Below are 118,993 nucleotides of genomic sequence, written 5' to 3'. Positions count from 1 at the left end.
CTCCCAGTTCAATTCTGAGGATCCTGGCATGTAAGGGCAGCATCGCCTCGTCAGGCCCTTACGTGAAACTGCTGGCTTAACTGACCACACACTGCTGCTGGAGTCCTAGGCCTCTTGAGCTCCACTTGGGAGCTCCCACCCCCCAAGTTTCCATTTCAAAGAGTCAGGGAGGCCCCTTATTTCTGATGGAGTTTTGTGTCCAGGATGCAGCGCTGCCCCCCTGCATGTTTCTGTTTCTTCTGCTTAGGGCTTGGTTGTTGCACCCCCCAGGTCTGACCTGGAACAAGTCTGACCTGGGAATGGGCCTGCTGAGTAGAGCAAGGCTGAGGGGAGGTGAGAGGTGACTGGCAGCTCTCCTGAGCCGACCAGAATGGCAGAGCTCTCCTGGCATCTGCCAGCTGCCCTGATGTGGGCACCACTCTCACTGAGGTAGCCACGAATCCTGCCAGCTGAGGCTCAGACCTGATGCTGTGTCAGGTGTGCCCCCACACACCTGAGTCAGGAGCCTCCCGGCAGTCATCACTCACGGGCTGAACTGCTTTTCCCTCTCCGGTAAATGGGAGGAGATGGGTGAGTCACTGCTTCTCAAACTCCTCAATAGCCCTCAGACGGGGAATTAGAGGGGCTCTGGACTGCCCTTCTTGGCATGCCTGGACCCCTGCATGAGCTTTGGGGTGCTCACTGGCTGTTTGAGAGAAACACTGTGGAGTCCGTTAAAAATGGTGACGTGTGAGACCCATCCCCTGAGACCACCGGAGACCACCCCCACCCAGACCACTCCAGACCTGGAATACACTGATGTGCTTCTGATGTCCAGTGCGGGCCGAGGCTGCTAATCTGAGCTCTGTAGGGAAGGGCCTGTGGCAGGTCCTTGAGAGGGCCGAGTGCAAAGGAGCAAACTCACCTTGGCATCTCTGGTAGCCTTGGGGTGGGGTGTGGGGGGTGGTATTGTCAGAGCTCTCTCCTAAGAATTCTGGGGACAGCCCTAAGAGTAAAGCTGCCCAGCCTCTGGGTCTGTGATGGCCCTGTGTGCCCGTCATTCCTGGATCCAGTTCAAAGGAAAACAAGCCAGTCCAATGAGAAACCGAGAGGAATGTGGAGCGTTATTGATTTATTAGAAAAAAACTAGTAAATGGGTTTCCTCTGGTTGGTGGAAGCACATTTGAGCAGGTAGAGGATGAGGCCCAGCGGCCCCAGGGACAGCCCAGATTGCGTGGTCTGTGCCCCACAGGGCCACGGCCTCTGCAGCCGCCTCCTCCCGGCATCCTCCCTGAGCTTGCTTGTCCAGCAGACTGAGCCAGGGGGTCCTCTGGGTCTCTGCCCCCTCCCATGGAAGGGACGGAAGGGACCCAGGACCAGCTTTGGAGACCCTAGAGACCCACTCTGTAGGCAGGAAGGAGAGGGGTAAGGGTGGGGAGCCCACAGACCCTCTGTGAACACCCTCCCCCTCCAGCCAGAGACAGTGGAGGCTGGGGAGGGGGGGGCGGAAGAGGTGTGTGTGGGGGGAGGAGTGGGGAGTGCCTGACATGCCCGGAAGGTGCTTCCTCTAGACTGCCCTGGGAGGAAGCCTCTTATGCTGGTGTGGACTGGAGCTGTGTCGACCTTTTGGGAATAGTATTGGAGAAACCACCGCCAAGTAGAAAATGGAAGGAGGAGACAATCTTTGCTAGCACACCGGGCACTTAGACCTGGCATGGTGTGGGGGTCTCCCGAAGCTGGGCCCCAGCAAGTTTGTCCAGCCGGCTGAGTCTGGGGCTTCGTGAGGGAGGGATGCGTGGGAGCTGGCCAGAGATGACGAGTCACATGCAGCTGGCTGCCCTTGCCCTTTCTGGGGGACCTGGGGTGGTGAGGTCCTAGCTCTTGTCTCTGACGCCCTTTCACCCCTGGGTCTGTGGAATTACGTGCTTCAGTTGCTTATCGCGGTCGCTTACTACTTTGGCACACACGAAAGGGCGAGGGTGGTCCTTGGCCCCTGGACTCCCTAAAGGCTGCTCAGGATGGCAGTTTAAACCTGCCGGACATCTGCTCTTTAGTTGGGATCCTGCTGTTTGTCCTGGGACCCACCTCCACCCCCCACTCTTGGTCTTCCCAGGAGAGAGAGGCTGGTGGCTTTGCACCAGCTTCCTGCAGAAGCAGAGTACTGTGGGGTCAGATGCAGAGGGCAAACGAAGATCCTGGCTACAGAGACGAGACTGCCTATTCTGGGGTGTCAGACCTCACAGAAAGACTCCTCGTCTCCCATGTTTCTTGTCTGCCAAAGCCGACTTCACTGGGACACGGCGGTGCTGAGCCCCGGCCGGCCTCTGGTGTCCCGGGGAGGGCGGCATCTCAGAGTGACAAAGGCACCTTCCCACGTGCTGGGAAGGCAACGGAATCGGGAAAGGCAGCATCCAGGCTGGGCTCTGATGTCCCCAGCAAGATGCCAACTGCCCCCAGCTTGACCTCTCTGACCCCCCAGATAGGAGGCTGAACTGGAATTGTATTGCTTTCAGAGTGGTTAAGAAAAACCCTTGTGGAACGCGGGGTCTCCCAGACGCAGGGGGAAGGCTCTCCCAGGGCATTTAGGGTGCAGGGCCTCTGGGACTGAGCTGGGATGGGGGTGGGGGTGAGGGAGTAGGGGGAGAGGAAGGGTGTTTGGTCACTTCACCCATTTGATACCCCCAAGACCCAAGGTCAGGACCTTCAGGAGAAGACCATGAAGGCGCTACAGCTTCGTAGGCTCGGGCCCTTGCTTTTGTCCCTGGAGTGAGCATTTTTGCCACCTATGGTGACCGGCCACATGCTGGGCATCTGTCTAGCTGATAACCTTTCACTGGCGGCAGGAGGACGTTATTGGACATTTTTGTTTTGTCATTGTTGTTTGGGGGTGCTTCACTTCAGGTGCTGGGTTCCCACCCCGTTCGTCTCCGTAGGAAACCCTCATGTTGGCAGCGACCGGGAAGGGGAAGAGTCCCAGGTTGGGCCGGGTGGAACGTGCTCTTCCCTCAGGGCTCTCAGCCCTGCATCCTTAACTCTTAGGCACTCTTACTAGAGCACTTTCCTAGCCCACGGTGGACACCAGGGGTGCTAGAGGCAGCAGAATGGCCCCTGCTGTCAGGATTCAGACCTTCCAAGGTGCCCCCCTGCTCCTTTTGGGGGGGGGAGGGAGTGTTGTCCCCTGAGACGAGTCTTGGTTCTGAGAAAGCCCACTGGGGAGGGCTGGCAGGCCCCCAGGATCCCCAGCAGACCCCTGGCCAGAGCTGGACTCGCATTTCCGACATCCTTTCCCCTTTCCCTTTGGCCTGGTGGCAACTGCGTCCAGGTGACCCCCAAGCAAGATCTGCTTAGGGAGTGGACAGCGATTGAGGACTCCCCCCGACCATCAGCCTTCTCCAGCTTTCCTGGGGTGGGGGTGGTGGGGGGCTGGCATGCCCTCAGCCCAGCAGGAGGGGAGGAGGGCGCGCGTGCGCCTGGGAGAGCCTTTCCTGTCGCCAGGCCCAGGGAACAGGAGCCGCGGCCTGGAGCCCCAAGCTGGCCCTCGGCGGCGGCGGGGCGCGGCTGCGGGAGCTGGAGCGCGGCGCAGGCGACAGGCGGGTTCCTGGGCGCCGCCGGGCGGGCCAAGGCAGCTATTGCAGCGCAGCGGGGGCCCCGGGCCCGCCGGGCGGCAGCTCGGAGCAGGCAGGGGCAGGCAGTGGGCGGCCCGGGAGGCGGGCTCGAGCAGAATCGGCCACGGCTGAGGTCAGGGGCAGGGGCGTTAGGCCCCTCCGGGGCGGCGGGAGTTCCTGCTGATCCCCACGCCCTGCGGCACCCCGTGCCCCGCCCGGCCCAGCCCAGTGCACGGGGTGCCGCCAGAGGCTACTTCTTTTTGGGGAAGAAGCTGAATCTCTTCTCCTTGTCCTTCTTGCCCAGGGTGGTGTCCGGGCCGGTGATGGAGGGAAGGGGCAGGCTCTGTGTCTTCACGCGGATGCTCTGGGACTCGTTGATGGCGCTGCTCACGCATTGCAGCCAAGACAGCATCTCCTCCTGCGGGATGCCAGGGTCAGGCCCCTCCTCGTGCCTCCCCTCCCCTCCCACCCTCCAGGGGCCAGCCCTCAGCACCCATCCCTGCCCCCAGGGAGTCTGGAGGTGGCTGGCTAGGCTACCACACACTTACCTCGTCCTTTCCATGGAAGAGCCACTCGCTGCCATTGCTCAGCCTGGAAGGACAAAGCGTTTCCTGAAATTGGCCACCTCTGGGGTCCTCTGCCCAGGTGGGCCCACGGCCCCCTAACATCCTCCCTTACCCAGAACCCTCGGAATCAGACACAAAGCCCGAGAGCTGCAGAACCCGACAACTGGACACCCCATCCCACTCCTCTCCAGGGGGCAACCCAAGGCTAGGCACCCATGCCATGCCATGCTCAGGGAAGGGACACGGGCAGGAGGGCCTCACCTCAGCTTGAAAACGTGCTTCTTCTTCTTGTAGTTGGCAGCGATCTCACAGATAGCATGTCTCAGCGCCAGGGGCTCCTCCCCGTGGTAGGGCACCCCCAGCGCCAGGTTCTTGGCATCCTTGTAGAAGGTCAGCTGGCTGTTCCTGAGCACGCAGTACAGTTGGTTCCAGGACCTGCAACGACCCAGCAGGATGTCACCCACAGGGATCAACACCGACTCTCTAGGCTGTTGCTAGAGAGATAGTAGAGTGGGTGAGGTACCTGGGTTTGGTCCCCTGAGGCCCTGCCAGGAGGGATCCCTGAGCAAAGCTGGGGTGGCCCCCAAACCAAACAACAATGAAGAGACTGACAGAGCTCTACTAGTCTAACTGCAGCATCTGAACATCGATAGGTGGTAGCATTTTACCATTAAAATATTAGAGATAAAAATCTAATATTTTTATTACAGACTACCATAAATACTGTTACCCACCCCAACCCAACAAAACAGAACCAAAAAGCAATGAATTTTTCTAGTTTTTTTCTATTCAAATATTTTCACTTCTGTTCATATATATAGCTATATTTGATTAAACTACATATTCATTTTTTTAAACTTTTTTTTGGGTCACACCCAACGATGCTCAGGGGTTGCTCTTGGCTGTGCACTCAGGAATTACTCCTGGCGAAGTTCAGGGGACCATATTGGATGCTGGGGATTGAACCCAGATGGACTGTATGCAAGGCAAATACCCTATTGGCTATACTATCACTCCAGCCCCACATACTCAGTTTTATGTTCTGCTTTTTAGTTTACTACTACATAACAAGCATTTCCCCATATCAGCTATTTTTTTTTGAAAATAATTTTTAAGAAATACGATGTCTCATCATATCCATATCCACAATGTCTTCATTGTCCTTTGTCAGAAGGTCTGATAATCTTAGGAAATCTATCCACAATTTAGTGATGTGCGTCTTAATCTTTGTCTTTGCTGTCTTTCCCTGGAGATCCATTTCAAAAGGGATGACTGGATCTCAAACCAATAGTGGAGACTTTCCCAACTATTTTATATTTGGTTCTCAGTGTGGAATCCCGAGGTGCATTGAGCAGGGCTTGATTCTGGTTATTTCTGTTGTGTGCAGGATACCGGACTAGCATCTGTGAAAGACACATTTGTGCACATCAGAGTTCATCACTAATGATGTATTTGGTGAGGACAGGAGGAGAGGCTTAATGCATGGCACTCAAGTTTTCTCCCTTTGCCAGCAAGGAGGGCCAATAAAAAGTCTCTGTCCTCCTCCCTCTGGAGAGCTGGATGGGGCAGAACTGTAGGGAACATAGAGGAAGTTCAGAGAGCTTGACTGCACAAAGTGGGCCATGGAGCAGCTTTCGGAAACTCTTCTGGGGTCATTCCGTAGCCTCTGGCTTTCAGTCCAAGTAAGGCAGCTGCTCTGGAGCTGGGTCTGGGAGTACAATCCTGCCTTCAAATGATCGAGCCTCTCTGAAACTCTTCCCCATGTGGAAAATGGATGTTTCAGCATCTCAGGGTACTTGTGAAGATCGTATCAGCCCTGAAGCAATGCCTGGCACATAGCCCAATAAACTAGTTCACCCTTACCAATGGATTCTCTGAATAAACAATAAGCCTCTTCAAGGCAGTTGAATTCCCAAGGTCATTTTTAGAATCTGTTATAATGGCCACATGCGGTGGTGTTGGAGGACCAGATGGAATCAGAGATCAAACCCAGGGCCTCACACATGTGAGGTTTGTGCTCTACTGCTTGAGTAACACCCCCCAGCCTCTATGTTTGGCCCCTTAGAAAGTTTTTGATAGATCCGCTGGACTGCCTGCTGCCTGCTGTGGGTCTGATTGTCTTCACCGCTGCTTCTGCCTGTTGCCCTGGGAGCACTGCCTGGGAGCATCAACATTCCAGCAGAGGCCGACCCAGATACAAGACTGCTGGGGGCCAGGAGGGATCATAGACACCCAGGCAGTCACCCAGGGACACTGATAGCAGGGAGAGACCCCTGGAAGGCCTCCAAGTCAACCCTCCTCATTTTCCTGCTCTTCAGCTGGGGAACAGCTGAGGCTACCACTGGTTAAAAAGTAGGACTTGGGGAGCCAAAGTGATAATATTAGTGAGTAGGGCAGTTGTCTTTGCATGTGGTTGACCTGGGTTCCATTCCCATATGGGGCCCCTGAGCCTGTCAGTAGTGATTCCTGAAAGCAGAATCAGGGATAACCACTGCCTGGAATGGCCTCCAAACCAACACACACACACACACACACACACACACACACACACACACACACACACACACACAGTGAAATTCTGCAAGGGATTGTAGGTGCCTAGATTTACCTACCAGTCACCAGTTCTAGCCAGTGTCAGAGTATGACTCTGCACTAGACACGTTAATTGGCTGCAGATACTCTGTACACCAACCCCCCCCCCTTCCCACCCCTGGCCCTGCACCCTTTTTTCTCTCTCCTCCCCCAGCCCTTGGACTTGAACTGTAGACTGGACCAGAGAGCTCCAGCACCACACTGAGGGGAACCTGGGATCCCAGACACCCTTCAGAGCACCACACCCCCGCCCCACACTACTCACATGCTAGGGTGTAGGAGCTGCCCCCCCCCCCACACACACACCTGTTGGACGCCTTCTTGTTGGGCCCTTCGAGGTCGTGTTTGCGGCCCAAGTAGCCCTCCATCTGCACGCTGTATCCGGGGTCCCGCTGTGCCGGGAGTGTGGCTGGCTCATCGCCCTCGCTCAGAGGCGTGTCCAGAGCCTTGAAGCCGGACTCGGTGGCCGGCTTCTCAACCCCGCCGCCCTTCTGCTGCTGCCCGTGCAGGGGCGGCCCCTGTGGAGGAGGTGGCTGCGGGTCCCGAGGCCTCTGGCTCTCTTCCCCCTGCTGCAGGTGCGGGGCAGACCGAGGAGCCTCGCTGGGATGCCACTCTCAGCAGAGCTGGGATATTTGTACACATCAAACCCCCATCCCCAACCTCCCTTACCCCCCAACACACACCAAGCTGTTTCTCTTCTGTTAGCACATCCTGGCTCCTGCTGGCCTGCTTCTGGTACCCGCCCCACTAGCTCCCCTAGACTGCCCAGGCTGCCACCTCCATGCACATCCTTTGCTCTGCCCTAAAAGCCACAGAAGGTTCTGGAAGCAAGTTGAAGGGGCGTGTGTGTGTGTGTGTGTGTGTGTGTGTGTGTGTGTGTGTGTGTGATGATCTCATCCAAAGGTGTATCCAGTGCTGCTGGAGGGTGTCAGGGGCTGCCAAAGCTTCAGCCAGTTCTCTGACAGCTGGGCGGGGGCCCTGGTAGGGTTGCAGAGCAAGAGTTTTTCCGCTAGACAGCACAAATGAACACCCATTACGGGTGTCTGTCCTGCCATCTCCATCCGTGTTTAATGTTCCAAAGCTAAAAGCACCAGGCAGAGCTGCCATTTCCCCCAGTGGTTAAGGTGCTTGCAAGTGGCTGACTTGGGCTGGATCTCCCCAGCATCTCTGGGTGGGGGCAGAGTGAGCACAGAGCTGGGAGTAGCCCCTAAGTACTGACAGAGTGACTCATCCCCTGCCTCCTCAATGCAGGGAGAAGACAGCCCAGTCCGGGGATGCTACAAGACCCTTGCCTTGCTCCCATCACAACAGGAACTTTGTTGATGGGCTCCAATAGCCTAAGGAGCTTTGTAGAGGGTGCCCAGGTGCCCTCTGAGGAGGAGTCAGTAGGCTTAGGGGTGGGACCAGCACCTGAGCAGCTTCTTCAACTTGTCCTGCTCTCCTGTGTGGTCCTGGGATGGGGGGCAGGGAGGGGCTGCCTTGGGGAGAAAATGGCTTTTCCTTCCCTGCACCTCCCTCCAGAGTGGGGTGCTGGTGCACCCGCTGCCCAAGCCTAGCAGAGGGCCTCCAGTGGAGGCTGGTGTATCACATGCCCAGGAGAAGGGAACGCAGCCCTCTGCTCCTAGATGACACCTCCTTATGTGGCAGGACCGGCAGGGACAGCTGCTGTGGCAGGGGAAGCAGATCTCACAGAAAAGGGATCTTGCTCAAGCCAGAGCTCTGGTCCAGCCCGGCTGTGGGAGACCTGGCTGAGCCTGGTGGGCAGCTCCTGTGGGGTTTAAAAAGACTGTGTCTGCACACGAGCAGCCCAAGAGGAGCAGAGTCACATCTGCAGTGGGGAGACTTCCCTCCAATATTTTTTAAAGTTTTTGGGTCACACTCTGTGATGCTCAGGGGTTTCTCCTAGCTCTGTGCTCAGTAATTACTTCTGGCAGTGCTAGGAGGACCATATGGGATGCCGGGGATTAAACGCTGGTCAGCCATATGCAGGACAAGTACCCTACCCGCTGTACTATTACTCCAGCCATGACCACCTTTCTGGTCCCTGTACCCACAGTGGAAGAAAGAGGTGCAGAAAAGTACTGGTGGGGAGCTGTCTAGGAGCAAATTCATGTGGTGGGGTTCTTAGGCCAGGCTCAAGCCCTAGCGACATGGGGATGGGAGGATACGGGAACTTCCCCCCTATCCCCGATCCCCTGTCCCCCACCAAACAGAATGAATCTCTAAATAGAAATAGGCCTGAGAGACCTTCTATCAGCTCCCAGGAGCACTGTGGCCACCTTACATGGCAGCACAGCAAGCAGAGGCTAACTGGAGAGGCTTGAAGCTGTGTAGTTGGAAGCCAGTCATGATAGTCCCCACCAAATCAGGACTGGCCAACCCCAGGCTACAGGCTAGGACATGGTAAGAACTCATTAAAGATAGGTTGTGGTGCCAGAGTGATAGTACAGTGGGTAGGGTGCTTGCTCTGTATGCGGCCAACCTGGGTTCAAACCCTGGTACCCCATACCATCCCCTGAGCATACCAAGAAATGATCCTTGAGTTCAGAGCCAGGAGCAAGCCCTGAGCACCCCTGAGAATTGGTGTGACCCAATACTCACCTCCTACCTTTGCAAAAAAAAAAAAAAAAAAAAAGAATTGTGTGGTTAGAAACATTTGAAAACTACTGCCTGAGTCTAACACCCTTAGTCTGACCCATGCTCAGAGAGCCTGAGGGGCTCACCTGGGCTCACACAGGCCCTGAGAGACTGAGAGCCTGTGTTTCAGGCTGGATTCTCTTTCCTGTCTGCCCCAGAGCTCCTGCAGCTCTGTGGTTCAACCAAGGCTGTCTCCATGCATCTGACAGGATCTGCCTCTCTGGGTGTCGACAATGAGCCAGCATTTTGGTTACAAGGACCTGGAAGGCCAAAAGGCTCTGCTCAGGTCACTCAGGAGTACTGGGGTTGGGGCAGGAATGCGGGCTTGGGGGTCTTCTGTGGATCCAATCAGACTAACCTTCTGACTTGGATCTGAATGTCAGAGGCAAATTATTAACGCAGGCAGGGGGGACCTCTTCGCCCCTATTCAAGTTCAGAACCACTCTTCCCTGGAAGTGGGTTTGTAGGGAACAGGCTGTGCTGCTCCCTCTGGACCAGAGTCCCCCGTGTCTGCTCTGGGGGTCTCTGTGGAGGAGGAGCCAACCCAACTCTCCTCGGGGCTGGGTTTGCCCCACTCATTCAGCTTCTATCTCCTGAGACAAGTTTTGCTATAGATTCGACGGACCACATTTTCTTCCATCCACTTGCCTTCTTTTTGGAAACTGCCCTCCAAAAAGGGTAGATTTGGCCAGGATTCACTTATTGCGACCTTCTTTGGCTTCCTCCTAACAGTGCCTGACCCACATGCGCTGACACACTGAGGCTGTGGCAGCTGATTAGCGCTGCCTGGCCATATGGGCTGGCTTTTGAACATGGGGTTTCCCAGCATATGTGAAGATTTCTCTGGTGCCCTGGAGATGCCTGAAAGCACAGCGCAAGACTCTCCTCTACCCTAAGGGTGAGACCTGAGAAGCAGCACAAGAGAGAGGGCAGGGGCCAGCAGGGTGAGGCAACTGTGCAGGCCCAGGGCTGACAGGATGCCTGGGCTGGGTGAGGGGACACGATGAGAATGAAGGAGGCAGCACATGGACGAAGGGGTTGGGGGAGCAGCTCCTAAGGGAAGCCGGTCAGCTCCCCAGGAAGGACAAGGACAAGTGGGGGAGGATGAGGCCTTTCTAGAAAGCTCTGTGTGTGGACATCATAGGAGTCCCTTTCCTGCTTCCTACCTGGGATCACCTCAGAAAACTCCTTCCCTGGAGACCAAGCTGAGTTTGTGCCCACCAGCCCCACAGAGGGCAGAGTGCAGGGGACGCTTTCCAGGGGGTCCTGTTCTGACTCTCTTTCTCCCTTCCCCACGTCAGGGACATTGTGGCCATCAGTGTCCCTGCAGTTCGACTCGCTGACCACCTCATGCTCCCTTTGTTCCTGGAAGAAGAGAGGGACACTCAGGTCCTGGCCCTGCCATTCCTCAGTCATTTCCAGTTCAGACCCTTGGAGCTCTAGGGGCAACTCCGAGGGTGTCCCGAGGCACCCTGCAAAGTTTGGAGCAAGGAGGGAGTACAGTTTGGGGTTCTAGATGACAGCCTACTACAAAGTGCAAGGTTTTGCGGAATCACAAGTAGACTTTTATAAAGAATTCACAATTCTTTTGCGGGGTGGGGTGAGGTGGGGCAGGAGGGCACACATGATGATGTTCAGGGACTATTCCTGGCTCTGTGCTCAGGGGATCCTATGCAGTGCTGGGGATTGAACTTGGCTTGGCCATATGTAAAGCAAGTGCCTTCCCTGCTATATTCTCTTCCATCTAGAATTTTATTTTTTGCTGACCTCCCAAGTGGTCAACTGGCTGACATTTCAGTGCAGGAGCCAAAGAGGCAGTGTTAAGAGGGATCTGGATGCTAGAGAGGTTGGGGAGTGGTGGTCCATGGTCACACCCAAAGATAAGACTTCACAGTTTTGCAAATACAAAAAATTGGGGTGGGGGAGGGTTTGGGGCACATTAGGTGATGCTCATATGAGATGGCTTGATGGACCATATGGGATGCGGGGATTGAACCCAGGTGGCTGTGAGACCTACCAGCTGTACTGTTGCTCTGGCCCCCAAAGACAAGATTTTAAGTAAGATTCTCTATACAAACCTGAAAGGGCAATTTTTTTAAAGGAGAAGTCACACTCTATGATGCTCAGGGGTTACTCCTGGCTCTGCACACTGAGGAATTACTTCTGATGGTGCTTGGGGGACCACACAGGATGTCAGAGATCGAATCTGGGTTGGCTACATGCAAGGCCAACCCAGCCCTACCAGCTCCAGACCAAGGTCAAATAATTTTCTGAAGCAAAAACATTTAAAAGTTTGACTTTAGGGCTCCAGGCTGATGGGATGTACAGGAAGCAGGAGGAAGGGTGTGGGGAACCAGAGTCTCCAGTGTGTTCCCCACAGCACAGTCTTGCCTTGGGGGTGTGTGGAGCCATTTTGCAATTAATAAAAGCAAACGACTTTTCTGGAGACCTTCATGTCCAGCTGGGCCTCCAGAGGCAGTAAGAGGGTTGGCAGAGGAAGGATGGTGAGTAACACTGAGGGGATAGATGAAGAACGGGGAGGAAAAAGTCTCAGAATTCTCAAAGAGGAAAGAACCGGAAGTCAGCAGAGTCAGACCAATCAAGGGTCTGGAAAATTGGCCAATCAAGGGTCTGGAAAACTGGATTCTAGAAAAATTCAGAGACTATCTGAGTCCCCACAGCCAGTTGGGAGTGTGAAGTAATGCCAAGGTCTGCTCCCTTGCCCACATCAGGACTTTAAATCTGACAAGGATGGGCACAGATAGGTCAGGAAGTCAGGAGGTCAGCCACTTGTCTGGCATGAGGGTTGTATGGGGGTGAATTTCTGGCACCGTAGATTGTTCCTGAGCACCATCAGTGGGTCAGTCCTACAGAGTTAGGAATAGCCCCTGAGCATCCTGCATCAATCAATCAATCTGAAAACGATGCATCCCAGGTGAGCTGGCTGGGGCCGGGCACATGGCTTTCTCAAGGAGAGACCCAAGAGTGCCAAGCAGCTGGGCAGAAAGGCACCAGGGATCAGGCCCCAAACCAACTGCCAAACAGAGGTACTCTGTTGAGATGTAATAGCCCCCCTTTTGAGGCTAGACCATCACGGAATCCCCACTGAATGATGAATTGCCAGCAGAGGTTCCCAGGCTCAGGCTTGTAGCGCGATTTGGGAAGAGAGTCCTCCAGCCCCTGACCCCCAGCTAAATCATCTGTGCTGACTCCTAAAGGAGCTGCGGGAGGGAGGGAGGGTCTCAGGAGCACTAGTTCAGGGGGGTCCTTAACCCCTCCCATGCCCTAATCTTGCTTTGACAGACAGGCACTGGGAGTGTGCACAGCGGGGGCTGGTGGGAGACATACAGTGGGAGGCCTGGGTGCAGTTTGGGGGGCTCCCCTGGATACACAATGGGGTCACTGCTGGGTGGGGGTGGATGCAGGGGGCTCTGGATGCACAAGGTCTCTGGTGCACAGTGGGGGGTCTGGATAGTGGTGATGCCCAGATGAATGGGGATATGATTTGTTGGATGTGCAGGAGTGTCTGGATGTGTGCACACACACACACACACACACACACACCAATGGGGAGTGGTTGGAGGGTGCCTGGGGCATGCTGGCCAAAGAGCCCAGAATTGGTGATGGCAGGGACAGGCAGGTTCTGCCACAGAGCCTTCGCTACCAAGCTGGTCTCACTCCCTGCCCTGGCCCTCCAGTCCTCCTGAAGACACACCTATGCTCCTGAGGGGCGCTGGGCTCCTAGGAACTAGGGTTCACTGCACGAAAGGATGATTGAGCTGCTTGAAGAAGTTCTGGGTGACTGGCTGGGGCAGCCCAGGTGTTGAGAAGAGTGAACGTGTTGGGGAGACTGTTTGGGCTAAGCTCAGGCAAAGAGGTGCAGCTGTGTAGGACAGGGTCCCTGTCAGGGGTTCAGGTGGGTAGTATCTAAAGCAGGATGCATGGACCCAAGGCTAGGACATGAAGTTAAGAGGACAGGAGACAGACAGAGCCAGCTTCTGGTTGAAGGACCCCAGGAAGGGAAATCACAAACAGATGAACCTCATGGAATAGACAGCTTCCGATGGAGGAGGGTTTACTACCTAGTTCTAACAGGATCTTGCAAAGCCTAAGCCATACTGTAAGCCTGACCTTTAAGGGTGCTGCCTTCCTGGGGAGCTGGCAGGGACAGGGGAAGCAACAGAGGGTTGGTGGTCTTCTCCAACAAGGAAAGTCAAGAACTGACAGTCTAGTTCCAGATCTAGCTGCCAGCAAAAGGGCTCGCACACAGACAAGGAAACAAGAGTCTGGTGTGGGACCCCAGCAGCTTTTCTGGTTCTAGAAAATGCTCAGTGAATTCAGATACATCAGAACAGAAGGAACCATGGAAGAGGAACTTCCCTCCAAATAATGCTGAGACCCAGACGTGAGTATGCACCTAGGTGGGAACTGGTGATGTCGACACTCCCCCAAGGGTGGGAGCTTCGATGGACAGGCCCAGGGGGCCTCTGGGAAGGTAGATTTGGTGAGGCCTTGCCGATGGTGTGAGATTTCCTATGGAGGATGCTTCCTCTCTGAGATGAGGGATGGAGGAAACTGAAGACCCAAAGAACCTCCTATGAGATGCCAATGGTCTCCCACACGCTCGCTTCCTTCCTCATGCTCCCTGGAAGGCAGGCTCCCTGTCAGGCCCATTTTATAGACAAGGAAACCAAGGTTCAAGGCCAGTGAGTGGCCTGCCCCGAGCTACATGGTGGTGGGAAGTTGAGGCCCCTGAATGCTTGCCTGATGCTGAGGGGTTACGGATGACAGTGAGAGTGGGGGAAGACAGGCTGGGAAGGCTGCTCAGAGCACAGGTGAATGTAAAAGAAGAGACACAGATGGTGTGTTGAGGGTTGAGAGCACCCAAAGGGACACAGGTGGCAGCGAGGGCATGCGGAGATCAATACCTCACAGGGCACAGAAGTGCTGTGGGACAGGGAGCAGGAACATGGGGATGCATCTCGGGGCTGGGTAGGGGTCAGGGAGCACTCAAGAGGGGCACTCAGGCTGGAGCGATAGCACAGCGGGGAGGGTGTTTGCCTTGCACACGGTCAACCTGGGTTCGATTCCCAGCATGTGGTCCCCCGAGCATGACCAGGAGTAATTCCTGAGTTCAAAGTCAGGAATAACCCCTGTGCATCGCTGGGTGTGACCCAAAAAGAAAAAAAAAAGAAAAGAAAAAGAGGTGCACTCAAGAGAAATGGCTGCAGGATCCAGAGGCTCCACACTGTCCACCTCTGTATGAGATGCTAAGAGGGGACCCAGGAAAAGACAATGGGAGGGTAGGAGGTCACCAGTTCTGGGGACTGAAGGAAAGAAGTGGGGTGTATTTGGGTCCCCTCAGACAGGGGGAAGAGAGCTTGCTCAAAACTGTCCTTCCCTGGGGGCATGGGTGCTCACAGACCCTCAGTGACAACAGAGACTGAAGAAAGGAAACCCTCAGTCCCTCTGAAGACCCGCAGGCAGCCACGCTGTCAGCTTCTAGCCCCACTTCTGAGATGCTGCCACTGTGAACTGAGTCTCTCCCCATGTTCTCGAGCACCTGTGATGCTCCAAAGTGCAGCTTCAAAGCAAGAACTTCGAAAGAACCTTGGAGAGTGAGGCCAGAAAGCCCACATCAGACCATAGAGAGCTGGCAATGGGCAGTGACAGATGTCCAGAGAGACTTGAGTGGGCAGGGGCACTGCAGGTGGACACGCCTTGGCCTGGGTTAGTGGACTCAGGAGTTCTGGAGTCAGGAACATGCTCAGGTCTTGGGGAGAGCAGATATTCCTTCCAGACTGCCCATCCCAGCTCCCCTTAAACACACACACACACACACACACACACACACACACACACACACGCATGCACGCACGTGCACGTGCATGAAAGAGGAGAGGAAAAGATGAACTGGTTTTCCCAAGAAACCCAGTTCCATCCCCCTACCGCCATGCAGGGATGTCAGATAGCTTCTGGCCATGGGTTCAAGCTCACCACTGCACTCAGTTGCCAAGGAGATGCTGCAGCTATGGCCGGCCAAGCACTGGCTGCAGTGTCAAGTGCCCATGACTTGCTCAGCCTGGGGGAGAGGGCCCTGTCCAGTCTCAAATGCTGGTCCCTTCTCTGAAGTCACTTCAACCTCTGACAATGGGACTCAGGAGCTCTCATTGAGGACCTATAGGCTTGATGGTTCTTGTCTGGCTTGAATGAGTGGCTGTGCCTTCTCCCATGCCCTTTCCCAGGGAAGCCCACTGCTGTCCTGTGTAAGACTGACATCCAGGAGCTGCTGTGGGTAAGATTCCGGGATCATGTGGGGTATACTGATGGTGACGATGCCAGGCAGTGACTCTCTAAAGTGGCTTTGCCCCAGCGCCCTGCCTGAGCAGAGACCAGACTGGTCTTGAAGTTTAGAGACAGACAAGCTATGGCACCCCAAACCCCAAAACAGAGAAGACCTTGTCACAGCCCCAGGAGGGGCTCCCTCCTCCTCCTCACAGCAGCCTGCTGGGGGCCCTCCTAGCATCCTGACTCCCCATCTGGATGCCAGGAATGGGCATGCAGGATGGAAGGCTGCATCTGTAAGCCTGAGTTGATTCAATCCTCTTAAGAACTGTTTCTTCCCAGTGAAAACAACCTCACCTTCTCAACCTGCAGCACCTCTCCAAAATGCTGCCCCAGAGATGGGCACCCAGAACTGACAGATGGGGAACACCTTCAGGGCTCCCGAGCTCTTCCCAGGCCACGAGGCGTTGAAGCACAGGGGATAGGCATGAGGAACGGAAATAGCTCATCTTGCCACCAGCATCCCAGCAACCCATGATGCCTTTAGGGCACTGATCTTGGCAGGAGCTAATGTCCCCCACCTCTTTCCCAAACAGCCTAGCCCGACCTCCTCCCTGGGTCTCACATCTTCTGGCACCTGAGAACCTTAGGCACACTGTGGGAATTTTCTTGGCTTCCTGGGATCCCATACAGAGCACTCTATCTGGACAAAGAACTCCAGGTGGTGGGTTTACAGCAGGCAGGAAGGTCCTAGCAGAACTAAGGGCTAGGGTCCACTGTCCTGACTTCCCCCTTGCTCCTTCCGTTTGACATGCCTGTGTGGATGCACTTACCTGTAGGAAAGTGGCTGGCTTTTCTCCAAACACACTCTAAGGGTCTAATGTGGCAGGATCAGAGGGAAGGGAGGGAGAGACCACAGCAGTGCCCAAGCTTCAGCTCAAGGGAGGGAGAGACGGAAGTGAGGAGCAGTGTCTGCATGGACACACGGAAGGGGAGGCCTGGGCTGGGGCCAGCAGGATGAGGCTCTGCTGGAGGTGCACACACACACACACACACACACAAACACACACACACATACACACACACACACACACAGAGGAGGGTTCAGGTGCCCAGTCCTGCCGGTCCGCCACCTCCATGCAGGAAGCCCACATGCACAGGTGATGGATGTGACAGGAAGCAACTGTGTGTGGGTGGTGTCTGCGGGCACCTACAACAGAGCCCAGGAGACGGCAGGAGAGCACAGCACAGGGGCACTTCAGGGGTGCTGGGAGGCCTTTCCGGCTTGGCAGGGAACAAGTGGACTTCACTCCGGTCCTTGAAGTTCCCTGGAGCCTCATGAGAAGTCAACAAGGGCTCTGAAAAGAGCAGCAGCAGCCAGAAATGTGTTTCCATGATGCCCTGGCTCAGGTTCATGTGATTTGTCATTTGGTTTCTTCCTGATAAGGGCACCAGCCACTTTTCCCATTTGGTGGAGTGGCTGGCTCTCAGAAAGGGCTTCCCACCTCCAGAGAGATGCAGGTCCCTGTGGTCTGCCCACGGCCACCTACCACTTTCAGCTGTGTGTGCGGGAGGGGTGAGGGCGGCGTGACACCCGCGTGATTACAGTGTTATAACTTTTGCACAAACAGACACGACACAGAGGGAGTGGGTGCTCGGGGGTGGTACAGGAGCCCGCAGACCCAGGTCACCATAGCACATGGATACAGGCGGTTCCACAGCCCAAGCGCAGGCAGGAGGCAGGAGGCAGGAGGCAGGGACAGTCCCAGCGCAGGTGTCGGCAGTCCAAGCCAGCCCCCGGAGCTCTCTCCTTCCAGGTCGTTGGGAGTAAGGGGCTGGGCTGCAAGTCCACCAGAAGAGCGTCCACGGGCACTTCTGCGAGCACCTCTGAGGGAGCCCAGGCACAACCCCTGCTGGACACGCGGGGCCCATGCAGCCCAGATGAGGTTGGTGGCAGAGGGCTCGGCGCATGTGCACGTGTGTGTGTATGTGTGTGTGTGTGCATGCATGTGCATGCGTGTGTATAGTGCAGTGTGGGGAAAACTGAGATCTGTGGTTTGTTGTACAGGAAACTTCCCCCTGGAAGGTCAGTCTCTCTCCACCCTGGAGCTCTGGAGAGGTGGGCTGCATGCGGTGAGGCCATGCAAGGCACATGCTGAATTCCTGCTTTCTTTTCAGCTGCTTCATGCCCAACTTTAGCCCCCAGGCTCCCTGAGACACCTGTCCATCCAGGTCCCCAAGACCTATGCCACAGCCTGCCCACCTGCTCCATCTTGGGCCCGTCCTTGCCACCCTTTCCTTCCCCCAGGATGCTGACACGTTACCCTTTTCTACATGTTGGGGGGCCTGGCTCCATGATCTAGGAACTCTGGGCTTTCCCTCACTCCTGTTGTTGCCAGAGAACCCTCTCTTAATCCCAATTCCTTGGCTCACAGGCCTGGGCCCAGGAGGGGCAAAGGAGCGGCTCTCCCAAGAAGGGGGGACTCTGCCCGAGGCAGGGTCCCAGATATGGTGGATATGGCAGGCCAGACTGGGAGGGCTCTGTATTTTGTGATTGAGTGTGTGCGTGTGTGTGTGTGGGGAGACTGTGAGTGTGAGAAAGGGCTGTGGGGATGAAGAGGGGGTACTGGGGTTCAGGAAACGGAAGGGGAAGGATGGTGTGGAACGGTCTTCCCCAAGGGTGAGGGTGAGCTATTTATACAATAAAATTTATTAGACTAGAGAAAACCAAATGATAGTCCTGTCAGCGGCCTGGCACGCCAGCTTCTTCTTTCTGGGTGAAGGGCGGAGGGTCTGAGTCCTGGAACTAGGAGGCCCTCAGTGACCAAGGAAAGAGGATTCTGCAGGAGGGGCTGGCTCAGGGCGCCCTCCTCGCCCTCCTCCTGCCCTGGCCGAGCCTAGAAGGGGTGAGCAGGCTCTGGCAGCAACGACTCCAAGGAACCAGACAAATGGGACAGGAAACTGACCGGGGACGTTCTCTCGGTGGCTGCACGGTGGGGTCGGGGAGCCTCCCCCGCTGTCTCGCCTTCCTCCTCTTGAGGCCTAGGGAAGAACAGCCCCTCCTGGAAAACTGGCCCCCACTTCTATACCAGGGAACCCCGGGGTAGGCCTCGCCTTTGCCACAGCTCGGCAGTGCTCAGTTAGGAGCCACATCAGGCAGACTCTGAAGAAATGAGCCTGCTCTCTGCAGTGTGGTCTTGGGGCTCACATGCAGGGGCCCAATCAGGGTTGGGCCTACTGGGAGACCCCCTGTCTGCTGCACCAGTTACCACTGCCCGTGACTCCCATTTTCTGCAACTGGACTGCAACCAGTCTTCATGCCCCCATTGATTCAGGGAACAAGAGTCCCTCTGCTACCGAGCTCTGGGCCTGGTTCCGACAGGAAGTCCTTCTACTTCCTGTCTTGTCTCCCCCACCCTTCACTGGTGCTAGGTCCTCCCATACTTACCCTGGCTCCTCGGCAGGCCTCTCGGGGGTCTGGAGTTCTTTGAGCTCCAGCTGGGGGAGGAAAAGGCCAAGGTGGTCAGGGCAGTTGCAAAGGGAAGTGAATTCTTGCCCCCCCTTCCCTCCCGTTCTCTGAAGATATACCCCATTCACAGCCTGTGGGGGTGTGGAGGGGAATGCCTTTTTAATGACCCCCCCCCCTTGTCCTCTGCATTCCAAGGTCAAATTTTCTACCTCTCCGACTCCTCACTCTCACTCCTGCTGAGTCTTCCACACTCAGCTTTGGCTTCCATCCCGGGCTTGAGCCCCTGGGTAGGTCCCTGGCTCACCGTTGTGGGCTTTTCCAGGGCCGCGAAGCGTTCAGCCCAGCTGGCTGAGGACTTCTCAAAAGCCTTGTGCCTCTTGATGAGCTTCTCCACACTGTCCACGGTGTGCCCAAAGTCCTGGCTGGCCAGGTAGGGCTCCTGGGCGATCAGCCATGCTTCGGCCACAGAGGCATCCCGGGAGAACTGACACACCTCCAGCACTGCCACGGAGAAAGAGCCACGGGGCCTGGGGGTTACTGCCCAGCACGCTCTTCCCTCCCGAAGTGGCTCCCATGTGGCACATGTAAGTACACTCATGGGACTTGTCCAGACTGCCCAGCTCACAGCCCCAACATGAAATTGGGTTTTGTCCCCTCTCCTGCTCTCCTGAACTAGTGTCCACAGGGAGGACACTGCATCTCCCATGGACACGACACCCTCTGGTTGCCCGAGAATCTGCTTCCCTAAAACACAGAATAGCGACCACAGGAGGCGGGTTGAAGGGCAGGTAGGGAGTGGGAACCCTCCGGGTAAAGAGGGTCTAGCAGCAGCCCTCCCACGGGATTCCAGAGGACCTTAGTCCCCCAGCAGGTGACACTATGAGGGCCTTGGCCCTAGGAGTCCAGGAGGTGGCCAAACTCCCCCTTGTGGTGGGCAGGAGTGTCCCCTCCTGGATGTCCGGGCTCCCAGATGCCCATTCCAGATGGTACTCACGAATGCAGAGATCCTTCCAGCGCACGTCCCACTTTTTATTCATATCTTCTTTCATGTTCTCCACCTGCTTCAGTTTATTTTTGATCTGCAGGTGGGGAGGGAGAAGAGCTCAGGCTGGGTCCCCCTTAGCCCCTCACTTGGAGAGAGCGAGGAAGGGAAAGGGTCTCGTCAGAGTGTGGGGCTGGCTCAGACTCCTGCAAGTGGCTTCCTGGCTGCCCGTCTGGGCCCTGCAACTTGACTGTGGTGCTGTGGTGGTGCCGCCTTGGGCACGTCGCACGATCTCTCAGAGATGGCGGTGGTTGACCCTGGAAATTGGCCCTGGCCAGTTCCAAAGTGTGGGGCTGTGCCTCTGTGTGTGTGTCTGTGTGTGTGTGTTTGAGTGTGTGTGTAGGGAGGGGAGCATGTGCTCCCTCCCAGCCACCCGATCCTCATGAGCAGAGTGGGGCTCAAGTCCTAGTGCCCCTGATTGGATTGGCCTCCTGGGATGCCTGTACCCCACCAACCCCTCCTAGGAAATGGGGTAGAAGTGAGGCCCCTACCCCTTGCACCCCCACCCCCCAACCTCTGCTTGCCTCCTCCGAGTCCTGGTGTTGCCGCTGCAGTAGTGACTCCCCCAGCTTCTTGCAGTCACTGAAGTTGTCATTGCGTGTTTCGATCTCGGCTCTGATGCCCTGGTGGTACTTCATGAGCAATTCCACAGAGGAGACATCCCTGACAGGAGGTAAGACAGGAGGGACATGCTGGGGCTTGCCCAGTGCCACATCACCACCAGACCGGACCTGCCAGCTACCTAGAAATCTGACCCCTCCTCCTCTCTGGACAGCCAGGAACACCGGCACCCAGTGTCCTCTAGCAGAAACGAGGACATGGTGGGGGTGGGGGTCATGGGTCCCTCAGTGCAGACTGGGAACACTGTTTGGCAGCCCGAAGGAATACACCTTACTCTGAGGATGAACTGTGAAGAGTCTGTACTATAGCAGAGGGGGCAGCCTGTGAGACCCTGGGGATCTCTGCACCAGAGACCATCGGGATGCTGAGAAGCGTGTCTGGGGGGGTTCAGTGGGGGCCGGGCTGGGGTCATCTGGGAGGGATGACTGATGAAAGGGCCTGGCCTTTCATTGGAGCGTGATGAAGATCATCTAAATCTAGACTGTGGTAATGGTTATACAACTGAGACCCTAGGAAACTCACTGACCATCCTCATTTCCTCTCCATGAGAATGGTCAACACAGAAGTCTGCCCATGAGGACAGATGTCCCAGGGGTGGAGGGCCCCAGGTCACTGCTAATCTGATAGAACCCTGGGATCCCTCAGGGACAGTGAGACCCCTCCAACCCCCCAACCTGGCACTAAGGGAAGATTGAGGAGCTGCAGAAGTTCACACATGCCCTGCTTGGGAGGTGCAAACTGGTTAGGTGCTTCATTTCAAAGGTGGGGAATGAATATTCCGATTTTATTTTATTTTGGGCCTCTCCCAGCAGTGCTAGGGGCTGCCAGGGTTTTCTCTGCAGTGCCTGGGAGGCTGTGTGGTCCCAGGGGTCAGAGCCAGGGCCCTGTGCAGGCCAGGCAGGTGCAATGGGCCCTGGGAGCCATTGCTTTGACCCAGAAGCACTCATTTTCCCCAATCATTGAGGTCACTAGCCCGACTGTGGGAGCCAAGTCACTCATGCCCCACTGAGGATTCCCTTCCCTCCCGGGCCCCAGAGAGCCCCTCGGTTTAGGACAGTCCCTTTGGGGAAGGGATAGAGGCAGGGACTGAATGGCCGTTTGCTTACCTGGGCCTCTCTTGGGTCGTGATCTGCCGGATGATGCTCTCCATCCAGGAGAGGAGGTCGCGGACCATGCTGAAGAAGCGGAACTTGTCAGCCGTGTCCACCAGCTGCATGCGGCGCCCGGCACAGGCATCCAGCAGCTCCTGCCATGCGGCCGACACCTCCTGCTCCTTGTTGTGGATGGCGTCAGCCTTCTCCCCCGCATACGCCGTCTGCAGTCGGGTGGCCACGTCCTGGAACTGCTGCACCTGGGGTCAGGTAGAACCAGAAGTTATTCCCCAGATGGAGAGTCAGGGGGATCTTCCCCTGCCTCCCTCTTCAGGGCATGGCGGGGTCTTGTCACCCTGAGGGGGCTGGAAGAGAAGGCGCCCCATTCTTCATGCCTCTGAGGACCCTAGGCAGCCCTTGGGGTGAGAGGCTCTGCCTGTGGATGCCTGGCAAGCACGGGAACAACTGTGGAGCGGACACCTCCGCTGACCACTTTCCATGCTCTGGTCACTCTGAGGTGAGGAAACTGAGACACAGGGAGGCCGAAGGATCAGCTTCAGGTAACTTCCTAGCCCTGGTACTGGAATCAGATGCCTGAGTTCCCAACTGTCCACTCTTTGAAGTGGCAGCAGTGTCATTCCCGAGGCCCGGTTGCCCCTGCGCACCCCCTTGTCCGAGACCCTGCCTGACCCCTCTCCTGCTAGAGGAAAGCCTCGAGAAGGCTCAGATCCACCCAACTGAGTCCCCTAACCTTGGAGTCTAACCCTGAACCCCAAGGGGCTGGCTCCCCGGGGAGCCCCCACAGCTGGGCTGCCTATCCTGCTCTCCTGTCACGGGGCTCTATGGAGTCCACAGATCTGAGACGGGGGAGCCAGGGATGGGCTGCAGATCGTGGACCCCTCAGCTCCCAGGGAGAGGCTTAGAGGCTGTGGCCGCAGGCGGAGTCTGAGGACAGAATAGTGGGGTCTGTATCCTGGGCCCCCCATTCCCTGCATGCTCCCGGGCAGTCCTGACCCTCCGTGCACTGCTTTCCTCATCCATGACACAAAGCTTAGGGTGGTACCGTGGCAGAAACACGGCCCTGCCAACGGCTCCGTCACACACGCACAGTGCATGGGGGTTCTTTGTGGAGTCAATTCAAAGAGGCTTCGCTTGGGGCCACAGCCAGCCACGCGCTGGGAGCCGCGCGGTGTCTGGGATGGACCTAGCCCTCTGCACTCCCGCCTGTTCAGCTCTTCGCGAGCTGAAGAATGCCTTAAAGTCGCTGCTCCCTGCCCTCCTGTCCTGAACCACTGCCTCAAAGGAGATGGCATTGCCTGTGCCCCCCAAAGCTGAGGTGCCAGGAGGGGCTCTGAGCCCCTTGGCAGTGGGACCCAGGCAGTGAGGGACAGGTACCTGCACACCCAGCAGGTGGAGCTCCCGCTCGAAGGCCGTGTGCACCCGGTTGAAGGACTCTGCGGTGCTGGCGTCCAGCCCCACGTCATCGGGCAGCTCGAGGTACTTCTCCTCGATGAGGCCCAGGATTTCAGCGCCCGTGTAGAAGTAGCGGTGTAGGTCATAGGAGGCGGCCAGCAGCTGCATGCGCGTGTCGATGAGCTCCAGCAGGTCAGCCCACATCTCGTTCAGACCGTCCTTCCACTCCGCGATCGTGGCCGCCTCGCCATGGCCCGCGTCAATGAGCCGCTCGATGATGGCATTCACATTGTCCACCCGCTCTTGCCCGATGGCGCCAGTCTCCCGGGCAAAGTCCCGGAACTTGTCCCGGAGCAGCTGGACACAGATAGGGTAGGTGGTAGGGGGAATCAAGAATGAGGTTATAGGGGTTCACTGGTGCATCACTGCAGATGACTGTCCACTACTCCCTGGGGCTCTGTTCTCACACTTTCCCTGGGGGCTGCCTGAACTCACACCTGAGTGATCACAACTCTGTACAACACTTCACAGAGGTGTGTGGTATATATATGTATGTGGGGTGTATACATGGTGGATGTGTGTGTAGTGTGTATATGAATTATGTATGGTGTGTATGAGGTATGTATGTGTGCTGAGGGTGTGTGGTATGTGTAGTCTGGGTGTGTGGTGTATGTATGCGGTATGTGTACAGTGTGTGGTATGTGGTATGAGTGTGTGGTTATGATTATGTATGTGCTATGTGTGGTTTGTGTGGTGTAAGGTATGAGTGTGCCATGTGAGTGTGATGTATGTGGTATGAATGTCTGTGCGCTATGAGTGTGTGGTGGGAACGTGTGTGGTTTGTGGTATGCATATGGTGTGTAATATATGTTTATGGAATGTATAGTGTGTGCATGGTGCAAATGTATGTGGTATGTGAGGGTTGCACATATGATGAGTATGTGGTATGTATAATGTATGTGTAGTATAGGTAATGTAAGTGTGTGTGTGTGGGATGTGCGTGATGTAAGTATGTATGTAATATGAGTGTACTGAAACTGTGTAGTGTGAGTGTTAGTGTAGGTATGTGTATCATGTGTGTAATATGTGCTGTGTGGTGTGAATGTGTGGAGTATATGATTTTTTGTGTGCTATGTGTGAATAGTGTGTGATGTGTGGTTTTTGTAGTGTGTGTGGCATGAGTGAATGGTATGAGTCTGGGGTGTGTGTGTGTGTGTGTGTGTGTGTGTGTGAAATGTTTGTGTGATGCCGTCTCTGACTGCTGCACCCACGGGTGGCAAAGTGCAGTTGGATGAGTACTCACAGTGACGTGGTCAAAGTCTTGCCCCATTTCCGGGGACGAGGCCACCAGCTCCTTTTCCGCAATCCATTGCTCCAGGTCATCAGCCTCCCTCTTCAGCTGGAACAGGTGGTACATGTTCTCCAGCTTCCGCCTGCGCTCCTCTGCCATGTCCTTCAGCCCGGCGTACTGCTTGTCCACCTGCCCCTGAAGCCTGATGATCTGTTCCCTGGTACAGAACAAGATGGCCGTCAGTGCCCACCCAGAGAACCCAGAGGAGCTGCCCTGAGGAGCCAGCCCCCTCCAGCCTCTGGGCAAGAGCCGGTCAAGCAAAGGCAGAGATGGGGGTGACTTGGGGGAGAGGAACCGTCCTTCAATCACAGTGCCTCGGAGGTGATGGCCACCTGTCCTTCCAGAGGTGGCACCCCTCACTCTGGGAGCAGAGAGGCAAAGGGGGAGCCTCCCCATCACTCATGATGGGAGGCCGATGGGGCAGCAGCCATGCTTAGTTCTTCAGGACACGTGTATGTGGGGCTGCCGAAGACCCACAGCAATAGGGGCCCTCAAGGCATGGCAACAGGGTATAGCCAGGAGCAGATGAAGTGTCTGACACAGTGGCACACAGATGCACAACTCACAGGGTCATGGCCTGGCATCTTTATTCCTGAATAAGGATTTTGCTGACACCCTGCGAGAGCCTGAACTAACTTCTGTGCCATTAGAGGAAACGCAGAATCTGCCTCCAGCGTCCCTCAGCATGAGAGAAAGTCATCAAAGAACTGAAGCCCACACCTCACCGAGAGGGTCTCTCTGCTATTCCTCGGTCTCTGAAGCTGCTCACACACAAACTAGGCCCGCTACTGCTGGGCCCACACTTCCCCCTTCCCTGCTGGAGATGGAGGGCCACCAGCTGGGGCCCTCAGCCCAAAGGCACACACACCCCTCGGGGTGGCCTGCGGCCAGCAGGCTTCGGGCGCGACCAGCCAGCTGCTTGATGCTCTTGCCGTACTCCTCCACCGCGCGCTGCTGCCGAAGGTGCCGCTTCAGCATCACGATGGCACCCTCTTCGTCCTGTGTGGATGCACAGACAGACAAATGACAGCTGTGGGCACAGCTGGGCCTCACGCCCTCTGCCTCTGGGGCCCACAATGGACAAGGGACACCCTCAGAGCACTTTCTCTTCTGCCCTTCTGCCCCCGCCCTCCCACAGCCCCCAACAATGGTATGAGATTCTCTCCCTCTCTCCCTTCCAGCCCAGATGCCACCTCCTGGGTCCAGGGCATTTCTCTCTCATTTGAGAGACACCCCCCCCCCATTATCTCACTCTTCATCAGCTCACCCACAGCATCTCCCAGCACAGAGAAAGTGAAGACCCCTTGAGTTAGAGTAACCCCTAGACAGTGGTGAGGTACCTCTTTGGGCCTTGTATTTGCTACAAGTGGGGTTCTCTCCAAGTGAGAATCCTGATCAGGAGATGTCACCAAGAGAGTGAGGGGAATTTGGGGACTCCTGACACCCCTCCCTTCCTGCCCTCATTCCTCATGCACATGCAAGACCTGCTACTTACTGACTGCCCCCAACCTCTTGTGGGGTGTTTTTTTTTGGGGGGGGGTCCACACCCGGCTATGTTCAGTGGTTACTCTTGAATTTGAACTCAGGAAATACTCCTGGTGGTGCTCAGGAGACCATATGGGATGCCGGAGATCGAACCTGGGTCAACCGCGTGCCTTACCACTGTACTATCACTCAAGCCCTGTCCCCAAAGTCTTGTGCTGAGGCTGAGTACCTCTTCTGGCTCCCCATTCCCAACCCACCTTGGGGGTCTCATCGGAGATGACGTAGAGCTCCTGCTCGCTGATCCAGGCCTCAGCCTCGCCTGCGTCCAGGTAGTACTGCTGGGCCTCACTGGCATCCCTCAGGCGCTGCAGCCGCCCAGCTGCCGCCTCCCGTAGTGTGTCCCAGGAGCTCTGCAGGTGGCCCAGACGCTCCTCGATGTCCTGGCAGTCGATCTCCGCTCCTTCCACCAGCTGCCGCCCCTTCTGTAGCACGCCCTCCACCCGCGGTGCGTGGCCCTGGATCTCATTCTGCAGTGTCTGTGTCCACCCAAAAGGAAGGGTTCAGGAGTAGGACACCCCCCCAAGGGGGCAGTCTGGGCCACACCCCACGCCTCTCTCCCATCCAAGAGTCAGTGGGGGACGGGGTCATGACATGGCCAGAAGCACATGGAAGCTGGTCATGGGGCACAAGTCCTCAGAAAGGACAGGAAGCAGTGTGATATCCACCAAAGCAGGGCTCCTGCACTCGCCTGTACCCTGATGGGATCCAAATATCCCTAAGCCCAGAGCACCTGGATCCTACACTTCCCCATGCTGAGCCCAGAGTTCACTGTCATCACTAAGGTTCTCTTTCTGCTCTGACACTCCAAGCACAGTCTGAGGATGCTGCGGCTACCAACAAGAATAATAATCTGGTATCTCTGGCCTTCCACAGGTCAGGACTGACTGCCCTTCCTGGGGTGCTGGGAGGGACAGTAGGGAGCGAGGGGTTCCCAGAGAAATGACTCACCTGGTTCTTCTTCATGAACAGCTGCACAGTTTGCAGGTTAGTGCCGTAGTCGGCTGACTGTGCCAGAGGCAGCCTCTCTTCCACCCACAGCTGTAGAGATCGGAAGGCAGGGGACAGCCAGTGACAAATCGTGTCAGTGCTATCTGGAGCAATCACCACCAGTGGGCAGATTGCCCCCTGCCCTGTTTCCCAGGTTCTTCCCCACCCGGATTTTCTCTCCCCTTTTAGAGATGGATGGGGATGTTCTGATATTTTGAATGACCGTTCCAAAGAACTCATTCCCGGTCATCCCCAGTGTGGAAGTGGGGGGTATCATGGCAGGGTCTTGCCCCAGGGTCCATGAGTGAAATTCCACTTGAAACATCTTGTCTTTGTCTGGTTCATAAAATCCTCACCAACACCATGGGAGACAGGGAGCAAGAGAACCAGATCTCGGTTGTCAAGAAGGGCCCCAGGCTGCAGACAGCTTTACTGTCCCCAGGTGGCAGCTGCAGGCTCAGCCGCAGTGGGGAGCAGAGGGAGCTACAGCCTACGCACCGTCTCGTCCTCTAAGTCCCGGCTGATCTGCAGCTTGGCTCTGGAGGATTCCAGCTGCTTCTTCCTCCTCCCCAGGGGCTCCAGAAGGTCCAGGAACCGCTTCTCAATGCCCAGGTCTTCATCTCCTGCCTCCTCTCCCAGAGAGGGCACCTGGGCAAACAGCTCCCCCAGCTCCTCCTTCCGCACATTCACTTGGTCCTCCACACGCTGGGGTGGAAGGGGGCAGTGTTGGTCCCAGACTCAATCCCCAACAGCCCACCTGTTCTCTCTCTCTTTTTTTTTTCTTTTTGAGTCACACCCGGCAATGCACAGGGGTTACTCCTGGCTCATGGACTCAGGAAGAACTACTCCTGGTGGTGCTCGGGGGACCACATGGGATACTGGGAATTGACCTAGGTCAATCACATGCAAGCCAAATGCCCTACCCACTGTGCTATCACTCCAGCCCCCCACTTGTTCTCTTTAGCAACTGATTCAACCCATCCTTAAAGCTGCCTTTGTGCTCAGCCAACCCCAGGAAGTCTCTGGGGTGCCCTGCTCATTTGTCTCTGCCCCAAGTGTCTTTACTAATCCACTGGGACCCTGGTCTCACCCATTGCCAAGGGGTAGGACCTGGTGATAAACTCAGAACCACGTTTGCATGCCTAAAGCCAGCCCAGCTAATAGAAACAGGCACACTTACTTTCTTTCAGATTTGCTCCCCAAGATTCTCTCTATGCCAGCACCCCCAGTCTATCACCCACTCACGTGCCTTCAGCTTAGCTAACATCCGGTTCACACTGGTTAAGTCCTTGCCAGGGTCATCTGAGCGCAGTTGCTCCTCCATGGCGGTGATCCACTTGTTGAGGTCGGCATGTGTCTGTGAGCGCAGGTCAGAGCTCCGGGCAGCCGAGAGCTGCTTGGTTTTCTCCTGCGTGGTGGCCTGAAGCTCCTCCCAGAGTCGGTGCAAGGCTTCTAGCCTCTGGGATACCAGGTCCGTAAACTGGGGCTTTTCGTCCATCAGCTGCTTTCCTTCCTGCGAGGGGCATGAGAGCCAGCCTGAATCTGGGAGCCGGGGAGTAGCCCTGCCCAGGAGGGGAGGAGGTCTGCAAGGCCAAGACACTGCCCTGATTCCAAGCCAGGCCGAGCCTAGGCACCTCAAGAGTTATCTGCATGGAAGTGCAGCAGCGGGAGCTGAGTCTGGGACCTGCATTAGTGCCCGGGTATTTCCCACAGGGTCAGCTGAGAATGAGAGAAGGAAGCAAAAGATCCAGGAGCCATGCAGGTGCAAGCAGCATAGACACCCTCGCCCTGTGCTTTCACCCTCTCCTGATCCTCTTCCCTTTCTTTCCTGAGTTTGCTTTCCGTGCTCTTCACTTGCATAAATGTCTCTTTGGTGGGGGTGGGGGTGGAGGTGGGGGTGGGGTGCACTGTTATAGTAAGACTTGGGCTGATGAATCAATTTTGCTACTAATAGTATTTTAGATGCCAAATGATTGCCAGGTCCTCTTCTAAGGGCTTTTATTAGTCTTTTAAGTATTTAATGCCCACCGCTCCATCAGACAGGTACTTATCTTCATTTTACAGATGGGAAAACACAGATAAGTTGGGGGAGTCATTACATCATCCTTTTGGGCTTGGGGCCTCCACTTTTTTTAGGGGGAGGAAACAACCCAGCAGTGCTCAGGGCTACTCCTGGCTCTGTGCTCGGGGATCATTCCTGGCAATGCTCGGGGGACCATCTGCAGAGCTGGGGATTGAACCTATGTCACCGGTGTGCAAAGCAAGTGCACTAACTCTCCAGCCCCAGAACCTACCTCCTGGCACATATGGACACAGCCTGAATGGACCCCTGGTCCTCCCTGGACAGCTAGAGCAGAGAGGGTCAATGTCCCGGCTCCCCAATCTGTGTCTGTCATTCTGACTTGAGTCCCTGAGCCAGTGCTGTTCCCATCTGTGGGTGAGGTCAGGAATACCACCCCCTGCCATTCTGCCCACTGAGATGGTGAGGTCTGGGGGATGCCCTGAGCCCCTCTGCCCATCTCACATATTATCCTCCTTCTGGCAAGTAAGAGTGAGCAAACCGAGAGACCCACGCAGCCGAGAGGCCCAGGCAGCTGCAGCCCTAATCTGGAGGTTCCCCCATGCCCGAGACTCCCCCAGAATCAGGGCCCCCCAGAGGCAGCACCGATTCTAACCAAGGACGTCAGTGCTCTGATGCTTTTACCACTGAGCTGAGAAACTCTTTATCTCCCTCCGAGCTGCACCTTCCCCAGCAGCTTTCCCCAGTGAAGCCCCTCAGCCCGGCAGTGCCCGGCAGCAGGAGCTTGACTCACCGCGTCGATGCTCTCCAGCCAGCCCTGGTGGGAAGCCAGCTCGGCCACAAAGGCCTGGTGCTTCAGCCATTTGTTGTGAAGGTTCCGCGCCTCATCATAGGAGACGTCCTGGGAGGTGAGCAGCTTGTCGTTGATCCAGAGTGTGAGCTGTGGGCAGAAGCGGGTACGATCAACCCTGTGTGTCCAGAGCCCCCGGGCACCTCTGGCCACAGGAGCAGGTCAAGGAAGGCGAGATAGCAGTCTTACCCCTTAACTTACAGAACCCCCAGTCCCAGCACAGGCCTATGGGTTAGCCTGGTTTCCAGGCTGAAACTCCAGCGTGTGTGCTGACGGAGGCACAGGTTGTGACTCTTGTGTATTTCCAGCTTGCAAGTTGTTAGGACCTTCTGGGGTATTTACTGGATAGATAAAATACGTCCACCCTCCCCCCATCCTGGCCATCATTAGAGAGATTTTCATAATTATAGAGGTCTTGTAAACTGAGAAAAAAGTCGATCAGAAAAGAAGAAAAGAAGGACTGCAACAAGATGCCCCTATTTCAAAGCTGTCTTACACCCCAACAAGCCCGACTGGTGTCAAGAGCACTGTCACTGTCACTGTTCTCCCTTGTTCATGGATTTTGCTTGAGCGGGCATAGAAACGTCTCCATTGTGAGACTTGTTGTTACTGTGTTTGGCATATCAAATACGTCACGGGAAGCTTGCCAGGCTTTGCTGTGCAGGCAAGATACGCTTGATAGCTTGCTGGGCTCTCTGAGAGGGGCGGAAGAATCAAACCCAGGTTGTCTGCGTGCAAGGCAAATGCCCTACCCACTGTGCTATCTCTCCAGCTCACCTGTCAAGAGCACAGGTGAATAAAAACAGAAGCAGTCTGGGAAAACAGGAAAGGGAGATGAGGGTGAGTGCAAGGAAGGTGTCAGGGAAAGTCCCGCTTCAGAGAGTGCTGGGATAGAAGGGTTCAGGGTGCAGGGGAAAGGCCTGCACAGCTGGCTCCAGGCTGAAGGTGTCTGGACAGTTGTGTTCCAACCTGGAGGCTTGCTGAAAGAGCTCTCTCTCCCCCGAGGGTTCTGACTTAGCCGAGTGGGGCTTAAGAGTCTGCACCGGAAGTGGGCCAGCACCAGCTCCTCCGTGCTCAGGGTGAGTGCAAAACAGAAATGCTCAAAAGTGCAGTTTTGTTATCTAATCGCTTTTTTTTTTTTTTGCTTTTTTGGGTCACACCCAGCGATGCTCAGGGGTTACTCCTGGCTCATGCACTCAGGAATCACTCCTGGCGGTGCACAGGGGACCATATGGGATGCTGGGAATCGAATCTGTGTTGGCCATGTTGGCTGTGTGCAAGGCAAACGCCCTACCCACTGTGCTATCGCTCCAGCCCCATTATCTAATCACTTTTGATCCTAGAACTGAATGAACAGTTATGGCTTTTTTTCTACATTAAAATTAAAAAAATTTAAAAATATAAATATTAAAAAATATATTAAAAAAAACACAGAAAGAAAGTAATGTTGAAAAGTATCACCCAGTGCAGGAGACCACAGCAGAGCACTGAGCCAGACATGGGCCCTGCTCAGCGCAAGGCTCACGTACTCTCGAAAGGGTCCCCATAAGGGGCCTGGGGACTGTTAGCACCACAGTCTTAGGAAACCCTATCTAAGACTATACAAATTGAAAGGTGATGCATGCCTTAGATTTGGGGGGGTGGGGTGGGGTAGAAAAAGGAGGGAACTGGGGAACTGAAGATAGGAGAGAAAGACCCAGAGTCCCTCATGCATGCCCCACACCCCAGTGTCCTGGGAACCCCACCCCAGATGTACTGCTGCTGTGAAGCAGCCACGCCCCTCCTCCCAGCCTCCCCCCAGGGCTGTTCTTACCTCCTGGCAGTTCTGCAGGAAGTTCTGGAGCTCCAGGTTGTCTCTCAGAAGAGCAGAGGCGTCCTGGGCCTTCTCATTGTTTTTCATGTATCTGGAAGAGAAGCCGGAAATGCAGCCAACCCTGGGCGGTGCCCACCTCCCCACGTGGCACCCCTGGTTCCAGCCAGGGTCCTGGTCACGGGGCGTACCTGTCCTCAATCAGCTGCACCTTCTCCTTGATCTTGTCTGCGTAGAGATTGCCCTCAGCGACTAGCTTGTTTCCAGAGTCCACAGGACTCAAGACCTTGTCCCGGTTATTCTTCATGGACAATAAGAAGTCCTCAAACTTCCTGATCCCGGCCTCAGCAGCTTCCAGGGAGTCGGGGGGCTCCAAGTGAGCCAGAGTGTATTCCTGTCGAGGCAAGTTTCCATCCCAGAAATGAAGCCCAGCTGGGCTGGGGGCACCATATACATATCCAGACTGTCTACAGGACAAACGGCGCCCCCTAGCTCTGTGTAAGAAAGAGGCTCGCTGGAAATAATGATAGTGGGAAGGTGCACCGATGGTAGGATTGGTGTTGGAATACTAAATGTAATAAATCATGAACAACTTTATAAAAACAAATAAAAAAGAAAGAGGCTCCCCAGGCCTTGAAACCACCATTCTGAGGCACCCAATGACAAGCATTCCTAAAGTCCTTATCCTGGGGCAAATTGAGGCAGTTTGGGATGCAGAGAAAACTGTGCCCTCTTCATTAGTACCTGGACAGCATCCGAAAAAGCATCACTGGGTCCCGGAGTACACAGACTCACCTGTGCTGGAGCCCTGAGGCCCTTCACCGTCCCCAGCCCTGAATGCCTCCCCTTACCTGGTTGCTGAGGATGGCTTCTGCCTGCTTGGCATCTTTCTGGAACTCCTGGAAGCCGAGGCATTGGGCGAGGGAGCGGCCGCGGCTCTCCCACATTCGCTGCAGGGCATCCCAGCCAGTGTCTAGGCCTTCCAGCCGCTGACCCAAGAGCAGATACTCTGGGTCGGTCTGGCCATGGATCACCTTCTCCCCAGAGGCCTTCACATTCTCGTAGCTCCCCTGGTGCCCGTCAATCTCCTCCTTGATGGCCGCATGCTGCTGCAGGAGCTGCTCGGCCTCAGGGAGAGACTCGGGCATGTCCTCAGAGGCCACGGCCTTCTGCGCCATGGAGAGCCACCCCTGGAAGTCATCTAGATTCTGCAGGAAGGCCTGCAACTGGCTGGCTTCGCCCAGCGAGGCCTCCTGGCCACGCAAGGCTTGCTGCAGGCCCTGCCACAGCTCCTCCACGTACGCCTGCCGCCGCCCGATGTCCTCCTTCAGCTCGGGGTGGGACTGCATTAGTCGCTGTGACTCCCGCTCCAGGGCACCCACGCGGGCCTGGATGGCGGCCACGTCTCGTTCCAGCCCGGACAACTTCCGCTGGATGGCAATGACACCTGCCAGGTCCCGGCCCAGGTCCTTTGTGGACTCTACCACCTTCGTCTTGTCCTCGATCCACTTGCTGGTCTCTTCACAGTCCACGCAGTAGTTGTGTACCCGGAGGGCCGAGTCCACAGCCTCCCGCTGCTTGGACACCATGGTCTGGAATGCCTGCCACCTGTGAGGGCACAGACACACCCGTGCCCTTCACCCTTCCAGATCACACATTCAAGTCATGGTCATCTATCCCACACCCTGGGGATACCATCATTGATCACAGCCCATTTGCTATTTTGGGAGGTCACATCCAAGTTGTGTTCAGGCATCACTTCTGGCTCTGCTGGGGGGATAATATAAGGCTCTAGGGATGAAATCCACATCAGCCATAGGCAAGACAAGCACCTAATCCTCTGCACTATTGCCCTGGCCCCACAGACAACTTTATACCTAGAATATAGTTTAGGGGGTACCTACTGAATCCTTCTATCACCAAGGGGTGGGCAGAAAAGAAACCCCACCCTGAATCAAGCACATGATATACCAGCTCTATGTAGGGTTAAATTTCAGGCAAACATTCAGTTTCCCTGGAGTTTTCGAATGCTGGAAAGAATCAGAAATGCCAAAGAATGTGTCCAAAGTGTCCAGAGCCTTAAAAAAAGGATGCCTTGGTTCTAAGAGGAAAAGAGGCCTGGCCCCCTGGGCTGAGGCCTCGTGAGAGAGCGGCTGTTTCGCCCGGGTCAGGCCCTGACTTCCTCCATCCCGTCTCCTTCTGAATCACTGTGTGTGATTATATGGCACTGCTGGTGTAGCTCCTGGACACACACCAGTGCCCAGCACAGCACAATAGCCCTGGCACTGCAACAGCAATGAAGGGGGACAGTCTAATGAAGAAGAGGATAGAAAGTGGAGGGGGGAGGGGAACTCATTTGAAGAGCGAACCGAGTGGGGGACTAATTGGCAGAGCGCACACTCTCCCAGGCAGGGCTGCACTGATCCCAGGACATGTGGGGCATCATGGCAGGTGCGCCTCAGCCCTGGCCCAGGCTATCCTGTGCCTCCTCAGACCTGGCTGACCGCTGACCCACTCTCTGCCACTGAGAGACTTAAGCTCACAAGAGGATGCTGACAGCTCATTGGCAGGTTGACCCCTCTTTTCTCAACACACACAACATTCTTTTAGCCTTTGAGAGAATACAGTCGTGACAGCATAGAGTAACTGCAGTATAAAGAAGTGGTTTGCAAATGCCACTGGGGTACAGAGACTGGGGCTGGATACAGGTGTGAGAGGTGGCAAATCAAGTCTGCAGGGACAGCATGTCAGGCAGAATGACTTGAGAGCTATGCAGAGCCACAGAAATTAGTGGCAATATCATGGAGGCCATTTGGGAACTCTTTCCAGGTGGGTCTCAGTGCCCCCACCAAGGGATCCGCTTAAGGATGAGCCCTGAGTCTCACTTGTCTTTGCTTCCTCTGCAGCTGGGGGTGGCGATGGAGGGCCAAAGGACAAGGCAGAGGGCCTGGAGGAATGCACCGTGGCTATTCCCAAGGTGGAACAGCAGCACTGGGAGGTGGGCAGGAAGGACAGAAAAGCAGAGAGAAGAATGCAAACCCAGTGATGACTCAGCTCCACTTTAGACCACAAACTCCCTGAGCTCTGAGGATTCTGTTCCTGCACTCAGAGGAGTGGTGCTGAGGCTAGGAAGTCAGAAGTTAGAAGTTAGGCCCACAGCATTATGAAATTGAAATAACAGCGAGGCTCTTGAGGGCTGGGATACCACCCCCCGCAGATCAACCCAAGGTCATTGGAGAGGGTAGACTGTACCAACAGGCAAGAGATCCCTGGGGGTGGGGGGGTGTTTCTAGGTCTTTTCCTGGCCTCCAGGCATAAGGAGAGATCACAGAGGGAAAAGATTGTTATTTGGCAACATCATCCACTTGCCAAACCCACTCTTCCCTTCCACTTTTTCTCCTGCAGGATGGATGAGATGCTGGCCATTGAAGCCAGTACCAGCCAGCCTGTGCAAGAGGTTCTGACTTGGTCCTGGAGTCCAAGTTACAAGGAAAATGAGTGCCAACTGAAATACTTGGTGTAAGGTCATCACACACTGAGCGAGTGTTTGATTAACTGATCTGTGCTTTGCTAATTAGAAGCGATTTCAGTTTTGCCCCTGTTCACTCATTTATCATGCAATGATCATATGTTGTGTGTAGGCTTTGGGGAAGCTGCAATGAACAAAGCAAAGAGCTCACTCCTGCTTGAGTGGGCAAGGACTTATGTCTATGATCCGTCAAGTGGAGATAGATCAAGAAGGAATAAAGCATTGTAACAGAACAGCGGCGAAGGAGCTGGGGGAGAGATGGTGTACAATACTTTCAAGGGGGTGGTAAGTGACATGTGAGCTGAGACAGGAATAATGTAAGGGGGCAAGTTAAGTGGGCATATGGCAAGAGAATACTCCAAACTGAAGGAAGCTCAGACAATAACGCGCTCGGTGTTGAAAGCACCGAGGGCAGCATAGAAAGACAGAGTCTTCATTTGCTAACATCACAGCAGGAACGGACTTTAGTACATAACAATTATGCAAGATACAATAGAAAGTTCTAAACCAGTTCAAAAGTGGGAAAGAGAGTTTTTCCTCTGGGACTGTTGGGGAGGAGTGGTCCACGGCTGGCCTGAGGGAGAGCTGTGATTTGTGATTGGGACTACGAAGCTGGAGGAGAGTGAGCACTGGCAGAGGAGGAGCAGGCTAGAGAAGGGGCTGGTGGTAAGGTGTGGAATGACCACTCCTTTGTTTTGGAGTCACACCTAAGTGTGCTCATAGGTGACTTGTGGCTTGGTGCTCCTGGCTCCCAGCTGTGTGTAAGGAACCTTGTGACACAGGGGATCAAACCTGGGCCTCCAGCTTGCAGAGACTGCCCTCAATCCACTGAGCTATCCCTCTGCCTTAAGAGTTGGATTTAGAGCCAGTTGTAGGGATAAGTGGTGTTTTTACTTTACCTTTTTCTACTTTCACTTTACTCAGGGGCCCTAAATTCAATCCACAGCACCACATGGGCCCCTGAGCACCACCCCCACCTTTTGGAGTGGTCCTGTTGGCTCTCAAGCACCATCAGCCTGAGGACTGCCTGACCCATGTTTGCCAGGAGTGGCTGACAGTCATTGGCACTGCTGGGTATGGCCCTGTCAAGTTTTTAAATTGAAAAAAGAAAAAAAAAGCATATGTAAAAAGTAATCATGAAGAAGAAGCAGAATAAGTTCTGAACTGGCTAAAGGTCAGAACTAGATCTGAACTAGAATCAGTCTATCAGTATCTGTATGAAAGGAAATAGTTATCCACTTACTATGGTAAGATCATCCTTTCTAATGAAAATGGGATGGGGGACCTGAGATCGGGGAGAGCAGCCCCTGTTCAACTGTTTGTGCAGGGCTCAGACTTCTAGGGTATATGGCTAAGCTCGATGACTATTCAGGTAGCTTTCGACTCTTTTCCCTTCAGGTCTCACGTTCTCTCACCTGAGAAAGGCAAGTACTCTGACCTGACTCACTTGGGCTGGCTGAAAAGCATGGCAGTGTAGAAAGAGCAACCTTCTTAACAACTGCTCATGGAGAGAACAAAGGCGGAGCTGACTAGCTCTTCCCAGCACCGTGGGGCCTCCAGGAGGGCAGCCATCTCCTGCCCAGCACAGACCCCTCTCTGCAGACTGAGACCTGTTGGCCCCAAAGTATCCTGCTCACTCTTGCCTCCCTGAAGGGCCTCCCTTGGAGTCCTGCATGGCGCCAGCCCTTTCCTTCCCTGGTTCCACCTCCCAGAAGGCCTCAGGCAGAGCCCGAGTCAGACCCCAGTGTGGGAAGTGGGGTGGGCCGTGGGCAGGTGCACAACACTCTGCTTTGCTGTATGCAGCCCCAAGACCATGGATCAGGGATACAGAGGTTCGTGCTGTGTCTTGAGAGACCTCAGGGAGCTCGAGGACCATCATCCCTGTACTAAAAGCAACCCCTTCTGCACAGACGCCTCAGGGCTGCTTTTGGTTCCGGCCACAGAGGCTTCCAGCTCATTCTTCCATTCGGGCCAGCCTCGTTATGGATGCTGCATTTTGGCGCAGGCAGGAGATTTTATTTTTATGGATAGCACTTAAGAGCTCTCAGAAAGCAATTTTCCCTGCTGAAGAATGTAGAGGGAGATGTGCTGGGAGTCCCACATGGCCTGATTCTAATTACAGGCGCACTCAGAATGACCCCCCCCCCCCGCCGTGAATAGGACGCCCCCTTCCCAGGCACACAGTGGAGCTCGCCTCCCGGGGCCAATTGCCCGTCCACAGCCTTCCTTCTGGCTGCCAAGTGCCAGCGTCAGAGGGAGACTGAGGCTGGAAAAGATGGGAGCTTTGAGGGTACAAGCATGGCAGGAGTTCTCTGATCCCTCCCCCAAGCCCCCACCCCCACCCCGTGAGGTGTGGGAGGAGATGCCTCCGCCCCGCCCTCCCCCTTGCCCACCTGGTATTCAGGTGGTCCTGGCACTGCTTGACTTCCCCACTGCGTGGGTGACCGCTCTCGACCAGGTTGTTGGCAGCCAGGTTCACGCCGTCGATCTGAGCCATCAGGGTCTTCATCTCCTGGTCTAAGATGTCAAACCTGACAGGAAGGGAAAGCAAGGTTTAGGGGGCAGTGGCAGGGGGTTAGGGGGCAGTGGCAGGCCCTTCCAGTCCAAGGCCACCCTGACCTGGAACGCTCTTGCTTCCTCCTTCTACCTCCCGAATACATAGACCAGGTAAGTGGGCCATGAGGGTGTGGGTATTTGTGACAGGTAGGCTGACACTTCTCTTTTCTGTTTCATGGTTCAATATTATGGATTAGTTTTTCTGAAACCAGTTGTAGGGCTGGTTATTTACATAGAGGCCACCAGCTCAATAGAGGGGCAAAAGGGGCAAAGAAAGAGTGTGTGTGTGTGTGTGTGTATGTGTGTGTGTGTGTGTGCATGCACATGCGTGTGTATTGCTACAGTAAGACCACCTGCCAGGCCTCTGTGGACCTGAATTTGACCACCTGACACCCTGATCTGAAGGATACCCTTGCCTCCTATACATCTCATGCCCTCGCCAGCTGCCTCACTTGTGGGCACAGGCAGAGGCCTGGGGGAGGACTGTGGGTTTTGAAACCCCCATCTGGGAAAGTTCCCAGACTCCTGGGGGGTAGCGGTGGGGCTTTCCTGCACGTCTCCTGGATCTGTGCCTGCTGAGGAAGCTGGGATGCCATACAGATGGAGTTGGGGTGTCCCACTGAGTCTTGCTGGGATCAGAGTTCTGGAAATGAGCCGTGGTCTTGAGGGCCAGCCGCTCACAATCTGGCTCAGGGGGCCCTGGGGGTTCTGTGGGCATGGGCGCTGCGGCAGAGCTGGTGGGTCCAGCTGCCCTTCCTCCCTCCTCCCACAGACATGCTCCCCTTTCCTTGGTGCTCTGTGCTTGGGGTTTCATGTCAAATCTTTTGAGGTAGTTGGAGCTGAAGGGCAGATGAGTATCTGAACTCGGAAGGCCAGGACTGGGGATTCAGCATCATGGTCACATTCAAGCCCGTGACTTCTGAGGCCTGACCTCTGTGTGAAAGGGTGGCCATTCAGCATGGCCCCTGTGACAGAGGGTCAAGAGTGTGGGCATGGGTGGCCCGGAAATTTGGGGCAGGGGCAGCAAGTGGCCTGGAGAGTTTCAGTGGCCAAGGGTGACCCTGACAGTCGGGTGTGGGGGTGCTGGGATGATTCAAAGAGTTGTAGGTCGGGAGCTGATGATCTGGAGAATTGAGGTGGGGGGAAGGAGGTGACTCAGTGATTTGGGGGTGTCAGTGTGACCCAGACAGCCAGAGGGAGCTAGGGGTGGCCCAGAGAGTTCCGGAGGTGCCTGATGTAGGGAGCAGGGGAGGGAGAGCTGCTCTCACCTGTGCTGCACCACCTCCAGGTCCTCCAGCGTGTCCGGGATTTCCATCTGTTCCAGCCACTTCTCCTTCTCGCCCATCCACAGCTCGCAGGCGTCTGTCTCCCCGAACACCGTGTATAGGTCCAGTGCATCCTGCAGCCTCTGCCGGCGAAGGTCTGCCTGAGCTACCACCTGCTGGTAGAGCTCCTGGAGGGCCTGCAGCCGGCTGGTCACATCTGGGGAATCCCGGAATTCTTGAGGGAAGCCCTGCGCCTGTTGTTCTAGATGTTCCATCACCCCTCGGCTCTCCTCCAGCTCCTCCAGGAAGTCCTTGTGCTTCTTCTCCAGGGCCCGTGTGGCCCCTTCGTCCTGCCCAACATCTTCCCCGGACAGCAACTTGTGGGCATCCTGGAGCCAGGCCTTCAGGTCATCTGCGTCACCCTGGAACTGGAAAAAGTTCTCTGCATCCTGGAGGTTCTTCTTTCGAAAGGCGGCCAGCTCCTTCAGCTGGTCCCACTGGGCGGCCACCTCCTTGATTCGGGCTTCGATCTGAGGGTGCCCAAACTGCTTGCGTGAGACCATAGCCTCAGCCTCCTGGAAGATGTGCTCCAGGTGGGTGTCCAGCCCCCGGAGCTCATCCTCAAAGGCCTTGTGCTTGCGCTGCAGGATGAGCACGCTGGTCAGGTCCTTGCCATAATCCAGAGAGGAGTAGATTTGTTCTTTCTCCTTGATCCAGCTCTCAGCCTCGTCCATCTCCCAGAAGAACTTCCAGAGCCGCTTGGACTGCTCCAGCTGGGCCTTGCGCCCTGCTGCCATATTGCTCAGCTCCTCAAAGCACTGCTCTAGGTGACTGACCCGGTCCTGGATCACCTGGGGGTCACAAGGCTGGTACCCTGTGAGATGGGAGGAAGGAAGATCAAGGGATAAGGAAGTGCTTTTGAACAGCTGCAGGCTAGATGCATGATATCTAGAACTCGCCATCTTAGGGGGATGTTGGCAAGGGGGTCCCAGTCATTCTATGGGCAGGGGAAGTTCTTTAGGATGATTTACCACTAAAATTTCAGGAATCAGGGGAATGAAAAGTTGGGTTAGTACTCAGTTGAAAGCACATTATTTTTCAAAAGTCCTGGTCACCAATTTTGAGATGATGCTATGAGGAGCGTCCTGTTGAAGATCTGAAGTCAGACACCCACATGGGTCTAGCAGGGCTATCACTGGAACTGACTGCATATAAAAACCCTCTGATGGCAGAAGGTAGAGCAACTCACTCAGGCTTTGCTCTCCCTCAAACTCCTTTCCCACACCAGTGATGAGTGGGGCAGAATTCTAAAGCTAGGAGGTTTTTCCAGGCTGGAGTGCAGCAGTACTTGCCCAAGGATGGGGCATTTCTTCAGAGCTGCACGCAGAGGCACCTGCGGCCTCACCTTTGCCCTCGGTGAACTGTGCAGTGGCGGCGGTGATGGCCTTCACCTTGTCCCCTTGGATGGCGATGTCAGCCTCCATCAGCTTGTGCTTCTGCAGCAAGTCCTCGACCTCTAGCAAGTGCTTCCCGAATTCGGCAGATAAAAGGTGACCCTGGCATAGAGGAAAGATGGAATAGAAGGGTTGAGGAGACCCCTCTTTCTAGGAGTGGGAGGTAGAGGTACACATGGAAGGGCTGCTGCTGGGCAAGCAGAAGCTCACCACAGGGCTTCCACAGTCCTGCAATGGGACATGTTACAGAACATAAGTCCCACACTCGACGGGCTGCACGAGCCCAGGCCTGGGGCCAGGGATTGGCACTTTGAAAAAGCTCCATGACCAATCTGCAGTGCCAGTCTGCAGTACCAGTCTGCTGCGTCTTCTCAAATGGAGAGAAGACGTCGACTTTGGTTTTTGCTCAGAGGCTACTTCTGGTGCTCAAGGGCCCGGGGATTGAACCCTGGTCTCCTGCATGCCGAGCCTGTGCTCTGGCCCTTTGAATGATCTCTCCAGCCTCCCTGAGATTCTGATTCCTTGGTCACCCCTATTCTGGGAAAGCTGGGCTATAAGCAGAGTCAAATCATGGTTCTGCAGTGTCTGGTTCTCTAGCCTTCTGATTAACAGCCATCCCTTCGAGTCCCTGTGTGGTGGCACTGATGCCACCATAAATGCAGGGCCCTCACCGAGACCTGGGCTGGACCCACCTTGATCTCATCCATCCAGTCAATGCTATGCAGCATGTCCTGGAAGAGCTTCTGCAGTGCCAGAGTCGTCTCGAGCCTCTGGCGCCGGGCCCTCAGCAGCTCCTGCAGGTAATTCCATAGGCGCAGGATGTTGTCCTTGCGGGCTGTGATGCGCTTTTGGTCATGGTAATTCTCCTTCTCCAGCTCCTGGGCCAGGTCCTCCAGGGCCCTCACCCGCTCCTCATAGGCGGCAGTGTCTGTCTCGATGGCCTCGTGCTTCTTCTTGGCAGCTTCCACGGCCGCCAGGTCATACCCGAAGTTGTCCTATTCCATGGGGAGAGAGAAAGGCAGCTCAGGCAGACTGCCCTTGACCGGACCTCCAAGGTGGGAAAGCGGGATCCTCCGGGAAGGATGGGAAGATGGGGCTACTCCTTCCCAGGACTCAGTTCTGCTATCCCTCTCAGCCTCTCAAGGCGGAGTCTTGTTCCAGAGGCCAAATGTCTCAAAAGAACTTTTAGCAGCAGTTGCAGGCTTCACTGACTGTGTTCCACCCAGGGGTAAGGCTAAGGGATAGTAAGAACACTGCCCTTTCATGCCCGCTGGCAGTCAAGGCCCTGTCAGGTGGTGGCAGGAGGGGGCACACAGGAGTTCCACAAAGAGGCTCAGTGGCTGCTACCAGACATAGGCTGACTCCCCTAATGCACCCACAATACCCATTTTCCCCTTTCTGGTGGAGCTGAATTAGATTCTAAGATGCAGGTTGGGAACAGGACATGCTCTTGCGAAGAGTGAGTTCTTGTCAGGCTTCAATGAGTGAAGTGAGTCTCGGGGCTGGAGGCCAGGGCACGAGGGCACAGTCTCTGGGAGTCCCAGCCCACCCTCTGCTCACAGGGCTGCCTCCAAGACCCACAGACTCCCATAGGATCACTTGGGGCCATTTAGGGATTGGGAAACTCTTTTCTAAGAATGGGACTCAACACATCCTAATATGTACTTGCTCAGATGCATTTTTGTTTTGGTCACTTTACTTCTTGCCAGAGACCTCCACGGGTTTCAACCTTAACAAACCTGTGCCAGTTCATTACCATAATTCTGGATCTGTGGTTTTCAAACTTATTACGCCCAAGGACCAACACTGGTGGGGTGACTGGTTGAAAATCACTGGTATGAACACTATGGCTAGAAGGAGATTTTTGGAAGACCACCAAGAAGTTCAGGGACAGGGACTGGTACACAAACCCTAGGCTGAAGAACAGGACCCCAGACCACAGGGCAGGCAGGATCCACTTAGCCCTTGCAGGACACTGGGGATTAAAGTCAAAGCTTCAAGCTTATCCTGGGCACTTCCTAAGCCACCGAACCATCTGACGAACCTCTCTAATGATAATCTTAACCCACCTGCTTGGGGAAGTGTCCCCTCCTGCCACCCCGGTGTGCTGCCTGTTACCTGGGCCACAAGGCGCTGGTTTTCATTAAGCCACGTCTCTCTCATGGCCGCCTTTCTGTCAAAGCGCCGTGCCAACTGCTCCAGCTTCTCCTGTCGAATGAGCTCGTTCCTCAGGGCCAGCTCTCGCCGATATTCTGCTTCCTCCAGGCTTTCCCAGGCCTGTATGAGGGACATGGAGAACTCTTCAGGCACAAGAGAAACCCTGAGAATTGTGCGTGGGGGGTTGACCCCATCCCTATGTTTAAGCACTGAGTGATTTCCAGAATCTGGGCAGAGCCTTGCATCCCCGGGAGGTGGTAGCAGAAGAAAGCTCTTAGCCTTTGCTTTCATGCCTGAGTCAACCAAAGATTTGGGAGGGGGGGGGCATTATTACAACTCCCTGAAGCTTGCCTCTGACTGTGGACTATGGGCTCCATATCATGTTATTTCCCTGGGCAGAAGTAAATTATTTTATTTTTTGCATTTTGGTTCCTGGGTCATATTGGCAGTGCTTGGAGGCTACTTCCAGTTCTGTGCTCAGGGGCTGCTTCCAGCAGTACTTATGGGTCCATGTGGTACCCTGGCTTCCGCATGCAGAGCATATGTTCAGCTTGTTGAGCTCTTTCTATCCCTACCCAGTAAATAATTTTTCATTTTTTTCTTTGGTTTTTGGGCCATACTGGGCAGTGCTCAATGTTTATACTTAATTCTATGGTCAGGGATCACACCTGTGTGCTCAGGGGACCATATGAGGTATCCTGGTCAGTCATGTGCAAGGCAAGTGTTCTAACCACTGTACTTGCTATCTCTCTGGCCTCTGCTCAGTCAATTCTTACTAAGTGGTCACCTCTATTCTACTAGATCTAGATGGTGGTAAGTCTACAACCTTCTAAAACACCATAAAGCAGTGTTTTTCAGCCTTCCTACAAACCACGGTCCCCTCCTGTTTCCTCTCTGTGTCTCCGTTGTCCTACAATTGGCCCACTCGTTTCGTACTGTAGCATACCCTGGGTTCCCAGTTGAGAAAGGCTGCCATTAAATTCTATCCCTTCTGCTACAAGTGATTAACTTTCTACACACAGAGGAATGCAATTCTCTGTAGCTAGCTGGTATCAACTGGCTCTGAAAAGTGGACCTTGGGAGTATGAACGGGGGCAGAAATGATGGGTGGTGGATGGAATCTGCCTTTTCAGAACTAGGTTCAGAGGGGACTGTGAGTGGCCAGCAGGTGTCACTAATAACATCACATATGTGCCCTGAGTTAGACCTGCTTGAGGAGCACTTCTATGCCCTAACCAACCCCCACAGTGGCCGCTGGTGACAGGAAGAAGCTGTACCCTGTTGATGTCAGACACAAGCTTCCCGTCATGGGGTGTGTACACTTTCTGATTGTTGGCTCTCATGCGGGACTGGATGGTAAACAGTAGAACTTCCAGATTCCCCTTCTCCTGAAACCTGCCAGGAACACAGAAGTAGGGAGATTAGTTTAGATGCCCAGAGCCAAACTTTGAGGTCAACATGGAGTCCTGGCATCTGAGTCTGTGGAGCAAAGCATCTTTCCGTACAACCAAAGTAACGAGGATCTCTTCTTAGTTTACTAAGGCAGGCAGTTTCACTTACCTGCTCCAACAGCTGCTGTCCTTCCCAGCTGAGACTAGCAGGGCTGGACCTTTGCAGGACAAATCAACACAAGCTCTAGCATGGTTTTGCTTATCTCTTATTTGCTGACACAGAGGAAAGGTTGATTATTCTGGTAATTTCTGGAGATAACAACTTTTTCTAATCAATGTGGAAAAGTGCTCCCCTGCACTATAAATCATGGTAAAAGTAAATCAGCAGAGCACCTTGTTTGCCTGTCAGGGACTTGCTCCTACCCAGGGTGCACGTGCACATACATTTACAAAACCTCAGGTTCCTCGGCCCATTTTCTGAATGAGTCCTTGGAGTTCTAGAAGCGGCAGCATCTGCATAAGAGCACGCGGCCCTGGAAGTGTCTTTCACTGAGGCCCAAGGATTGATACCTCAGACAAGCATGAAAGGCAGGGTGCTCCTGAACAGGGAGAAAGGCAGGACCCCAGAGGATCTTAGATGGACGCATGGAAATGACTCAGCCACAGGATGGATGGCTGAACCCTGGGTTCAAACTCCAGGTCACTTGGTATTTTCACATCAACAAATACCCAAGTGTCTTCCCACTGCTTGCAACCTCCACCTGTGGAGGGGCTGCAGACTGACTCAGCCCAGCCTGCAGGCCCACCATACATCTAACTGCCTGGGGGGTGTTCTGCTTGTGCTGGGGCCTCTGACACCATCCACACAGCCAGGAGTCTGCAGCCCCATGGAGAGCCTGGCAGAGTGTCAGAGAATCTCCCCTGTCCTGAATTGAGGACTTTAAAAGTGGGTTAGGGTCAGATCAGGAATCAGGTACCTGTTTATAGTACACTCTAGACTCACTGTAATCACACTGTCACTGTCCTCCCATTGTTCATCGATTTGCTCGAGCGGGCCCAGTAACGTCTCCATTGTGAGACTTGTTGTTACTGTGTTTGGCATATAGAATATGTCATGGGTAGCTTGCCAGGCTTTGCCATGTGAGTGAGATACTCTTGGTAGCTTGCCGGGCTCTCAGAGAGGGGTGGAGGAATCGCCCTCGGGGTTGGCCAGGGTTGGCCAGGGTTGGCCAGGCTGACCACATGCAAGGCAAACACCCTACTCTAGACTCAGTGTCTCTTTTTAAGAGTCATGAACAAAGTGTGTCAGAGAGAAAGGTATGAACCAGGCAGTGGAGGGCACCACCAGAAATTGTCCCTCAGGCCTGCTGGACCACCCTGTGTGTGTATGCCCAGGTATGCCCAACAGGCAGGCAAGGTGCTCTGTAGGTGATCAGTAGCAGACAAGGGAGAAGAGGATGTACTTGATGACCAACCAGGTCCCATACAGAGCTTTGGCCTGAGCATTCAGAGGTCACACATAGTGTGGGAAGAACTTACCTTCCAGCACAGTTTCTTTGAAAGAAGAACCCTCAGAGATCTGGGAAAGTACTTTCTGGTGAGGGGTTTGAGGTTACCCAACAGTGCCCGTATGGTCACTGTCAGCTTTGACAGTTTGGGAGCAAGGAGTCAAGGTGGGGACTAAAGTGAGGATAGATAAGAAAACTTTAACCCCTAGCATAATCTCTCTCTTTCTGTGTCTCTGTCTCTCTCTCTGTCTCTCTCTGTCTCTCTCTGTCTCTCTCTGTCTCTCTCTCTCTCTCTCTCTCTCTCTCACACACACACACAGATACACACAGACAAACATACTTCATATGGTCCAGGGCCTGACTGCCTTCTGGAGATGAGTTTCCTACCCCCTGGCCACCCCCTGCCCCCCAAACCCGCCCCATCCCTGCCCACCACCATCAGTGTGGTGCCTACTTGGGTGGCTTCTCCACAGTGCGGTAGGTGCTGAAGGCCTGCAGCTGCTGCTGGACGCCAGCCAGCGAGTTGGCAAACTTGCGGCTGTTCAGGACGCTGATGGTCTGCTCGATCCACGTGAGCAGGTCAGAGGCCAGCCCGCTGTACTTCTCAATCATCTTCTCCGTCTCAATGGCATGGTCAATCACCTAGTAAACCTCATACCAGTTATTTGCTGTGGGTGGAGCACCTGGCCGATGGCTACCCAAGGGGAGTACGGAAAGGGTGCCTTGGTCGGGGGGGTTCCTGCTCCTCTCACCCCTGTCATGGTCTGATTTCCTGTGGCAAAAGACTGGGCTGGTCCCCAATCTTCTAAAACAATGTTTCCAAAAGTGAGTAATAGACCCCCAGGGTGGGCACTGTGACTGATCCTAGACTTGGCAGTAGCCTGGGGTGCAACTGAAGGTCACTTTTCTGCTTGTTGATTTAAAGAAGGTGGATTCCCAGTGGGGATGGAGCCTTAAGTGAGTTGTTATTATTAATAAAATAATAATTAATAATATTAATATTATAGGAATGATAGCACAGCGGTAGGGTGTTTGCCTTGCATGCGGCTGACCCGACCGACCCAGGTTCAATTCCTCCGCCCCTCTCAGAGAGCCCAGCAAGTTACTGGGAGTATCTAGCCCGCATGGCAAAGCCTGGCAAGCTACCCGAGACATATTCGATATGCCAAACACAATAACAAGTCTTACAAGGAGACGTTACTGGGCCCGCTCGAGCAAATTGATGAACAACGGGAGGACAGTGACACTGATTATTATTATTATTATTATTATTATTATTACTATTATTTTCTGAAAAGGGGCAGTAGACCAAATAGGTTTGGGAAGCTCTGCTATAAAAGAGGAGGCATGCTTTGTCAGCTCCCCAGAGGGCTGAGGAATGTCCCTTAGGCTCTGAGAGCTCCTGGGCTCTCTCTTAACTGAGCGGCAGACTCACACAGAGAAACGAGCAGCGGAGCCCACACTGAAAGCAGTAAAAGACCCGACAGGGGAGAGGAACTTGGCACAAGGGGCTGTCCAGGTGGGATGGGTTCGTAGCACACTGTGACAGAGGCCTGAAAACCCAACAAACTAACTGAATTAAGCCTATCTGCTTCCTCCAGGCCCTTCCTGGAACCTGTGTCCACAGACAGAAGATGGCCGAGAGCTACAGGCTTGGTCTTAGAGGACAGAGTATCAACCTGCTTTGGTGTGCTGCCTGGGAGCCCTGGAAAGGTTGGCTGCAGCGGAAGTTGGTGTTGGTGGTGGTGGGGGTGAACTGCAACCCCTCAGAGATGGAGACCCCACAGCAGTGCTCAAGAGACCCTCCAGGGTGGGCTAGGACTCTGGACTCCCACCTATTGGCAATGCTGAGCATTTGGCCTTTGAGTCATCTCTCTGGCCCCAGACATGAAGCCCGTAGGATGGAACGTGCAAAACCTATTGTGACAGGCGGGGAAATGGGGTGGGGATGGGGGAACACTGGCTATGAAACAGCTCCTCAGTACCTTGCCAACACGCTTGCCCTCCACCGCTAGCACCTTCATCTTGGAGAAGTAGTGGTAGAATGCTACCACATAAGTAATGATGGATTTCTCGTCAGGATTTTCTGTGAAGACATCTGCAAGGGGAATGGGGATATGTTCAGAACAGTTGGAAGCCAGAAAGGTGGGGTTCAGAGGGGTGATCTTCCTCTAGCACGTAAGTTCAACTACGGGCTCCCAGTGTCACCCAGCGGGACAGGAATGGAAAAGTAATGGGTCTGGGAGGGGTTTAACCAGAGGATGAAATCTACGTTAGGACCACAAGAAAGATATGATATGACACATACAGAGAGATGGAGAGAAAGAGAGAGAGAGATGAGAGAGAGAGATGGAGAGAGAGAGAGGGAGAGAGGGGGGAGAGAATGAGGGAGAGAAAGAGAGAGAGACAGAGAGAGAGACAGAGAGAGAGAGAGAGAGAGAGAGAGAGATGTCTCTTAGACAGGCCAGGGGAGGGACAACCAACCATCATGGATCTGAGAAGCAGGCCCAGAGCCCCACCTGGCCGCCAGCCCTCGCTCTGGTCATGGCCTAGACTCCTCTGTGGGTCCTGTCAGGGCAGTGTTACCCCTGCATCAGCGCCATCTCCCCTCACTGCAGCCAAGCAGTCAGGGTGGCTGCTGGCTCACCTTCAGGGTCCAGGAGTGGAATGATGCCCAGCTGGCGCTCGGCCACATCAAATGCATGCTCCAGGTTGTGCCGTGCATTGGAGTCCTTCAATTTATCGAAGTCGATTAGGTCAGGCCTGGGGGTGAAGCCAGAATGTTCAAGGGTTGGCAGGGGCGGGGGTGTGGGGTGTGGGATGGGAGGGGTCGAGGCATTTTGCCTCAAAGGCGGCAGTCCCTGGATGAAGGCAAAGCTCCCAGGGGGCAGATGCAGAGTGAGGCTTGCAGAAACAGAAGGAAAGATGGGAGGAAGGCAGGGCAGCAGGTGGGAAGGGGGTGGCAGACCTGGAGGGAAGCGCGGATGCCGAGGGGCCAGAAGTGGCCATGAAGCTGGGACAGCAGCTGCCTGCACAGTCAGTGTGCAGTGTGTGCTGCCCGGCAGGCTGTGCCCAGCCCTCTGGGCCCTTACCGGTGCTTGTGGATCAGGGCGTTAAAGGCCAGGCCGTCCTTCCAGCTCGAGGTGAAGTTGGTGATGTTGACATGGGGATAGCTGCATCCAAGAACAGTATTCAGGAATGGGTTCTTTGGGTGTTCCCAAACAGGAAGGGAATGCACCTGGGCCTTCCCAAGCTGCTTGAACGTGACCCACTCAGCCACATACAGAGATTCACACACCCAGCAGCCCCCCATGGTTGGATCCTGGGCCCCTGGGAAGGACTCTTAGGTTCCGGGCCTCTGACCAGCAGGACAGGAGATACTGCCCCCCAGGATGCCAAAGTAGCTAGAGCTTTGTGTGTGTTGTGTGCCCCCTGGGGGCAGCAGCACACAGGGTAGGGTGTGGACAGCAGGGCATTTCCAGGTCATACCCTGCAGTCTTCATCTGACACCATAACAGCAAGGCGTCCTTGGCCGAGCGCGTCTCACGACCCTCCTGAGTCTGGACAACGATATCCTGAATCTGAGGTATAGGGACAAGAAGGAGCGGAATGAGTTTCCCAGTCGACCCTGCCACTCTCCTCATTCCCCGAGGGAGCCTCCCAAGGGAGTCTCCCAGGGGCCAGGCTAGTAGCAGCAAGTCCACTGAGGTGCCCTGGGACCTGCCTCCCACTTCTGTCTGCTACTGTGGCCTGGGGTTGGAGGGGAGGCAGACACTGAGCACTTTAAGAAGCCAGATGATGACAGTAGGCAGGCCTGATTCCTGCCCAGGAGGCAGATGCCCTGTGAGACCAAGACTGAGAGGCAACATAACCTTGGAAGTCCTGAATTTGACTAGTGGCTCCTCTGGTTCTTCCCTTCTCCCCAATTCTGCAGATAAGATTGATTGTTTTGTCTCTGCCACCCAGGATGGGTGTGGATGCGGAGGGAGACATTCTCGTGTGCTCAGCCTCCTCTCTGCTCCCTCTCTCTTCCCACTTGCTTCATTCTGTCCCCAAACAGAGAAGAGAAGGCACTGCTCTCCCTCCCTCATGGAGTCCCTGGTTTTTTTTGTTTGTTTGTTTTTGTTTTGTTTTTGTTTTTAAATAAAAAGCTGCATTTTGAACTTCAGGGTGGGGAGAGAAAAGGTTCTGAATAAAAATCATAAAACAGGTGTTTTATGTTCAGTACCCTTTTGGGGGTTCATGTTACTATTTTTGAATCAATCTATTAAAAAAATAAAAACTTTAAAGTGTGAGTGTTGGTGGGGAGGGGACAAGAGGGTGCAGCCAGGGCCAGAGAGATAGTACAGAGGGAAAGGTACTTGCCTTATATATGACTGACCTGGGTTTGATCCTCAGCACTGCATATGATTCTCCCAAAACCCAGTAGGAGTGACTGACCCCATAACACAGCCAGGAGTAAGCCCTGAGCATTGTTGGGTATGGTCCGACCCTTCCCCTGCACCCCCATGCCAAAGATGGTACACCCAGAGCTCAGCCCAGCTATTCATTTCTGTTCCCCCATCAAAAGCCCTCACTCCTGCAGAACGGGGCACCTGAACTTCAGTAACAAAGGGATGACATAAAGGATAGTCACTCCTTCCTGCAGGCACTGCCCCAGGGCCAGTCTCTACCCTCGTAGATTGCACAAATGCACATTTTCCACCTTCCCAGCGCATGTGCCGGCGCCCCACTGCAGCATACCTGGAAGCGAAGGATGATGGTCCAGATGAGGCCGAGGACAAGCCGGTGGTTGCCGTCGACGATGTCGTGCGAGCCCATGTTCTCCAGGTGCACACGCTGCTCCTTGAGGAACTGCAGGGCCTTGTCCACATTCTCCAGGCAGTGGATGCGCATCTTCCCCTTTGTGGGCTTTGGCTGGGGACAGGAGTGACCCCGTGAGTGTGGAGGGACTTCATAGTTCCCTCAGAGATGGGTACAGCCTGGGTTGCAGGCTCACCTCCTAACACTTTCTAGTCCTGCCTTTTTAGTCAAATTAGGAGATTCCCCTCCCCTCCGGCACCCAGAGCTCTGCTTTGGGCACTACTGTATGTGTGTGCTTGTGTTTGGGGGTGGGGGGACTTAGGGGGAGGATGATGTGCGGGTTTAAACAAAGCCTGCTGAGTGGGTGATCCATGACATTCCAAGGCAAGGACAGGGCTGGGGAGACAGCTCAATGGCCAGCGGTGCACGCACATGGGCCAGGTCAGATTTCAACCTTCAACCCCCTGGTGCTGTATGTGGGCCCTCTGAGCACAGCCTGGGAGTGACTCCCCCTGCAATAAAACACTTAAGGAATAATAAATTAACTTTTTAAAAAAGCAAATACAGGGGCTGGAGAGATAGCACAGCGGGTAGGGCATTTGCCTTGCATGTGGCCGACCCGGGTTCAATTCCTAGCATCCCATATGGTCCCCTGAGCACCACCAGGAGTAACTCCTGAGTGCAGAGCCAGGAGTAACCCCTTGCATCACCAGGTGTGACCCTCCCCCCCAAAAAAGCAACCGTTAACTGAGCATTTACTCTATGCCAGACATAGTGCAAAGAAGCATCTATTGCTGCTTGAGAATGGGTCCACCTTGCCCTCCAAGCTTGCCTGCCTCAACTCTAAAAGGCCCATAGGTCGAAGGTAAGTGGATAGCCTATTGTGATGAGTAATTGCTCCCTGTAGACTCCCTGTAGGGTGCAGGCTAAGGGGCTCAACTCCAGCCTGGAGTTGGAAAGGCAAAAGAAGGGCTGGAGAGATAGAACAGCAGGTAAGGTGCTTGCCTTGCATGTGCCTGACCCCAGTTTGATCCTCGGCACTGCATAAAGGCCCCCAAGGCCCACCAGGAGTGATCCCTGAGTGCAGGAGTAAGTCCTGGGCACTGCCAGTTGTGGCCTCCCCCGGCCCCCACCCCTCAACTTTCCTTACACAAAAGAAAGGTAGGAGAACAAGTTACATTTTCATTTAGACCCCTGAATCTTAGCGCACTGCCTGGGAATCAGGCATCATTTTCCTCAGTTTGCACAGGAAGTTTCTGCCTGCAAGGTCCTGGTCACAAGGAGAGAAGTGAGTGGTAAGCCTTAATCTGGTTCTCCCCGGGGTCAACGCTATAGCTGTGTTGACCACGAAGGGGCCTTTGTACCTTCCTCTTGGTGATGTTCCTCTGGGTGACGGTATCTACCCCACCTGAGCAGGGAGGCTGAGTGTGGAGCCACACAAGTGCCCAGCCCTAGTCAAAAGAGGCCAGGACTCTGCATGGCTCTTGGGAAAAGCATGAAGGAGCAGGAGTGGCCGGAGGCATTCTGGGAAGAAGCCAGAGAACCCAAGGGCCACACTGTGGTCTCATACCAGAAAGAACCAAAATCTTCCTGGGGAAGAGGGCGGAGCCCCCCAAGGCTGTGGGCACAGGGGTCCTCCCAGGCCTTGTATTTCCTAACACCGACCCCAGGAAAGTGGCTTACCAGCATCTCTCCGGAGAGCACCTCCAGCAGCTTGATGAGCATCCGCCCGTCCCGCAGGTCCTTGTAGAGGTCACTGATCCGGCAGGACACTCGGGCCAGGTGGGAGTTCACCCATTTTGTAAAGGTCTTCTTCTGCACAACTTCCCGCTCATCTGGGTAGAGAGAAGAACCCGGGTAAGAGGCCTGGGGCAGCCAGCATCGGGGTGCAAAATGATGGGGCGGAAGGAGTTTCACCTTAAATCCAGGGTTCCAAATTTCCCGGCAGAAATGGGGATGTATCAATCTGATCCTCCTCCCAAGGGCATTTGTGGGCAGCAAATGTGTCTTTCAGCATCATGGATGTATGGTCAGTGACAATACAGCCATAGCCACTGCAGCTTTAACAACTGCCCCCTCCGCCCCCCCACAGGCCAGCTGTCTGCAACCCTGAGCCTGGCAGCACGTGCTGTCCCTTGTGCCAGTGATCTCAGAATGCATTGTCAGTCTCACCCACCCACCCATCCAACAAACACCCTCTGCCCCAAATGGCCTTTCCTCCCACCCAGCCCTTCCCCTCACCCCATCTGTCCTTTAGGAGTCAGCAAAACCAGTGCTTCTCTTTAATATTTTCTTGTGGGGGGGGGGGCAGGAAAACCTGGTTCTGTGCTCAGGGGTCACTTGTGGTGGCACTCAGGGGACCATAAGTGGTGCTGTGGCAAGTGGTTTACCTGCCGTATTATTGTTCTGCCGCCAAGTGCTTCTCTTAACATCACATCAGGTTAAGTCTTCTCATGTGCCCAGACCAGGGAGATAGCCCAAAGGCCCAGGGCACAGGCTCGGCATGCTGGAGGCTTGGGCTTGATCCCTGGCCCCACGTGGCCCCTAAGCACCACTTGAAATAACCCTTAAGCATGGAGCCAGGAGTAGCTGCTGAGTACTAATGTGTCTGGCTCCCAAACAAACAAACAAAAAAAAGATACTGCAGTTTCCTAGAACCCAGAGCAGCTGGCCCGGATCCCCTCTTCCTCCCTGAGACCTAGAGCTCCCCACACAGCGGTTGCTCCATTGGACAGGGAGAGTTGACGGTCCCCACACTTATTCAGCAACAACTGGCACAGGCCTACCCTCAGCCTGGTTACATCAGGGCAAAATGAATGACTTGCTTTGAAGGAGTCTGCTGAGGGAGAGAGAGGGATGAAGAGTGAAGAAACAGTGTGTGATCCATGTGGCATCAGGAACTGGAGTGAAGAGGCAGGGGAGGTACTAACCACTGCATTTTGCTAATTTATCCCCAAAGGGCAGTCTTGGGAAGCTGACATGATACCTCCACTCAGTCATTATCACCCCCAATCAGGCTTCTTGCTTTTACTGTATCTGATGGTGGTGCCTATTAGCACTCCCATACAAATAAATGCAGAAAACTTATCCAAGGAGGGCTGAGAAGCTTGAACAAGAGGTAGGAGAGAGGACAAGAGGCTAAGAGGTGCAGACCAGGTGACCAAAGAGAAACAGAAAAGATAGAAAGAAGAAAAGTAGAGGGTTGCACCCTCTGGTTTAGGGGACAATTTGTGGTGACTGGATTTTGAGCACGGGATAGGAACTGAGCTGGTCCTGTGCTGGGCTCCCTGGGCTCCAAGGATCCCCCCCGGGAAGAGCCGTGGGGATGAGCGGACTCAGAGCAGCCTGCAGGGAAAGAATGCCGACTGGGGAAGCAGAGCTCTCACTACGGCAGGGGACATTTCTTTAATGATTAAATATCTGATTTAACAGCAACAAACAGAAGAGTCCAGCCAGCAGTGCCTCCGGGTGCAGTCCTGGCAGTTCCCGGGGCTCAGAGCATCTGGTTCCTTCCTGCTGTAAGGCTATTTTAGTGTGAGCATCTCAGCCCTTTGTGCACATCGTCATTCATTCAGCAAATGTGCCCCAGACAGCCACTGGATGCCAGGCTCGGACGGATGCAGGGAATTCAGGGACAGGAAAGAGAGCTCGGATCCTGGAGCCTGGAGGCAGATCACTCTCATAAATGTGACGATGTGCAGGAGCCGCAGACAAAGAATTCTAAGGCAGCCATCAAAATAAGACTCCCAGGAAGAGAGAAAATAGAACTCCTGATGATAAATATAAACTTCAAGTATCCCTCATCCATTCTGGGCCTCCGGGCAAAGTCTCAAATGGAAAATTCCCCCTTACTCTTTAATCAGCAGCAAATCAAACCACTTCCCTGGTGTCAAGGACTGACTCAGGACACTGCAGTTTTGATCCCATACTGGGTGCCAGACTGGAGGTAACGAGGTCCCATTTGTTCTCCATCAGGTTCAGGGTCCACAGAGCCAGCACAGTTCCACAGCCCTTTGCCAAGAAACCAAGTTCGTCCTTGAACTGGAATCCCTTCCATTTACTTGTGGAGCTATGAACAGGGGACTGAAAAAATTTAGCCCCTTTTGAGGTGTCTCAAGAATCTAAAGTCGTTTCTTCCTGTCTCCCTTTCTCCACACAAAGCAGCCAAAATATGTCACTGCATGGGTTTTGAGACCCCTTTATTTGTGCTTGACCCAAAGGGATGTGGAATTTTATTCCAGGCTGCTGGGCTAGGATGTGCATTAGTACTGAACTGACCTCACATAAATCATCCTTCACTCTCCCTGTTTTCAGTGTTTCTGGACTCCAGGCCATTTTTTTTCTAACCTGGAGGCTGATTTGGGGTGGGGGAGGGAGGAGCAACTGCGCAGAATCCCCAGCACCCTGAACCCTGTTGAATGGGAGAAAGATGCTGAGAGGCTAATGATGGTCATAAGGAGAGGAAAAGCCCAGGGGTGGGGATTAACTTCCATTAGCTAGTTTGCTCTGGCTGCAACACAGTGCCATGATCAGCACATATACTCCTGGCAGGGCCAGCTGGTGCTAATGGCTCGCCAGGAGCTTGCAAATGCAAGAAAGGTGCGTGGCCCACAGCCAGCAGGGTTGACCACTGGGTGGAACTGACAGGCTGGGGGCAGCATGCACGATCTGGCAGCCTACCCGGACCACCCTGCAGGGCCTTAGCAAGCCTGCTGGGGCCACCACCCTAAACATGGCCAGGACTGACAAGAAGGCCACTGGTTCAAAACCAATGAAGTTCAAAACCAATGAAGCTGCAGAAAACTCTCAGGTCTCAGCACACAGCCAGCCTGAGCCTCTCCATTCAAGTCTGTCTCTTTTTCTTCCTTTCCTTCCCAGGCTGTGGAATCCTCATTCTTCTCTACACTTGAGGACTTCCCTGGAAAATTCACCTTCCTCTTTTGGATTTTTATTTTTGTTTTTGGAACACACCAGATGATGCTCAGAGATTACTCCTGGCTCTGTACTCAGGAGTAACTCCTGACAATACTCAGGAAGCCATATAGGATGCCAGGGATCAAACCCTGGTCAGCTGCAAGCCAGACAAGTGCCTTACCTGCTGTACTATTGCTCCACGCCCTCACTTTCCTCTTTTATACCCCACTTCAGAAAGGTTGGTTTGAGGACCCATAAACCTACACTACCCAACTCCCAATTAGTCATCCACTTACAAGTGAGTTCAAAGGTAGTGCTTAGAACAGGGCTGGCACATGCAGAGCTTGCTGTAAATATGCGCCACAGTATCTGAGACACATGTCCACAGTTAATGACCAAAACCCATGGTCAATTTCACAACTGAACAAGATAAAGACAAGATCACGTTGTTGATATATCTGATTGCTTGTTTTTGGCGAGGGGTACACCTGACATGGCTTAGGGAGCACTCCATGTGGTGTTGAGGATTCAACCCAGTCTCCCATAGGTGAAACATGAGCTCAAAAGAGCATGAAAGCTTTGTAACTGTATCTCACAGTGATTCAATAAAAATAAATAAATAAACAAATAAATAAAGCAGATCAATAGAGAGAGAGAGGGGTGCGGGAAAGAAGAAAAGTGTCTGCCATAGTGATAGGCTGCAAGAGCAGGGAGAGAAGAGAAATGAGGAAGACAAATATCCCAGGTGGTTTTTCTTCGTTGCATGTGTGTGGGAGGCCAAGGATGAATCTGACATACCCATAGGATATAAATAACATGTTCTACTACCGAGTCACATCCTGGGTTATTTCTACAAAATAATAATCATAACATGAGGTTATGATAATAAAATAGTATGGTTCTAGCTTATGAATATGGAGACACATGAGTGAAACAAAAATAGAACCAAGAACATAGAGGACTTTCATATCTAATAAAGGCAGAAATTCAACATGAAAGGGAAAGATGAATAACTGGGTGAAAGGTATAGACAAGCTGGGTGGCCATCCAGGAAAAATTAAGTTAAATTAACACCTCATACTCCTGGATAAATTTTATTTGGGTCAAAAATTGCAGTGTTGGGGCTGGAGCGATAGCACAGCGGGTAGGGCGTTTGCCTTGCACATGGCCCACTTGGGTTTAATCCCTGGCACCCTATATGGTCCCCTAAGCACAGAGCCAGGAGTAAACCCTGAGTACCTCTAGATGTAGCCCCGACACAAAACAAAAAAGCCAACAGTTTTCTTTCTAAGTGATCCAATACAGAATCATGAAAATAAATTATTGGGAATTCAACCACATTAAAAAAATGTTATAAAGGAAAATAACTAAGGTTTCACTTATCAGGCAGGCAAAGATAAAAGCTTGTGTTGGCAAGGATGGAAAGAAAAAGCATTCATATGTTGCTGGAGAGGATATAAAAGCAGGTTGGCAAGACCCAGCAGAATTACAAATGCACATTCCACTTCTAGGAATTCACCCTACAGATAACTTGCAAATCCATGCACAAGATTATACATTGCATAATTTTAAATAGCAAATGATTAGAAGTGGCAGAGGTCAGCTCCACAGTTACAAGTGCTCTCTTTTAAGCTGCCCACAGTCTGTCTGGACAGCGTTGCCACATGGGACCCCAGCATCACTGCAGAGGATGTGATCCTGGTGCAGAGCCTGGTGTGGGCAAGCCCCACAATTACAGTGGACCACTGTTGGAAAGCACCACAGCTAAAGATACGTGAGCACTGCAGATTAGAGAATAGCCACCAGTGAGCACACAGCAATGCCTTGCTCATTGTACAACCAGACCATGTGAGAGCACCGCAGCTCAGTGAGTATACCTTCTGGCCAGCACCTGTGAGCATGAGGGCAGGACCCTCAAAGAAAAGGGTGTGAGAGCCCCAGCAAGCACTGTAGCTGAGTGTGGAAGCACCACAACCAGAAGTATGATTCTCCTGAACACCCAGACCAAGAATGTGAGATGTCATGCAGCAAGCATTTGCGGCTTTTTGTCATAGCAACAAATCATCCACAAGAGGAAGGGAAGGGGAAGAGATCTGTCATCAAGCATAGAGAACAGCAACGGAAATATCTGACAACAGGGACTATTTTATAATGTTGATACATTTATGAAATTATGAATAAGTTCTAGAAGAGCTATCAATGGCAAGAAAGGGTATTACAATTCCTTTTAAAGAAATATGTAGGTAATAAAACTATATACATATATGATCCTAGTGTTGAAGACCTAGGTTCACGGGAAAAAAAATTAAAGTTGGGGGTTATTATAACTGAATGGTAAGACAGAGTGATCTTTTATTTATTTCTTCATTTGCTTCTCTGTGTTTTATAAAATTTCTGCAATGATATGCATTACTTTTATTATATATATATATATATATATATATATATATATATCACAGCCTAGCAGTGATAGGCTGCTATCACTCCAGCCTATATATATATATAGGCTGGAGTGATAGCACAGCGGTAGGGCGTTTGCCTTGCACGCAGCCAACATGGCCGACCCGAGTTCGAATCCTCCACCCCTCTTGGAGAGCCCAGCAAGCTACCAAGAGTATTTCGCCCGCACAGCAAAGCCTGGCAAGCTCCCTGTGACGTATTCGATATGCCAAACACAGTAACATCAAGTCTCATGATGGAGATGTTACTGGGCCCACTTGAGCAAACTGATGAATAACGGGAAGACTGTGACTGTGTGTATATATATATATATATATATATATATATATATATATACATATATGTATATGTATATATATATATATATATATTGGGGAGATGGTTTAGAGGACTGAATGTGTATGCTTTGTACACAGGAGCTCCAGGTTTGATCTTCAGGACTGCAAGGTCCCCCAACATACCCAAGACCAACCCCACACACTGCACTAGGGGTAGGCCTCATGGCACCACTCAATTAACCCCCCCCCCAAATAAATCAGAAGATAAAAAGAAGAGAAAAAACTGGATGTCATGAAGAAAATAGAATAAAAAGCTCATAAACCTGGAGGGGCAAATGACTGATGAAATCAGACAAATGTTCTCCTTGAGAAGTCTGCATTCTTAGTAGAACATTGCCAGAGGTTCTGGGGGGAATTCTTGTTGGCCAGAAAGACAACTGTGAGAAAAGGCACCAGGAGACCATGCCTAGCCTGGGCTTAAAATCAGTCTTTTAATTAGAACCCTTTGCAGGTTTATGACTTTTTGGTTTCTCTCTTCTTCATGCTAGAAAGCCAAGGGTTGACGTAGTCTTAATGAGTGTTTCTTGAACACCTGTGAACTTGTGACAACCCTCAATGAAACAGAGGCCAATCCACTATTTAGGCTAGCAAAGGCAGACAGGGAGAATTCATAAATGAGTAGGAGGGCACGAATCCTGTTTCCTGCTAAAAGCTAGTGGGGAAACTTTTCTTTCAACCAATCAACTTTTATCACACTGGTATTGTGAGCACCTAGACCATATTTCCCCTGCCCTTAAGGATTTAAAATCTAGCTAGATGAGGACTGACCTTGGAGAGACACTGGCAGCAGAGAAGGTAATCTTCCTAAGTAAGCCCCTGCCAACTAGCTAGGATCTCTGACCCTAGGCCCGATGGAGGCAGATCCAGTCTTTATCCTGCCAAGAGTCCTGTGCTCCACCCATCCACATCTGTCTCCCAGGGAAATGGCCCAACTTCAGGACTGATCTCAGAGAGGCCGGAGAGACACCTGCAGTTGATCATTCCAGCTCCAAAGCCCCTGAAGCACATGCTATATGCAGCACCTCCAAATGTCACAGGGCTGATAGCTCAGGAGAACCAAGAAAATTAGATGGGAAAATTGAGTAGAAGCCCTCTAAGCTCAGTGAGTGCAAACAACAACACAGAAGACCCACCTTGCACCTAATAACTCAGTAAATCCTCAGGCCATGATTTTAGCAAAACCATTATAAGATATATGTTGTAGTAAGCAATATAAAGTAAATTAATTAGTGCCTGCTAAGGGAACAAGCTTGGGAGGTGGGTGGGAAACTAGAGACATTGTTGGAGGGAAGGGCACACTGGAGGTGGGACTGTGTTGGAATACTGAATATCTGGAACAACTGTATTGCGAACAATTTTATAAATCATGGTGCTTAAATAAAGTTAAAATTTATTTTTAAAAAATCTAGTTAGGGTTGATTTCTGATAGCTTTAGAATGAAAGCATTAGATTTTTAAAGCAAGTAGAGCTGAATACTAAAATGCTGGATAACTGGGTACACCGTTACAAAGGAAGCAAATAAAGGGGTGAGAGATTAGTACAGGAGGTAAGGAGGTTGCCTTTCATGCTGTCAATCCTGATTCAACTCCCTGGAACTGCTTTGCCCCCCGCCCCCTCCCCTCGGGGACTCCTCTCCAAAAGGAAGCAGATACAGCCAAGACAATGATCATCTGCATGTTTTCTAATATGAATAATAGTCATTGTATGTGCTAAGTTAAAAGGCTCTATGATGATAATGTTATAGGTAATATTTTAATAAAATCATATATATGCATTGTCTCATGTTTGTAGACATTACTATGTATGGGCTATTAGTAACGTCTCTAATTTTTCTTTTTTGGCTTTTACAATATTTCTATATTAAATAAACAAATATAGACAGGTAGATGATAGATATAGTTTCGGGGCCATATCTAGACATGAGCAGATATCACTCTTGGCTCTGCACCCAGGAATCACTTCTGGTGGGCTCAGAGGACCATATGGGATGCTGGGGATTCAACACAGGTCGGTCATGTGCAAGGAAAACACCCTATCCATGGTACCATCTCTCTGACTCCCCTAAGTATATATTTTATATAATAAAAAAATTTAAAGATATGAAAGTAATCATCCTATTGCTTTGAAAAATGAAATAGGATCTTCATATTTTAGATAGAGAGAGAAGTTAGGATAGACCAGTTTAGATCAAGAATTGCTTTGGTTTGTTTGCTTCAAAGAAGCTTAGGTTTTTTGTTTTTTATTGCTTTTGGGCCATACCTAGCTTACTCTTGGCTCTGAGCTCAGGGATGACTCTGGCATGCTTGGGGGACCATATGGGGTGCTGAGAATTGACTCTTGGTTGGCCACATGCAAGGCAAGTGCCCTACCTGCTGTACTATTGCTCTGGCCCTAAAAAAAAGCTCATTTTGACCTTAGTTTTGAGGACAGTTTTAGAGAGGCAGGGAAAGAAGGGGTCTGTTAAAAACCCCTCCAGTAAACACTGGCAGAGGTATATATGTGTGTGTGCACATGTGTGCATGAGGGTGCATATGCGCGAGTTCTGGGGTGAGGGTGAGACACTGGTTTACTACCCAGAGCAAAGAAGCTGAGGGGCAGCCTAGGGAATCGGAAGTTGATTCTCTAGACAAAGAACCTAGAGGTTCTGAAGTAAAATAACACCCTCTAACCTGTTTGTTGAACACAACTATTTTGACTCAAAGTGTAAATGGGGTTGGAGTGGACAGAGGTGAGGCTGAGCCGCTTGCTCCCAGAGGAGGCAGCTGCAGGGTCTCTACATGCCTGTGGCAGTGTTCAGTACAGCAATGAGATGAGGGAACTGCTCTGGAAAGCAGTTAACTGGGGAGGTGCTGGAGATGCTGGTATTCAGAGACTGTAAGACGAGTTAAAATCACCACAATGAGTTACAAGTCTTTTTAGGGGGTGTTGGGAGGTGTTGATCACACCCAGAGGTATTCACAGTTTACTCCTGGCTCTGAGCTCAGGGATCCATTCTGATGGAAGTTAGGAAAACATATGCAGTTCTGGGGATAGGGCTGGGGTGGCCCACATGCAGGGCAAGAACCTGTCTCCTGTACTATCTCTCTGACCTGAGTGCAGGTATTTTTATGTTTTGTTTTTAATTTGCTCGAGCGGGCCCAGTAACATCTCCATTGGAGACTTTGTTGTTACTGTGTTTGGCATATCAAATACTCTCGGTAGCTTGCCGGGCTCTCCGAGAGGGGCGGAGGAATTGAACTCGGGTCAGCCATGTTGGCCACTTGTAAGGCGAACGCTCGATAGCACAGTGGTAGGGCGTTCGTCTTACAAGCAGCCAACATGGCCGACCCGAGTTCGATTCCTCCGCCCCTCTGGGAGAGCCCAGCAAGCTACCGAGAGTATTCGATATGCCAAACACAGTAACAACAAAGTCTCTAATGGAGACGTTACTGGGCCCGCTCGAGCAAATCGACGATCAACGGGAGGGCCTTTACCTTTACCTTTACCTTTTTAATTTGGGGTGCTATACCCAACTGTGCTCAGGGCTTACTTCTGGCTTTGTGATCAGGGATCACTCGGGGGGGAGGGTTGGGGGAGGCTCTGGGTACCAAATGTGGTGCTTGGGTAAAATCCGGGTCGGCTGCACAAGAGGCAATCACCCTACCCACTATACTATTGCTCTGGCCCCGGTTGTCAGTAATCTAAGCAGCCCTGCTCATTATCTGCCATGCTGCACATATGTCTATGTAGAAATAGACACATGCAAGATTATTCGGCCTACTTCCCTCTCACAAGACTGTAAAACGTGATTTCCTGGTTGATCTAGTTTCCAGAGTGTGCTGGCTGAAGTTTGGAGGCTGAATGCTCTCAGAGATTCAGCTGCTATGAACCTCCCTGTCACCCCCTCCAACGACATGATAAAAGGGAAAAAGAGCATTTGCTATAGATGTTAGGAAAACAACACCCAGAGCGCCTCCTGCATCCAGCAGCATGCAGGAGAGTCGTGTGGGGCAGGAGGAGTGAGTACTGCTCACTCCCATAGCTGGGGGGCCTGGAGTCACAGCCTGCCCTTGGGAATGACGCTGCCAGCCCACAGGAAGGACCCGAAATGGAGGAGACCATTAACAGGGCTCACTCCCACTGCACCGCACCAGGAAAGAATGGAGGTTTATTATTAATCTCAGTGAATGAATATTTGATAAAGCATCTTCATGATGATGGATAGTGGAGAGCAGCTTTGGTTCTAATAGCGTTCTCAAAGAGGAAGAGAGCTTTCATAGAGAGAGGAGAGGGGATGATGGGAAACAGCAGGCAGGGAACCGACTTGGCTGCTCAGATCAGGTGACACGTGGTTTGTCTGCACAGGGGCCTGTCCTGGGGGAGGGAGGGACTCTAATGATGGCCAAACTCCAAGAGGAAGCTGCTGAGTCAATGATTTTTCTTCTGACTGTACATTAAAATGATTGCTGATGATTATATTTACTTCCATGAATAGTGTATTTTCCCAATACCTAGCCTCAAAGGAAAGCTCCATTTTAGGTTTTGAAATCTGAGCAGATTTCTTTTTTCAGACTCTTAAGCAGTGCTCAGGAAGTGGGAGGCCCTATCGGTAGATCAAGGCGAGGAACCAAGGATGCAATGCTGCTCAAACCCTATAGTGCTGGGGTTACCTGGGCCACTTGGTGGTGTGGGGGTCTCCAGGGCCACACTTGGTGATGCTTGTGTGATCAAGTGGTGCTGGGCATGCACCCTAATCACTGTACAATCTCCCACCCCTGAGGAGACTTTGTTAATGACATCATCTTTGTTTCTCAGGAAGCTTTAAACCATGGACACACAATGGTCTTGTCTCTTGCAACTGTGTCCGAATTTATCAGTGTAACAGGATGCCAAGTAGTGACTGGTTGCACTGAAACAAAAATCAAGCACTCATCAGACACAAAGCCTGTCTTGGGCAACAGTGCACCAGGCATATTGTCAGTGGTACCTGGAGTGAAGGAGCTGAGGTAGAGGGCCAAGTGCCCCTTTTACCACCCAAGCCAGGAAGGAGTCTGTATGCCTTCACTTGGGTGTTCTGGGAGAGCTGAGGAGGGTGGGCTGGGAACAGAGAGGGCTGGAGGCTTTGATGAGTACCTGCTATCACAGAGAGAGCCTTAGGGGTTGTACTCAGAGCATCTGGAGGTGGATGGTGTTTGGTGCACAGAGCAGCAGCAGCAGCAGCACAGTGCTCCAGAGCCCAGGCACACAGCCTACAGGCCTCCTGCTGCTCTGTTCAGCATCCCCCCCACCCCCCCTTGCACTGTCCTCAACCAACCTCATCACAGGCCTCCTCTGGCTCCCCTCACAAGGCTCACACCGAGACAGCAGAAAGGAAGTTCATATTCCAAAAACAACACTGGGTTGAAACACCAATCCAGTATGGTTGACACAATGCAAGCATAATTTTGGAAATCCCTGAGCAATTTCTCCATAGGTCAAAGAGCAGGAGAAAGGGCACAGGGGTCTTTTCTTCTCGTGAGCCTACTCAGGAGGCTCCTATCTGCTCTCTGCACTGGACACGCATATGGAGTGTCACCTAGGAGGTCAAGCTGTGTTCCTGAAAGGCACGAAGGCTGAGGGAGGGAGGGCAGAGAAGAGTCACCAGGTTTCACTTTGGGAGGCATTTTCCTGTTGCATTTCTCTACTACCTTCTCTCCTGGCTGAGTCACATCTATACTGAGGTAGCAACATAACTGGAGTCACTAGGGAGCACAGCCAGGCATGAGGGATGCACAGACTGGCAGAGTCTAAGAGTCTGGGGGCAGGCAGCCTGGCTGGTGAATCCATACAGCACTTTCTCCTTTCTCCACAGGTTGACCAGATGGCCCTAGTTAAGGAGAGGGAAAGGATAGGCAATGGAGCATGGGGTGTCCTAGGGGTGGCTCCAGAAGACCTCCAAACCTTTCTATTAAAATCTGATGGGGTGAGGGAGGGGAGAGAATTTTCTTGCAGGGAGAGGAACATATAGTTCTCAGCTGCTTGCCTTCCTCTCAGGTTGAAGAGGAGGCAGGTGCCAGAGGGCTTCAGTGTACAGATTAACCCTTGTTCAGGAAGAGGCCTCAGTCTTTCCACCACTGAAACCCACCAAGTGTTGCTGGCTTCACAGAGCTAATCTCTGCCTGTGTCAACTGGGATAATCTTCCTGCCACCCCACTTTCCCTTAATGCCCAGGCCCAGGCCCTTCTCTCACAGGGTTTCTGTGGAATTTCTGGGCAACCCTGGTCTCTTTAGTCCAGCTGAGTTGCCCTCTCCATTCAGAGCCATGCATTCTGGAGAGAGGTCAGGAAAGTGCACACCAGCAGGGCAGTTTCCGTGAAGAATAGCCAGATGACTTATTTATTTTGTCTTGAGGAATATCTGGGAAAGGTGACACAGAAAGGACTTTCCCTGAAGCTGAGAAGAAGTGAGCACAAGAGGCTGCAAAGAGTGTGGCTAAGCAAAGGCAAGTCTTCTGGTCATGCTCATGATGCGGAGAAAGACCCAAAGATGTTGACCATCCTGACCGCTTCCCCCCCCCCCCCTCCCCGCCGAAGAGCATCTAAGGAAGCCCAGTTTGGTTATCCCTTAGCTTCTTGCTTCTTGGCCCACCTGGGTCACACAGCCAGTGACAAAGTCACAGTCGGGGTCTTGGCTGGAGGATTCTTTTGGAGAAAGAGCAAGAGCCCAAAACTCCAGTATTACTTAATCCCCTTCTCCCCATCCTCTTCACTCTCTCCCAACCTCCCTATATCTTTCTTCCAAACCAACTCTGGGACAAAAGAGGGTGTGGTTAAGCAGGAAGAAACAGGCCCAGGAACTAGCCCAGGTAAGCAGGAAAATGACTGAACATAAGCATGTGTGTCTAAGGTTGAGAGGAGAAAAAGGACAGAAAGATAGTGTTATAGGTAGTCCCTGCAATATATATATGTATATATATACACATATATATATAAAATTTGGTTTTTGAGGCCACACCCAGTGATGCTCAGGGGTTATCCTGACTCTGCACTCAGAAATTACTCCTGGCGGTGCTCAGGGACCATATGGGATGCCAGAGGTTAAACCTGGTTTGGCTGTGTGCAAGGCAAATGCCCTGCCCACTGCACTATTGCTCCAGCCCCTATCCCCTGCTTTTTGAAAGTTCACATTTACATACTCACATTACTTTTGTTTAAAAAAAATATGTACATTCATATGTGGTTTAGATAATCAAAAGAAATCCAGAAGAGAATTTAGTTTTGGAGGCTACATGCACCCAGAGCCTCTAGAGCGGCTCTACCCTACTCCTTCTCCAAAGAACAACTTGCTGGAATTTTCCCCACCTGATTCCTGATTATACTATATGCTGGTATTGGTTTAGGTTTTAATCTTATTTGGCTTGCGATTGAGAATGCTAAAAAAATATTGTATATGAACTGGTATAAATTATCACTTCACTTCATGTCGTTTCAGCTTATGAAAGGACTCATAAGAACACTCCACTTGGGCTTGGATGGAGATGAATGATTGACCCTGGCCTTCATGTGTAAGGTCCTGGATTGGATTCTCAGCAACACACACATACACACACACACACACACACACACACAATAACACACCCAGTGAACTCCACTTTGGGTCTCCCAGAGGAGCTGTATGGTTCAATGCTAGGATCTGGTGGTGTGGTGTTGTCTGGGCCCAGCACTGCTGGCGGCCACAGGGTCATACCTGAGAGTGCGTGACAATCTCCAGATCATACCATCCGTGCCAGGGAGTCATGTGATACTAGGGCTCAGACACAGGGCCTGGTGCAGGGAAGGCATGCACTCCTCTCTTGAACTATCTTCACTCCCAATAATACTCTACTTTTGAATGGGGGGTGGGGGGCTGCATGTCTCAGAAATGTAAATATGAACCTTACCTAGCATTTTATTAAGCATTTTTAAAAGTTTCATAAATTTTACCTTACTTTTCTTCACAACCACCTTGGGGAAAGCACTACTGTCCCCATTTATGAAACAGGAAGTGGATCCAATCAATTGACCCCGCAGGTCTTGAATCTGCATCCTGGGACAGTATCCCCCTCACACCTCAGGACCCTTGATTTCACGAAGAAAACACCTGGCCAATCTGCAGCCCTATGGTCATGCACTGTAGCACTGTCCTCCCGTTGTTCATCGATTTGCTCGAGCGGGCCCAGTAACGTCTCCATCGTGAGACTTGTTGTTACTGGTTTCGGTATATCGAATACATCATGGGTAGCTTGCCAGGCTTTGCCGTGCGGGTGAGATACTCTCAGTAGCTTGCCGGGCTTTCCGAGAGGGGCGGAGGAATCGAACCCAGCTCGGTCGGCCGGCTACACACAAGGCAAACGCTCTACCGCTGTGCTATTGCTCAGCCCTGCAAAGAATCAGGGGAAAGAAAAAGGAAAAAGATAATGCTTACACATCTCCTTTTTCCTTATCTCCCATAAGAAGATCCTAACTTCATAAATTCCAGCCTTCAAAAATTCTGTCTTCTCTTCTTCACTCTGGGAATAACTTTGGGTTTCTAGGTATCTGGTCAGACATAATTGGAAGCTAGAAGTTGTAGTATTATTGAAGTACATGGATTGATATCACTTAAGTATTTAGAAAGAAAGAAAGATTAGAAGGCCAAAAGAAAGATAAGGTCAGAACCGCATCAACTTTTGTTTGGGAAAATTGTCATGATGGAGGACAAAATGCATACATCCCCGAGTACTCAGGAGTGGGGAGCTCTTACATAAGTGAGACCCTGGGATTGACCCCTGGCCCCCAATATTGCCTAGTAGCAGCCTCCCATACCCACCCTGCTCCTGCCACCACCAGGCCCCACCACCACTACCACCACTGCTAGGTGTGACCAACACCCAGAGGGCAGCAGCTAAGTTACACGCTGATGTGGTAGGGACAAAGGTAGCTTCTGCTTTGTCAGCCTCTTTGGAAAGATGGACCTGCACATTGGCCACTAAGACAACCCCTCTGATGGTTCTGAGGAGAAAAGCAACCACAAGTGAAAGCAGGGAAGCCTGATATCCTTCTCTACTCTGTTTCCCGACCAGAAAGGGTAAACTGGGCTTGGAACTTTCTTCAAACTTTTGCCTCAAGAAAATCAGTAAACAACTTAGGTGTTTGTTTATTTTTTTAAATCCTGAATGGGCAGGGGATGTGGCTCAAGTGGTAAAGCACATACATTGCATATGAGAGGCCCTGGGGTAGATGTCCGTACTAAGTGGTCCCTAAGCACTGCTGGGAGTGGTCCTAGTGGTCCCCAGCACTTTGTGCCACCTGGCAACCAAGGATGGCAGCAACAGTTCCCCAAGATCTTAGCATTCATATTTACATGTTAGCTAGATGTTCCGAGATCCTAAGACCCAGGTGAGAACCCTGGCATGCTTTGGCTCCCGCTCCCTGGGGAGCACACAGATCTTTTAGTAACACAGATCTTTTAGTAGATGAGCCATTTTCTTGGTGAGGATGGGTTCAGTGGGCACAGCCCAAGCTCATGGAAGCTGTGACCCAACATTTCCTCACCAACGTGTTCCCATTGCTTTTCCAGGCCTCTCCAGTCATGCATGAGGTTTGCTGGAGGAACTCACTGCCTGCCTGCCGTGACCTTCCTACCAACCAATGACCCATTCCTCCCAAACATCCACCCCCTCACTGCTATCTCCTGTGTGCATTTCCTACAGCTCTCTGATTCTATGGAGGCTAAATTAATTGTGAGCATCGTTCATTCCCTAACAGATCCTAAACTCCTTAGAGAGAGAAGCTATGCTGGTTTCACATCTGTGACTCTTCTCCTCCCACAGTCCCATGAGGCGGTATTGTCACACATGGGAGGAGAGCAAAACACAATAAAGTGGAAATTGCCTTGGTTTCCTAATACATGAGGTATTGAAAGTATATCCGGGGATCCTGTGCAGATGGCAGTTCCACGCCTCACACTGTCCTCTGGCAACACCCCCTTTCACTGACCGCTTGCCCCTTTCACTGCATCATCATGGGCACCAACAATCAGATGCTGTTAGCACAGAGCTATAAAGAAGGGAAAAGCAGACAGGCCAGGGCAAGGCTTCCAAGCTTGCTTTTTTTTTTTTAAGAGATTAAAATTACATAACCAAAAGGTTGGCGCTATTACTTCCTGTCCCCAAGGAAAACCAAGGCAAGATTTTGTAAGGAAAAGGGTGGTGAAAGGAGATAAAAGAAAGAAGAAAGGGGGTTTCCTGTAAAAACCCAGGGCTGAGACTGGAATGAACTCCCATCTCGACAAGGAAACACGAGGTCACCTTTGCCAGGGATGCTGAGACACTGTGCAAGAAATGGCCATCAAGGGCCCCAGAGTCTCTGAGGGGCCTCAGGCCTTGTACCCATCCCAAGGTCAGCCAGAGACCCCAGCACTGGAGACCAGAGTGGTGGGCAAAGGTGGAAGAGTGCTCCCATGCCCAGCACCGGGGGTGACCTCGGAGGTCCCCAAGCAGCACAGTGTAACTGGGCCCTTGCATTGAGCCTTCTAGTCTGGTGTCTCCAAGAATGGCTACTGAGTCCCTGGAACATCCCCAACCCTTGAAAAAAAAAAAGCACAAACATAAACTTCATTTGAGGCAGTGGTCCCTGGAGATAAGGAAAAAATCACTTCAGAAGGAACTCAGGGGAAGTTGACCCCTGTTTACAAGGTGGAAAAGGGAGGCAATCAATGCTGGGAAGATGAATGTGTTGGGGGCACTGCATAGAGGGCAGGCGAGGACTCAGTCTGGCACCACCTGCAGGATGTGAATCTTTCTTTGGCTAAGAAAGATTTGCATCCTTGAATCTTTGGGGTCAGAACAGAGTAACCCTGGGTAGACTCCAGAGGCAGTACCCACAAGGGTTGCCCGGGTGAAGGGGGTAGGGGGAAGGGAGGGGGAGAAGATGGAGGTGAGTTGGGGGTTGGTATGGATTGCTGAATTCGATTTCAGCCAGCAGGGGGAGAAGTCATTGCTACTAGAGATTTAAGATCGCTTCTCTCTCTCTCTCTCTCTCTCTCTCTCTCTCTCTCTCTCTCTCTCTCTCTCTCCCCTTTCTCTCTCTCTCTCTCTCTCTCTCTCTCTCCCCCTTTCTCTCTCTCTCTCTCTCTCTCTCTCTCTCTCTCTCTCCCCCTTTCTCTCTCTCTCTCTCTCTCTCTCTCTCTCTCTCACACACACACACACACAAGTCAATTACAAAGCTGCTAAGGAAAGATGGAATTCAATTTAAGGGTGAGAGATTCGGTTCAGGAGCATGCCAGCTGTCCCCCACTTTCCCTGCACATCATTCTTCCCTTTGGGAAGACAGGAAGCGGATACTTCTCTGTGAGGATCAGGCAGAGATGAGGTGAGTAACGGAGGTCCTGTGCATGCCTCTGCTTGGGCCAGCAGACCCCTCAACATCACCTTCACCCAGATTCTCTCCTACTTCCCACTCTGGCCATAGGTTACTCAGGGGCAGAGGCCAGGCCCACATGGCATCAGTGCCCACCTGGGAGAAACTGGGGAAGCCTGGGGCACGGCCTGCACACCTTCCCAGGGAGCCCTGAGCCCCGCAACACGTCCCCCAGCTCTGTTTGCGCCACCACACTCGGACACTCGGAAGCAGGAGGAGGGGAGTTAAGTTGGGGATGGTGAAAACAGCTCCCCGATCCCCCACCACGACCCCTCCACAGTACCTGCCAAGGCCTTGATCCGGGACCTCTCAAAGAGCCGGGCAGAGCTGTTGTCATTATCCAGCTCATCATCTGGGGCATCCCAGCGGGCATTGATCCGGCTGTACGGTGGCTGGTTGCCCACGTTTTCAAACTCCGTGGCCGATGTCATGTCAGCAGGCTCTCGGCAGCTACGATGCCTGCCTCAGTCTTCATGGAAGGGTCCCTAGGGGCACAGCAACACAGTCAGAGGGTTAGCGCCCACCCCTCTGACTTTTTCTCAAGGGAAACTTATTCGGAGCAGCCAGCGGGAGCGGATCCTTGCAGGAGCAGCATGAGGGGCCGTCCGACTGGCCATACTTCTGGCCCGGGGTCTCTGGGTGGTTGATTGGAAAATATTGCGGCCGCAGCAGCAGCAACAGTCGCGGTGGCGGCAGTGGCGGCGGCAGCAGGAGCAGCGGCGGCGGGGACAGAGCTGACTGCAGCGAGGGTCAGGACAGCCAGCAGGTGGAGACGTCAGTCAGCAAGCAGCTTCCTACAAACTGTCCCCACAGCCACAGCCAACCACCCAGGGCACCCTGGGCAGCTCTTTGGAGCCAAAGCCCACAGAGCAGCCTCACATGGAGGGAACTGGGGCCAGGACCCACCTGGAAGGGAAATCAGGGCAGGGAGGGCAAGGGAGAAGCTGGAAGTCGATGGAGTCAGACTCAAACAGATTGTGTGTGTGTGTGTGTGTGTGTGTGTGTGTGTGTGTGTGTGTTATGGGGGTGGAGGGACATGCAGGGGAGGCAGGGAGGCAAGATGGAACTGGGGAGTTTCACCAACCCAGCAACTGTGGAGAGTTTCCTTCCTTCACCCAGCAGTAATCTATGAATCTCTGAAAACCGAGCTCATAGTTGTGGCAGGAACTTGGGCAAGGTCTCCTGCTGGAGTCCAGGACAGACCAAGGGACCCAGATGGAACTTGTCCCATCAAAGCCATCAGCAGGGGGCTGGAGCGATAGCACAGAGGGTAGGGCATTTGCCTTGCACATGGCCGACCCGGGTTCAATTCCCAGCATCCCATATGGTCCCCCAGCACTGCCAGGAGTAATTGCTGAGTGTGTGAGCCAGGAGTAACCCCTGTGCATCACCGGGTGTGACCCAAGAAGCAAAATAATAATAATAATAAATATAAATAAAGACACAAACCACACACACACAAACACACACACACAAAAGCCATCAGCAGGATGACGGTGAGGGACCCCATGGACAGCTGTGGGTGTTCTGGGTTATGAGAACCAGGTGAACATTTACCATGTAGATTCTACCCATCTTTCTATCTGTCCGTCCATCCATCCATCCATCCATCCATCCATCCATCCATCCATAATTCATTCAACTATATACTGGGCTGGAGAGATAGTACAGCAGGTAGGGCACTTGCTTTGCAGGTGACTTACCCTCATTCAATCCCCAGCATCTAAGCCTCTCAAGTTATCCTTGAGCTCAGAGCCAGAAGTAAGCCTTGAGCAGTAGTGTGGCTCTCAAACAAAAAACAAACCAAACCCCAAGGAGGTGGTAGATGTAGTGCCAGGCAACTATGAGTTAGGGCAGAAAGGGCCTGTGCTCATATGCTTATACTTTTGGCAGCCACTAAGTAACTGCATCAGTGATAGGAGCCTGAATGGGAGAGAACAGGGAAAGGTGAGAGCAGAAGGAAGTTTCAGAAGACTCTTAAAGGAAGCTTAGAAGAGGAGAGAGGAACAAAAGGGAATGCCCTGCCACAGAGGTGGGGTGGGGTTGGGGGGATGAGGTGGAGGGATGGGAGGGATACCGGGATCATTGGTGGTAGAGAATGGGCACTGGTGGAGGGATGGGTACTCGAGTGTTGTATGACTGAAACATAAGCACGAAAGTTTGTAAGTCTGTAACTGTATCTCACAGTGATTCACTAATGAAGCTGAGAAAGTCCTGAAAATAGCCAGATATACAGGAATGAGTTTAATTAGAGACACTAAAGAGGAAGTGCAAAGATATAAGGGTACAGAATGTCATAAATTTAGGACTCTTAGAAGGATGAGGGCAAGGCTGGGGAGAGAAAAGAGTGGGGATGCTAGAAGCCAGACTAGGTCTTCATATCCTAGGCCTTGGAAAATGACCAGCTTCCCTTAGGCCTCAGTGTCCTCACCTGTACTTGCCTTTAAGTCATTTCCCCAGGAAAGAAATCCAAGAGAAAAAGAGGGAAAGAGGCTGGGGAGATGGCAGAGTAGGATGATGCCATACGCACCAGTGAGCTCTGAGGACCAGCCACTCCCTCTATGAACATGTATACACATACACATACATGCACACATACAACGAACACCTCTCCACCCTCACTCCAGAGCCCCTGTTCCTACATGCCCAAACAGGTATAGACTAGAAGAAACAAAGTGCACTCACCCACCCCAGAACCCCAGCCTAACTGTAGCACACCGGCCCTGGCATCAGAGATAGAAGCACTGCGCACCTTCTCCCTTCTGATCAATCAATCTTACCACATCCCTTTGAGGTGAGAGAAGAGCCCAAATTATCCACAAGAATTGCACAAGGGAGAAAACCAAAGCCTGAGACCAGATAAATCAACCCCAAGGTCACTAAGGTGTCACTCGAGAGGGCTGGAACCAAAGATTAAACTGCAGTCCAATTCACCAACCCCCCTTGACCAGATAGGCTTTAGGGACACGGGTGAGGAAAAGAACATGGCACATGGGGACAGGGTTATACCCAGCTTTCAGAACTAGGCCAAGTCCTCTTCTACATGAGGAAAGAGGAAGTATAAGTTGGGGTACCAGTGGTCACCCCAAACACAGCATTTCCCATAATACCAGGCTCTGTGCCTAAGAACCGCCCTGTCCTGTGGAGAGCTGGTTTTCCACGAATGACCTCTGCTTTTAGGGCTGAGATTTGCCCTCACGTGCCTGGGTAGCGATAGCTGGGAAGACCCTACCACCGCCTCCCTCCCTGACCCTGGATTCCCATTTCCCTTTGGGGTGGCTACTGCTGCCTCGAGCTGACCATCTCAGGAGCCACAGCCTGAGTATGGCCCAAGAAGATTAAAGCAGCCAGACCTGGGAGGCGAGATCAGATCCTGCGCACAGGAGGTAACTGGACCCTGCTCTTCTTGCCTTGAGCTATTTTTAAGAGTGGATGAGAGAGGCTGGGGCCATGAGACTGGCTGGGGGAGTGAGATTACCTTCACGGTGGCTCTGTAAATAAGTCTGCCCCAGAAAGATGAGCCTGAGCAGGCAGATCAGCAGGCCCAGTGCTCAGGACAAGATTGATGGGCCCGGGTGCAGAGGCGCAGCCACCCGAGAGCAATTCATCCTGCTTAAGAGCACCATGCCTCCTGCGGCCACGGCGGCCCACAGCAGCGCCAGCACACGTGTGTCTCAACACGAAGCTCCAGGTCGTGTCTTAAGGGTCAGGTCAGCTGAAGATAAACACCGAGGAGAGAAAATTTCAGAAAGCATGGAATGCCCTCTTCCTCCTGCTCCCCCAAGCTGTGCCCACCCCAGAGGCCTGCCCAGATGGCATGTTCCCATCACAGCCAAGGAGGTGGGGGGCGGGCCTGTGCACTCAGCGATGAGGAAAGAAATCTTAGAGAATCAGCTCTGAGAGGCAGAAGTGAAGAAAATAAGAAAACAAGAACGCTACAGATGGTTATTCCAGGAAAATGAAAACAAACCCCAAAGATGCCAAAAACAGATTTCAACTCAACCCTGTGGGGGGAAAGGGGGAGTGACGGGTGGTGGGGAGGGTCCTTCCAAGTGATGCTCAGGGAGCCCAGAGGTCACTCCCCCAAATTATTCCTCAAAAGGCCCCTGGTTATGCTTGGAGGCCTCCAGGTCTGCACCTGGCATACTTGGATCAACTCAGCCCCTTTTGCCCTTGTGCCACCCATGTCTGTTTCCAATTCTGTCCTAAAGCCCCTTCCAATGCCTGAATACGACTCCGTGGCAGAGCACCTGATTTGCGTACATAAAGCCCTGGGTTTAATTCCTTGCATGACATTCCCCCAAGCATGATCAGAAGCAGTCTCTGAGCACCAAGCTGGTATGCCTGAGTGTACCACCAGGTGTGCCTCCCCTCCCCAAACAAACAAAAACAAGTACCAAGACTTAGCTATAGAGAAGCCACTATGATGGAAAAGAATAGGACATGTTGTGGGCTCATATGAGGACATTCAACTCCATGGGGAGATAGGGAAATGACATTCAAATGGGCATCTGAAGGGAATGTGGAGATGAGGTGCATTATAAAGGAGGAAGCACTGTGAATGGTCCTTCATGAGTTTTTGGGGAGGGAGGCAAATATGCACTAAAATCAAACCTAAGATGCCCTGTGTCCCACAGCCTGAAATCCAGGGAGAAAGACCTATGAAGTAGATCCCGGTCTATTCACTCTGGCTCCCAACACACCCTTTCTTTAACTCACCAGACATTCCTCAAAGTGTAAGCAGGTCTTTTCTGGCCCAGGTGACCCTGTCCATACACCTCTCTGCCTGGCAGCTGGGCAGACCTACATCCAAATGCATAGTCCAGAAACCACACTGGCTCATATTTTCAGCAGAAGCATTTTCAGAAGACTGGCCTGCACCTCAGTCCTGGAAAGCTCACTGAATGGTATAGACCAGAGTTTTAAAACACTGATCCGCACACCGGTGCCCGTCAACAGAGAGTTCCTGCTAGTTCATGAGAAAGCTGTTGTCCAAAACTAACAGGGGTTTTCAACTGTTGGTCCACACGTGATACTGGTCCACAAGTGTAAAAAGGTTGGAAAGCAGCAGGGTAGACCACTCACTTGCAGGAGGAACACCTGCTTGGAAAATTCACATTATCACAACGCAACCCACAGCTCCATCCTTCACACATGTGCCCAGGGACTCATCTGCGCCTGGTGTCAGATTTGGGCCTCACACCCCAGCACACAGCAAGGGCATGGGGCATTTTGAAACAAAGAGGTGGACCTGGTATGGGCTGTCCTCAGAGGCATGGGTTGAAGTCAGCTTCCTGGGCTCTAGCTGGCACTTCACTGGTCTGTCCTGCAGCACTGAACAGAAGAGGAGGGAAATATTGCTCCTTCCTCCTCCTCCTCCCCATGCCATCTCTCCTCCCTGTGCCACCAAACACGAGAAGAACCAAAGCTCAAAGCCTGTCTCAGGGCAGGGGACACAGGTGGGTGCTCCACACCTCTAGTAGTCTCACATGGAGGCTGGTGCAATAGCTTGGACTATCTTCCATAAGTATCTTCCTTAACAAGGAAGATGGAAGATGGAAGACCCACTCTACACTTTATTTCCCTAGCTCTAGGGTTTTAGACCCCCCTCCCGTCTTTTTCTGTCTACACTCAATGATGTTCAGGGCAAACTCCTGACTCTGGGCTCAGGAATCACTTCTGGCAGGGCTCTGGGGACCATAAGGATCAAAATGGGGTTGGCCACATGCAAGAAAAACCCATACCCACTGTATTATCACTTTGATCCCTAAGGTTTGAACCTTTACCTGATCTCTCTCTCTCTCTGTGTGTGTGTGTGTGTGTGTGTCTTTCCCCCTTATGCTATCCCAAGTCCACTCTAAACACATTACAGTAACCCAGGTCAGGGGATTACAGTCTTAAGTGTCTGGTAACTTTTCTGCCAGGGCATCTAGCAAAAGAGAATCTCCTCCCATCCTTCCCTTTTGCAATCTCCTTGGGTATTCACAGAGACCCTAAATAGTCAAATAATAAATGCAAAGGCTTATGCATACACACTCACTGAAACAGAATGAGAACAATGAGCTGCTCGGTGCAGAAAACTCTAAATCTATCTCCAGTCCTAACCTCCTCCCCACCCTCAAGTCTGGCACCTCCATCTGTCTACCAGACAGACATCTTCACCAAGAAATTACAGCCCCGCTTCCATATGGCTAAGACTGAGCACATGGTTCCCAGGAGAGGAGAAAGGGCCATGGGGGTGCAGTGAGGCCCACGGAAGCATGCTCACACGGGGTGACCTTTCCAGCAGTGCTGCATCAAGCTGCTGCCCTCCCCAGAACAGGCTGCCCTTCCACACTTCTTTTCATCCTGAACTAGTCTAGCCTCTAGTCCCTAGGCTGTGATTGGGCATCTAATATCTCAAGATCCTGTCCAGGGCAGGCAGTCTCCATCAAGGTCCCTGAGCATTCACACTGTGCTGGTCATTTTAGTCTACTGTTATCTGGGGAGGCCTTACCCAGACCCTTCTGCTTCAGTTCCTGACTTCAGGCGGGGACTTCAGACCCACGTTACAACTTGCCCTCCCTTATCATGGAAAAATCCCCTGCTAAGAACTGGCTCCAGTTATACCACAGCTGCTGGAATGGGGGAGGGCGGTGAGATCATGGCCCCAGTAGCTTCTAACAGGGATTCTATTGGGAAACAGGTGCTGCTCAGCTCTGAGAGAGGGACTGGCTCATCAGTTCTCTATCCTAACAGCATCTATCAGCACCTCACGTCTTACACAGAGCCAGGTGACCACTTGGAATAAATAAAGGGGAGAAGGGAGATGGTACTAATAATACAGTCTGCTTTCACAGACTGACTGTCCTCAATTGTGATTCCTGGGTTATATACATATATATGTTATATATATTTATGTAAATAAATAAATAAATATACATACACATATATATTTATGGAAAGTGGTGATAACCAGCCCAACCTCTTCTTAGTTCACTCAGTTCCTTTCACGATCGCCACTGGCCTCCTCTCCCAGAGCAGTTAACATTCTATGGTAGCTGAATTGACAAGTTAAATGCCCAATTTCTATTCTTCAATGAAGTGTTTTTTAGAATAACCTCCATGACTTCTCTCTCCTCTGATGAAAACTATCTAGGGAGATTGTGAAGTCTCAGCCTTGGAAGTCATCAAAAGATAGAATGAAATAACCAATTTGAGAAAATCACTGAGATGTTCCTAGTGAAGTAACTGAAAAATAACCACTGAGAAAACCATTAGAGAGCAGATTGTTGGGGAATTACACAATGGGATCAAGAGCTTAATACCTGGATTCATGATAACTCAGTATCACAAAGAACAAATGGATATTTTGTGACTCCTGATACTATGCATGGCCAATCATATCTTGCCCAAAAATACTGAACCTCAATCTGACCAACTCTTTAGAATTAACATCCCATTTATAAAAATCATAGGTCTTTGGGGCTGGAGCAACAGTACAGCAGGCAGAGTATTTGCCTTGCACACAGCAGACCCAAATCTGATCCCCTGCATCCCATATGGTCGCCTGAGCACCACAAGGAGGAATTCTTGAGTGCAGAACCTGAGCATTGCCAGGTGTGGCCCAAAAACCAAACAAACAAATCATAGGCCATCAGAATCATGTTTAATTATAATACAAAATAAAACAAGAAAAACCTAGAAAATGAGGCACCTGTAGAATATTGATTCTGTTTCTTCAACAAGCATTAAAACTCACACATACAGACTAAAAGACAAAGAGTAGGCACTAGTGCAGATCAGCAGACTTAGAGGCAGTAGAAACAAATGAAATGCATGATTTGGCTCTTAAATAGCTATCACAACACATTTTTGAGACAACCATGTATACCCGAATTATAGACTCAAAGTTGGATGATAACCAGAAATTATAGTCAATTATGTCAGGTATGATAATGACACTATGGTTAAGTAAGAACATCAACAAAAATTTTCTAAGATGCGGAAAACTGTAGTTGGTGGTGATGAGAGGTGGGGACATGATACCTGGGATGACAGGGGAGGGGAATAGTTTGGGCCAACCTGGCAGTGCTCAGGGCTTATTACTGCATTCAAGGATCACTTTTAAATATGCTCAGGGGACCAAATGTGGACAGGGAACAAACCGGGTCTGCTGCATGCAAGGCAAGTGCTCTATCCCTATACTATCTCTCTGATCCCTGGTGTTTGTTTTAAAAAATTTTACTAAGGTGAAAATTGTATTTTTAAAATATGAGGATTCCTTAATAACTTGACTTGGGTGATTCACACACAGGGTTTTTGATACTCTAGATACATTTGAAAATGTGTATAGTATGAATGTGAATTCATTATTCAAATCTCATTAATTGGAAAAAAGTCAAAACTCAAGCTACAACTGGGGCTCTGAATGAAAGACAATCCTAATTCCATGCATGCATGCTCTGGGCTACCTTCCTCTCCAAGTTCAGCTCCTTATACGTCATCTATGCAGCCCGAAAGTTTCCTTTTAGTTCTTCCAACTCGCCATTTTCTCCACATGTATGGACTGTGTCCTCTGTCTGGGACTCTTTTTGGAGCATTTTGGCATGTGAGGCTCCTTGAGGCTCCTGAGGTCTTCCCTTTGATATCCCTTCCACGTGGGAGTCCTCCACTAAATACCATATCAAAGGTAAATCCCCTGCTTGGCCATTCTCATAAGCTGCTTGTCCTCCTCAGAGCACTCACCTATTTTTATTCACATATAATGGCAATTATTCTTTTTTTGGGGGGGGGGCACACCTGGCAGTCCTCAGGAGTTACTCCTGGCTCTGCACTCAGGAATCATTGCTACTGATACTCAGAGAACCATAAGGAATGGCAACGATTGAATCAGGGTTGGCCATGTGCAAGGCAGCGACTTACCCACTACTATCTGTCCAGCCCAAAAGGCAATGATTTCTACATCAGTTGGAATACTTCTAATTTTACCTCTCCCCTCCTGGACTATAGGTTCTTTGTAGGTAGCAGCCCCACCTGTCTTGTTTATTACTGTATTTCTTTTTTTTTTTTGTTTTCTTTTTTGGGTCACACCCAGCAATGCACAGGGGTTACTCCTGGCTCTGCATTCAGGAGTTACTCCTGGCAGTGATCAGGGGACCATATGGGATGCTGGGAATGGAACCTGGGTTGGCTGCGTGCAAGGCAAACATCCTACCCGTTGTGCTATCTCTCCAGCCTTATTATTGTATTTCTTAATACTATGTTTGGGACATGAAGGTACGCAGTAAATATTTTCTAACCACTAAGTTCAAACTCTGTAGCCTCCTTTTCTTTCTTCCATAGAAGCCTCAACTGGCAGCACTCAGGAATCTGGAGTCACACCCAGAAGTGATCAGGATCCACCAGTGGTACAACTGAAATTGTTAAAGTACATGCAGTGCTAGAGATCAAACTCAGTGTCTCATATATGCAAGGCACATGCTCTATAAAATGAGCCATCTCCCTGGTCCCTGTAGGATCCCCTTAAGACATTTTGGGGCCTCTATAAACCCCTTTATCCTAGTCTATTCCTTGACCCATGGTATGACTTGTCCAGTTATCTCAAACACAGCACTTATTCACATATAAATATTGAGTACTCAAAATTTATTCAATACCAAGGACAGTCATTTTGCCTCTGTAGTGTGTTATTCCTCTGTGTTCCAAAGCTATCATTTCTCTTCATGTTTCAGGGCCCTTCTTACCTTTCCCACCTCGACTTGTGTAATGGTTCATCAGTCTGTGCTCAGCCCCTTCAATCCACCCTGTAAAGGATTTCCATGGTCATGCACCTCTAGCTTGAGAACTTCAGTGGCTCCACAGCACACAGTTGAGCCCAAAGACCTACACTTTTGGTACTGAGCCCCAACTCCCTCGTAGGCTAATTCTATGCCAACCAGGAGAAGGCCTGTCCCTACTCTACCTCTGTGTCATTTATGTGTCATATATCCCAGACACTGAAATGTTGACACTCCTCTTTTTCCTTTGAAGTTTAAAACAAATTTCAAACATTTCGAAAAATAATATCTAACATTTCCCCAGAACCTAAGGTGAGAAGACCGTTCTCCTTCGATCCAATCCCATGCACCCTCCACAAGTTTCTCTCTCTTGTGGATGGGGCATTTAGATGGCCTCAGAGAGAGCTGGGATGGTTCTTTTACAGCTGTCCCACCTTAGTCCCATCCTTTCCTGTTGTTCCCAGTTTCATGTTGTGGCCAATAAGGTCAGGTACCTGCAGATCTTCCCTTCTTCCTAGCCCTTAAATTCTGAGGGAAAAGACTTAGCATACTTCTGTCTTTCCTTTCTTAAATACTTTCTGCCATCCTTGTTCCCTTTCTCTTCAGAATCAAAATTCTTGACAAAGCTGTTGTTGAAACATGAAAAGGTGATTTACAAAAAATAAATAAATAAATCTAAAATCCCATGATGAGAAAGTCAGGCACATTAGCTACCCAAGAAGTGCTGATAAAAACAAGGGTGCAACCCCAACTGCAAATATCATGCTGGATCCTGGGCGGTATAGATGGTGACCTGCAGAGTGGGAATTCTGTGTTCCAATTCAGACATGGCCCTGCCCTTCTGAGCCTTTCCAGGGCTGCCAGGGCTCAAGCAGGTTCCCTACCACATCTCTGTCCTGGGCACAGACAGCAGATACACACAAGCCTAAAGGTCACATGCAGGGATGCTCACTGTGGCAGGGTCTGTAGTGAGGAGGTGATGACATCCTCTGTGTCCTTCGCTGGTAGGAAATGTACATGTAGAGGACAACTAGAAGTGTTGGAGGATATTAAAAGTATAGCACTGGGGGCCAAGAAGATACCACTGCTGTTAATGCTCTTGCCTTGCATAATATGAATGCAGAGATATGGTACCACATATTGTTCTCTGAGCCCCCCACCATACAGCCTTGAAGACCTTCCAGCACCACTGGTTGTGGCTCTGGAGGCCCTGAGCATGGCTGGCACTATAGGGACCGAGGAGCATTGCATCCTTTGGCCTTTACATTGAACAACCAGCCTGGCTGGCCATGCATTGCTTGGGAGGCTGCTCCCTCAGCCATATAAAATGTAGTTCTGATTAGAATAAGTGATCAACATACTGCTAACACAATACAAAAGTACCTCCTATAAAACAACATACATAAGAACATATAAATATACAACTTATAGGGAAACTCTGTGCATGTGCATGTGTATGTGTGTGTTTGTGTGGTGTGTGTGTGAGTATCAAACCCAGACCCTCACACATGCAAGGCAAGACGCAGAGCTACATCCTGACCTAAAAGGAAAAATCTTATTAAACTCATGAAAATAGTTAACACAAGTAAAATTAGGAAACTAGAAAAGTAAAAAGAAGATAAAAGGAACTCAATTAACCAACCAACCAGGAGAGGGTCCTTTCCTTTTCATTTTGGCAGCTAAAGTAGAAATAGTCCATTTATCTATATTCATAAGAACTATCTCACACATACCCAATTCACTGTTCATTGACATCTTGCTTCCTCATAATTCATGAAATTATTACTGCTAGAGAATATCGACACCTCCCTTTCTTGTTACTTAAAAGCACTGATGCTTTTTCGATCTTGACTGCTCAGCAGTATTGAACTCAGCTGGCTATTTCAAAATTTCCTGAGTTCACTTCTTTCATCTTTAAGGATTGTTTTTCAACATTCTGGCTCTTTCGTCTTACTCTATTCTGTAGACAACTCTTCCTGTCCCTTTAAATGTTGGTGCTCCCCTAAATCTTTATCTTGGGCCCTCTATACTTCTTCCTCCCTCTCCCCACTCTTCCTCACTCCTAAGACTTGAACTACCAGCTCATACTAAATAATTACAAATCTAGCACCTCAATTTCAGTCACATCTAATGTCTTCAGATCAAACATTAATCTGGAACACCCACAGGTTCCTCCTACTCGATATGAACCCTTAAGGAATCTCTCACCATCCTTGTCCCAGTCCTTTCTGTCATGTCCCCTATTGAGCAGTGTCTTAAGGGCCCAAGCCAAACCTGAACCCAAGCTCTGCTGGTTCCCTCTCTCCTAATATCTCCACAACTCAATCCACTGATTGTCCCTTAGATTCTGTTGAGATGGAGCCAAAGATCAAATCAAGGCATCATACAAGGGAAATGTGTGTTCTGTCACTAATCTACATCCCTGTATCCACTGTTCCCCTTTTCTTCTCAACATCTCAAGTCTAATAATTTCTTAATGACTTCTCTCTATCCATATTTATCCCTTCTGCATGTTAATCCCACCCATTGTCCATATTGCAACCAGATAAAAATCACCTTAGATTTCTTTACAAAAGCTCGTCTTGACATTACCCTATGACATCACTCTCATACTTGAATAGTACTTCTCTAGCTCAAAGGAAAACCCACGCTAAGTCATCATCAAAGCCCTTAGTGGTCAATCTCCTGCCTGAACACACTATTAACTTCCAACCTTTCTCCCCAGATACTCCAATTCTATATCCCCACTATAATGGACTCTTGAGATTTCTGGAATGCTCATGGCAGTACTGTTCCCTGAGGCTTTCAAAACCATCCCTATTTTCCAGAATGATTTCTTATTCTTCAGAACTCATCTGACCCTTACTTCCTCCAGGAGCCCTTCCCACCTCCTCCACCTTCCCTTGAAGTGGCAGAAGCAGGGGTGCAGATTTTAGATTCACATGTAACTCAGTGCTTGTTTCCATCAAAGCACTTGGCATGATAACCCACTCCTCTGTCTTTTCTATGAAACTGCAAGTTACTTGATGCCAAGAACATCCCTACTCATTCATTTCTTCCCCAAGGGCTGTATAATGCCAGGCACACGAAACGGGGAACAGATGCTGAACAAATGGATGAGGTTTGGGACACGCAGAGCATGCTCCTCATGAGAATGAGGCATTCCTTCAGAGACACAATCTGGAGGCCACTTTTGAGGTCAAGGTGGTGAAGGGGCTGGAAGTGTTGGATGAAGCAGCAGCACCAAGATCTCAGCCAGTCGCTGACCTTTGTCTCTGTTACCTTGGCTGCCTCAACCTCCCAGTCCTGGACAAGAGTCAGAGTCCCACATTGCCCACAAACCTTAACGCCACCAGAGCAGCTCCCACTTGGCCTGTGTTCCAGTTTATTCAGCTGAAACATAAATGAAAACAGCATCATCTCTGCCAGATCCTTTCAAGCCAGGAAGTCCAACCCCCCCCCCCACAGTCTTTTTCTACTCTTCCTCATGTCAGCTGTACACTGTTCCCCTCCACACATCTCTGCCACAAAAACAAAAAGAGCTATTTTAAACATAGAGCCTAGTGGGCTGGAGTGATAATACAGTGGGTAGGATGTTTGCCTTGCAATGGCTCACTCAGGTTCGAATCCCGGCATCCAAAATGGCCCCTTGAGTACCTCCAGGAGTAATTCCTGAGTGCAGAGCCAGAAGCGACCCTGAGCATCACCAGGTGTGGCCCAAAAACCAAAAAGAAAAAAAAACCCATAAATTCCCTAAGTAAACATCAAGCTTAGAAATAATGTTATGGGCACCAAGTTAGTTATTCATTCAGGTCGAAGCTTTAAAAATAATGAAATAAAATGATTTTTTTGAGAAGTTGCTTGGGCATATGAGGACTCCTGAGGCACCAGCTGGAAGGTTGCCTCCAGGATAGCCTCACCCATGGGACTGGCCTCTACAGAAAGTGTCAAGAAACAATGCAAGGGCCAGCTCACTGTTGTCAAAGGCACTGCAACTACTTAATGCTTGCAGAATCCCTCCTGCCCCAGGGCTCCCTGGCCTGCAGAAAGAGCAGCTCTGAGCCCTGAGGCTCTTTTCAGCCTCTCTCCCCTGCAACCTGCTGGTGGGAAATGCCAGTGCTAGCTTCATAGTCCCTCTACCACCCACAGTTCTCAGGAAAATATTCACCTCTTAATAGGACTGTCCAGCAGAGTTCAAAGCAAGGAAGGGAACCCAGGACACACTAAGACCTCTACATATTGTCCCATTTAACTAACAGTTACCCTCACACTGGCAGCTATTAGCTTTATTATTACAACGGTCACTATTTGTTTTTAACATTTCTATTCCATGAAACAGAAGCCCTGTGCACAAATCCTTCTCCTATACCTAGTAGTTGCATGTTATTCTCGGAGTCACTTAACTACTTTGTGCCTCGGTTTCCCCATGAGGTGAAGGGGAATCCTTATTCTTCAGCGACAGAGACTCCTGGGATCCACCAGTATCTGAACTCTATTCTTTCATCACACACATCACAGAGGCATCTTCCTCTCCCCCTGCAATTGTGAGTGCTGTGGATTGAATGAGCAACATAAATATGCTGTACCACAGGTCTTGGCCACCAACATCCCCGTGATGCTCTTGCCCCTAGACTCCCAGAACTGAGAGCATCAAACCACAAGGCGGAAAAAAGATGATCTCTAGGGTAAGTCTGGAGAGCAGAGCAACCTCAGTTCATACCCATTTACTTGTCTGGTATGAAGAAGAAATATCATATTTACATTTTATTTGAAAGTCCTCTACAAGAGTAGACAGAGCACCTAAATTCACTACCAATCACACAAAGCCATTGCAGGGAAGCAAGTAACCCTAAGAAAGACATATAAACCACAACACACTAAATAGGTAAAGGTAAAAGGCCCTCCCGTTGATCGTCGATTTGCTCGAGCGGGCCCAGTAACGTCTCCATTGGAGACTTTGTTGTTACTGTGTCTGGCATATCGAATACTCTCGGTAGCTTGCCGGGCTCTCCGAGAGGGGCGGAGGAATCGAACTCGGGTCGGCCATGTTGGCCGCTTGTAAGGCGAACGCCCTACCCGCTGTGCTATCGCTCCAGCCGTGTGTATATATATAAGTTGAAAACTACAAAACACCAGTGAAATTAATTGAAGAGCTAAATAAGTAAAAAAACACATCATTATACATGAATTAGAGTCAATGCTGTTAAATCAATCTCTCGTACTGAGCCAATTCCACCAAGGCAGAGTGTGCCCTCTCCACCCACTCCAGATGAAACTCTCCATAGCTTTCAGAAGAAACACCCAGTACATGGGTTCAGGGACTAAGATTCCAGGTCACATGGCAGCAGCAGAGACGGGTAGCCCTTCCCATCTCCCTGCCCACATGGGGTCCTGGCAGTCAAGCCCCACGAACTACCTCCCAGTGCCACCTCAATGCATCAACAGCCTTGATCCAGACTCCCAAATGAATCTCAAAATGGATTAGCTCCCTAAAGAGATATCTCTAGACCACAACCATTTAAAATTTTAGAATTCCAGAAGCACGCAGCTGCTTTCGTGGCTGCACCACCTCTTATAATATTCATAATAAGCAATAGAGAATAAATTATCTAGCATATGCCCCTAGCAGGCAGGCTTGAATGGTGGTGGAAAATTAGAAATAATGGTGGTTGGAAGGTGTAATAGTGGTGGGACTGTTTTTGAAATATTGAGTATAATCAATTAATGTCAACAACTTTATGAAAAATAAAATAAAGAAGTCAATCTCCCTATTTATAAACACAATGCAATTCCCACAGGTAAAATCCCCCAGAATTTTTTTGGAGAAACCAACAAAATGATTTTAAAATCAATATGGTTGGGGCTGGAGAAATAGCATGGCAAGGTAGGGTGCTTGCTTTGCATGTGGCAGAGCTGGGCTTGATCACTCACACCCCATATATTCTCCTGAGCCCACCAGGAGTGATCCCTGAGCACAGAATCAGGAATAATCCCTGAGCACCACTGGATAAGGCCCCCAAATGACAATAACAACAACAAAAATATACATAAAGAAACAAAAGTAGAATAACAAAGTAATAAACCCTGAGCACTACTAGTTATGGCCCCAAAACAAAAACAACAAAAGCATATATAAGGAAAAGAAAGTAGAACAGCAAAACTACTTTGAAAAGAAAAAAAAATAGAGGATTAACATAACCTGATTTCAAGACTTACCATAAGATCACAGTTATTAAAACAGCATAGTATAGCAGATAATGTCACATAGAGTTCAGTGGGATGAAGTAAAGTAGAGAAATAGACTGATATATATTAGTTAATTTAATTTTTGGCAATGGTACAGAAACAAATTAATGGAGAACAGAAAGCAAACAGAAAAGAGAAAGTAGAACTATTTATTGAGTGTCTACTGTGTGAGAGATCCACTGTAAAGAATGACTTAATAGTCTCCCCAAGCACAAAAGTCCTGGCCCGGATGGATTCACTAGTGAATTCTTCCAAATCTTTAAAGAGGACTTACTCCCTATCCTCTTTAAGCTTTTCCACAAAATTGAAATATCAAAAACACTTCCGAACAGTTTCTACGAAGCAAATATCACACTGATACCAAAAGCAGACAGAGATACCACAAAGAAAGAGAATTACAGACCGATATCCCTGATTAACACAGATGCAAAGATCCTCAACAAACTACTAGCAAATAGAATCCAACTACTCATCAAAAAGATCATACACCATGACCAAGTAGGATTCATCCCAGGGATGCAAGGATGGTTCAACATTCGGAAATCAATCAACATAATCCATCATATCAACAAAAGAAAAGATAAAAAGCATATGATTATATCAATAGATGCAGAGAAAGCATTTGACAAGATCCAGCACCCCTTTATGATGAAAACCCTAGCCAAAATGGGTATAGAGGGGACCTTCCTCAACATAATTAAAGCCATCTACCACAAGCCTACAGCAAGCATCATCCTCAATGGGGAAAAACTGAGAGCCTTCCCTCTAAGATCAGGGACGAGACAGGGATGCCCACTCTCTCCACTGCTGTTCAATATAGTACTGGAAGTACTTGCAATAGCGATTAGGCAAGAAAAAGATATTAAGGGCATTCAGGTAGGAAAGGAAGAAATCAAGCTCTCACTATTCGCAGATGATATGATACTATACTAGAGAACCCAATAACCTCCACCAAAAACTCCTAGAAACAATAGACTCGTATAGTAAAGTTGCAGGCTATAAAATCAATACCCAAAAGTCCACTGTTTCCTATATGCAAACAGTGAGAGAGAAGAAAGCAACATGAAAAAAACAATCCTGTTCACAATTGTGCCCCAGAAAATCAAGTACTTAGGAATCAGCTTAACTAAGGAAGTAAAGGACCTGTACAAAGAAAACTACAAAACGCTACTTCAGGAAATAAAAGAGGACATGAGGAAATGGAAAGATATCCCCTGCTCATGGTCGGGAGACTTAACATTGTCAAAATGGCAATACTACCAAAAGCATTGTATAAATTCAATGCAATCCCTATAAGGATACCCATGACATTCTTCAAAGAAATGGAGCAAACACTCCTGAAATTTATATGGAACAATAAGCCCCCATGAATAGCTAAAGCAATTCTTGGGAAAAAGAAAATGGGAGGAATCAACCTCCCGAACTTCAACCTGTACTACAAAGCAGTAATAATTAAAACAGCATGGTACTGGAACAAAGGCAGAACTGCAGACCAATGGAACAGGGTTGAATACACTGACATCTCCCCTCAATCATATGATCATGTAATCTTTGATAAAGGTGCAAGTAATGTGAAGTGGAGTAAGGAAAGCCTCCTTAACAAATTGTGCTGGCATCACTGGACGGCTACATGAAAAAAAATGGGCTCAGAACTCTGCCTAACACCATGTACAAAAGTAAGATCAAAATGGATTAAAGACCTCAACATCAAACCAGAAACCATAAGGTACATTGAAGACAAAGTTGGCAAAACCCTCCATGACATTGAAGCTAATGGTATCTTCAAAGATGCCACGCCACTGACTGAGCAAGTGAAAACAGAGATAGATAAATGGGACTATCTTAAACTAAGAAGCTTCTGCACCTCCAAAGAAACAGTGACCAAAATACAAAGACAGTCTACAGAATGGCAAAGGATATTCGCCGAATACACATCTGACAAGGGGTTGATATCCAGGATATACAAAATACTGGTTAAACTCCACAAGAAGAAAACATCCAACCCCATCCAAAAATGGGGCAATGAAATGAACAGAAACTTTCTCAAAGAAGAAATCCGAATGGCAATAAAGCACATGAGAAAATGCTCTACATCATTAATCATCAGGGAGATGCAGATCAAAACCACAATGAGATACCATCTCACACCTCAGAGACTGGCCCACTTTCAAAAGAACAAAAGCAACCGATGCTGGCGCGGATGTGGCGAGAAAGGGACACTCCTTCACTGTTGGTGGGAATGTTGACTGGTTCAGCCCTTCTGGAAAACAGTATGGACGATTCTCAAAAAATTAGAAATTGAGCTCCCATTTGACCCAGCAATACCACTCCTGGGAATATATCCCAGAGAGGCAAAAATGTATAGTCGAAGTGACATCTGCACTTGTTTGTTCATTGCAGCACTCTTTACAATAGCCAGAAACTGGAAGAAACCTGAATGCCCAAGAACAGATGACTGGTTAAAGAAACTTTGGTACATCTACACAATGGAGTACTACATAGCTGTTAGAAAAGATGAAGTCATGAAATTTACATACAAGTGGTACAACATGGAAAGTATCATGCTAAGCGAAATGAGTCAGAAAGAGAGGGATAGAGATAGAAAGATTGCATTCATCTGGGGGACATAAAGTAACAAAATATGAGATTAATACTCAAGAATAGCTGAGATCAGCACCAGGAGGATTACTCCATAGCTTAGTGGCCAGTCGGGCATTCTAGAGGAAAGGGAAGCTCAGATAGAGAAGGGAACACCAAATAAAGGGTGTTTGGAGGATCCTCCCAGGAGGGCAGATGCATGTCGAAAGTAGACTATGGACTGAACATGTTTGGCACTCAATGCCTCTTTTGCTGATCACAACACCCAAAAGGAGAGAGAGAACACAGGGGATTGCCCTGCCACAGAGGCAGGGGGGGATGGGGGGATGGGGTGGGGGGGATATTATCCAAGGTGGTGGAAAATGGGCACTGGTGGAGGGATGGGTATCTGATCATTGTATAATCAAACCCAAGCACAAAAAATTGTAAATCTACTACTGTACCTCATGGTGTTTCACTAATAAAAAAAGAAAAAAAAAGAATGACTTAATAGTAAAGATGAGGAAAATTATTACAATTTAAAAAAATAATGAGTGTTTTCTCCATAAGGTATCATATTGGAGTCTATGCATATGATATAGACATCATGGATTCTGCCCTCAAATCACCTAAGATGGGTATGACAGATTAAAAAAAAATACAATTCTGCGCCAAAAGAAAGGCAATAAATAAGATGCCATGGGATTTCAGAGTGAAAGCAGGAAAAGAGAGAGAGAAGTCTTCACAGAAGATCTGGCATATAAATTGGGTGTGAATGACATGGACTGGTGATTTATTATCCATGAAGCAATGTTTGTCAGACCTTCTTATACAATTTCCTTTTGATCCTACCAACCATGTTGAGGAGATACTACTGATTTCAACTTCAGTTAAAGAAACTAAGACTTGAGTCCTTGCCCAACACTTGGGTGGTAAAGCCGCAACTGAAACACTCATCTTCCAAAAGCTGATTAACACCCTACTCCATGGCACACCTAGTCAGAAAAATGCACTCTGCTACCAAGTCCATTTTTGCCTCAGGGAGGTGAGCATTTTTTTTTTGCCTTTTTTGCTAATAATACCACACAAACAAGGCTGGCATGTTTATTGGAATTTCGACTGCATACAGGGACAAGATCCAGCAGAATGGAGATTTCTTTTTTGCTGAATTTCTTTAAATTCATGGTTTAAAGATTTCAAAGTATCTTTTATAAACATTAAAAAAGGAAAAAGCCTTGACCGAAAGAGACGGTATAAGGGTTAAGGTGTTTGCCTTGCACCAGGCTGATCCTGGTTTGATCTCTGGCACCATCTGGTCTCCCAAACACCTCTGCGAGCAACCCCTGAGCACTAAGCCAGGAGAAGCTACAGAGCACCACCACGTGTACCCCCAAGGTTTGCCTTGCACCAGGCTGATCCTCGTTTGATCTCCACGTGTACCCCCAACCCAGAAACAAACCACCAAAAGCAAATGACTTGAAAGTTACAAATGCCTCAAATGCATGGTCACACATAGACCCCGAAGTTTGTTTATAGATACCAAACGCAGTCCTATGGGGCAAGTTAAGAAAGCTATACTCACTCTCAGAGGCATCAGTTTCCTAAAAGAATGCGAGGCTATTCCAAGTGGCCTCCTGTGACCAGAACACCTGACCCACATCTCACATGCCCCAGCTGTATCACACAGAACTCTTTCTTTACTGAGCAGTTTGCACTTGTGGCTGGCTCCCACAGATTTAGTCTGTCTCCATGCTAACCACTCACAGCACAGGAGATCCCTTTCTCTCCAGAGAAAACATTACAGAGACACATGCATGCATGGTCTCCACTTGGCTGCAAACTTGTTCTTTGCTGACTTAATAATGATAGAAACAATGCCTCTGAATATCAGCTTCATGACCCAACAATATCTGCAGGGATACAAAGCTTGTGCTCTTAAGGCAAGTGCACTTGCCCTTAAGGAGTTTTTGCCAGGTGGGTAAAAGACACCTCTTCCCCCTTCTATGCTCGGGTTTTCTCAGCTAGGTAACAGGGAGTGAATGTCTCCTGCTAGGCAGCCATTATCATCAAATATTTACTGAGAACTTAAAACTGGACTTAAAACACCAACACCAGCACATGGAATCACAAAACAACCCTGTGAGGACGCTACTCTCCCAACCCCCATTTTACCTTTCGTTTTTTCACTTTAAAAAAAAATTGAATCACTGTAATATTCACAGTTACAACGTTGATCATGGTTGGATTTCAGTCATACACTCTTCCAACACCCGTTCCACCACCAGTGGACATTTCCCAGCACCAACATCCCAGCATCCCTCCTCTCACGCCCTGCTTTCACCTCTATGGCAGGCACTTTTTTCTTATCCCACTTCCCGCGCCCCTCTCCTATTTGGAATTAATGACTTGCAATACAGGTCCTGAGAGGTTGTCATGTTTATTCCTTTACCTACTTTCAGCATGCAGGCCTTGTCCAGAGTAATAATTTCTAACTATCCCAACTGCCTTCTCCCCCAGTACTTGAGGCAGGCTTCCAACCATGGACCAATCCTCTTGGCCCTTGCTTCTACTGTTCTTGCTACTCCCATTTTAAAGGTGAAGATACTGAGGCTTTGAGTGTACAGTCTGTCAGCCTGTGAGTGCCAGGGTCAGGCTTCAAACCTGAGCAATGTGGCTAGCAGCCTCCACACTGCACACAGTGCTCCCATCACTGCTACCCCAGCCCTCTGCAGGAAGGAATGTGGACAGCAAAGCAGCTGGCTGCTTACAGTTTCTAAATCATCCAAGACAGACACATCCAACTCAACACCAGGCAACAGAAACAAGACAGGCAACAGGAAAGAAAGATGATCCACATTGGGAGGCCCGAGAGGCTTTTTAGGGTCATAGTTAATCCAACCCTGTGATTTCAGGACACGAACATTCTGCACAGTGACCCACACTTCCGCCGAGGCTCTCCAAGCAGCTTTCCACCCCAAACCCACAGAGAAATAGAGAAGCAGGGAAGTAATGCGGAGTGACCTCCCTAGGACAGACAAGTGGCAGAGTTAGCAGGGAGATGTTTATGTCGGATCTCCTAACTTTCTCCCTAAGTCCCACCTCTTTATTTTTAGGGTGGGTCCTGTTAACACAGCACACATCTATTTACAGAGAAGGGAAACCCCAATGTGTGGAAATAGAAGAGGGTTTCTTGCAGAAGAAGTTTCAAGGTGCTGCATTTGATAACACTCTCCTCCCATCTGTTAAAGAGCGCGGCAAATGTTATCATCTGCAGGCACCCGGGGCGATGCTAGCTCCAGTTCTGAGCACTGTGAATGGACTACCTAGAAGCTCCCAACTGGATGCATGTCAGCATTGCTTTTAAAGTATCTGCTACCACATTTCTCTTTTAAAGAGTCCTGACTCCAAACAGCTTTACTAGGACCAGGTGTAGCAACAGCATCAAGTGTCTGCCCTTCCTGGGGAGGTGGGGGTACACAGCGAGAGGGGGGGATACATATGCAGGCACAGGTTATCTCTAAGGTCATAGCTACAATCAATTCCAAGTAACTTCAGCAAGCATGCTGGGACCCTGTCCTCCCTTGAACATAGTGGTACACTGTAGCACTGTGCCTCCATACAGCAAAGGCTCGAGCTGTGGGACTTGAGGGGGTGGGCATGCAGGGCATCCAGTTCTAGAAACAGTAAACAGAGGCTGCTTTCAGCTGGGGCAGTGAATGAGGAAGTGTTTCATAGTGGTTAGGGCCACTTGGCCTTCGACTGCCAAGGAAAACTCCGGACTTGGCTACTCTCTAGTTGTGTGGCCCTAGCCCATTTACTTAAATCCTTTGAACCTGTCTTCATCTACAAAGTGGAGTTAATAATAGTCATCACCTCAGCACAGTGCCATTTGGATCAAATGAGATAATGTATTTAGAGTTCTGAGCGAAGCGTCTGGCGTGGAGAGCAGGCCTGTATAAATGTGGGTGCCAACACTGTTCACTAATACAGCTTACACAGTGCAGAAGAACTAAGGGTCAGGCCGTCTGTGTGCCTCGGTTCCCCCATAAGTAAAATAGCAAGTACAATAAATCAAACAGTTGCTATTCCCCACTGTGTTTATGGCACTTGAGAAGCTGTGGACATTAGAAGCTGAAGAGGGCGAGTACGTGGCTGTGTGGAAGAGCACGTCTCACACGTGTGACACTCTGACTCTCTGGCTTCATCCCCAGCGCTGCACTTAAACAATTCCAACGTTGAACAGGGTTTTCTGTGTGTGTGTGTGTGTGTGTGTGTGTGTGTGTGTGTGTGTGTGTGTGTTTAATCATCAGAAATACGTCATTCAATGTTTTTTTGGCATGTACATAGGTGCTTGACATTTTACCCTTTGGGATTTTCTGTAAGTTCCCTAAATTTAACCAATAGATAAACTGATTTCAGATGAAAACAAACAGCCTATATATAGGCTCTTCTTGTTGCTTAAAGGGTGCAAGAGTGGGTGATCATGTGAGCACACACACACACAAACACAAACAGGCGTGCATACACATAAGTGCACACACACATACACACATGACCAAGGGCCACCAAATCACTCTGCAGAAGAGGTGCTGAGCAAGAGGCCCAGAGCAGCCAAACTGTCCCCACTATCATTTTTCACGTGACCTCACCTCCTTCCCTCCAACAAAGGAAGAAAGGGGTTTGGACTCAGGATGGGGTAGAAAAACAGTAAACTGACATGAGAATGTTTGCTACAGATCTTCCAAGAAACAAAACAGTAGTTTGCTACAGTCTCACTTCTACTTGATGACAGGCCCTTCATATCTTCCTATTCTAGCAGAGCCCTTCACTTCTCACACTAGATAAAAAGGGCTTACGGTGACAATCTGCCCATAGTTAGCACAGGTTTCCGACCTGCTCTGGTGGCTGCCTTCTCTGGATAAAACTGTCAGGCCAACCTGAGTACTGGGCTTGGAGGCCAAAGCAGGTCCTTGTGGCACTGGTTTCTGCAGCTAACTCACTCCCTCCCCTCAGAGCCAGCAAGCAGGCTCAGAGAGGATCCATATCCACCTTAGTGTAGATGAGCTCTTGTGCTCTAACTGGAGTTACTTCCTCCCCCCTCACCTTGCATGCCAGAACAGAGCTGCATTTTACTAGATTAGGCCGTTATTAATTAGGAATATTTCCTCTCAGCCAAAGAAACATGATAAAAATGATGTATACTATGCCATTCATGCATGTGAGATCTGATGAGCAGAATCTGACAAGCACACCAGGCTGAAAAGTGAATCCTTGGGTGAATTTTCATTGGCTGAGTTGCTTAGCAGGAATCTCAGTGTAAATATGATGGGCTGAAACAAGGCCAACTGCCTTTGCTTCTATGTTTCCCTTCATAACCAGTGAATGAATGATCCCAATTGTGAGCAGTCCACAGGCGATTTCCTTCCAAACCTTCTCCCTGCATGTCAGGCAGCCAGACTGCTGGCTGTCCTCTGGGATGGGCTCCAGTCGCAACACACAAGAATGTGGCTCTGTGACAACAGACATGTGTAGAATGCCGTCACAGAATACAACTGAAATAGCACTAACCAAAAGAGTCACAATCATATTTGGGGAGCCCTGAGGACGTGGGAGGCCCTGTACTAAGGCACACTACACTGTGCCTGGCATGCCAAACATGTTTCACGGTCAGTATGTTCCTATGAGTGATTTCACTTTTCCATTTTTATAAATGAGGAAACCAAAGCTTACAGAAGTTAAGAAACATGACCAAATACAACTGTGAATCAAGGGAAAGTGAGATTTAGGACTGCTGGCCGCTGATCTGAGAGGCTAACTTTTGGTGATATTAACACTCATGACCACTGTCTAACTTCATTAAACATTCACATTTAGAAGAGTTTCTTCTTTTCTTCAACTGAAAAGAAATGTGAAGATGTTAAGGATATCCAGAAACCTCTCCAATAACTAATGATTGATTTTCTATGCACATTCTCCACTCCCACCCCCATCCCATTTCTAGCTCAAATAAACAAATATTTCCAAACTATGTGCAAATCCCATTCCGGAGTCCTCAGTCTTAGGGTTCAGAAGCTGCTTGTGCCCCTGGTAGCCATAGCATCCTACTTCTGAGATCAAGAGGAAGTCTGTTCCTAAGGGGCCTGAGCTTTTCACATCATTAACCCAAGCAGGATGAGTCCCGCTCCTTGAGCTCCTGCACTCCCCACATACACAACTCCCCTGTGAAGAGGAGAGTCAGGTGGGAAGTCAAAGCTGCTGAGCAATTCCCCATCAAACCAGCATGGGATTGCCTCTATACTGTAACTTCTCCTAAGGCCCAACCCATTATCTGGGCATGGCAGCACCGGTCTGGCCCGCTCCCCTTGCTTATCTTCCTTTGTGCCCTGCTCAATGTGCTACGCCCACTACGTGTGGTCCTCCTTATCGGAAAATGCTCACTAAACAAGTGTTTACCTTTGAACAGAAGTAGCTGCTCAGCCCGCCAAATCTTGAGAACTCTGTGTGCACCTATTGGCCCCAAGATTCAGAACATACACTCAAAACTCACCAATCAGAGAAGAGACACTGACTGTGGGCGGGTCCAGGATCTCTGTTTCTTTGGGAACTGCCAACCTGTTTATAGATTGGAGTCTTAGCCCTTCAGTTAAAGTAGTTGTCACTCCTTCTCTCAATCAAAGAGAAGATGAGAAAACTAAATGTGGTCTGGGAATCATGCATTCATCCTACAAATATTTTCTGGGCCCTGTGGTATGCTTTCAAATGGAAAGTTTTACCGTTACAGAACTTGAGAGATGAAAATAAAAACGCTGTTCTCTAGACCCTCACTTATGAAATGGTGGGTCATGGTGCTATGGATGGCATAATTGAATGCTGGGGGTGAACATGAAAAAGTTGGCAGAAAGGAAGGTTACTGAATGCACAACAACTAAAGATTATTCAAAACAGACTACCTAATGAATCTAAGGTATTTCTGGCAGCACTTGCCTGTATAGCATTTCTTGGGTGAAAGGAGTCACCAGGAGGAAAAGTTTAAGAAGTCCTGGGTAGACTGTGACTCCAGTGTTAGGAGACAGTAGGATCACCCAGACCAGCCTAGGGTTACGACCTTAGATAACATGAAATTCCATTTGTTTTTAGGGCTCAAAGTTTTCCATGTGTGGGGCTAGAGCGATAGTATAGTGCGTAGGACATTTGCCTTGCATGTGGCCAACCCGGGTTCAATTCCCAGCATCCCATATGGTTCCCCAAGCACCGCCAGGAGTAATTCCTGAGTGCAAAGCTAGGAGTAACCCCTGAGCATTGCTGGGTGTGACCCAAAAAACGAAAAAAAATGTTGCCATGTGTGTTTGACACAGTGAAATGATGAGTTTCTATAACAGGTTCGTTAACTTTTCATATTTTGAGGCAAATTATTTGTCACCTTTGAAAAGTGTATTGCTTTGGGTTTGAGTGTATATATCTTATTTAGTATATGTATTTTATAAAATTAATATAGTAAGCATTTGAGACCAACACTGTGGTTAGTTGGTTGTTTTTAAATATATTTTTAGGCATCAAGCAGGTAGACAAACTGAGATAAAAAGTTGACTAGCTTCACTGGAAAGTGCTATTGCCAGCATAGCCTAAAGCACCAAGTGAAATATGAGCTACTACCTTCCTGTATCACCTGCTGTGATCAGAATGAAAGCAGAGAACTGTTAGCCCTGACTTGTGGTAAGAAACTTGATCACACTGCATCAGGATGACTGGAATTCCCTTCTCCCTACACACAGAAGCCTGATCTCAACAACAGAACAAAGCCTACACAGTAATTAAAAACCCTGCCCCAGAAGTAGAGCTGGGAGTGGGCCTCATTCTCTTAAAGCCCCTGGGAGGGTTAGGCAGCACTGGAGAGGGGCAGGAAGGGGGAGTGGTATAGCCCCTTAAAGCTGAGAGTATGTGTCACCTAGGCTGTTAGTTCAGGGGCCAGTGGTTTTGTCCTTTGCAGAACATATTTGGTTAAATAGGACACTGTCAAGCTGCAGAAAGCTCTCATGAACTTAAGAAGGGATACAGTCACTGGCTCCAGCTGGATCAAAGCATAAGACAAGTGCACATGTAAATGGTGGTGGCTATTCATCTAACGAATATTTATTGAGCACCTGTAGGCTCAGGTCAGTGGACAGTCAGGAAAAGACTTCAAAGAACTCAGGATCTCCTTACAGTGAGACAACAGGGAGTAATACAACAGGCAGCATGCGAACCATCAACATGTACAGTTTGCTTAAACTGGGTTTGACAACCACAGTTAGTGTGGATGTGGGGAGAAAGGGACTCTCATTCATTGTCGGTGGGAATGCCAACTGGTTCAGCCTTTTTGAAAAGCAAACTGGGCATTCCTCAAAAACACTAGAAATTGCCACTTGACCCAGCAGAACGATGTCTGGGAATATACCCACAGGGGACCCAAAAGCACTTAGAAGAAATGCCATCTATACCTCTATGTTCATTGTGGCACAATTCACAATAGCCAGAATCTGGAAACAACTTGTGTGCCTGAGAACAGACAACTGGATAAAGAAAATACGATATGTCTACACAATGGAGTACTATACAGCTACCAAGAAAAACGAAGTCATGAAAGTAGCTTATAAATGGATGGACATGGAGAGTATCATGCTGAGTGAAATGAGTCAAAGGAGAGAGACAAACATTGCATTCATCTGTGGGATATAAAAAAGCAGAATATGGGACCTAAGGAAAATAAAAACAAGGGCCAGGAGGACTGGTACACAAATGGAAGCTTGCCACAAGTGGAAGAGTGGAGGGAGGGCAGTTAGGATAGAAAAGGGACCAGTAACACAATGATAGTTGGAAATTATTGCTCTGGACAAGAACTGAGTGCTGAAAATAGGTAAAGGGATATGCATGGTAACCTTTCAGTACCTGTATTGCAAATCATAATGCCCAGAAGGGGGGGGGGAGAGAGAGAGAAAGAGAGAGAGAGAGAGAGAGAGAGAGAAAGAGAGAGAGAGAGAGAGAGAAGTGCCTGCCATAGAGGCAGGCTGGGGCAGGAGGGAGGGAAGGTGAACTGGAGCAAGACTGGAGGGAAACTGAGGACAGAGATGGTGGGAATGTACACGGGTGAAGGAATGGATATCAGAACATTGTATGACTGAAACCCAGTCATGAACAACCTTGTAATTATGTATCTCACGGTGATTCAATTAAAATAAATTAATTGACTAAATAAATTGGGTTTGAATCTCATGAATCCTTTATATTCTTGGATGCTGGCAGCAAGAAAGAAGTTAATCAAAATTAACAATCCCATTACAATCTGCACAAGCATTCTGTTATATGGTCAAAGGGAAGAAAAGGAATTCAAGCCATAATCTCAGAGTAAGGAAGATATTTGTGGGTGTAGAAAAGAGCTCATCAAAGACACAGATACAAAGATCCATGGTGATCTGCAGCCAGCCCACCAAACTATCAGAACCCAATCGCCCACCCTCACTCCTTCATTCCCTTACGAGACATAGAAAACAACAATCCTAGTCTGTGTGCAGAATCACCTGAGGGTGTGATTCTCCTGGTTTTTCATAAGCTTTGCAGCCCAAACCAGGCCAATTTTTGGACAGGTACCCAGTCCTCAAAGTCTCAGAAAATGTAAATATAATTTCACTAGGAAATAGTGACCTGGCAGAACTATAGAAAGGTGGCACACAGCTCTCTTCCAAGTGCAGACCAGTCTTATGCTAAGAGGACCCAAAGGGGGCTATCCAGAGGAGATTTTCCAGCTGTATCCATTGGACATGGGGGACTAGAGGATGTTAGCCTTCAGGTATCTAGCCAGGTTGCTAAAAATCCTTCAAGCCACACTGCCTTTGACTTGTAACATCAAAAGTGGAAAAATCCAGTGTCAGGAGGAACCTCCACATGCCCAAGTCAAAGCAGCAAGCTAGATTCAATCGAGAGAGCCTGAAATGGAAGATTTACAGGAGACACCAATCCAGCTGGTAGGAAATGCTGATGTAAGTCTCTTCCCTTCCTTTTCCAGCCAGATTTGCTATGAACGACTCGGTACTTGCAGTGGAGTCTATCTATGCCTCACAGGGCAGCCCATCCTTTGCCTGTCATGTCCACTGGCACAAAGCAGCTCCTGGAAAGCAGTGTGCCTTGCTTCTCTGCCACAACCCCGGGAACCCCAGGGAAGCTCCTCAGCAACCTCAGCAACCTCGCTCACTTCCTCCACATTTTGATCAGGGAGCTCATACCATTTATCTCTCACATCTGTGTTCTCATACTTCTACTGAGCAAGATCTCAGAGAAGGTCCTCAAAGATCAGAGAATAGAGGCTTCCATCACTCTTTTGATATACTTTTCTGGTGACTCATAATCACATCATTTATCATTTTAACAATTTGCTTTCATTTTTAGAGTCATTTACTCAATTTTTTTGCCATTTAAATCTACTTTTTTGAAAAATAACCACGGGGGGGGGGGGGGGGCGGCTGGAGTGATAGTATAGAGGGTAGGGAATTTGCCTTGCACGTGGTCCACCTGGCTTTGATTCCCAGCATCCCATATGGTCCCCTGAGAATCACCAGGAGTAATTCCTGAGTGCAGAGCCAGGAGGAACCCCTGCGTATCACCGGATGTGACCCAAAACGCAAAAAAGAAAAATAACCAAGTATTGATTCCTCCTATTTTATTTTCAACACAAAAATAGAAATATAGACAACCAGAGGGATAGTACAGAAACTAGAATGTTTGTCTTACTCATGGCCAACCTGGGTTCAATCCCAGGCACCCCATATGAGCCCCCAAGGCATCAGGAGTGACCTCTGAGCACAGAGTCAGGAGTAATCCCTGAGAACTGCTGGGTGTGGTCCAGAAAAAAAAGAAAGAAATATAATTGGAGGCATTTCCTTAAAGAGGTCAATCTTACTCTTCCTGCTTTCTAGTATCATGATCCAAATCCATTCAGCTTTTATTGTTGATACCATGAGGAAAAAATCACATTTCCTTTTCTTTGCTCTGGTTAACATACACTGCAAAGTTCCTTCATTTCTATCCAGAAACTCAAAAAAAAAAAAAAAAAGACTCACCCTTGTAGGAAGAGCTGACCAGATGAAACTAATCTCATCTCTCCTCTCCGGCTAATGATGATATTTTCAATATTGTTAGAGCATCACTTAATCAGTTTGAGTTCATGGTTGAAATAAGTAGTTAAGACCCGGGAACAATAAACCTTCCCTGATATTCAATTTTCATCAATATTGTTAACAAGTCAATTACTGAGCATATCACACTTATTGAATTACAAAACTGAAAGACAAACATCATAAATGAGCCAGTTCATCATCTACCCACCACACACACACACACACACACACACACACACACACACACACTCAGAATCCAACTACTCTGCCTTTATCACTTTCCAATTTTTTTATCCATTTTGATAGAATGATCAAAATTTTGATCATTTGAATTTAAATAAACTGCAGGTTTGAGTTTAATTAAATCTTCTGTGAAGTTCAAACATTTCTTTATTAATGCTACTTTGTGGTGCTTGGGGGCCACCAGTGTCAATCCTAGCAGTGCTGGGGTGAAAGATCAAACTCAGGGTCTAGCACATACCAGCACATGCTCTAACCTCCCTGCCCCAGAATTCCAACATTTTGAAATGACATTCTGAAATTGAAAAATGGGGGGTGGGGAAGATAGTTGTTCACAGCAGCCGACCACTTGACCTATGTTTATATATATTTTTTAATTAACCTTTATGACTTGGGGGATAGTATCAGGGGTTGGTGTTCATTCCTTACATGCACAGGACCTTGTTCCAGCCCTAGCACTGGATGCCACCACCCCTTACTCATCCACCAAGCATCACTGAATATAGCCCTGGAGGTCCCTGAGCTCTGCTGTATCAATAGCATCACACGGATTGCAGAGTAACACGTCCTTGGACTCAAGCATTAAACTATCAACCCAGTTGGCTGAGTATTGCTGGGAGTGGCCTTCCTGGCACCCTGAGCACCACATGGAAGACCCCCAAATTCAATTAATTAATTGAATAAGTAAAATGGACTTTTAATAGGATTCTGCTATGTATACATACCATGTTAGGCTGCATGCCCAACACCCAGTCAAAAAGACAGCAGATGGATCCTAAGTCCATGTCTGCAAAACTGTGAAATGTAAAGGCTCTGAAAGCATAACAATATGTGTAATGCACTTGGTGGGAAATCTCTGAACTGAGACTACATTAATTTATGGCTTTCATTTATATTTCTTCATGCAAGTAAGAGTTTTACTGTAAAAATAGCAATATGTTTGATCATATTTTCCCAAATATGTTTCTCAATCGTAAGTTCTTAATACCAAATATACATTCCCTAATGAATTCAAATAAGTTGATATACATGGACCTGAAAGGCAAACACAAAAAAGTCAATCATTCACCCAAAGAACAAATACTGAAGGATTTTCAATCATTTGTGGCATACGGAGATAAGGGACTAGACAGTATCAAATGATGGCAATCTCTAAGCCGTTGATTACAAAATTGAGTTACCAAGCAGTGGTGGAAGGGAGCTTAGTGGGGAAGGAAGAGGTGGACAAACAGTGACAGTGGTGAGAAGCCTTGGGCACTTTGGTGGTGATGAAGATAGAGCAGTTTGTATTTTAAAATCATAAGCTCTAATAGTTATTTATATAAGAACAAAGAAAGCCCATTTACAAAGTGGGAGATTAATCAGGGAGATGCAGATCAAAACAACAATGAGATATCATCTCACACCACAGAGACTGGCTCACATCCAAAAGAACAAAAGTAACCAGTGTTGGCGTGGATGTGGGGCGAAAGGGACTCTCCTTCACTGCTGGTGGGAATGCTGACTGGTTCAGCTCTTTTGGAAAACAGTATGGATGCTTCTCAAAAAATTAGAAATTGAGCTCCCATTTGACCCAACTATACCACTTCTGGGAATATATCCCAGAGATGCAAAAAAGTATAGTAGAAATGACATCTGTACTTGTATGTTCATTGCAGCACTGTTTACAACAGCCAGAATCTGGAAAAAACCCGAGTACCTGAGAACAGATGACTGGTTAAAGAAACTTTGGTACATCTACACAATGCAGTACTATGTAGCTCTTAGAAAAGATGAAGTCATGAAATTTGCATATCAACATGGAAAGTATCATGTTAAATGAAATGAGTCAGAAAGACAGGGACAGACATAGAAAGACTGCACTCATTTGTGGACTATAAAGTAACAGAATGGGAAACTAACACCCAAGAATAGTAGAGATAAGTACCAGGAGGATTACTCCACAGCTTAGAAGTCGGCCTCACATGCTGGGGGGAAAGGCAGCTCAGATAGAGAAGGAACCACCAAGTAAAGGGTGCTAGGAGGGCCCGATCGGGATGGGAGAGATGTGTGCTGAAAGTAGACTATAGACTGAACATGATGATCACTCAATACCTCTATTTCAAACCACAACACCCGAAAGGAGAGAGAGAGCAAAAGGGAATGACCTGCCACAGAGGTGAAGTGGGTTGGGCGGGGGGGGGGATGGGGTAAGGGTGGTGGGAGGGATGCTAGGACCATTGGTGGTGGAAAATGGGCACTGGTGGAGGAATGGGTACTTGATCATTGTGTGACTGAAATGCAAGCACAAAAGTTTTTAAGTCTGTAACTGCACCTCACGGTAATTCACTAATAAAAAAATTTTTTAAAAAAAGTAGGAAATATTTTTTCTTTTTTAAATTTTGTCTGATTTTTTGGGTTTTGGGCCATACCCAGTGGTGGTCAGGATTTACTCCTGGCTCTGGAAGGCTCACTGAACCATGTGGGATGCCAGGGATTGAACCCAGATCAGCTGCATGGGAGGCGAGCACCCAACCTGCAAGTACTATTGCTCTGGCCCCAGAAATTTTTGTATTAACCTTGTCCTATGAAAATAGCAGGCTGGGGTTGGAGCAATAGTACAGTGGTTAGAACATTTGCCTTGCACACAGCTGACCAGGGTTTGATCTCCAGAATCCTGTATGGTCAGAAGTAATTTCTGAGTGCAGAGTCAGGAGTAACCCCTGACAATCACTGAGTGTGCTTCTCCCCACCCCCCCCACACACAAAGAAATAAATAAAAATAACAGACAATGGCAACAATGAAGTCAGAAATTATGTCTTTATGAAAAACTAGATGCCTGGGCCTAACAATTCAACATTCTTTCTTAAGAGTGGAATCTTGGTGGCTGGAGAAACAGTATAGCAAGTACGGTGCTTGCCTTGCATAAAGCTGGCTTGAGTTCAATCCCTGGCAACATATATAGCACCCTGAGCCAAGAGTGATCCTTGACTGTAGAGCCAAGGATCTTACTGCTCTGAGCACTATTTCTCTCTCGCTCTCTCTCTCTCGCTCTCTCTCTCTCTTTCTCTCTCTCTCTCTCACACATACATACATACACACACACACATACACACAAAGTAAAACTTCGCTTTTGTCTACTAAATGGAATCATCCTCATTTCAGGTCATTCTACATCTCTTATAATAAGAACTCTCTTCATCACTAAGATGAGGGTCATTCCTGGTATAAAGTTCCCCTTAGCGTAACATAAGGCATTTGCTGTTTTTATTAACCAGTACTTGCTTTTGCTGGCATTGTAATCAGAAAGGCTGAGAGCACTGTGGTCAGCATCCTCCTGTTCAGTTTCAGCAATAAGCAGCAGCCCTCAAATTCCTATGGCCAAGGTGCTGTAGTTGCCTGGTGCCCTGCTATAGGTCAGTAATTCTTTCCCCAGCCATGGCCCCTTTTCATCCTTGCTGCCTTCCTGTGGCACCCCAACCTCTCAGTTGGCTTCCTAATCTCATGCCACAGCCAACCCCTATATGACTTTTACGTGAAGCCCCCTTGGAATATCCTGATTGATAAGCACTAATCTAGAATATTGACTCATTTCATGTCGGTGGGCTTTATTACTCAAAGACAAAGTTTAGCTGAAACTGGTGTCTTTGAAGGTAGCAGAGCCTAAAGCTACAGTTGGTTTATTCCTCTAGAAATCAGGATTCATCAAACAGTTCCAGCTTGTTTGGATTCACTCTAAAAGTCAAGAACAGAGATTATATTTCAAGAAAAGTAATATGTACAAGCATGTGAAAGAGAGACTGTAAGGAATGCACAAAGTAAAAATACTACTTTAAAAATGCACTTACAGAAAAAGTTTGTTGATCCCCCTTTCTTACCAGGTTCAAGGGCAGTAAGGAGAATTTTCTGTTTGAATGCCAACTAAGCTGCATCACTGTTTCACTGTTTCACTGCTTCTGGAGGCACAACAAGAGCCTCTCTAAACCCTGTCCATGCACACCCACAGATAGTTTCTTTTTATCTTAGAACTTTCCAGCAGGATTTTAGAACTGGTTTAGTCTCAGACTTATTTCATCAATAATCACCTTTCCCTTGCTATACCTTTACCTCCACCGCATCAATAGAGATACACTGGCAAGCATCTTCAGATTTTGGCCCTAACCCAGGAAGGCTCACAAACCCTAGCTGACTGTAGAGTCCAGACTTATGCTGGCACCATAGCCTGGGCTAAGGCATTTCTGTTCAATTCTCTAAATAAAGGTTTTAATTATTGGAAGATGCCAAACAGTACAATATAAGCTCTTTGTATTCTTTTGCATTACCTGTTTGTTTAAAACTATTTATTTTGAGGGTCAGAGTTATAGTACAGCAGGTAGGGCGTTTGTCTTGGACACTGCTGACCCAAGTTTAATCCCTGATATCCTGATTAATTTTAATACTAGAGCTTTGTTATCTAATCAATTTCAACTCTAGAATTGCATCAATAGTTATGACTTTTGTCTACATTAAAATAAAAATGTTAAAACTGTATATGCTACCTCTGCTAGTGGAAATACAGTATACGGTGATGGAATTATTAACCAGTACTCTAGATCAGACTACAGAGGCTTAAATTCCAGCTCTGTAACTTATTTTCTGTGTGACTTTGGACAAAATAACCTCTATGTGCTTTACCATCCCCATTTTTTAGATGAAGAAATCAATATCAGCTATGTTATAGCACATTATAAAAATAAAAAATTTGTTTATGCAAGAAATTATCCCATTTACAATAAATTATCCAATAATGAATAATATAAACAATATGGAAATAAACTAATGGAGGTGTAAGATCTCCACTATGAAAACTAATAAGACAATGATGATAAAAGAAATTGAAGATGATATGGATAAATGGGAAGTATTCCATCTTTATAAACTGAAAGAACTGATGTTAAAGTATTGATACTACCAGAATCTAAAGACGCAGTCAATATCTATAAAGATTACAGTAATATTTCTAAGATCAAAGTAGAAAAAAAGTTCCTAAAATTTAATATCTTTTAATAATCTTTTAATAATCTTTTAATAATAATAATCTTTTAATAATCTTTTAATAATCACTATTAAAAGATCAGTTTCAATGTGAATTTTGTTTTATCGCGTTGGATAAGTTATTATAAATGGGATAATTTCTTAAATTCTTAATTTTTATAATATCCAATCTTTGTCTAATTTTATAATGTTCAATCTTTGTCTCGAGCTCGAGTGGGCCCAGTAACGTCTCCATTGGAGACTTTGTTGTTACTGTGTCTGGCATATCGAATACTCTCGGTAGCTTGCCGGGCTCTCCGAGAAGGGCGGAGGAATCGAACTCGGGTCGGCCATGTTGGCTGCGTGCAAGGCAGACGCCCTACCCGCTGTGCTATCTGGAGCTGGAGTTCCTGCAAATAGGACCTGCAGTTAAATATTATATAATGCAAAGAAAGAGTGTAAAATACCTGAGACTTTCTGGGAGCAGAGAACAAGCCTACTGAAGGCCTTCTACAGAAGAGAGGTAGGGAGCCAAAGTGACAATACAGCAGGTAGGGTATTTGCCTTGCACACATCTGATCTGGATTTGATCACCAGCACCACACATGGTCCCCCAAGTCCTGCTAGAAGTGATCCCTGAGTGTAGAACCAGGAATAAGTCCTGATCACCACCAGGTCTAGCCCCGCCCCCCTCCCCCAATAAACAATTGAAAAAGAAGGTGGGTAGGGAATCGGGAAGAACAGTAAGGAGGAACAGTAGTTATCCAGATATAGTTGAGGGATCTGGAGAGGAGGAATTGGAAAAGCAGGCAAGGGCACTTGGTTAAGGAAAAAAGCATAAGCGTGGCATGGAAAGATGGAAGGAAGAAACAGCAAAAACATTGGGGTGTTCAGAGGAACATTCCAGGAGCTCTGTAAGTAGTCAAAAAAGGGTCATACCAGAGTAGGCCTTCAGGTGCCATATTAAGGAACTGAGCAACGGGAAATCGATGAAGTGTTCTAAATAAATCGACTGACTAGATTTGTCTTCTAGAAAGATCCCTCTTACAGATCTATGAGGGCACTGATTTAAAATGCAAGGGACAAGATTATAGGCAGAATAAAAATATTTAGAATGTTGTTACAATAAGAGATAATGAGTGTATGAATGAGGGCTACCAGTAGTCTATACAGTGTGGTGAGATCAAGTTATAAAGTATTTTTTTAAGTTATAAAGTATTTAAGATACTGGTGGATGAGTAAAAATGGCAACTTAAAGGAAAGGAAGAACCAAGAACTATTACTCCTCCTTGGGTGAGTGTCTCAATCAATCAGGGGAGTAAGAACAAGAGAAGGAGGAACTTGGGGACAAGGAATGATCATTAAACAAATCAGAAATATGAACCAAATCCTCACTCTGTTCTAGCCATGGTGTTAGGCATTGGATATGCAATGACGCAGAAAAATAGAGAGACTCTGCTCTTACGGTGCTTTCAGTCCAGTGGAAAACACCATTAGTCACTGAATACTGCAAAGATTTTATATTGACAAACTGCAGAGTTCTGTGCATAAGAAATACAGGGCAATAGGAAAATACCAATAAGGAAACTCACTTACCTAGAGGATGGGAAGTTTTCCCTGAATAAATGGTCTTTAAGTTGATATCTGTAGAACAAATAAAGTCTTGGTCAAAGAAAGGGGAGAAAGATTATGGGCAAGACCAGCAGCAGGAGTCTCAGACACTGTGAGAAATGCAGCGGAAGTGCTAAGCTTGAGACCGGGCAACCAAGTGCAGTGGAAACAGTGTGGGCTGGAGATACTGAATCATCAGCAATAAATAGGTTGCCACTAGAAACACCAAAAGTGGGAATGATTCTTCCCCACTGGATCCATATTGTCAAGAATGGAAGCTGAGGATGGATTAGAGGACCCCTCTTTGGGGTATGCAAAGAAAGAGGAGACATCAAAGACCAAGGCAGGTCAGAAATAAACACACCAGGAAGTCTTGGGAAGGAAAGTTCCCCAAAGCAGAGAGAAAACAACAGTGCCTAATATTCCAGAGATAATTAGTAACTTCACAATGGAAGAACCACAGTAAGCACTTTCTGTAAAGTTGTGGGGACCAGAGCCCAGAGGTGGTAGAATAAAGGAAGCAAAATAATATGTGTCCCCATTGGTTCAAAATGTTTAATGAAGGGCCCAAAAGAAAACTCTGCAAGCTTAAAGCATTTACCCTGTAAGCATTAGGTCAAAGTCCAAACCCCAGTTCTGCTGCATGTGCTGAAGCAATTATAACAGTCCTGGTGTTTGTGTTCCCTGGAGAAAAGGGTCCAGGGATGGCTCAGTCGCCTAAAAAAAGTGCTCAGAAGACAATTGTGAGGCCTGAGTTTAATCTCTGGTGCCAGGTGCCATGGCCTGTTCTGAGGTGTTCCTGATAGCCCCACAGTTACCAGTAAGGAGAAATGTTTGATGGGAGAGGACAGGTGCAGGGTCAAAGGACAGCTTTTCCAGAGTTAGAAATCGCAGTTGTGGATTTTCACACAGAGAGGAAATTTAGCAGCATTTAACTTTACCCTGAGAAAAATAACATTCATAAACTTTCCAGACCCATGATCAGATAGGGCTTTCTCCCTGTACTAGACTGTAGACTCCCCAACAGCAGTGCCCCATATCAGCTTATGCCTCAGCTGATTTCAAGGAAGCTCTACTAGCTGAGTCAGGTCCAAGAAGCCACATGGTGGGGGTGGGGGGTGGTGGAGAAGAAATCTCCAATTACAGCCCAACACAACCCCCTACACCCCATCTTTCAGGATGACACAGATTTCACCCCTGCTCCAGGCCACAGCCTAGCCCTCCTGGGAGAACCCGGAGAGACTCGGCGTTAGGTCCTAGTACACCAAATAACAGCCCGGGTCTTCCCACAGCCTTTCCTACCAACTCCATCTCTGTGCAGAGGTTGGCTGAGAAAGACCACACCGAGGCTCAGATGGGCCTGGCTCTGTGACCATCTCTTTCGAGATGTGATGCCCAAGCGAGGTCACGTTTGGTGCCTGTGCCCCTCATTGAGAGCAGCTCCCCTGAACGCAGGCATCTTAGCTAGCCACTTTGTGGCCAAATGACAATGGGGATGCCTGGAACCGGTTAGTTCTGGGGAAGAGAAGCAAGCTCTGATGCTCTCCTTTCCCCGAAAATGGCTTCCTCCCAAGACTCGGAGGAGCAATGGATAAAATGAAAAAGCAGCAGCAGGGAGCAAGTGGAAAAAGAAAAATGAGAGGGAGAGAATGTGAGATAATCCCTAAGATGCTGAGAACAGAATGGCCAGAAGGAATCCCCTGGTCCCAGGGGAATTGCAACAGAGCTATTTCCGCCTGGCCCCTGTGGAGGGAAAGCAGCCTAGCACAGCTCTTGATGAAACAGGAAAATAACCCCGAAGGGTAGCTTTCATGTTTTGGGCCATGAAAAAGGAGTGCTAGAGTGTATTAGATAAAACCTGTCTACCGTCAGACATCATGGCCCTTTGTGTTGGAACCCAGCATAACTGGCTGAAGAGAACATGCGGGTTTAGGAAGTGGCATCCAAACTTGGATTTTCCACACCAATTCTCTTGAAGTCACTGGACCCTGAAACCCATGGGTTTCAAAACCGCAAAACCACACAAAGCAAGAACCCACAGGAGGAGGGCAACGGTAAGGTGAGCATCTGAGAGCAGAAGAGCAGGCTCAGAGGGAGCTCGCTCGGGCAGCAGCCCTTCTTGACCTGTCTCAGCAGCTCAGCAGAGCAGGGAGCAGGACTGGAAGAGAATCCCCAAGAGGACACGTGTGCAGTGTCCCTGAGGCAGGACCAGCATCCTGGGCAGAGCTGCGGAAGCACTGGCCAAAGCCCAGGCCAAAGCCTGGGGAGTAAGACCTGGCAGATGGCGAGGCCACACATAGCCCAGCTGGCTGCAGAGCCTCTTTGCTCAACTCAGGGGAGGCAAGAAAAGAGCAATATGCTAAAGCTGGGGTCTGACGCGCCCACCAGTGCAAGCAGGCAGGGCCCGGGCAGTGAAGCCCGACAGGTGGAATCTCTGGGCCTGTGGCTTCAGGAGTGTAAGGGCTGCTCCTGTCTCACAGGACAGCTAAGCTCCTGAGCGCAGAGCTCCCTAGTGCTCACATTACAAGATTGGGCCCAGAGCCCTTCCTGAAGCTGCTCCCCAGGACTGTCCACAGCTGCCACCAGAGAGGGAACATCCGGTGTGAGAGAAGGACAAGGTGCCCACAGCCAAGTTCCTGCACTCAGCATCAGACCATCCCACTTTCTCGGCATCACTGACCTGCCTCAGAGCCATCTGCCAAGCAAGCTCCACATGAAGCTCCACCCCCAGGCTTTGCCAAGTTCAGCCAGGGAACCAGAATCTCCAGGTTTTGAAGGGGAAAAAAAATCAGTCCTGATAATAACTTTGGGGTGTTCTGGGTAAATCATTTCTCTTACAAAACCTTCTTCCTCTTGAAATGGAAAGGGTCAGGCCACCCAACCAGCCACTGAGGAATTATAAGTAGAAGTAAACTCTGAAAGCAGAATGCACTGAGCTTACCAATTCTCCCCATCCGAGGCCATGAAAGATTATCTTCATCTACAAATAGGATGTTCACAGAGAAGTTCAAAACTCCTCAAAGAGATGGGCTATCCCTGTAGGGCAGGACCTTCAAGAATTCATCTCCATGGGGCCAGAGAGATAGTGTAGTGGGTAGGGCTTTTGCTTGCACATAGCTGACCCAGGTTTGATTCCTGTCACCACATATGGTCCCATGAGTATTGTCAGGAGTGATTTCTGAGCACAAAGCCAGGAGTGAGCCCTGAGCACCACTGGGTGTGACACAAAAACAAACAAAAAAATTTTTTAAAGAATTTATTTCCCTATGGGACCATTTGGCCCCAAATGTGGGAAAGCAACTTTGGAGAGGCCACACGAATTCCTGGCACAGGAAAGAGAAAGTAAGCTGAGGCCAGGAGATGGCTCATTGATCTGGAGCACACAATTTGCATGTGGGAGACTTGGGATCAATTCTGGCACCACATGGTCACCAAGTATGTCCAGGACTGGCTACTGAGCACTGTGCTGGGAGCCAACTGTTCAGAATAGCAGCTATTGTTGAAATGCTGTAAACCTTAGACAAGTTCAATTGCTGTTAGCTTTCCTTTTAGAACCAAGAAAATGTGAATCTGTGTTTTCATTCTCTTATTATTGGCCCCCATGATGTGGTGCATCATTTGAGGGACTAGCACCAGAAACTTGTAGAGAGAATGACCATCAAGCCAAGGGACTCCACAGAAAGAGAAGGACAGACATAGAAAGATTTCATTCATCTGGGGAATATAAAATAACAAAATAGGAGACTAGCACCCAAGAATAGCCGAGATAAGTACCAGGAGGTTCACTCCATGGCTTGGAGGCCAGCCGCACATGCTGAGGGAGAAGGCAGCTCAGACAGAGAGGGGAGCACCAAATAAAGGGTGTTGGGAGGATCCTCCCAGGATGGGAGATGCATGCTGAAAGCAGACTATAGATCGAACATGATTGCCACTCAATTCCTCTTTTGCAAACCACAGCTCCCAAAAGGAGAGATAGAACAAAAGGGAGTGCCCTGCCACAGGGGTGGGGTGGGATGGAGGGATGGAGGGATGGGAGGTGGGTGGGAGGGATACTGGGATTAGTGGTGGTGGAAAATGGGCACTGGTGGAGGGATGGGTACTCAATCATTGTATAACTGAAACCCAAGCACAAAAAATTGTAAGTCTACCAACAGTACCTCATGGTGTTTCACTAATAAAAATTTTTAAAAAAAAGCCAAGGGAGTCCAGAACTCTGAGCATGAATCTCCAAATGCAGCAGCTTCCTGCAAGCAAGGAGTGTACAGGTTTAATAGTGAGGGTAGCAGCGTTTTAATTTAACCACCTCCATTTTATTCCATGACAAACCCAAACGTAAGTCTTTGCTTACAAGCCCTTTGGTGCACATTTGTGGCAATGATCACACCACAAAGGACATCCTTCAACTCAACCGCTAAATCTCAGAGAAAAAAAAAGATCAGATTCTGGGAACCATTTGGGGTGAATTGAAACAGCTATTCTCTGGCAAATACAAATTATTTCTAGCACAAAAGACTTCAAAGAGATGTTTAAGTTCTTGATCTAATTTTGATTTTACTGTCTATTTACTATTGCCAAGAATAGGAGAGCCATTAGTTGACAAATCTTATGATCAAAGTTTGATATCATTATAAGATCTATTTCTAATCAGATTTTGTGCGCATTGATCCTTTAACCCCTTCTAACACATAAAAAATGCTAAAAATAAAACAGCTGACTAAAGAGAAACCTTAAGCTACAATGACAAGTGTAGCTATCATTTCTGCTGAACTTACCATCTGCCATACACCTAATACACATTTTTACGTCATCCACTGCAAAATCTATCTGTAAGGGAATATCAGTATTCCCATTTTAGTGAAAAGGAAAATAAAGCTGAAAGGATTTAGTTACTCAATAAAGCCACATTTGCTAGTAAATGTTGGAACCTGGATTTGAAGCCAAATCAGACCACAGCCAAGGCTTATTCTCTCTCTGTCCACCAGAATTGTAGTCTCCTTGCAAGGAGTGAAAATTTATTCTCCCCAGTACAAAGGGTGAGGATAGCTGCCAGGTGACATCAGGTAAAGGGGCAGCTGTGTTACGTTTAATTTGAATTTAAATCCTTTAAAGGGCAAATGATTTGGGGAGGCTATAGATGTAATATAGCTTACAGAAGAAACCACAGAGGAAGCCAGCAGATACTACCAAGGACACCATCTAAAGAGATTGGAAACTTGAGCAGGGGATAAAATGAGATCAAAGAGTTACCAGGGAGAAGATGTGCAGAGCCCAAACACTCACCAGGTGACTGCAAGAGAGGAGAACCAGAGGGGAAGTTGCAATTAGATACCAGTTAGTAAGAGGAAGGAAGGAGGGAGAGTGAGAGGAAGGAAGGAAAGGGAGAAAGCAAAACAAAATGGTAGTGTATAATCTGGTCTAAATTTGTTTCATAACAAATGTGAGAGCCTGGTGCTGCCTGATCAAGGGGCAGAGGACCAGGAGGGCTACAGGAGAGGTATTTCAATACTTTATCAAGAACCAATGGAGGCAATCCTGGAAGCCAACCTTCCACTTCCTCAACAAATTGACCTCCTGTTAGTAGACCCTTAGTGTGAATAAACCCACCCCTCACAGTTTAGAAGTAGTTCCACATTATTGGTTATAGCACAAACAAAACAAAACAACACATAAATAGAAGAACCTAATTTGGCATTATTTAAAATTTGGTTAAATAAATTAGGGTCCTTCCATCCAAGTGAACCATTTTGATTTTTATTATTTTGATTTTTTTATGTTTGGGGACTACACCTGACTGGGTTCAGGGCTTACTCTAGATTCTGCATTCAGGGATCATTCCCTGAATGGTGCTCAGGGGAACTTTATATTGACTAGAATTCGTACCAAGGTTTGCCACAAGAAAGGCAAGTGTTCTACCTCCTGTACTATCTCTCTCTGATTTATCTCTGGCCACAATGGAACTATTTTAAATGAGGAAAATCTATAGATATGTACATATGGAAAGACTTTGTGTATGATGTGTAAAACAATGAAGACTGTTCGTATGCATGATACACATATTTTTCTGTGAAAGTAATTAGAAATCATATTTTATCATATTATTAAAGAGTGGGAGAAATATGCTGTGAGTTGTAGTGAAAGATTAGAGATACTGAAGGTCGATAAGGAGGAAATTTTATTTTCTATGGCCTATTTTCTATAATAATTTACACTAGTAACACACGTTTGTAAATAGGAAAAAAAGAACAAAATTAAGAATGTTCACTTAAAAAAATGAATTAAAAGTAAAACCCCTACTTGATCTCTATAACAATAAATAAAATTGCCAAAACCTCTCTACTAAATATAATACATTTTGTTTCTAGAATTCAGGAGAGTTTGAGCAAATACAGCTTGATGCTTGAAGCTCTGCCCTCCCCCAAACACAGAATTTGGGATGGCAAGAGCTGGAATTCCTAGCAAAGAGCCCTCTTGTTCATCTGCTGTGAAGAACTCCCCCAGCGACATGAACCCGGCAAAGAAAATGCCTTCACACCCAGGGTGCTTTCAGGAAAGAAGATCCTTCCTTATCTCCACCAACAGGGAGACTCACCTTTCACCAACTCATTGAATGAGCCCCTTTGTTTCCCCTACAGGATCACCATATTCTTTCCCCACTTTGACAGAAAGTCCAGGGGCCCCAGAATCCAGCACTGGCAGGCACTGGAGTCCCAGACAAACCTGTTTGCATTTTCAATAGGAACAGGAGCTGAGATGTCAGGGTGCCCAAAGGAGTGGGGTGGGGCACACACTCAGGCAGGAGGTTGGGGGTATGAGCCTTTGCTTTATTGCTATTCTTCCAGGCACCTGTGTGTTCCTGTATATCCATGCCCCAAACATTAAAAAAGAAAGCACGAAGAACCCTCAGGAGCCTGGCAGGGCAGAGGCCCTGGGCCCCACAGTGTGTTGATAAATATACACTCCACCATCATCCTCTGTTCCAGGCACTGCCTGCCACACAGAGAACAATGGTAAGCACAAAGTCCCTGCCTTGTGGAAGGCAGTCTTACAGAAGTGCCACAGGCCACTGTTTCACCTATTGGTGCTCATCTGTGCCACAACCATGCTGATGATTATCCCACATAATGCTTCAGACCCCACAGCCACCTGGAAACTTCCACCAGCCACCAATCCTTCACCTTGCTGCCCTGGCCTTCCACCTTCCTTTCCAGGACTCCTCACTTATTTAGTTCCAGAACTGTGTTCTTTGTCGCCACCAACTTCTGACCTGTCTCAATCCTTTTCCCATCAAGTTCTCAGAAAAGCAACCCGCATCCCTACCACCTCCTCCTCCTCCCACGCTTCATTCTAATTCCCTAGAACTGAATTTTGCTTCTCCACCGAAACTACCTTCTGGAGGGTTGTTTGGACCTCTAGCAAGGCCTCCTATCAGCCATTCCTAGTGATCCTTCTCCAGCATGAGACACCATTAGCTGTCTTTTTCTCAATGCTAGATTTCCACCCCTTTGAAAGTGTGTGTGTGTGTGTGTGTGTGTGTGTGTGTGTTTGTGTATGTGTGGTGCCAGATATCTAACCTCCACAAGTAAGGCAAGTGCTCAACAGTCAAGCTACATTTTCAGATTTGCTACACATTCTTTAAGTTCCTCGTCCCCAATTTTATTTTTTTGTATTTGGTGGGGAGCTTCAGGGTATCAGGGAGCACAGGGACCACTCCAAATGATGCTCAGCCGACTAAGCTGGTGGTTCAGGGAGAGGGCTTGAGGAAGAGGTGTTGCTCTAGTCTTGTGATTGCTGGGAATTAACCAGGTCACTCCTTAAGCACAGGAGGGCATCTAGAGCTATCCCCAGAGATTCTTGGGAGGCGTGTGATGCTGAGGATCAACCCCGGATGGCATGTGTGCAAGACCGTGATTAACATCTGCACTATCTTTGCATCCCTGTGATCAATATGTTATTTCATCATAATCACATTATCTAGATCCTCTTCCTCTACATAGTCCTTAAACCCAAGCAGAATGAAAAGCTAGTACTTGTTCTTGTCCCTCTCTCCTTTCTGTGCTAAGGATGGTCAGATACATCCCCAGTCCTAACATCTCTCCTGAACTCCAGATTTTCAACAGCAGTTCTCTGAAGCATGATGCTGGACTTCACTTACTGGATCACTCTTGAACACTTTCTCCATATCCTTCTGCTCAGAGTTGATCCAGTTTTGAAGATTTACACCTCAATAAACTAGCAACATGAATCTCCCAGATATTAGAACTAGGAATCTCTAATACAATACTCAATAGGTCCCTACAACTCCTCTTACCTCATTATTTCTGTGTCACTGAGTATGATGTATGGAACAGTTCATTATAAGGACCTACAAAAAATGCTTTCAGACTTGAAAAGAAATTGATATCAAAACATAAAATCTAAAAGCTAATTAAAAAAATTTTAAATAGTTTTGAAAAACCTGTTTAATAGAAATGGTAGTATATTCTATATCCTTTATTTGGCAGCCACAATGATAGTGAGTTCTACCCCAGAGAAGACATCTTAGATAATTTGATTTCTTAGAATCTCTTCACTATCTCCCTTCCACTCCATGGCCCTGGTTTAGATTTTCTACAGCTGCTATTTTTTCTGTAAGTCATCCTAAAACATAGTTGGTAACACATCAGACCCCAATTCCAAAATATGCACTGTATCTAAAATTAAAAACGTCAAGTTATTAATATAGCATATAAGGCCGACTACGGTTTAGATCCCCAGCACCTCTTAGACTCCTCTGTCACTTTATCCTTTCACTTGCCCTCCCCCATAGCCACAGAAGACTCATCATGCACCCAGGTCTCCATTTGCATGATATAAAGCCCACTACCAGGGCTAAAAAGATAGTACAGCAGGTAGAGTGTTTGCATTGTACTCGGCTGACCCAGATTCATTACCTGGCATCCCATTTGGTCCCCTGAGCACCACCAGGAGTAATTTCTGAGTTCAGAGCCAAGAGTAACCCTTGAGCATCACCAGATCTGGTCCAAAAACAAAAAAAGCAAGCCCACTTCCCTATTTTGCCCGTGGACACATGGCACAGGTTTGGTCGTCAGTTAAGACAGCTCTGCCTTCCAGGTTCTCCTGCCCCAAACAATCTTGGCTTCCTCCAGACCCAAGAGCAGCTGCAGCCTCACAACAGCCCTGCCTCAGCTCTCTGTGCAACACTATCCCCATCAACCTCTTGAAAGCACAAAGCTATATCTTTGCAATCCTCTGTGACATAGCCCCACACAGGACAAACAAGAAAGCATACCAAAGAGTAGATGCCTCATGTCCCTCCCCAACATCATTCTGCCCCTGTCAACAACAATGTTGTCACTCAAGTCATGGCTATGTAGTAGAGAGACCCTTAATGGAGTTGAAAGCAAGAAACACAGAAGCTACAGGAAATGTTTCACTTCAAACCCACCATGAGTATACTTCTTAGCGTCTTAGACTTCAGATGGCAAGAAAGAGCCTAGATTTGGGGTCCAAGCAGAAATAGATCTAGATCTGGAGTCTAACACTAAATTGAGTCTGGCTAGCTTCAGACTTAACTTAAGCAATTGAGTTTGGCTAGCTTCAGTTTGTCAGGAAAATGGGAATTCTAATTCTAGGGACTGTTGTCCACTGAAGTACTGAGCAAAAGTATTTCAAGCTAGTGTGCACCCGGCATAGGAGAGATGAGTACAGGAAACAGAAGCCGGGGCTCAGATTTCTCAAGCCATTTGAGCAATGTGACCTTGTCAGAAATCATTCTTCTCCCCAGATGGTTATATCAAACAGAGATTCTTACAACTTTATTGTTAATTTGGGATTTAAATTCCATGGTGCAGCTTAGAATTCTGAAACTCATTAGGGAGAAATAGGAGAGCTGCATTGAGATACTAGGCAGCTGTTAAAAGTGAATAAGCATAGCCTTGACAACGGGGCCCTGCTAGCCTCTTTGTTTGAGTCTGCCCACACCCAGCCTAGGGATTCACATCCACTAACTTCAATTTTAAAACCACATAACCAGGTCTCCACTGAAGAAATTGGGAAGCTGTCCACCCTACCTCCCAGTCCAGCAACCAGGGGCATATCTCCCAGTCTAGAGGCCACACTCAATTCTAAAACCAAGTATTCATGCAACTTTACTACTTCACTCACCCCACACACTGTATGGCAGGTGGGGTACTACTACAGAGTCCTAATTCAATGGCAGAATATGCCTATAAATTTTCTAATAACTTAATGAGAGAACTTACACATCTCCTTGTCACACTTAAATACCATAATATGGTACAGAAAATATTCTGAATAACAGAGACATAAGCAGTAATTCATTACTATAAATAACTGATCAGATCAGTACTAGATAACCAAGAACCTAAAACTCCACTTAAGAGTGAACTGTATGCGGGGAACTATATCAGTGAACTTGAAGACAAAATACAAGTCTCTGGAGAAAGGCTTCTGCACAGATGTAAGAGACCAAAGAGTATCAAATGAAATATACCCAAAGAGAACAATACCAAGACACATGGTAATCAAAATGGCAAGAAATAAAGAGAGATAAATAGATAGAGAGAGAGATGATTTAGTTACTTAAATCATCAAGGAAAAACACCCATAAAAAACTAAAAAATGATAGAGAAACAAAAAAGCTCAGCTGCAATGGCAGATGGGGACAGAAGTCCAGGCAAGTTGTTGAGTTCATCATAATTCTTGAGTCTGTTTGAGGAGGAACTCTAATCAATACTCTCTGCAGTGGCAACGAAAATTAAGCAATTTTCATGGAAAAGAAATTCAATCTACTCAAAGAATTGACTCAGTATGAAAGAATCTATACAAATAGGGTTGAGGGAACTAAAGAATAGAATAGCAAGCCATAGTAACAGAATTTTGAATGTATAGAACTATATCAGTGAACTTGAAGACAAAATACAAGCCAGCATCAAAATGAAGTGGCAAAAGAAGAGAGAAGTAAAAGAATGGAAGAGAGTGTCAGGTACCTAATAGATAAATATAAGAGAAATAATCTCCAAATTAAAGGAATACCAGAAGGAGAGACAAAGGAGAAAGTAGAACAACTGGTGAAAGAGTAACTCAAAACTTCCCCAGTCTCTGGAAGGAGGCATCTGCACAGAGATTAAAAGAGTGCCAAACAATATAGACTCAAACAGAGCTTTTAAAATCTCAATTATAAGGTAAATAACATAAGAATCACAACATACTTCCCATATGAAACCTTGTAAGGAAAAGGAGGAATGGCATAATAAAGTACTGCATGAAAAAAGTTTCAACCTATGGTCCATTACCCTGCAAAGTTGTCATTTATGTTTGAGCAATTGGGTTAAAAAACATTCTCAGCAATCAAGAGCTGGAGAAATTTTTTGTAACTAAACCAACCCCAGATGGCACCTGTGTTAAAAATTAATTTTAAAAATTAAAAATGAAAAAATTCTAGAGAAACTATTATTTATAGTACTGTGAGTCTAAATAAAGAAATGACTTTTAAAATTCTGTTCCCAAATAAACTGAGGGACAAAGAAACAAATGGAAAGTTACAGGAGTAGGAGCTGGAACCTCTGACACATCAGTGATATAGAGCTGTGGTCACTGTCACTGTCCTCCCATTGTTCATCGATTTGCTCGAGCAGGCCCAGTAACGTCTCCATTGGAGACTTTGTTGTTACTGTGTTTGGCATATCGAATACATCACGGGTAGCTTGCCAGGCTTTGCTGTGTGGGCGAGATACTCTCGGTAGCTTGCCGGGCTCTCCGAGAGGGGTGGAGGAATCGAACTCGGGTCGGTCATGCTGGCTGCGTGCAAGGCAAACGCCCTACCGCTGTGCTATCACTCCAGCCCTAGAAAACAAAACCAACAAAACTGAAAGCAAATTATCCAAAATGCCATTAGCAAACTTTAGAATGTGCTTGTCAGGTTGGAAAGACAGTGTAGCATGAAGAGTGTTTGCCTTGTACACTCCTGACCCAGGTTTGATCCCTGGCACCCCAGATGGTTCTTAAGGCCCCACCATTAGTGATGCCTGAGCACAGAGACAGGACTAAGCCCTGAGTACAATCAGGTGTGGCCTAAAAAGAAAAACAAATGTTCCTGGCAAGGGGGCAGGCTTGTGGGGGCTAGGGTGTGGGAGGGAAACTGGAGATTGAAGTCGGGGGACCTGACATTTGGTAGTGGGATTGGTGTTGAAAATTATATGCCTGTATGACTGGTTAAAGAAACTTTGGTACATCTACACAATGGAGTACTATGTGGCTCTTAGAAAAGATGAAGTCATGAACTTTACATACAAGTGGTACAATATGGAAAGTATCATGCTAAGTGAAATGAGTCAGAAAGAGAGGGATAGACATAGAAAGATAGCATTCATCTGGGGGATATAAAATAATAAAATATGAGATTAATACCCAAGAATAGCTGAGAGCAACACCAGGAGAACTACTCCATAACTTAGAGGCCAGCTGGGTATTCTGGGGGAAAGGACAATTCAGATAGAAAGGGGAACACCAAGTGGAAGGTATTTGGAGGATCCTCCCAGGAGGGGAGATGCAGGTTGAAAGTAGACTGGACTGAACATGTTCGCCACTCAATGCCTCATTGGCTGATCACAACACCCAGGAGGAGAGAGAAAACAAAAGGGAATGCCCTGCTACAGTGGCAGGGGGGGATGGGGGATGGGAGGATGGGGGGGGAGGGATATTATCCTGGTGGTGGAAAATGGGCACTGGTGGAGGGATGGGTATATGATCGTGGTATGACCGAGAT

The 118,993-nt window shown here is 49.3% G+C and overlaps 1 protein-coding gene across 1 annotated transcript; it reads right to left on the bottom strand.

The window, feature by feature from the left end:
* Nucleotides 1–3,117: 3,117 nt before the first annotated feature.
* On the bottom strand, nt 3,118–70,087 carry SPTB (spectrin beta, erythrocytic). The gene is made up of 35 exons (XM_056133989.1): nt 69,918–70,087; nt 52,210–52,361; nt 50,467–50,640; nt 49,213–49,304; nt 48,816–48,896; nt 48,371–48,486; nt 47,709–47,821; nt 46,178–46,365; nt 44,102–44,219; nt 42,786–42,944; nt 41,360–41,662; nt 40,619–40,769; nt 39,217–40,087; nt 37,786–37,923; nt 32,715–33,471; nt 32,055–32,257; nt 31,867–31,957; nt 29,997–30,143; nt 28,433–28,696; nt 27,682–27,888; nt 27,145–27,234; nt 26,394–26,672; nt 25,520–25,650; nt 24,604–24,808; nt 23,283–23,657; nt 21,903–22,147; nt 20,700–20,838; nt 20,128–20,212; nt 19,438–19,634; nt 19,113–19,162; nt 18,631–18,706; nt 7,049–7,311; nt 4,412–4,585; nt 4,133–4,175; nt 3,118–4,002 (listed from the first exon to the last, which is right to left on the bottom strand). Exons 1-35 carry the CDS (start codon nt 70,063–70,065, stop codon nt 3,835–3,837), a joined length of 6,993 nt encoding a protein of 2,330 aa, XP_055989964.1. The 5' UTR covers nt 70,066–70,087; the 3' UTR covers nt 3,118–3,834.
* Between the last annotated feature and the right edge of the window lie 48,906 nt (nt 70,088–118,993).

Source organism: Sorex fumeus, unplaced genomic scaffold (genome assembly GCF_029834395.1).
Source record: "Sorex fumeus unplaced genomic scaffold, SorFum_2.1 ptg000098l, whole genome shotgun sequence".
NCBI classification, from domain to species: Eukaryota; Metazoa; Chordata; class Mammalia; order Eulipotyphla; family Soricidae; genus Sorex; species Sorex fumeus.
Note: the sequence above shows the minus strand (reverse complement) of the source record. Positions and strands in the feature narration are given on the sequence as shown.

What these genes read in the sequence shown, in the direction of transcription:
- SPTB (XM_056133989.1), bottom strand. Translation starts at nt 70,065, where the DNA reads ATGACATCGGCCACGGAGTTTGAAAACGTGGGCAACCAGCCACCGTAC. An exon ending in TGTCAGATGAAGACTGCAGG is followed by an intron (nt 48,897 to 49,212) that starts GTATGACCTGGA and finishes TCTTGGATGCAG; the next exon opens with CTATCCCCATGTCAACATCA. An exon ending in AACACCAGGACTCGGAGGAG is followed by an intron (nt 20,213 to 20,699) that starts GCAAGCAGAGGT and finishes CCCCACCTGCAG; the next exon opens with ATCAAAAATAAACTGAAGCA.